The 144,179-nt window shown below is 41.0% G+C and overlaps 1 protein-coding gene across 1 annotated transcript; it reads right to left on the bottom strand.

Annotated features, from left to right (window-relative positions):
• Positions 1 to 65,122: 65,122 nt before the first annotated feature.
• On the bottom strand, positions 65,123 to 129,303 carry FAM83B (family with sequence similarity 83 member B). Its single transcript, XM_073335118.1, has 5 exons — positions 128,860 to 129,303; positions 86,547 to 86,711; positions 70,606 to 70,730; positions 65,643 to 67,499; positions 65,123 to 65,603 (listed from the first exon to the last, which is right to left on the bottom strand). The coding sequence occupies exons 1-5, from the start codon at positions 129,301 to 129,303 to the stop codon at positions 65,123 to 65,125; spliced, it is 3,072 nt and encodes a 1,023-aa protein (XP_073191219.1).
• Between the last annotated feature and the right edge of the window lie 14,876 nt (positions 129,304 to 144,179).

The raw sequence follows: 144,179 nt of genomic DNA, 5'->3' as shown, positions 1-144,179 counted from the left end.
GTACAGACGCCATTACTAGCCACCAAATTTAGTGCAGGCCTAGAGCTAGCCTAATTTACTGCAGCCCTAAGACTGCTCTAAATAGTCTGAGAGCCAAACACGCCCCTGGCATAGCCCAGAACTGGAGATAAATCCACCTTTGCCTCAGCCTTGCCAAGAGCAGTAACAGAGCACTGCAGAATACAGACCACAGTCAGACAAAAACAATCTGACATGGTAACTGCTTCAACCACCCCTGCAGAAAATTGATGGTCTGACAGACCAAAATTAAACAAATAATTTTGGGATTATTGGAATTCCAGAGGGAATGGAGAGTCTTGATAATGCGAGTGTAATTTATTCAATGCACTTCGCCTCTTTCTGTATTTGGATGTCTTCAAGCATTGTTATTTGTCACCATTTGTACTTAGCATAAAAAAAACCCTGAATAGTTTATTCTCCAAATCATCAATAAGTAGCAAGTATTTGAAGTTGCTATTTGAAATCTGAACTCTGTTCATGCACCACAAGTCACATGGTGTTGTTCCTGTTTGCTGACTGGATGACAGTAATTTATAATCAGTAACAGGATTAAAGATGTTGCTCTGTGAATTACAAAAAGAGTGTATGGCCTCAAGGAATTTCCTGTGGGACCTTAGGCACATCACTTAGGATGAGATTTTCATTACTCCCAAGTGATTTAGGAGCACAAGTCCCATTAATTTAGGCACTTTTGAAAAATCCTACTCAATCTCTCTGTCTCAGTATGCCTTTTTTACAGATGGAGGATGCTTCCTTTCTCCCACCCTTTGTCTGTTCTACCCATTTAGACAACAAGGCAGGGACTGTATTATTATATATGTTTGTACAGCACCTAGAACAACGGGGCCCTGATCTTGGCTGTGGTTTCTAGGTACTGCCATAACACAAATAATTAAGAATAAAAATACTATTTGAACCTTTTTTCCTTGCTGGACCATGGAAGCCTTGCCCAAAGCATTATCCTTGTAAAATCAGGCCACAGTGAGATTTACTGGCTGACTGTAGGGTTTAACTTACTTACTCTTCTAGCTTTTACCAATAAAAATGGCATGTGAAGTCATACCGTAGTTGCAGATATAGTAGTCAGAGCCTGATGAGGTTTGTTTAATTCCCTGAATTCCCAGGGCTCTGTTCATTGCTATGTCAAGTAGTATCCCAAACCCATGTAGAATTAATTTGATATAGACACACTAATGTGCAACTCAAAAAATCACTTGCAGTGACCAGTCATCTGGGCAAATAAGTCTTAACGGTATGAATGTTTGTGAACAAATGTGAACACAGAAAGTGTCAGAGCATGGCCAAGGTGAATTCATTTTAAGTTTGAGTGAATACTCAGGAAATTTGCGGCTCTATGTTCTAGTCCTGACCCTCTTTATTAATTTGCAAAACCAGGACAAATATAGGAGCATTTCCTTAATGAGCTAATTTGCCAATGAAACTTGCACTGTAACTCAGAAATAGCTTAAGTCATCAAGACTCCAGATAAGATTGTTTAAAGTGTAAATATCAATTGCTTCAAGGACAGAGGTTGTCTTTGCAATTGGCTGCCATGAGTCTGTAAAAGCATGAACATCAAAGATTTTCCGCTAAAAAGGAATTTCAAAATTGCAGACATTTTCGTAGAGACTGCTCTAGCATGAAGATTGATCAAATATGACTTTTTCACAGAATAGTTACCAACAGTTACTCTCCAAGCACTATTTCTGTGTGCCTTAGTCGTGGCAGGAATTCCAACAAATATCTGACTCAAAGATACACATTCAGTTTAGTCTAGATGCACTGAACTTGTATACAGTTCTTCATACACCAAATGGGAATTAACACAACTAAATTATTAACTCTATTACTCTGAAAAGAAGTGAAAAGAAGCCCCTTCTCTAAGATTTTAGTGCCAATTTTCTGATCCTATTTTCAGGGACTCAGAAGGTGGAATAATTGCGAAACTACAATCCTCCTGTTCTTTCTCTCAGTCTTCTCTTTTCCAGACTAAACAAACCCAGTTTTTTCAATCTTCCCTCATAGGTCATGTTTTCTAGACCTTTCATTTTTTTTCTTTTTTTTATAAACACAATGGTGCCTTGTAGCCTCGGAATCTATGAAAAGTTTATAAAAGTTCATTCATTTCAATGCAATGGGTGAAGTGGCTTCATTATGTCCCCCATTTTGTATCTGTAACTTTTGTGTGTTCTCTCTGTGTAAAGAATTACATTAATTGGTACCAAATCTCTCTTTTTTGCCCTCAGCACCTATTTGTCTTTGCAGTTCAGTCTTCTTTTCTTTTTGTTAATTATTTCAATTTTGGCATGACCCACAAACATAATCATGGTTCAACTGATATCAAATAAATACCCAAGACAGACAGACATGAAGTAGATTCATGGGGTACAGAGAAAGGGTACATTTTCAGGGTTTAATATGTCAAAAAAATCTACTGGAAACCCTAAAACAGTCCAGGGCTACACTTTAATTGTCAGAAAGCAACACTGACAGATTTTTCAGCACTGTGAGAGACAGCTCTGTGACTTACCAGTGATGCAAAGAGTACAGGCTGTGAACCACCGCCCTAGGGGATATTAATCAAAACCAACAAAAGCTTTGAAATATAGATTAGTAATGTCTGTTTAAAAGATTCTATTTAACTCTTCAAATTATCCTTTAAAATTCATTCTGTCTTTGTAGAGATCACACTATCTCCCTTCCTTACTGAGTAGTTTTTGGTATATGGGCATTTTCTGCTTATTGATCTTACTCCTCTTTACTTTTTAATTAGTCACATTGGCCTTTGCTACCCCTTTTTCTCTTAAATCCTCATTGAGATCAATTTCAATTAACGATAGGCTCAAGCCACAGAAGATCTCTTCTGGATCTGGATGTTGATCAGCCCACACTTGGACTGTTTGTATCCAGGGTTTTGGCTCAGGCACTTCTCTAACTTAAGACAGAGTTTCAATGAATGAGTTAAGTATGTCTCACCTTTCTGCAAATGTAGGCGAAAAAAAAATAATTTAAGGTCATGGTTTGTGTATCTGCACAGATGTAGATGCAAAATATATTTTTGCCATGAGGCAATCTCACCACATATTTACAATCACCATTAGCTGTTCAATCCCTCCAGCAATGTCCTGTGACAGGCTGCGGGAGCAATTTGATGTCCCCAGCAAATCAGGAGTTAAATCTGGCTTCTGTTACTCCACGCCCTTGCACAGATGTTCAGTGGAGAAGCAATAAGAATGGCTGCTGGGAAGCCAGAATAGGGAAAATGCTGTAGAAAGACAAGGATACATGGTCCAGGTTCGGAGGCCTAAAGAGTGCTAGGTTGGACTCTATGGTGAGGAGTGACTTCTGATAGCTTGCTCTGAGCACCTCTCATAAAAATTTACTCAAAATAAGAGACCTCTTACTGCTATCTTACTTATACTTATTCACCGGTTTACAAGAGTATTAAACTATTCTTAAACTGGATGGGTAAGCTATGTAACCTTTATGAAGTTTGACAGTGATATATAGTGTATGTGTATATCTCAGAAGAATTAAATCCCTATAAATGGACTTGTAGTGATTGTATCTTAATGGTAATACATGTAAAACAACATTTTACATGCTCTTAAATTCATGGAGAGGGACAATAATCAGAGTTTTTGTCTAATTTATGAGAAATGTTGGAAAAATATAGACTGTCCTTTTACATCAGATTTAGAAGTGGTCTTCTGAATATACTTGTTGCACTGACATATGATGAGATTCGCACAATAGTCTACAGTTTTCCTGGAAACCAAGAAGTATCAGGAATAGAAAACTAGTGCTCTTTTTATAAAAAGCTGTTTAAGGAACATGGCAGCCAATTTGGTAGATGCTAATTAGCAAAAGGTGGCCCGTTCATTTTAAGGAAAGAAAAGAAAGCTTTTGTTGAGGTGGTGAATGTCATTTTTATGGCCAAAGCTAGTAGCATCTTCTGCTACACCCTGACTGCTTCCTTTTCAACCTAGATGATCACAATGGTTCCTTCTGGCCTTGGAATGTAGGAATTTATGACTCTCAAGGACACAGGCATTTTCTTATTGTTTCTACAGGTCTCAGTTTCTGAAGGTTCTGTGGTGGAACTAGCATGGACAATCACACATTGCACACCTTTAGACAACACATATTTTTGTCAAAATTCTGCATGATAATCTGGAATCACCTTCTTTTCAAACTGTGGATTATTTAAAATTCTACTTTTAGCAGTTTAGCTCGTGTAGACACTAGTCCAGTTGATCCCAGTTTTAGCAGCCTCTGAAAGACAGCCAGGAATGGAGGGCACAATCACTAAATCAGGCCTTCCTGAGAGACAGTTATAGACTGTTTCAACTGGGCTCCCACAAATACCCGTTGATTTCCACCTTGGCATGACAGCAGGTCAGGAAGAAATCAAAACGAGGAAAAGAAGAATATACTTGCTATCCCAAGGCAGGACATTCAAAGAAAAAGATCAAAGGTAATTTTCCTATTGCTACTGGGCATTGTTCTGGACAGCATTAGCCATGCGTCCGCCCAATCCACCATCTTGCCTCTGCGCAATCCACCAGTTTACCTCCCTACATAGCCTTCAAACCATGACAGGATGGGATGTTACTTATCTTATATGCTGCCTTACAGCTGGATGCAAACCCCATCTTCAGAAGTTCTGTGATTGCCAATAAAAAGTCAGTTACCACAACAGCTAAGTGAATAACTCAAATTTCTATTTATCTATTAAAAAATAAAAATAAAAAGGAGAGAATAGGAATAAGCTGTTGTATCCTACATAGCTTTGTGGTAAAATGTTGATTTATTAATTGTGACTATCATAACAGAAGCTCCTTTATCTTTTTTGACAAATTTTTGGCTAATGTATGTATTGACTCCATTTAGAAAATGGCATGTAGCCAAGAAAACACTGAATGATTTTCTTTTGGCCTGTGGCTTGCCTGTTGCATTTTACGTAAATGACAGAGTTCAAGGCCAAGTGAGTGAATGGTAAGTGTTTTCTATTTAAGCACAATAATAGATTTGGAACATTTAGAAAATACCCTCTAGGTTGTGTGGTTCATTCTTTCATCCAGACCCTTTTTGATGGCATGTTCATTCATTGCCATTCTTTCAGTCATTCTTTGGAATATGTATCATTGCTTATCCTTGAATGTAAAATATTTATGGGCTGAACTTCAGTGCTTGGAACAGGAAGATCTTTAAAGCACGTACTGTGGAAAATTAGGTCTTTTGTTCACTCCATAGGAATGGCAATGGACATGTGGCAGGATAATTTTGTCATTTGTAAAGGCCTACAATTTAGCTGCCAGGAAACAAGATCTCTCAGATGTCATCGGATTTATTCTACCAACAAACACTGATCATAATGTTTCCTGATACTCCCACCTCAGGTGGTGCTACTCCAAATCTCTGTCAATTCTGGTCTGTGCCTTAAAAACACTGTTCCATGTTAGCACCTTTCTGGTAAATAATATTTACAGAGATAAAAAGATTTACAGCAAACATAAAAGTCACAAAAATAAGAAAGAATTAGTGGGATGTGATTTTTTATTTTAGGCTGGTTAACTGGAGGATCTGAGAAATGTAAATTTGCAAGGCACATTGTATATGCAAGCTGAGCCCAGTTTTTGGGCCACTGAACTGATTGGAAAACCACAGAAGAGAAGGTAAATGGGTTTTATCCATCCCACATCTTGTGACAATGTTGTCTTGTTCAAGCAGCTTTTACCTACATATAGTGTTTGAAATTCAACAGAAGCAAGGTCATTTTCACAAACACCAGGTGTTGCACTTATTCAGGGCCTGGCCTAGAATGACAATGATCCATCATGCTCTATGCTGCACTAAACTTCTTTTCACATGGCCTCCGAATTGGCAAGTATGCAACATATAGTGTTTGCTACCTACAGGGCAAAAGACACCACTAAGAACACTTACAGTGCGAATTCCTCACTGTAGTACAGATTCTGTATATTCTCCACAATATACCCCTTACTTCCTTTTGTTTTGTTTTGTTTTTTAAATGGTGCCCAATTTAGGTAAAAGCATGGGTCAATTTTTTTCTGATAGTTTTATTGATTTTAAATGTATTGATTTACACAAGTGTAATTGCAACAACAGTATATGGGCCATCACTACTAATGCAAAGATCAGAGGGGAATTAGTTAAGGTCAATAAATCATTTTAACTCTGTGCCTCAGCTTACCAGTCTGTGAAATGGGGATGATAATACATGCCTATCTCAGTATGCAAGGCTCAATTCATAAAGGGCCAGATTCAGCCACCCTTACTGCTGTAGAATAGGTTTCAGAGCAGCAGCCGTGTTAGTCTGTATTCGCAAAAAGAAAAGGAGTACTGGTGCCAGAATAGTACATTTCCCATTGATCCCAACTGAGGTGTAAGATAGTATGCTCATTGTGAGGAAGGGTGGCAGAATCTGGCTCTAGAATTTGTACAAAAATGTGAGAGCCTTGAAGGGAAGGCATTACAGAAATGTGACAAATATTAACAATTCAGTGAACTACGTTAAAATAATTCTGAGGTTGGAAAGTGAAACATGATAATTGCCGGCATGCTTAAGTTACAGTTGCACGCACAACATTAATTCCACCCTCTTCTGCATACACATTATGATCTGGATATGTTGTTCAATACTATATTCAAATAATGTAGTATATCACTGTCATGGTTCCCAGGCTACCTGCACTTCTGACCCTGCCTGGTCCCTGAGTGCATGCCCTCTCAGATCTCAGGCCTTAAGCTATACTGTCTCTGAATATAGAATCAGGCTATTCTTCCTGTGGAGAATTAGGGAGATAGTGGTGGTGTTTTTTTTTTCTAAAATAGCATGTGCACCTTAGTTTGTCTTATGATATTAACCTGCCTGGCTGCATAGAGTTAAATCAAAGGAGGCTGGAAGAGGGAAACCAAACAATAGAAAAGATAAGGTACTGTCAGAGAGAATACCAAGGGTCCTTGGACACCCCATCATCTCAGGCATTGGCTTACCCTAACAGCAGGATTGTCTGGCTATGTGGACTCTCTCCGCAGGCCCTACACTCCCAGCTATCTTCGAGACACCACTGACTTCCTGAGGAAACTACAATCCATCGGTGATCTTCCTGAAAACACCCTGCCACTATGGATGTAGAAGCCCTCTACACCAACATTCCACACAAAGATAGACTACAAGCTATCAGGAACAGTATCCCCAATAATGTTACAGCAAACCTGGTGGCTGAACTTTGTGACTTTGTCCTCACACATAACTATTTCACATTTGGGGACAATGTATACCTTCAAATCAGCGGCACTGCTATGGGTACCCGCATGGCCCCACGGTATGCCAACATTTTTATGGCTGACTTAGAAACCAGTAGGAGAACACTTCAACCTCTCTGGTCACTCAGTAACAGACTTAAAGATGGCAATTTTGCAACAGAAAAGCTTCAAAAACAGACTCCAATGAGAAACTGCTGAACTGGAATTAATTTGCAAACTAGATACCATTAACTTGAGCTTGAATAGAGACTGGGAGTGGCTGGGTTATTACACAAATTGAATCTATTTCCCCATGTTAAGTATCTTGTCAACTGTCTGAAATGGGCCATCTTGATTATCACTACAAAAGTTTTTTTTCCTCTTGCTGATAATAGTTCATCTTAATGAATTAGCCTCTTAGAGTTGGTAAGGCAACTTCCACCTTTTCATGTTCTTTGTATGTGTGTGTGTGTGTGTATATATATCTTCTTACTATATGTTCCATTCTATGCATCTGATGAAGTGGGCTGTAACCCATGAAAGCTTATGCTCAAATAAATTGGTTAGTCTCTAAGGTGCCACAAGTACTCCTGTTCTTTTTAAGGATCCTTGAGGAAACAATGGGGAAGCTATTGACTGAGGAATACCACCAGCCTGGTTCCAGCTAATCAGGCAAGGTTTTTCTCTTCCAGATCTAAACCTAGGATCAAAGAGGATGCTAAAACCTCAAATATGTTAGCCCTGAGAAGGATGGGGGGGTTAAGTAGGCTGACAGAAGCTGTTCAGGAAGTCTGTCAGAACTGACAGGATGCAATGAGATCCACAGAAAGCAGCAGGACAGTTCAAAAAGAAAGATACAGATGTTTCAGTTTCCTTTAATTTTATTAAAAAACAACCATTTTCAAATGGTAAGAATGGAAGCTTCAAAAACAAAATTTGTTTCAATTTTGTAAAAAAAAGAAAAAAGAATGTTTTGACTCCCCCACCCCCTTTTTTTTCCAACTTTTTGATTGGCCAAAAATTTCATTTTTGGTCTGACCTAAAAGAGGTTTTTTTCAGAACTGCCAGCAAACCAAAACAATTGTTATTTGTGCAGCTCTACTAACAAGCAATACTGTTGACTGCTTGAAATGGAGGAAGAAGAAAGGGATCGTAATCTCAGTCACAGTAGCACTGGTGCTTGCAGAAGTGCTTTTTCTCAAAGTCTGTCCTGTGTGCACAGAGCCATTGTGTTTGTATGGAGTCTGGAAAGACTGTCCTGTATTGCTGCTGTTCGATAGTCTGGCCTGGCTTCCTTCCCTGCTCCCTAGCCAACCTTCTTCTCCTGTTTCCCCCTTACGTTTGGTGCCATGAAAAATACCATTCTGCAGTGATTATGCTGCTTGCAATGAGCCAGTTCATCACTGTTTCTACACATTTTGAGTTACACGGGGGAAAATTAGAAAGAAGACAGTAGCAGAATCTAGTAACAACAGATAGCTTCTCACAGGAGAAAACCCTCAGGGTAGAGTTGCTCTCAATCCACAGGTATTCACAGAGTTTAAGGTCAGAAGAGACCACTAGATCTTTTTTTCTGACCTCCTATATATATCACAGGCTATTAAATTTCATCCAGTCACCCCATAGTGAACCCAATAACTTGTGTTTGACTAAAGCATATCTGTCCAAAAGGCATCCAAGTCTTGGTATGAAGACAAAAAGCAATGGGGAATCCACCACTTCCCTTGGTAGTTTGTTAATCACCCTCACCGTTGAAAAATTGTGCTTTATTTCTACTTTGAATTTGTCTGGCTACAGGTTCTTGTTATGCCTTTCTCTGCTAGATTAAAGAGCCCTTTAGTGTTCTCCCCACGGAGGCACTGTAATCAAGTCACCTCTCTGATTTTTTGTGGGGGCTAAACAGATAGAGCTCTAAGTCTCTCACTGTAAGCATTATCTAAAGGCCTTGAATCATTTATGTGGGTCTTGGCTGCACCCTCTCCAGTTTGTCAACATCCTTTTTAAAATGAGGATACTAGAACTGTACACAACATTCCAGTACTAGTCCCATCAATGCCGTACACAAAGATAAAATCACCACCCTGTTCCTACTCACTATGCCTTTGTTTATACATAGCCCCTTTTTGCCTCAGCATTGCTTCTGTTCAGTTGAAATCCTTTTCAAAAATCACTGCATTCCATGAGACAGTGCCCCATTCTGCAGGTATGGCCTGCATTCCTTGTTCGTAGGTGTATAACTTTGCATATGGCGGTCTTAAAAATCACATTTTGTTTGAATGGACAGTTTACCAAGTGATCCAGATCACTCTATAAGGCTGTTATCGTTATTTACCACTTGGCGAATCTTTGTGACAACTGCAAATTTTATCAATGGTGATATTATATGTACTCCCAGATCATTAATTAAAGTGTTGAACAACACTGAGTCTAGAACATATCCCTGCGGAACCCCAATAGAAACACCTTCATGCAATGATGATTCCCACTGACAACTTCTTCTAGAGCTCTGTCAGTTAGTCATTTCTTAGTCCATTTAACACATACTCTACTGACATTGTATAGTGCTTATTTTTAATCAGCTTGTCCTGCAATACTGAATCAAACACCTTACAAAAATCTAAGTGTATTACATCTACGCAGTTCTCCATTATCAACCAAACTTGTAATATCAAAGAATGAAATCAGTCTTGTTCAACAAGTTCTGTTTTAAAAAAAAAAACAATTTGACTGGCATTAATTATATTCCTATCCATTAATTCTTTATGAATTGAATCCTGTATCTCATTGTCTATTATTATACCCAGGACTGAGGTCAGGCCAACCATCCTATAGCTACGTACATCATCTCACTTGCCCTTTTTTAATATTGGCACAACACTACACTCTTCCAGTCTTCTGCAATTTCCCCAGTGTTCCATGATTTATTAAAAATTAACAACAGTGGTCTTAGAAATCTCCTCAGTCAACTCTTTTAGGACTCCTGAGTGTAAGTTATTGGGGCCTGCTGATTTAAAAATTTTTATCCCTGGCAGATATTGTTTCACATTCTCTTTAACATCCCTAGTATGGCCCCTAGGACCCTGGGTGGGGCCCCTGAACTCCTCCCCCTAGGTGCTCCTGGCACAACGCCTGAACCATTCCAGGAAACCCTGACATGATCTCTGTGGCCTGGAAAGGGGCCACTGACCCCCTTGCAGAGCTCTTTATTCATTTTGCCTTTCTATCTGCTATCACTGAACCCATTGGTCCAAGGGAGGTGCCAAATTAAGATCAAATCACACACAGCAACACTATAAAGAGATTGTGTCTAACCCTACAGCCCTACCGCAGAAGAGCAGAGCAGCACCAACACATGGCCACGTTGTGTGTATAGAGCACTTAACCATTGGGTGGTGAGCAGTTAGCCCTCCGCGGTAGAAGACACTGTCAATCATAGCATCTCCCTAAGCTCTTTGACAGAGACATGCTGCTACTACAACTTTTGCGGGTGCGCAGAATTTACACACCCCTGCAACCGCTCTGCTACCAAGTGCAGGGTAGGCCTTGGCCCTGAGTTCTCCTTGCCTTTCTGGGGTGCCTAATGCAACCCAAACAACTAAACCCCTTTTTATTGCTTTTTCCTCTGACTATCACCAGCCATTGTATTACTATTGCTCCAAACACAATTTGGGTACAGAGATGGGAAAGAAAAAAAACACACCTCTGCTTTCTGGAGCCCACCAGTGCTGTTCTCTCAGCCAGAGTTTATCAGAGAGACACTCCCACCTTCAAACACCTGATGCCACAATATTCACACTCGGATTCTTCAAATCAGGCACCTTAGTCATGATTCTGATTATCAGACATGTGGAGCATTCATAACTCTCATTGACATCAGGGGACCAGGATCTGGCCCTTAATTACCAGTTGGCAGCCAATAGCTGAGTCAAGCCAGTCTAAATCTATTAATACAAATCTAATACATGTAGAGTAGAAAGGTCAAGCAAAGCAGAGTAGATGTACATTCAGTTACAACAAGTGGGCCCTCTGGTTCCCTGCAAATCGTTATACAAGTGGTTTCTCATCACACACAGATATCATTTGGTCTCATGTCAACAGAAAATGCAATATTATTTGGAATGAATAATTATTTTTAATGACAAGAGAATCTCATTACTAGAGGCCCAAAAATTAACAGGACCCTTCTTTCAAAGCACAGGAGTATTTAACTAAATTTGGCTTATTTAGCAGTGGAAGCCCTTAAATTTCTACAATTAGTGCACAATGATTTAGCAAGCATGATACCAAATAGATGGAGGTTCTCCCATTACAGCTTGTTCTTCAGGTGAACCTATATCCCCTTCCAGTCTCCAGCACCATCTCCTTTTCCAGCTTCCTACTAAGTCATTCAGAGAAGACAACCATAGTATTTAGGTTACGCCTGAGGGGGTCACATGTGCCATTAGCAACACAGTGGTGAGATTACATTTAATCCTGTTCTTATTTCCCCACAGGCAATAGAGAAGTGAAGTAGGAAGCCTTTGGGATCATGGGGGAAAAGATTTTGGGTTTTCTGGAGGTCAAGCCAGGTTCTAGAAGCAAAACAACAGGACTGGGGAGGGACCAGATTGTGTGCTTATTTATGGTTATAGTCATGGACCAGGACCCCATGATACTAGGTGCTGTCCACAGAATAAAAATATGTTCCCCACCCCAAAGAGTTTACAATCTAAGCTGGTGGTCTCAGCACACCAGAGGGACATCAGTAGAGGAGAGGATATCAGGTGGGTCAGGCTGCCATATCTGATCTCTCCTCCACAGCCATCATATTAGAGCTTTGTATTCACTAAGGCATGAAATTCAAATTATGTTTCCCCAGTTGGATTCTATCCACATTAAACTTCACATTTAATGTCTCCTCTACCTTGCATTAAGGAGCATGGGGAAGTTTTCACATCTCCAAGTATGATTTTTCCTTTTTCATGGATGCACACTTAATATATATGAGATTATATTAAGAGCTGTGAGAAAAACTGATTCTTTTTTTGGTTCACTGGCAATTCCAAAAAAAAAAAAAAAATCAGAAAAAAAATCTAGTTTGGGTTGATCCAAAATAAAAACTTTTCAGAATTTTCAATTAATAGAAAAAAAGTCAGAATTTGTTTCAAGTCAAACAAAACATTTCAGTCAACTCAAAGTTTTGTTTTAATGAAAGCAAAGGAAATTAAAGTCTAGATTCTCAAAACACTGGGGAGAAGATGATGGGGTGCTACTGTTATGCCTAATACACTCACCTGAAAGGAGATGATGTCAGTTTAAGTCCCTGCTCTAGAGGGATAATTCATAGAATATCAAGGTTGGAAGGGACCTCAGGAAGTCATCTAGTCCAACCCCCTGCTCAAAGGACCAATCCCCAATTTTTGCCCCAGATCCCTAAATGGCCCACTCAAGGCTTGAGCTCACAACTCTGGGTTTAGCAGGTCAATGCTCAAACCACTGAGCTATCCCTCTCCCCAATTCAAACCTGGGTCTCCCCTATCTCAACTGAATGCCCTAACCATCAGCCTACGGGGGTCGATCACTCGCAGTTTCTCCTGTTGAAGCTGTTTCACTTTGTATAAAATATTTGAATAGTCATTGTGCCAAAGAAAGAGACTGAGAATGATTTCACAGCCTGGTAGGTAGGGCACCCACCTAGGAATGGGGGACACTGAGGTTCAGGGCCCTGCACAAGTAAAAATTTATTTGTTTCCCGGAATACAAGTCATCAATGGCCCAACTCTGTGTCAGAAGAGCTAAATCACTTACTCTTTATTCAGGCAAAAATCCCACTCGAGTCATGGCACCAATCTACCTATTGACTTCAGTGCTAGCTTTATGTCTGAGTCAGGACTGCAGATTTAACTCATCATAACTTGGAGAATATGAACCTTATCATTTGTACAATAATTTTCTTGTTACTGCATCTCTTACTGTTGGGCAACAAATAACAGAGCTTAGTTCATTTAATAACATACCATTATTACCATCCCATTAACCTTTCCATTACAAATCCTTTTGCAGACCGTCCTTTCCTGAAAGCAAATTGATCAGAGGTACTGATTCTTGGCACTGAGGGCACGAAATTTAATTGCATTATCTTTAGTAATTAACTTAGACCTGTTCCTTCAACAAAGTACAATGACCTCTAGACTCCTTGTCCACAAGGCTCCTACTTCCCAGTGAATTCATATAGTTTGGTGAGGCGGTTTGCTTGGAAAGTTGAAACAGTTCCCTAGGTCCTCAAGCTCATCTTTAACACATGCATTGTTAGATTCTATAGGTCAAATTTTTATCTCCTCTTATGGTTACCATATTTCCCAAAGTCAAAACCATACACCATGTGGGGCTGGCCTGAGACACCTGGCATTGCCACTCGCCTGAGCCCCACACTGCCTAGGACTGGGATGACCACCCATGCCCCATGCTGTCCAGGACTGAACGCATGAGCCCCATATTGCCCAGGATTGGGGCTGACTACTCAAGTCCCATGCCGCCAAGAGCGGACAGCCCGAGCCCCGCCACCCAGTGGCTTGCATTGTCACTCCCCCCACCCCTAACGTTCCTATGCAATGATCAGTTGGTATAAACAAATGGGTCAAATGCCCATTTTCCCAAAAAATATCATGATGTCCAAGATAGGACTTAAAAAGGAGACTGTCCTGGCCAAAACGGGATGTATGGTGACCCTCTCTCTTTTATATATGGCTTTTGTCAATAAACAGTATCAGATTAACTGGCTCCAGCAGTTTTATGCTATATGTTACTATCTAATCATTAATGATTACGGGCCAATCATTTTAGATCAATTTAGTTTAGCTGTAGTGATATTTGACCTATGTACTTTTTCCTTCTTTTAATATTGTAGCTTTTCAGAGAGCTTTTTAAATGGGACCTATATAATTTATATTGTTAGCAACATTCATAACTATAGTCTGTGAATAATGGTTTTGAAACCATGTCAATGGGTTAATAGTCTGGGTCTTTTGCTCTCACTACTGTACTATTTTTAATAACAACACTTGTGAGCTAATAATTCTGAGAGCACTCATTCCATACTAATTGAACAGGTCACCCTCAATTTTGCTACATTAAATAATTGTGGTTTTTGAGAAAAACTGTATTATGGTTCAGCTAATTTATAGAAATTTCATTTGGGGCATGAAGTGAGTTTATCATTTTATCCCTATATTAGATGCCTCTGTCTACTTGGATTTTAAGAGGAACTGGCAATAAAGGTACACATTTATGATTCAGAATTTTGGATCATTGCCTCAGATTAGCTGTTAGATTACTTAATTTATAGACACAAATTCTGACCTCAGTGAAAACCCCTGTGGATGAAACTGAGAGCACAATTTTGCTCCTGATAGGAAAGAACCCTCGTGTTATTATCTGTGAATAGGCCTAAAGATTTACCAAGAGCAAACATTTTTTGCATAACCCAGAATACTATTGTATTTTATACAAAACAACAAAAGAAGTGACATAGCTTTTCACAGAAAAAATATTTAACATCTCTGCAACCCTAAATCCAGTGTGAGGAAATAAACCTTAATAGAATGTTATGGTTTAAAAACAAACAACGAAAGTCAGAAAATTAAAATTAAAACTTCAACTGAAGAGGAAACAACAAGAAGAAAAAGTGGGAAACCTGAGTAATGCAGACTTGAGGTACCTTTAACCAACTTTAAGCAATCAAGTTTCTAAAGGACTGAGTCTAGGTATTGGGAGGGACGACAATTTGTGACTTTACAAATGAATTGCTGGAGCATAATTAAGGCTACAGGACTAAAAAGCACGCACAACTGAACTGCAAGCAAAACAATTTGTGGGGGCAAGTGTCTGTACAAAGCAAGGCTATCCTATTGAAACGTCTGGCTCCTGTGAAATGCTACCTTATTTAGCTATATACATGAACAGAAGAAAACTGTGATATAGCAGTTATCAAAGCATGGTAACGCTTGGTTAAGGCTGACTTTTTCTTGGGAACCACTCTATGTAGCATAACCCCAAGCAAAGCACTGTATGGGACTATTTTTAATCCTGCTCCGATCCCGCCCCATAATACCCACTCCCATTTGCACTATTATGGCAGCTGGTCCTGTGGGATCCATGGGATCCCAGTCCTACTGCTGGGCCCTACGCTAGTCCTGCACAGGGCTCTAACCCCAAGGATGTACAACGTTTCAGATCTCCACGGTCTTAAGGAAACAGATTACTGTTCACAATAGCAGCTAAAAATGGTTGTGAAAAATTTAATGCTCAGTGTAAGGAAAGCGTTTTAGGACAAAGAAGAATGAGAACTGGATAGATCTTTGCTACATAATGAATAAGAAGTGCAAGAGATATGGATGGCTTTTCTAGCAAAGTCAAGCTGGTGACACATACATAATAGATGTGACATCATATACATTCAGATGTTAAAACTAGCATGGCCTAGTGGGGGTGCGTTGCATACATTGACTATAGTTGGTGTGTGGGTTTGCCTCAATTTTGAGGTGGAATTTTCTCAGGGCTAGAAGGTTTTAGTTTAAGTAGTTTGAGTTGTAGTTTAAATAGTTAGTAGACTATGCATTTCCATATGTAGTTCTTGAAAGGGTTTCCTTCTTTGAAGATAATTCTTAAGCAGGCCATTTGAAGTTTATGGATAGTCACTCACTCAGGAAGATGGGGGGTGGGGCAAGAGAAGTTGACAGATGGAGCAGTCATTTTGTTTGAATGAGTCTGTGAGTTGAAAAAAAAACAACTTCCTACTCATTAAGTTTTGGGGAAACTAGAGCGTTGAATTGAAAGACATCTAAACGTGATTGTTTCTAATGAGTAAATATTATATTTGTACTGCTTCAGCTGGGGTGTTAAGAGGAAGGAAAACAGAAACTAAAATGACCAGAAAACCATGAGTATAAATACATGTTAATTTTATGTGGTTATGAATGTTGAAATTATAAAAATATGTTTAAGGGGAATGACTGATTATTTTGTTATTTTAAAGGATATAATACAAGTGGATCACTGTAGCAGAAAAAAATCAAATCACATTAAAGGAAAACATAAGATCTGAAGCTTGGTGCATTAGTCTAGGCCTGCAAGTTATTCAGAAATCAGCAATAAAGGGAGATTTTTGAAATAGATTAAACACTATAAAGAAAACATATTAGATTACATATTAGATTCCCTTCACCAAGGGAAGATCATGCCTGACTAATCTAATCGCCTTTTATGATGAGATTACTGGTTCTGTGGATGAAGGGAAAGCAGTGGATGTATTGTTTCTTGACTTTAGCAAAGCTTTTGACACGGTCTCCCACAGTATTCTTGTCAGCAAGTTAAGGAAGTATGGGCTGGATGAATGCACTATAAGGTGGGTAGAAAGCTGGCTAGATTGTCGGGCCCAACGGGTAGTGATCAATGGCTCCATGTCTAGTTGGCAGCTGGTATCAAGTGGAGTGCCCCAAGGGTCGGTCCTGGGGCCGGTTTTGTTCAATATCTTCATAAATGATCTGGAGGATGGTGTGGATTGCACTCTCAGCAAATTTGCGGATGATACTAAACTGGGAGGAGTGGTAGATACGCTGGAGGGGAGGGATAGGATACAGAAGGACCTAGACAAATTGGAGGATTGGGCCAAAAGAAATCTGATGAGGTTCAATAAGGATAAGTGCAGGGTCCTGCACTTAGGACGGAAGAACCCAATGCACAGCTACAGACTAGGGACCGAATGGCTAGGCAGCAGTTCTGCGGAAAAGGACCTAGGGGTGACAGTGGACGAGAAGCTGGATATGAGTCAGCAGTGTGCCCTTGTTGCCAAGAAGGCCAATGGCATTTTGGGATGTATAAGTAGGGGCATAGCGAGCAGATCGGGGGACGTGATCGTTCCCCTCTATTCGACATTGGTGAGGCCTCATCTGGAGTACTGTGTCCAGTTTTGGGCCCCACACTACAAGAAGGATGTGGATAAATTGGAGAGAGTCCAGCGAAGCACAACAAAAATGATTAGGGGTCTGGAACACATGACTTATGAGGAGAGGCTGAGGGAGCTGGGATTGTTTAGCCTGCAGAAGAGAAGAATGAGGGGGGATTTGATAGCTGCTTTCAACTACCTGAAAGGGGGTTCCAAAGAGGATGGCTCTAGACTGTTCTCAATGGTAGCAGATGACAGAACGAGGAGTAATGGTCTCAAGTTGCAGTGGGGGAGGTTTAGATTGGATATTAGGAAAAACTTTTTCACTAAGAGGGTGGTGAAACACTGGAATACGTTGCCTAGGGAGGTGGTGGAATCTCCTTCCTTAGAGGTTTTTAAGGTCAGGCTTGACAAAGCCCTGGCTGGGATGATTTAACTGGGAATTGGTCCTGCTTCGAGCAGGGGGTTGGACTAGATGACCTTCTGGGGTCCCTTCCAACCCTGATATTCTATGATTCTATGATTCTATGATTATAAATATTTAGGAAGTAGATTTTTAGTATCATTAAGTTTATTGCCACCTGTACTCTGTGGTGCAATTTTTTGTTGTTTGCCTCGATTTTTGTTGTTGTTGTTTTTATTAATAATCAAACAAAACAGAAGACAAAGGGGGAGCATAACCAAAGGGGGGGTTTTCTACCATTTACCACCCCCCACTGGAACTGGACTACATGGAGTTTAGCAACACAACCATCCCTGGCAGGCAGACTGAATTTTGCCAAGTCATCAGATAGTCCCACCACTGAGAGTATTCTTTTTGGGCATAGAGATTTGATTTTTGTCTTGATTCTATGGACTATTTTCAAGAAGAGTGGACACTGTGAATCAAAAATGCAGGGATGGGGTTGAATATCATGGGAGTTGTGATGGGTTCGGTCACAGAGATCCCCTTTGGACTGTCACCTGATGTGCTGAAATTACCTCTGAGCCCGTTTTCCTTGTCAGCTTGGGACTCCAGAACCCTGCCTTGTTGAGCCAGACATGCTAGTCTGGCGCAACGCATACCCAGGGTCTGGGCCATGCCCCCAAAACTGAAGACTTTAACAGCTCAGCAGGTTACCTCTCTCCAGCACCCAGACACCCAGTTCCCAATGGGATCCAAACCCCAAATAAATCCGTTTTACTCTTTATAAAGCTTCTACAGGGTAAATTCGTAAATTGTCCACCTTCTATAACACTGATAGAGAGATATGCACAGCTGTTTCCTCCCCCAGGTATTAATCACTTACTCTGGGTTTATTAATGAACAAAAGCGATTGTATTAAGTATAAAAAGTAGGATTTTAGTGGTTTCAAGTAACAGCCAAAACAAAGTAAGTCACAAAGCAAAATAAACAAAACACACAAGTCTAAGCCTGACACATTAAGAAACTGATTCAGGTAATATTTCACCCTCAAAGATGTTCCAGTAAGACTGACCTCACATTTGGTAAGGCAACTCCCATCTTTTCAAGTATTTATATCTGCTCCTGTATTATCCACTCCATGCATCTGATGAAGTGGGTTCTAGCCCATGAAAGCTTATGCCCAAATAAACTGGTTCATCTCTAAGGTGCCACAAGGACTCCTTCCTACTCTGGGCCCAATCCTTTCCCCTGGTACAGTCTTTGTTAGATCCAGTGCGGGGAGTTTGAGTGCAGTGGAAAATTACTGAAAGTCAGCACAAATGAAGCATGTGATTGCAGCAGTTGTCTATAACTGAACTCACACTGGGAAACCTCCAACTGGGGAAAGAGCCTTTTTGCACCAGATTAAGATGAGGGAGGCTCATTTTAGGCTCAGATGAAGATGTTGCAGAGACTGGTTGGCAAAGGGGCAGAGGACCTTGTCTGCCTGATAGAACACAGATGATCTCCAAGGACTCTCAGAGGAACATTGAACTAATGAGGGACATTGTGTTTAGGACGTTTCATCGTTTTGTATGACCTGTACTCACTTGTGATTTACAGGATTCAATATAAAGAGCATAAAGATGTTATACAGTTTGAAGTGTGTGTGTGTGTGTGTGTGTGTGTGTGTAAAACTGCTGAATAGACCTGAGAGAGAAATGGTAAAACAGAAGCTTCACAGCTTTTGGGTGGAGTTCTGGGAGGAGGTGTGTGATTAAGTAACTGGGGAGTCTGAAGGGTCATCGCTGCACCCAGCAGAGCTAGATGGCCGGACAGCAGGTTCTGATACTCAGTGGCGGGTGCTAGACAGAATGTCTGTGCTCTGAGAGTGTGCTTAGGGATCTTGAGATGGTCTCTGCTCAGGCTCCAAGAGCTTGAAACACCCTAGGGATCCAGAGCACAGAGGCATGGATTTCCCTCACAGCAGGTCTAGTGGGCAGCTGGGAAGGGGCACTTGTTAGGAGCTGTGGCAGAACTTACAAGGTTTGAAGGCACAGACACAGAATCCAGGAAGGACTGATGCCCCCAATGGACCATGTGTCATGCTTTTTTGGTTATTAAATCTGAACTGAATCTCTATGAAGAAATAACAATACAATAATCCCCAAAATAGTCAAAGGCATCAGTCCTTATTGTGGCCAACTACATAAATCAAAATTTGAATTTCTAGGTCCACCTAATCTTAAGGTCTGGCATTTGGAAATCAAGAATAATTTTAAATGAAAAAATACATTTTTTTAATAATCTGAAGCAGAACCAAATAAACCTAAACCATCCCTGACAGGAATTTGCCAACTTGTTCTCCAGTAAGTGTAGACAAGCTCTGAGTAGAGTGCCCTACACTTTGCACCCCCAAGGTATATACTCTACATGAGCCCTCTACATGGCCAAGCAGTACCTTCCATGTCTACACTGCTAATTTTAGCTTCCTGCTGCCTTCCCACTGCCAGAGCCTCTCCCTGCTGCAATGAAAGGCTCCAACAGTGGGGAAAGGCTCAGCACCTTTAAAATCAGGCTTGAGGCTTAAAATCACACATTCGAGCAACCACATTTAGATAGCTCTTTTGAAACATGTCTGAAGTCACAGGAAAAAATGTGTCAGAGCAGGAAAAAAATCTCTTGCCTCCTAGTCTTGTGTTATAATCACTTATGGGTTTGGGTCCATGTGGGGTTAGTCTGAAGCTTTGCCATAAACTCAAAATCTTCACTGAATCTTAGTCCCAACTCTTAGCCCCCTGCCCTAAAAACTGGACTATAGACGGGGAAAAAAATCATAAACCAGGGCTTTCATCCAAGGTTTGGAAATACCAACTGAGGAGTGCTGTGAGCAGCTAAATCATTTTTTCTTTGCTCTACAGTGTTAAGGAAAATGAAAATGCAAGTACTTGCGATATGTTGTCTTTATTATGAAGACTCCATTTGCATTGGCTGCCAGTTCATAGGAGCAGGCATTGCTATCATTCTTCCTTTGACCGTACCATCTTTGAACAGTACTAATACAAGAGCGTCACGCTTTACCTGACATTTTCTCACCAATGCAGAAAGGCCTTTTTTGTTTTTCTGTTAGTTTTAGAGAAACAAAAAGGGGGAAAAAAAGTAATAGAGGACCACCACTTCAATACAGCTGGTTTAAAAGAAAATGACAGCAGACGTAGTGGGTGGGGGGGTGAGGGAAGGAGGCTGTGAGCTCCAACATTAACTGTCATCCCTAAATCAGTAAAGAAAGTAGAAGAGAGTTAGCCAAAATAATGCAGCTGAGAAAAGCCTACTGGCACTAGAGGTGGGGGCTCAGGAGACAAGTCGCTAGCTGGCCAGTTTCAACAGGGAATAAGGCAATATACAAAAGATGCAGTAAGCACCAGCTGCAAAAGAAACATAAGAATATCAGGGTTACCCAAAGGTGCAAGTGGAAGAATCCTTAGGATTCTTTTAAACATGGCTCACAACTTCAAGTTAGGATAGACCTGGTGCCTCAGTCCCAGGGGTGCCTCAGTCCCAGGGGTCATCAACAGAAGAGGTGACTAAACCATGTCCAGTTATTGTTTGACAATATAACTTGATAAAGTCCTAGACATGACTCATAGAAAACATTAAAGGGAAAATGAAGCAACTAAGAAATCTACAGTTTGCAAGACTTTTTTTTTTAACCAAATACAAAAAAGCTTTCTTAAATGCCAGAATATGAGAGAGAGTGAGATTGCGGATATTGTGAGAAAGAATTTGCAGACTGGCTTGGTTAGCATTAGGTGGATTCCATCGGGTAATTTCAGGAAACTGCCAATGCCCAACAGTGTCAGACTGCTTTTGCCAAGAAATGGACGTGTTTCACATTGTGCTGTAGTTGGTCTGGCATTTAAAGTGAGATTTTGCTAAGCCGGTGGTCACATGGCTTTACCTACAATTGAATCTTTATGTTCTGGGCTATATCTAAAAAGTACTGTAGCAGTGAGCACCAGAGAAGAAAAAGGATTCAAAATGAACTCTGTGGACTAGTTGAAAGGCTCCTTGAAGATTTAAAGTCAGTCCTCTATTGTGTTTTATAAGGTACTTTAAAAACCTGTGCATCAATAAGGTGCTAATCCTGCAACTTGTTCTGCACAGGTGGACCCCAAGTCCAAGTCCAAGTTTCAGGGCTGGGGCTTTGAATTGTACTTTTGGGGGGCAGAGATTATGACGTGTGGCATATGTCTGTGCGTGCATGCGCACACAAACAGTGCCTGGAACACTGTCAGAACCCAAGCAATTCTACCACCAATAATAATGAGTGATCTCATTCCTGTTTTCAGAGACAGCCGAGCAAATGACCATTGCTTAATGTAGTAATACATAATTTACTATTGAATTTTCTTGCATTTCGTGTCTTCATCTGTGAAAATATGAATAATGTAAAAGCAGAGCTAAGTGTCTACATTATTCCTGTGGGAATAAATAATGTATTTAATAAGGCTATTGGCCCATGAGTTCATTTGATTTGTTTTATGCATTATGTCTGTAGTTATCTGGACAGCAATGGCATGATTAGACATGTGCGAAGGTCTCACATGAATGACCTTCAATAACAATTGCCATATATATTATTGTTCAGTTATTACTATTTCTGCTGTAACAGGTGGTTGGGTGAAGACTGAGAAAGAGATAATCTGTGTACAACATTCATATAAACCAGAAGAAATGTCTTAGGACCCAGAGAGTTTTGGGGGGAAGGAAGGAGAAAACTGCAAGATAAAAGGCCAGTTGATCTTGGTATTTCTTTAGGCTCTAGTCTGGCTAGAGGTGGAGTTTTGTCCTTAAGGAGATGTTTGAGGCCACCAAAACTCCATTCACACCACCAAATCACACAAAACCTGGCCAATCATTTCTCTACAGATCCAAGTCTTGTACTCCACAGATTTATTTAGAGAACAATCACAGTCAGAGCAGGTGAGAGGCAGAGAACTGTGTGCCTCAGAATTGACTACCCTGCAGACCAAGGGATAGTAAGTCTGAATGCCATCAGGTGAAGCATTTAGGAATTCATCAGATTCTCTTACATGGTCAAATTTTGAGAAATTAAGTTACTCTGGGATCAGAGAAAGTCTTTCTGTGCCAAAAAGTCTTTCTGTGATTGGATGAAGTGAGGGAGGAACCACTAGTTGCTGATAACAGAAACAAGAGGAATAGTGCGAAGTAGCGTTCAGACAAAAAGGTATATGGTCAACTGATTCAGACAGTTATTTACATGAATATATATTTATTGAGATTAGATTATTTCCCATACTTCCCTGAATGTTAACTTTATTGCATTAGATGTCAGAGGACTTCATAGTCCTACTAAATGAAAAAGAATCCTAAATTTTCTCTACACTGGTGATGTTTTCCCAAGAAATGCACGTGAAAGAGGAAGAACATCAAAAATTGATCAAACGCTCAGTAGGAGAAGACTTTTTTGCATCCTTCTAACAGCAGAAGTAGAGGCAAAGTAATCCTGATCAATCAATATACACCTTTTAAGATGTTAAAATGTGATTCTGACCCATGAGGTCACATTATAAATGTAAAGGGATAGCTATTTAGGAACACAAGAGTGTTGTTCTGTAGATATATCTCACATAGCACAGGAAGCATGGTCCAGTGGTTAGGGAATTAACTTAGGAGTCTCTGCTTTACTTCAGACTTCTTGAGTGACCTTGGGCAAATCACTAATCCTTTCTGTGCCTCAGTTCCTCAACTGTAAAATGGAGATAATAGCACTTCCCTACTCACAAGGGTATTGTGGGAATAAACACCTTAGGAAGATTGTGAGTTGCTCAGATACTCCACGTATGTGGGGCCTAGATAGATAATACCTTTCTAGTTGGCAGGTGGTCAAAAGATTTTACCTCAGGACTCCCAATCCTTACATTTGGAGACTGAATTACCAAACCCAAAGAAATCTGGGATAAATCTAGACTTCAGGAGTAGAATGGAATCCCTGAACAATGCCTCCAAAAATATTAAAATGATGTTATCCAAACTCCATTAGAAGGTGTTTGTTGAGAGATACTTCATCTTCTTTAGGAAATGTGATGATTGCAAAAGCTGTATTATATTACTTGTTTGAGTCCTCAATCCTGCTAGTAGATATATTAATTAATTGTTATGAGCATATTTGGTCAGTGTCCATTACATTTGCAGCTTTATCCCCCTGGTGGAGACAGATCATTCCAAACTTGACAAATCAATGGCAACCTGCTACTCTTGCCAAGATTTTCTGCTTAGTAAATTACCTAAAATATTAAGAGAGTCCTCTGATTCTATTAGTTATAATCAAGCCAGTGTTGAAGGGTAAAGTTATAGCCTTTGCATTGTGTCATGAAAGTTCGATGCTAGGAGAAATTTCCATTTAGAAATAAACACACACACACAAAAAGGAGGGGAACCAAAAACATATGAGATATTTGACAAGAGCAGGGCCAAAATTAATGCCTTACAAAATAAATTAACTGACTCCATAAATATGATAAAAGAAAATGCAGCAAGTAGATCAATGTAGGTAGTAATTGCTAATGCTATTACATTTTAAAAAATCATACTAGTAGGGTTAATGAAGGTTCCACTGTTAATGAGGATAAAAACAAATTTTTATGTCTAAGTGAATTCTGTTAGGAACTTTATTACCCATCTTCCAGCAGAAGCAATAAATGACTAGCTAAGGAATAAACCTATGCCATCATCTAGCAGGAAGAAGATAACAACCTGATAATTTCTGGAGAAATGTGCTTGTGAAGGATATTAACTTAGATGATCCTGGATAAGCCCCCCCAAATGTTACCTTTCTGCCCAGTATTGTCAGCCACATAAAGGGAGAGGTTCAAATATCTAGGGGTTCCTCTTAATTTACAACACACCACCAGCTTGAGCCCCCGTCTAGAAACTTGAGAAATACCCTCCCTGGGCACCCATAATAGGGAACACTTCCCTACTCATGAGTATTGAGTCTGTGTATATAGCAATCAAAACTACATTAAAGGGGAAAGGAATATTGCATTAATTTGAGAACACACAACAATAAATCAGCAATATATTTATACAAATAAGTAAAATGCCCACCCACCCCCACAATATCTTTGGCAACATCCTTACATCAGTTTCCCCATTTGATGGTCTGACAAACAAAAGTCCCTTTAATACCCAACCATCCCCTTCTGCTCCACTGCACCCCATTTTCCATTTGTTGCCAGGGATTAGCAAAGTCCAGAAGTCTACTCTGGCAGGTCCATCTCCAGCGGACAGAGCTAAAACTAGGCATTTTAGCCCCTGCAGTGAGCAAGCATATTTGTGCCCCCTACCAATTTTCTTTGTCATTGCCTCGCTCGGCCTGCCATGGTTATGGCCTTGCCGAGGAAACATGCTATCTGGCTTCCATGAAGATAAGCCTTACTACTACCTCTACACTGTTACCTCTAGCCTCACCATCTTTACACAGTCCTGTCTGCTTTCAAGGCTCCACCACTTAACTCAGCTATAGAAATTACATCTTTAATGGTATTGAGGTGAGGATCCTTACCAGAATTCACTCCACTCTCTCACTGCACTGTAGAAAGGGGTCAGCACTATATGAAAGAGCAAAGATCTCACCACTACAGATTCACTCTCTGCTAAAAAAATAAACAAACCAAAAACAAAATACAAACAAACTATTCTGTCTGGCTTCTGGCCAAGCACCAATACCCAGCCATGTAGAATGGAGTCTTTAGATATGGTGACTTCTCACTCAGGTAGTTCAGGTGCCCTTTGTCACACAATAAAGATAACAATATTTAATTACTACTGCACCGTAAACTTAAATTAATTTTAACATGACAAAAATGTGGACTTGGGAACAGTGGGTAACAAATATGCAAATAAAGTTTGGCTCATTCTGTCTTTTCTTCCAGTTCATCAAGAGATGGCAGCAGAGAGCTCCTTCTCTTAGACCTCAAGGGTGACTTTTAGGTGCCCTGCCACCTAGTGGAGTTCACAGTCCCAGGCTAGGCACCCAGGCTTCCTACACAATGCATGGGGAGAGTTACATGCCTAAAATAGGGATTCACAGAAGCCAGCAGGCTGAGTGGAAAGCCACCTAAGTTAGCCATTAGGCGATACCTAGGCAAGAGGTGGTAAGTAAGACCCAAATGGGATGCACAGCTTTGAACACTCTCATGAAGTGAGGCACCTAGGCCAGGTCAGCTCTTTCTTGTAAAAACCCAGAGTGGAGGAGGAGGAAGTACTGGTGGTGATGGCACCCACCTTTGTACCCAAGAGATCAGTAGACCCAGGTTCAAATCTCTGCTCTGCCTAATTCCCTAACCATAGGCTTCAGAAACACTGTGATTCTTTTGCTGGCACAATGTTTATGTAAGTATTTTTATAAGTGGAATGGCTTGAAGGGGAGAGACAGAGAGACCCACCCCACAAACCCCCATGGCCAAGTGGCTATTTGGTGTCAGAAATGAGGCAGCTGTGTGCATATCCACCAGCAAAATTTAAATGTCTCAGAGACTTCAACAGTGAAAATTTAGGCACCTGGGGACTTCAGACCCCTCAGGGTTAGGCAGAAGCTAAGAAGGGGTTTTGTCAATGCCGGTGGTGCCCATGTGTTGGATTCAAGTGCCTAACGGCTCAGTTAGTCCCTTTGTGAATCTAGCCCTCGGAGTGCATGCTCACATTACTCTACTGAACATTTCAACTCCCCTTTTACTACAGGAGGCTCAAACTGCAATATCCCGCTGATGGACGGAAAGTGTGCATGCATGGGAGGAAGGGAAGGATTGAATAAAACATATCCACGCCTGGTGGAAATGTCCAGTAATTCAAGAACATCAGTGATGCAGTTTGTTACTCAGAGGCTCAGACTGGTCCTATGGCATTTCTGCAAATAAGAACATTCCTTTCAAACAAAACAGGTTGTATATACCAAACAATGCATGCTGCAGAAATGCATTTTTGCCCTACCTCCAACAGGCACGGAGTCCAATTCATACAATCTAGGTAACCCAACTTAGAGACAAAGAGGAACTTTAATATGGGATTACAAGAATGGTAGAGAGGAAACTAGAGCAAATTGAAAATCACTACCCATTGCTTTAAAATTAACTCAGTCTTGAACTCTTGCATTCTTTCACTCTCTAATTATTTTCTCTCCTCTTCACAGTGCACCTTTCTAATAGAACTAAAGCAATCCAGTAAGTAAAAAGGGGAAAAAAATCTAATATTTTCTGGTGCTGTAAAGGAATTAGGGAACACATGCTGCAAGCTCATCTATCATAGAAATATTTATTCCAGACAGTAGTGCATAGGAAAATATCCCCCTCCTACCCCTTTCAGGCATAAAAATGTGAACTGCCAAAAAGAAAAATGGTTGTATGCAGTGTAGTTGTAGCTGTGTCAGTCCCAGGATATTAGAGAGATAAGGTGGGTGAGGTAATATCTTTTATAAAAACTGTCAGACTATGCAGAATTCCTGGTTTCTGCCTTCTGTGTGCCGAACACTATATTTGCAGGCAATACTTGGTGTCTGCTGGCGTACTACACGTTACAACTCCCTAGGTGACTGTCTCACTTTGTATGCCTCTTCGTTTAACTGGTTCACAATTACAGATTCGCTGCAGTACCTAAAAATAGACATTAATTTTTACAGAGTACATAAAACTAGACATCTAGAACCTGTAAGCAAGACATAATACAGTAGGCAGGATATTTTTCTGGGTAATTGTTGGATTCATCTGATGGTGTGAAGCTTTAACCACTGAAGATATCCTATCATTTCCAGAAGAGTAGTTATTTTGGCATCTTTCATTACTATTATGAAATGGAATTTCTATAGAAAAATACAGAAACTGGCAAATCTTAGCAGTCGCTGGCATTATTTCTTTTTAACATAGGTCTGACATCCACTCTTTCCTTTGAGAGAGCACATTACAGAAAGCTGTTTCTAGCATTCTGTTTTGTGGGCTATTGCAACTCTTTTCTTTAACTCCCAGCTCTCCAGACTCCATCTCATGTAGAAGGCCACTGTCCACTTTCATAGACACAAAGGAGCATGACCACATCAGTCTCATTCATATCAGTATTCAAAGGGAACACAGCAAAGGAGAATCTAGCCCAATATTACTTGTTTCCTTTTCTGCCATAAAACCTTATATGTAAGGTTGCCAATTTTGGTTGGGCGTATTTCTGGAGATTTCATCACATGACACAATCTTCAATTAAAGATTAATCTTTAATTGCTGGAGACTCCAGGATAATCCTAGGGGGTTGGCAACCCTACTTATATGTATAGGCTATTCTCTCTTTTAAATTATTGAGAAGCTTTAATATCCATAGATAAACTAAGTTAGTGGCAATATTGATAAGAAAGATACATTTCTTCTCTAGATTTCAATATCTTACATGCCTTTAAATTAATGCACATTTTGAAAACATTAATACCAACATTAGTACTCATTAAGGAGGTTAGTATCTTGTATCACTATGGAATAATTACTATTGTTTAGAGTGTTAAATAGCATTAAATGATTGAGAATTTCAAGTTGGAAGAATTTGTTGTTGTCATTGTAGTAGAGGCTTGGATCAGGGGGTTTTACTTTCATCTTTACAACAATCAGGAAGTGATACAATAACTTGATCATAACAAGCTGTAGGGAATAAATGCAGGGGACAGGAATTGCTTTGAAATATCGCAAGAAACACAACAAGTACAGAAGCAGAAACTATTATACCATGTAAAAGAGGGCACTTTGCCATCTTCCCACTATTAGCCCTGTACTGCCCGCCAGTGTAAGGAGGTTGTTGGAAAGAGGAGAAGGATGTTATCGTTCCACCTTCTATTCTATTCTATTCTATTCTATTCTGCATAGAGTCTTATATTGCCCTCATCGTCATCATGTTTTAGCACTTTCCAGCAGCGCATTATCTGAGGTTACTGTCTTGTGTACATGCTTTCTCTCATCTTCTCCCTATCCATACTCACACTATAGCTGGCAAACTGACAAATTTTAGTCTCTCTTCTGCAGATAGAAGTAAAGTTATATTTAAGATTATATATGAAATCTTCTCATGGGGTTTGGAAGACTGCTTACCTACTGGGAAAACTTCTGGTATGCTGTGCATTGTCATTCCAATAGCTGGTTGCTAACTTTTGCTGTTTTCCAAATATTTTTCTGGTAATTGCTATTTCATTATGTGTGGACACAGTTAATTATGGGACTAATCCAGCTAACCTTTACCTGCATGAGTATGCCTTGATTTAGCCTCAAGAAATTTTCCATAACTCTGAATTGCCATTCTCAGGAACATAGCTAATAGAAAGCCCTGTCCTGAATATGTAGTTATTCTGATCTCTTGAACAAAAACATAAGGATGCAGCTTTAAAAAAAAAGTTAATATTCGCCCACGAGATGAGACCATTTCAGTTTCTTGTGTATTCTAATTTGGGGAATGCCTGCTTTATCAGTATTAAAAATTCATAATGCAATTTGTTGTAAAAATGTCTTTGGATAAGCAGCAGTTGATTAAAAATACAAAACAAAAACCCTCTAGAATCTAGAGGGGAAGGGGTAAAAGAGGGAGGGTATCCAAAGTTTGGTGGTTATTTCTTGTTCATTATTTGTCCATTTTAATTTTTCAGTAAGATTTTTAGCTGCAGACTTTTTAGAAAAGGGGATTCACCTACTCATTTTCCTAAAGAAAACTGTTGTCATGTGAATCAAGACTAGGCCAGCAGATACATTTTACACGGTTTGCAAAAATAAAAATAATGGTACATTTTGTAATAAATAATACTTTGGAGCAGAATTTTCAACTCTAGTTATAAACCTAGAAGAGCAGAGGTTCATAATGCAATTATTATCATAGAATCATAGGACTGGGAGGGAGGTCATCTAGTCCAGCTCCCCTTCTCATGGCAGAACTAAGTATTGACATCACCACCCCTACTGGCTCCAGCTGGATCCCAACCCATCGGAATGTTGATGGGCAGAAGATCCGGATGTTCCTAGATGTGGGTTCCTAGAGACAGGCAAAGAACTATGGTTCTTATTATAAAATTATTTGAACAGCAGCAAATGCAGAGGCATCAATGCAGTAACCTGCAAAACTAAGTCAAACACCAAAGGACAAGGCTATGTTTTTGTATTTTGGGACCTTGAAGTACAGACACTGTTGAACAAACTTAATAAAAGCCTAATCTCTCTGTATAATGAAAGCTGATCAATATGACAGACCCCATTAGCTGGGAAGGAACACACTGTCTGCTAGTTATAGCACAGCAATCAGATTCAGGGGCTGTTTCCTCCACTGCTTTTCCACGTGACTTTGGACAAGGCACTTAAGGCTAGTTGTGATCACTTACACTTCCCATTACAATAAAATGGGACCAATGACACAAACAGGGTAATCACAATCCTAGCCCTTCATCTCTCTGGGCCCAATTCTGCCAACCTCATTGAAGTGGAGTAACAATTTAATTCTTACATTGTCTTGGTCACTTCCATTGGACTAATTGGGGATAAGGTACTACTCACTCAGGGCGGCAGAATATAACCCTCTATGTATGTCTCAGCTTCCGATCTGGAAAAATGGCGATAAAAATACTAATCTGACCCAGAGAGATACAGTGAGGATAAGTTCATTAGAGCCTATAAAATGCTTTTTAGAGGAGAGAAAAGGTTGTGGAGTGTGGTTCTCTCTACACGTGACGGTAGCCCTTGTGCCTCCCAGCTGGAGTTCACAGGCTTGCTGCACAGAATCTCGGTTTGTGGGATGGGAGGAGAGGCAGCATTATGACAAACACAACTCCCTCCCTTGGTGTGTTTTTCTCTATGTAAATCACTGTTGACCTCACACACTTCTACCTTTTCTTAAAGAAATATTCTCCAGTAGAATAAGGAACAGACAAAAGATGATGGGTCATATTCTGCACTGATTTACAACCCTAACTATGTCAATGAGATGAGGTGTAAGTGAGTGCAAAATATGGCAAAGTCTTTATATTTTTATTCTGTGAAAGTTTATAATGCTGTTCTCTAAATGCAGTCAACCCTCACTCAATGAGATGCTTGGTCCCTCCATTCAAATCTTCAGCCTGCTTAGAAATTAACTGTCTTTAATACAAAAAAAGAAAAGGAGTACTTCATCGGATGCATACCGTGGAAACTGCAGAAGACGGTATGCATCCGATGAAGTGAGCTATACCTCACGAAAGCTCATGCTCAAATAAATTGGTTAGTCTCTAAGGTGCCACAAGTACTCCTTTTCTTTTTGCGAATACAGACTAACACGGCTGTTACTCTGAAACCTGTCTTTAATACATCATCTTCTTCCTCTCCACTCCCATCCTCTTGAAGAATAGACAAATAATTTTAAGGCCTCAAGCTGGAAGCTCACCATGTTCTCTAGATGGGGACCTCTTAGAAAATTATGAGGGAAGGCATGCCACTGTCTTGAAAGCAGTGAGTTTGCAAAAACTGTCAGGGTGACAATTGAAAGAAAGCTGAGTATGGTCTTGTGATTTGACTTTCTTGCAAAAAAAGTACTGCGATATTAACAGAGGTACTCTGTTTCTAAGAGTGCCACATATAAAACTAGGGAAGGCATAATGCCAAACTATGGAGTTTTGGGGAAACCATAGCTGGGATGTACTAATATGTATAATGTTCTGTACTTCTAAGCGGCTGTTCACAAATTAACTAGTTTAATCCTCACTGATGAAAATCAGTATTTACTGCAATACTTGTCCTAGCAGTTTGGGAATACTAAAATAGTAAGTAAAATAGCAAAATACAGAAGGTCAATAAAAAGTACAGAAAACAAGATATATGAGGAGAGAGAGAACTACATTTATATTCTCTTGGAAAAGAGAAAGACTAATGAGGGAGTCTTGTGGATCAGAATCTAGAAATATGTAAAAGGTTACCCTGTAAATGGAGAGAATTTTTCAGTCTCAGAAAATGGCAGGAGTAATGTGAAACTACATAAGGGAAAGTGTACATTAGATACCAGGAAGAGTCTGTGGTTGAGAGAGAAAGCAGGTAGTGAGCTATGGTGATAAATGTAGTATAAGGAGTTCAGAACAGACTACCATGGGAGGTGCTCAAAGCACAGTCATTGCAGATATTCCAAAACAAGTTTAGATTAGAAATGAGGAGGAATGAAGTAATAAATAGTTTTTATGATGGAAAGGGAGATCAGGATGGAAAACCAGAAGCTACAGATACCAAGCTTTTACTTCTATGGGTAGCCCTGGTTTCATTTTGCTTGTTTGGTTTTGGCTTTATTTAGTTTTGGCCCCCCAACCCTTTTTTCTTTTTTTAAGTGTTTTAGTTTAGGGGTTTTTTATGGGTACATTTGTCCCAAGACACTGAAAGGGCTGATTTATCAATTAGCAAAGAAAATAAATATTACCCCCATACAGACTCACAGATAATTTCATTATTACTCAACTGTAACTTGTTTCATTGGTAGACAGTATTTTCTATTTCTGTTTTTCTGAATAAATATGTTAAACGATATATTGTTGACAAAATACATTGGATTCGCAATGCAGCTAATTTAGTGTTTAGTACCTTAATTGCTGCATTTCATGGCTTTTGTGATTTTAAATGGACAACCTAATTATTCTATTAATTAGGCTTTCATTAGTTTATTTTGTATTTGCGTATATTGAACGGTCTAAGGCCCTCAACCTGCAATCAATTCCATATTGGCTGTCCCTAGGGTTGCCAGGTGTCCAGTTTTGAACTGGAATGCCCAGTCAAAAAGGGACCCTGGCAGCTCCAGTCAGCACCGCTGATCGGGCCATTAAAAGTCTGGTCAGCAGTGCAGCAGGGCTAAGGCAGGAGTAATGTGGCTGCCTGCCTGCCGTGGCTCCCGGAAGCAGTGGGATGTCCTGCCTCCAGCTCCTATGCATAGGGACAGCCAGGGGGCTCCGCACACTGCACCCGCCCCAAGCGCCAGTTCTGCAGCTCCCATTGGCTGTGAACAGCAGCCAATGGGACCTGTGGGGGTGGTGCCTGCAGGTGGGGCAGCACGCAGAGCCACCTGGCCATGCCTCCGTGTAGGAACTGGAGAGAGGACGTGCTACTGCTTCTGGGAGCTGCTTGAGGTAAACCTGCAACCCTGATCGCCTCCTGTGCCCCAACCCCCTGCCCCAAGCCCCCTACCACCCTCCAAACCCCTCGGTCCCAGCCCAAAGCACCCTCCTGCACCCCAAACCCCTCATCCATGGCCCTACCCCAGAGATCACACCCCTAGCCGGAGTCCTCATCCCCCCGTCCCAGCCCTGATCCCCCTCCCATGCTCTGAACCCCTCAGCCAAACGTAGAGCCCCCTCCTTCACCCCAAACCCCTCATCCATGGCCCTATCCCAGAGCCAACATCTTCAGCTGGAGCCCTCAGCCCTCCCCCCACCCCAACCACCTGCCCCAGTCCAGAACACCCTCCCACACTCTGAACCCCCGAGCCCAGAGCCCCCTCCTGCACCTCAAATCCCTCATCCCTAGCCCTACCCCAGAGCCCACACCCCCAGGAAGAGCCCTCACCCCCTTCTGCATCCCAACCCACTGCCTCAGCCTGGAACCCCCTTCCGCACCTTGAACTCCTCCAGCCCAGAGCCCACACCCCGAGGTGAAGCCCACACCACCTCCTGCACCCCAACCCCCTGAGCCAGCCTTGTGAAAATGTGTGACTGAGTGAGGGTGGATGGAGGGGGCAGGGCCTCAGAGGAGGGGTGGGACAGGTGGCAGGGCAAGAGTGTTCAGTTTTGCGCGAGTAGAAAGTTGGCAACCCTAGTTGGTCCTAATGCCTAGATGGATTTGAATAGAGGATTAACAACTAAAATGTGACATTCTCTCTCAACACTGTTCTATTAGGTTATCAAATTAAAGCAGAGAAAATGTTAATGCCAGCCTGGGAAGATGACAACCTGCCAGCCATGTACAATTGCAAAACAATGTTTATTGAAATTCTATGGAAGCTTGATTTCAAAATTAATACAATAAAACAAAATTTAATACAACTTTATACTTTGCAAAACGTCTCAATTCAAGTCTATGGAGGCTATAGGACTCTATGATAGAAACAACATAGAAAAGAAAGATTTTTCAATGTAATCCCTGGACAGCAGATTAATACAGCAGATTACAATAGCAAAATCAATGTAAATCTATCAAGGTAACACAATAGTAATATACTAATGAGAATATGTTAAACTCTGACTATCTACAAAAGAATGCATCAGAATCAGCTCCACCTGCGGGTTCAGTAAAGGAAGCTCCTTCACCTTAAAGATCCAGGACTCTGCTTTGTTTCAGACGGATATTTTGTTTTATTTTTGCCCCCAAAAAGGGGGGGAGGGGTCTTGTTTCCCATAAAGTGTGTCTCAGATTTTTTAAAAACCCTAAGTTCTATACGACAACTCATATCTTGGAGTATTAAAATGGAAATTAAAATACCCAACAACAACTAGGTGCAGATGTTTAAAAGGCAACATACACCATCATACAGACAATTCACCTGGTTGTGCACACTGTGCTCACTTGCACAGGCAGTTACTGTAACTGTGCGTGTATAGTTCTGAAACTGTGGAGTCTAATTTACTTTCCACTGTTTATTTTGTGCATTACTCTGAACTTGGACAATGAAAGTTGTCTGCATTTATCGGCGACCAGTATCGGCCAAAGGCATTGAGCCTTTGGCCCATACTGAGGGCACTTTCCAGCAGGATTTTGGTCCAGGAGTCATAATCCCTCCTTGGACATCCTTGTGTGAATGCTGCACTTTCCCTTTGTAGGGTACAGTTTACTCTCCTATCCACAGGCTGGTGTAAGGATGCACAGTCCCATCTCATTCCTTCCCCTTTGGGGCAATGTACTCTCCACCGTAGTTTTTAAAAGATTATCAGATTTGAAATCCAGAAGGAACCACTATGGTCATCTAGTCTGATCTCCTGCATAACCCAGACCATAGAATTTTAACAGGTGGATCCTGCATCAAGCCCAAATCTTCTGCTTGAGCTACAGCTGAGAAAGGAATCCATCCGGTCATGATTTAAAGACTTCAAGTGATGGAGGATCCACCATATCGTTAACTGTTCAAACAGTTAAATCCACTGAAGGAGCATTTTCTTCACTTTCCTGAATGTGAGGACTGCAGCTGGCTGATACATGGAGGGCTCAAGGGGGTTGTGGGTTAGAACACACTTTGGGTCAGATTTTTAAAGGTCTTTAGGTGCAAAAAGCACCTAGTGGGATTTGCAAAAGTATCTAGGCACCTAAATCCCCTTGATTTCAATGAGTTAGGCACCTAGGTGCTTTTAAAAATCCCACTAGGTGCTTATCTGCATCTTTAGGCACGGGCTGAAATTGTGGAAAAGCAGCATCACTTGCCTCACAACTTCAGCCGTGCAGAACACAATGCCATCCACAGCCTCAGAAACAACTCTGACATCATAATCAAAAAGGCTGACAAAGGAGGTGCTGTTTTCATCATGAATAGGTCGGATTATGAACAAGAGGCTGCTCGGCAGCTCTCCAACACCACTTTCTACAAGCCATTACCCTCTGATCCCACTGAGAGTTACCAAAAGAAACTACAGCATTTGCTCAAGAAACTCCCTGAAAAAGCACAAGATCAAATCCGCACAGACACACCCCTGGAACCCCGACCTGTCATATTCTATCTACTACCCAAGATCCATAAACCTGGAAATCCTGGGCACCCCATCATCTCAGGCATTGGCACCCTGACAGCAGGATTGTCTGGCTATGTAGACTCCCTCCTCAGGCCCTATGCTACCAGCACTCCCAGCTACCTTCGAGACACCACTGACTTCCTGAAGAAACTACAGTCCATTGGTGATCTTCCTGATAACACCATCCTGGCCACTATGGATGTAGAAGCCCTCTACACCAACATTCCACACAAAGATAGACTACAAGCCGTCAAGAACACTATCCCTGATAATGTCACGGCTAACCTGGTGGCTGAATTTTGTGACTTTGTCCTCACCCATAACGATTTTACATTTGGGGACAATGTATACCTTCAGATCAGTGGCACTGCTATGGGTACTCTCAGGGCCCCACAGTATGCCAACATTTTTATGGCTGACTTAGAACAATGCTTCCTCAGCTCTCGTCTCCTAACGCCCCTACTCTACTTGCGCTATATTGATGACATCTTCATCATCTGGATCTCTGGAAAAGAAGCCCTTGAGGAATTCCACCATGATTTCAACAATTCCCATCCCACCATCAACCTCAGCCTGGTCCAGTCCACACAAGAGATCCACTTCCTGGACACTACAGTGCTAATAAACGATGGTCACATAAACACCACCCTATACCGGAAACCTACTGACCACTATTCCTACCTACATGCCTCCAGCTTTCACCCAGACCACACCACACGATCCATTGTCTACAGCCAAGCTCTGCGATACAACCGCATTTGCTCCAACCCCTCAGACAGAGACAAACACCTACAAGATCTCTATCAAGCATTCTTACAACTACAATACCTACCTGCGGAAGTGAAGAAACATATTGATAGAACCAGAAGAGTTCCCAGAAGTCACCTACTACAGGACAGGCCTAACAAAGAAAATAACAGAACACCACTAGCCATCACCTTCAGCCCCCAACTAAAACCCCTCCAACGCATTATTAAGGATCTACAACCTATCCTGAAGGATGACCCAACACTCTCACAAATCTTGGGAGACAGGCCAGTCCTTGCTTACAGACAGCCCCCCAACCTGAAGCAAATACTCACCAGCAACCACATACCACACAACAGAACCACTAACCCAGGAACCTATCCTTGCAACAAAGCCCGTTGCCAACTGTGCCCACATATCTATTCAGGGGACACCATCACAGGGCCTAATAACATCAGCTACACTATCAGAGGCTTGTTCACGTGCACATCCACCAATGTGATATATGCCATCATGTGCCAGCAATGCCCCTCTGCCACGTACATTAGCCAAACTGGATAGTCTCTACGTAAAAGAATAAATGGACACAAATCAGATGTCAAGAATTATAACATTCAAAAACCAGTCAGAGAACACTTCAATCTCTTTGGTGACTCGATTACAGACCTAAAAGTGGCAATTCTTCAACAAGAAAACTTCAGAAACAGACTCCAGCGAGAGACTGTTGAATTGGAATTCATTTGCAAATTTGATACAATTAACTTAGGCTTGAATAGAGACTGGGAGTGGCTAAGTCATTATGCAAGGTAACCTATTTCCCCTTGTTTTTTCCTAACCCTCCCCCCCCGACGTTCTTGTTAAACCCTGGATTTGTGCTGGAAATGGCCCACCTTGATTATCATACATATTGTAAGGAGAGTGGTCACTTTAGATAAGCTATTACCAGCAGGAGAGTGGGGTGGGGGGAGGTATTTTTTCATGCTTTGTGTGTATAAAAAGATCTTCTACACTTTCCACAGTATGCATCCGATGAAGTGAGCTGTAGCTCACGAAAGCTTATGCTCAAATAAATTGGTTGGTCTCTAAGGTGCCACAAGTACTCCTTTTCTTTTAGGCACTTAAAGACCTTTGTAAATCTGGCCCTTTGTGCCTTTCTCCCACCCACACGAAGGCTAGCAACCAGACAGTGCTCCTATTTTCATCCTTACCAGATGCCAACTTACATTCTTTTGTTCCAGTATGACAGGCTGCAACTGTATTTGGCAACACACTTTTCATATAAGCCCCATACAAAAATGCTATGGCTCCTTGAATCACACAGTGACACAGTTACAAGCATACATCATAAAAAGAGAAACCAGAGGTGTACTGGCAGGAAAGATGATGTGTTTTCAGCTAAGAAATGACATGCGATGAAGGGCTGAGGAGGCAGAGACACAAAGTCTGTTGTAGATAGTAGGAGCAGCTGAAGAGAAGGCTCTCACAGGGACAGTGGAAAGATTATGAAGAAGGGAAAGGAAGGAGATTGGTGCTAGACAACAGAGAAGAATAGAGAGAGTTATTACAGGTGCTCAAACAGGATGGTGATGAGAGAGCAGTAGCATAAATAGATGTAAGGTCTCTGAAGTAGGCTGGAAGAAGTCCACTTTAATGTAGTTACTCCAGACTTACTATACTGTCATAGAGCAGAATCTGACCCAACGGATATTACATAATATCATGTAAAAAGTAAAGGTTATTTGATTAATTTTTTTAATCATAAAGGCAAGAAAATTCCAAATTCAGTCTCAGCTACTTTAATTTAATTCTTCCTCCTGGAATACCTAAATATTGCAAAACATGGACTTATATGAGGGCCAAATTCAATAACAACTCCCTAGCTTCCACACTGTAGAGCCTCCAGAATTGTATTTAATGTTACCAAAAAGAGAAATATTCCATCCTCTCTAGGCAACATTTTACTGCTTAGGAATAAGTCACTAAACATCTTGTGGAATGGAACATTTCCCATGATTGTGCGGCCAGGATATGCTACAATGCCTAAACCTGTGAAGTTTATCTACAAGGGCTATATCCTGCTGTCTCACTCTGGCCCGTTGACATCTATACCAGTTGAGGATCTGGTTGATGGCAAAGTTGAAAGCACTTTGAAGTTACCCAGTCATATTTGTGCAAGCCATTATTCAAAAAATGTTCAGATTTACGTGTGTTCATACTTTATCCTTTATACTGATTTAATAAACATATAGGGCTAGATTTCTCCAGGGACATGAGCTGAAGGCTTTAGCACAATAAGAAGAGAGGTGGAAGGAAATGTTGTGCACAAGATGATCAGAGCAAAATTTCTGCTGGTGTAAATTGGTGGATTTACACCAGCAGAGGATTTCAAACTTTAGCAGAGCAGCAATGCAACCAGAAAGTGTGCACTGAGAAATATGGGCAGGCTAGAGGCATGGCCTAGAGTCAAATCTGTCACTGAGCATAGCTGAAAATAAGTTTAAACTGAAATGTAATTGCTTCATAATAGGAATTGCATGTTGATTAATGGCTACCAGAGACAAACATACAACTGATGACCTCTATTATTGTAACCACCAGTCCAAACAAACCCATAACATTTGCAGACAGATACAGAGCCAACTGTGTGTGTGGGAGCTGTAGCAGCCTGCATGGAATTTAGAGGAAGGAGGATGGGGGCAGGGGGTGCAGGAGGGAAGAATTTAGAGGATTCACCAGAAAGTTAGTGTGTGTGCACGTGGCTTGAATACTTGCTGCAGTTGCAACATCTCTGTAAATAGTTATCTTCATGAAGAGCCAGTTTGGTTTTACAAGCTTGGAGTCCTTTCATGTGATTACCTAGCATGCAGTACACGAAATAGGAATCACTCTGCCAGCATGAGATGCAGAGAACAGGATAGGTAGTCCAGCGAGCCCACAGATCACACCCAGACCAGGAAAACAGGTTATATATGGGCAAAGGGTCAACTTCTTCAGTATGACAAAGAACAATGGTGCTAGAGTTGTAGAAATGAGACAAATTATCACAGGGACTTAAACCAGGACCTGAAGGAGGAGACTCTTGTCATACAGTACTACAGTGGTCAGTGTAATCACTGCCTTAGGATTTCTAGTCACAATGTCTTTCCATAGAATTACTGGGGACACCCCCAGCTATTAGCCATTCTGCTGCATCCTGCTATATTAACCTTTCCCTTGACACTATTCTCAAAGGGGAAAATTTTCAAACGCACATAAGTAATATAGGAGTCTAAGCCCCATTTTCAAAAGTGATTTAGGCACTCAGCTCCTAAGTGCCGTATTCACCTTTGCAAATGAGACAGGCTCCAAAGTCACTTAGGTGTTTTGAATATTGTACACAAGAGATACACAATATATTTGTTTTCCACAAGAAAGACAAAATCAACAGCTGTGCACGTACTTCACTTCTTGACTCCATTTCCCATTTACGCAGAGTCAGAGATGCCCACGATTCTTCACCACTCTTTCCAGTCCATAGCATGGGTTCATAGCTGTTGTAGTTCCAGTCTTTTTTCTCTTCAGACTTCTTTTGGTAGTGTCTTTTCGTCACATGCTTGGTGACTGTCCTCTTCATCCCATGCTTTCTTTGCTGGTCATTCTTCTTCCATTCTTATCACATCTCAAGCCCACCTCAAACGTGAGCAGTCCAGCCTATCAGAGAGTCCCAAGTTCACCCTCTGCATACTTTCTTCCATGTGCACCCTTTGTCTGCCCTCTGCTTGCCTGGCATTTTCCTCAGTAGATTATTTTCCTCTTCCAGTAGAGTATCTTCCTCTTCCATCTCCGTAAGACCCACCATTTCCAAACATACAGGAACAAACACACATAGCATACACTTCTTCTTACAGTTTGTTGACTGCTGGTCCCACAGTACTGCCGCCACCTTTTTTATTGATTTCCATGCATGCTGATTTTCCCTTTCAATTATCCAGACCTCTCTCCAATGGTTCTAAGTGTACTTCCCAAGGGCACATCCTTTCTTCTGATTCAGCTTCTCTCCTGACTCCTCAATCAACAGCTCTTCTTCCACCTTCTCTACTTGTATAACTTCAGTTTTCTTTTTGTTACCTTCAGACCATGGTCTTCAAACACAGACACCCACTCTGATACTATATTTACATTGTGGTTTTTTTTATAATTGAGGTAGGCAAAATTCTTGACTGAAACTTTTTCAGTGAAAAAGGCAGATTCAATGACACCAATACGTTTTATGGACTTATGTCAACTTTATTAAAAAAAACCCCTCAAAGAATCAAAACTTTGTTTCAACATTTTCGAAACAAAACATTTGGATTTCAATTTGAAATGACTTTTCATTTGCAAATTTCCTACGATTTTAGTTTAAAAAAATTTTAAAAACATTAAAAATGCTCAAAGTTGAAACAAAACATTTAGTTCAACCTGAAACCATCTCATTTTATTTTTCAATTTGTCAAATATTTAAAAAAAAAATCTTTGAATTCAACATGGATTTTTTTTCTCCTGATTTTTTCAGAATTGCCAGCAAACCAAAAAATTCCATTATTCACCCATCTCTACTTTATTGACAAAGAAAAGAAAGATCCCTGACTGAGGAGTTTGAAATCTAAGCTAAACTATAAAAGAGTTCTATGGCATAGCAAAACCTCATCACTTGGATTGGTGCTATAGACTACACTTACATCTCTCTTGGTCCTATTCCCTTCCTCCAGGGAATGAGGCGACCTACAGAAGCTGGACTGTTTTCCATTCATTCACCATACAGAAGATGCACAGTACTCAGGATGGTGTCATACCTCGTACGTCCTCAGACATTCAGCCTTGGCTACAGCATTTGGAACCAATGATCTTGGTAGTGTTTGGCTGTTTGTACAAGACTGACCTCGCTGTGCATTTACATAGAGAAAGATTGATTGGACCAGTGGTCCTTCTAGCCCAGTATCCTGTTCTGTCCTAGTGGCCAGTTCCAGATGCTTCAGAGGAAGGTGCAAAGGCCCTGTGCAGTGGACAATTGTGGAATAACTTGGCCACAGAGAAAGTTTCTTCCCAGCACCCTCATAAATTGACTTATGCTCTGACACATGAGGATTTACAACGCCCCTGACAAACTCAGGGTTTAAAACAAATCCTGATATAATTATGGATGTTCTCATTCTCTATACAAATACTGATTGCCATAATAATGCAAAACCCACATAGCAGTTGTATTTTCCCTTTCTTACAGCTGACAATGACTCCCATTTTCTTGCCACTGAACTCCTAAGGAAGAGCTACAATGCTGCTGACATAGCCAGCAGATCCACCCCAGAAAGACCATGTAACAGTCTGAAAATGCAATTCCAATGTCTAGATTAGAAAGATGCAGTGGCCTCCTATTATATTGCCACAGCACAGTCTGGGAGATATTCCTGACTTTCAACATATTGTACAACCTTGCTATCAGATATGGAATATCTTTAATGGAGGAGGGAGATAGCAGCCGGAAATGTTCGCAATGATTACAGTCTGGAGGGGCACTTGCAGACTGACTCATATCCTAAGGCTCAGGAAACACAAAGTCAGCATGAGACTAACTGAACACAATGTTCAGAGTAAGTGAGAACTACACAGGTAAACATATTTCACTACTAGACATAGTTGGCAATTTGTAGGACAGCACTGCATGGCATCATGCAGATAACACACTGTCTTGCAAATTTCATGAAGCAAAATGAATGTGACACACACATATATATATATATATATATATATATATATATATATATATATATATATATATATATATATATATAGTGGCAGAACTCCGACCTTGTCCCCGTGGGTCCCGCGCTTCCAGGTGGTTTATGCTAGCTTCAGAGGCCCACTGCAACCCTCCACATAGCCCTTCTTTCTCTAGGGCCAGGGATACAGTCTACTGAGCCCTTTTCATCATAAGCCAGCAATGGAGGTTGGTGAGAGAATTCCCACAGTGCCTCTGTTGCTCCTACAGCCTCATGCAAAACAGTTTGCCTCCTGTCCTGACATGGGCCTGTTTTCTCCTCCCAGGAGATGCTTCCTTAGTAGTGGTGGTGGTGGTGGGGAACACGGGCCCACCCTCTACTCCGGGTTCCGGCCCAGGGACCCTAATGGTAGCAGCTGTTGGCAGCCAACCTTTTCCTGCCAGAATTGCTACATTTCCATGGGCCACTTCCACACAGCTCTCCTGCTTCTCCCTTCTTCACCCTTACCTTAGGGCTCCCTTACCAATCATAGAATCATAGAATATCAGGGTTGGAAGGGACCCCAGAAGGTCATCTAGTCCAACCCCCTGCTCGAAGCAGGACCAATTCCCAGTTAAATCATCCCAGCCAGGGCTTTGTCAAGCCTGACCTTAAAAACCTCTAAGGAAGGAGATTCTACCACCTCTCTAGGTAATGCATTCCAGTGTTTCACCACCCTCTTAGTGAAAAAGTTTTTCCTAATATCCAATCTAAACCTCCCCCACTATGGAATGGAAAATGTAGGTCCACTAGGTCGCAGAGAAGGAAAGCTAATAAAGGCGGACATCAAGAAGGCTGCAGTATTTATTGCCTATTCTGCTTCAGTCTTCACTAAAAAGTAGATTGTAACCAGATACTTAACCTGATAAATATTAACAACAAGTGGGAAGGGAAGCAAGCAAAGATAGGGAAAGAATACGTTAAAGAATATTTAAATAGGCTATATATGGGAGCTGCGGAGCCGGCACTCAGGGTGGGGTGGGGGCAGCACACAGAGCTGCCTAGCCACACCTCCGCCTGGGAGCAGCAGGGACATGTGGCTGCTTGCAGGGTACCGCCCAAGGTGAGCGCCGCCTGGATCCGGCACCCTGCAGCCCCTACCGCGTCCCAACACTCTGCCCCGAGCTCCCTCCCGCACCCAAACTCCCTCCCAGAGCCCGCACCGCCCCTGCACTCTGAACCCCTCATGGCCGTTCCTCCGCCTAGGAGCAACAGGGGCATGTCGCTGCTTCCAGGGAGCCATGTGGTGTCAGGTAAGGAGCCTGCCGGCCCCGCACCAACCAGACTATAAAATGAACTTTCAATCAAGATCAGAAATGCCGGTTTATAGAGCTTTCTGGCTGGTAAAGTGCCAGATAACACAGCTTTTACTGTATACGGCTTGTTAAGCACTGGAACTGGCTTCCAAGGGAGGCTGTGGAATCTCTGTCACTGGGTGGTTTTAAGAACAGACTAGACAAACACCTCTCAGGGATGGCCTAGGTATATTTGGTCCTATCTCAGTCCGGGGGGCTGGACTAAATGACCTCTTGAGGTCCTTTTCAACCCTACATTTCTAGGAGTCTATTATATGGGTATCATGCAAACGTATCTGCTGATTGCTGTGCTTGCATCTCTGCATACAGTTTTGGTGATACTTGGACATTGAGATGGAACTTGTGGGAGGTTCTCTACTGATATCTTATTCTTTTTTTATCTCAGCCATGAAATGGGCTTGTTCAAACATACTTCATGCTCGCTGGTGCGGCAATCTCTCATGTTGTAGAATTAGGTATGCCAAAATGTTGATGTCCTCTCAGCTGACATTTGGGGGCCTTTTCCTCCTTGCCAGTGCTACACCTGTTTGTGGTCCGTATTTCCTGTGTCTCATAATTTTTGATATTATTGGTTGTCATGTAGATCTTGTACTCTACACTGACCAAGGTCAACAAAGTCCAACTCATGCTGTTCCATAAAATTGTTTATGAAAAACAGGAGATTCAACAGACTGGATTGTTTAAGTAAAAAGAACTGTGACAAAGGGACTTTAAGGCTTCTGATAAAGTTATAGGTTTATAATGACAACAAGCTGAAAGAATCAAGAAATGGGAGGAAACATTTGTAGTTGAAATTTCCAAAACATGTTTCTATTGGGTAATGCTAATAGGATGAGATTGACCCTTGTTCTTGGGCATTGTTTATCTAGGGGTCACTGAAAGGAAGTGTGGGGGACGAATAAGTTTTTATCACCTCTATCATCTCCTGGGAACACTTGGATCCACCATCACACTGTTGGGCCTGAACAGTCCTGATACTAAAAGGCATCCTGACCAGAGCAGTCCAGAGAGAGGGAACGATGACATCACCACCTCTACCAACTTTGCCTAAATTCTGAACATCAGCTGGCATGAGAGACTTGGGTTCCTGCTGTCACGCCTTCCTTTATTCGTCCTTTTCCTGCCCCACCTTATCTCCCTTTTTACTCTCTTTCTTTTTTGCCCTCTGTTTAATAAGGGTCTGGCTTAGTAGGCCAAGACTGAATCTTCTGCAACATTTCTGTGAACCCATGATCAGTAAGGCAGCTAAAAACCATGACCTAAAGAGCTGAATATTGGTACAAGTTTTCCAGGTCTCAGAGCAGCTGATAGAACTCTGTGCTGTGCCTCTGTTTCTCCAGCAGTGAGGCTGCAAGTGAGAAATAGCACCAGACACAGAAGCTGCGTTTTCTATCCTTAAAGGACTGGACTTCAGTAACTTCAGATGTCGCTCCAGCTCATCTCAACTACCTACTTCTGTTTTCCCCAGAAAGGACAGTTTTTACCATCTTTAATACCCTCTAAAAGACTGTAAAACAGGGTTTTTTTATCCCCCTTACAAAAACAAACACTCTACCACTAAAGAGAAAGGGAATAAGGGATATTGTTACACTGAAAACCTTATTTTACTTTACATTTCAAAAGCTTTAATTACTTCTCCTTCTTTTTCTTTATCTCTAATATAAGGTTAAATATTTGTAATGTAGTATGAAAGAATGGGAGTTACCAACCATAACGTGGCATGAAACCCCAGACCACACTTTCACTATTACAACTTTAAATAATAAACAGAATTTTATTTACATCTTGTCCATGGTCGTGTTTCAACCCCCACACCCTTTTTAAAACACAAAATTTCTAACTCAGCCTGGCCTCTGATGCCACATTAAGCCTGAACATCTGTGCCTGCAATTTGCATGAGATCCCTTCATTGTGTTTAGGGTTTAACTTTTTCCCCTAACGTTTACCTTTCTTCAAAGGATTTGCTATGCAATGTGCAAAAACATGTCCCCAACCTGGTAATGCTCTTCTTTGTCTTAAAATATAGCTCCTACTATTATTGGGGCTTTTCTTCTACCTATAAGAGCCTAAACAATCTTATAACAGCAGCTTATTCAAAAACATTGCTTTCTTTTGCATATTATTTTCCCTCAAAGGTGGGTTGCATGCTGTTTCAACACTTCTATTATTATTCTATTATCACATGTTATTTTATTGCAGTGTGAGCTGCCTTAAAATGCTAATAAAATTAAATTCTAGTTTATAGTCTTTTTTAAAAAAAATGTTGATCAATTTTCCAAGTATTTTCCAAGAGCAGTGACAACAAAGGAGCTTTGTAACAAAAAAGAATGGGAAAAATCCATCTTTCATGTAAGTTCACTGCAGTTAGAAGAGATATCCCTGGGGTGACACTATACCTAATACTAAACTCTTTTACAGTAGTATGTATTTGTATTATGGAGGTGTCTAGAGATCCCAAAAGAGATAAGGGCCATGGTGCTAGGCACTGTACAAACACATAGAAAGAGGCAATATCTACCCCAAAGATGTTACACCCTAAACAGACCAGACAGATAAACGGCGGGAAGAGAAAGGACATACCCAAAGTCATAGAGCAGATCAGTGACAGAACCAAGACTAGAATCCTTGTCGTCAATGACACTCTGTGTTTGTTTATGACATAAGGTCTTTTCAGGGATTCCAGATTTTTCTCAGGTTTTCAGTCTATTTTTCATTTTGAACTCCACTCTCGTAAGTTTGTATTATGACTCTTCCCCACCTATTCTCTTGTTGGTGGCCCTCTGGGATTTCCACTTCTGGGTAATGCAAAGTTTGTCACAGGAAAATAATACATGAAGTAATTTTGTCATGTAATCAATTCACTAAATTATCTAAATCACCCTGCACGCGGCCTAACAAACAAGTTATGCAGCTAATTGCAAGGAATCTTTGTTTCGGACAGCATTTATTATTATTCGAGTGATCTCTCTTGAAGTCATTTGTTTTTCTGTTCCCCCTTATGTAAGAAATAGTTAATCTGTTATCACTGTCCAGTAGTAATGACACATCTTGGTTTCAATGCATGGGAATATAATCAAGATCTGACAATAAGTAAACATGAAGTACTGGACTTGGTATTCCTCATTTGTTCTGTTATTGCGAGAAATTTGCTCATTACCCTCCCTTTCTAAAGTCACATTCAGAGAGAAAAGGAGTACTTGTGGCACCTTAGAGACTAACCAATTTATTTGAGCATGGGGAAGAAGGTCCCTGCCCATGGGGACTGAATGCCTCCCAGGGAAAAGAGGCACTTCAGTCTGCTTGAGAGGTTTGAAATAAGGGCAGCATTATGGGAAGCTGCCAGTAATCTTTCAAGTTTGGTGCTGCTTCAGCAAGGGCTGCTGAAGGGTTGTAAATTAGTTAGGGATAGTGAAAGATGATTTGGCACAAAAGGGTTTAAGGTCAAAAGCAGAGTTAACAGACCACATGCTCAAATAAATTGGTTAGTCTCTAAGGTGCCACAAGTACTCCTTTTCTTTTTGCGAATACAGACTAACACGGCTGTTACTCTGAAACCTGACATTCAGAGAGGACTCCCAGATTCCCTCAGAGGGTGTAAGCTTGTGATGTGTTGTATTTACTCTCTTAGAGTACGTCTGAGTAATTGAGGTTTTAGATGTTTTGCGTGCTGAGCAGATATGTTTCTGATGTGCTTTATTTCCTTGGCTCAGTTCTTTCCTCAGATAAACCCATATTTCCCCACTCAAGGGAGGCAATGTTCTTTTGAAAATAACGTAAAGGGTCACTACCAGTCACTGACTGGATCTTAAAGCTTTTCTCCCCTAGTGGAGCCCTTTAGGGTATATAGCTGTATCCAGGGCCGGCTCTAGCTTTTTTTCTAGCGGCAAAGAAAAAAAAAAGAAGCAGGACCTGCCGCCGAATTGCCGCCGAAGAGAGGGGGGGAGGGGGGAGTGAAGGGTGAAGGACTCGCCGCCGAAGACGCGGACGTGCCGCCCCAATTATAGACAGAGTGACACCCCTTTCTATTGGCCGCCCCAGGCACCTGCTTCCTTCGCTGGTGCCTGGAGCCGGCCCTGGCTGTATCCCCTTCTTCAGCACAGTTATCCTGTTGGCATGGGTATGTACATACAAATTCCACTCTCTACACGTGCAAGGATGAATATGGCCTAAGAGTGTTGCAGAGGTATAACTGAGGTCATGTTCATGCCTAATATCTTAATGGAAGGTCTATTCTTTGTCCTATTCTGATCTTCTATCTCCATGGAGATATATGTTATGAATGCATGCATCTCTGAATGACTTTTCACTGCTTTGTCTTCATGGAGATATGAGACATGAAGGCCAGCTTGTCTAGAAAAGTTTTGCACTCTGACATTGTTCCAATGAATACAAGCATTTCTTGATATTCTGTAAGCTGTAGTTTCAGATGAGTCAGCAGGGAGTATCCTTAAACTGTATAGTCATACCTATAAACAAGAGGTTTGATTCACAGATGTCTTAGCCAGACTGGGTGTGGTAACACTGAAGCGATTCTAAAAAGACTTGGAACAGACTGGTTAGAATGTAATTCTATGAAAAGCCATTTTCACATATGTTTTTTCAGTTTGAAGGCAGAATGATGCATTAGTCATGGAACTCATTATTCTTGATTTTTTCCCTCGTAAAGCTAAGTAGTTTTATTCTGAAAAGGCCTCAGGGTCTACTTTCCACCTGACCTTATCATAAAGAAATCTGCTGGGTCATTTCTTTGGGGAAATAAAAGCTGGTTTAGCTTTGAAAGAGAGTTTTTCCATTATACTTCAGCACAGTTTACACTTATTTAATATTTTATCCTGAACATTTTTAATATTTCGATAGGCCTTTCCATTTTGTGGTCTTTGGAGATGAGATCTGCACATAGTTCCTCATAAGGGACAATAGGTTGATTTTATATGAACCTCTGTACCACTTATATAAAAGGATCTGTATCTAAAAACATGAATATGGTATTATATAATGCTGGTAAAACTTCCCAAGCCTTAATTGAACCAATGTAAAGTTAGTGATAAAATAATTTTAGTTCATAGTGGGCCATATTCTCTTTTTGTGACAAGATGGAGGAGTGAGGAGATGGCTACTTTAATTTAATTCACCTGGCTGATTCCCTGTAGGATCACAGGTCAGCTGAGAAGGGGCACAGTGGAGCTCCAGTCAATGCATTTCCAGACCAGAAGAGTGAGCCGGCTGGTAAAGGAGCAGGCTCTGCTGGCACATTCAGCATTCCCATCTGCTGAGGGAATTCTCACTTCGTCGCCTGCAGCCAAATTACCTGGATGGACCTGGAGCTGAAAATCTGGCCCATTGTCTCTCCTTAATCCTTGAAGTCACTAGTTAGTTTCACCAGAAGCTTCCAGGCTTCTTTTGGCTTAATTTCTACTCATGTAAAAACCTCACCCCTGCACATCTGACAGATAGTCATTGAAAATATTTGGCAGACAATATTTTAATTATGGATATTAAAATCCTACATACACACAAGATTGTCTGTCTGTTATAACCCAATATTTTTATGCCTACTATGATACAATGTTTTTTAGCATCCTAATGCCTAGCTCACTTTGACAATGACATGTAGCTGACACATTCCTTATCTGTAAAAAGTGATGCATGATATTGCTGTGAATTTATTCACATAAGCCATTTCCACAGGATAATCCAGCTGTGGCTAGTAAATCAACAAGGTACTAAAAAGCTTCTCAGACCATCGAAGCCAAGGCAGCTCAAATTCAGCAAAATAAGACCCCCACTGTGAACTATGTACCTGCAGACATGCCTTACATAACTAAAGAAATAAAACTAAGTAATAAATGGCATTTTACAGCTTGCACCTTAAACTCAAGGGTAACCATAAATAAATATTGTCCTTCCCTTAGGCTTGCTATACTGAACTTGAAGGTCAAGACAAATCAGCCTAAATGACAGAAACACCAAGGCAGACTCTCATAAGAGCCTAGCATACACTCCTGAAGAAAAGAATTCTCCATGTAAGAAGAATATTAAACAAGTTGAACTGGTCAGTAGAAGAGGTTCTAGAGCACACTTAACGTAGTGCATGGTTGCATGCACTACATTAAGTGTGCTCTAGAACCTCTTCTATCAACAACAGTGATACAATAGCTGGACTTCACTTTGCACCTTCATGCAGAATCAGAATAAAAAGTACTGCCAGTCAGCAGTGTGACTTCAAACTGGCCTTTGGATGCTTTTCTTTTTCTTTAAATTAGACTGAAAACTTATTTCTAGAAATTGTTACGGCCGTGCTATGTATATTAAAAGGTTTAGCTATTCCAGGATGCACCCGCAAATGTACAGCTATATCAATATAAAACTTCAGGAGAACGGGCTCTGCTGGACTAGGTTTTTGGCACAATGGTCGGGGAATGGAATCAAATAGCAAAGTGCAAGAGCAAGTCAAGGCTTACAAGAGCGACTAATGATTTGGGGTGCCTCTGTATTTAGGCACTCAACTTGAAATATTTTAAAGGGCTTTATTTGCCGCACTTATTGTTCAGCCCTTTCCGAAAACCATCTCCCCTTATGGTGACTTTTATTGAGTTCCCAAATATTGATGTGCCGGAAATCACCAGTCACTTTTGAAAGCCTTGGCTACAATAACCAAAACTACAACCAGAAGAAAATGTTTCCCTGAAGAAAGAAAAGGGAAAAAAAGTTTTATGTTGCTGAAACAAGTTCTTATTTCCTTTACTTGGAATCAACAGTGCAAACACTATTCATCTGTGCACACCTCTTTAGTTGGAATGTGCAATATATTATGCTGTTAAGCTTTGCCTCAGGCCTAGAACAAGTATTTCAATTGCCTGTTCAATTAACAGCAGCCACTTCCTCAGTGGGGCAAAACAGAAAGCAGCTTCAAATATGCAGAAAGGGTTGTGTTTGTTTGTTTGTTTTGTGGGGGAGGCTTGTTGGTAGATTTTTGTGCAAAGGTTAGTGTTTGCAAGCATGCCAGTTGCACAGCCCTGGAGACCAAATTCCTCCATCTACATTGCAGGTACAGCACAGGGAGCCCCAGGGCAATTCACAAGTCGGACTCAAATGGTCTCTCTTTGGGAGTGACGCCATTTCTAGGGGTAATTCAGTTTCTATAACCATTTACTCCTTGGCCTCTCTGCTAAGGTTGTCCATGAGGAAGTCTTGAAACAGGGCTCATTATAGTGGTACTTGTTATTTGGAAGCCTCTCTGCTGGGAAATGGACTAACAGCAAGTACATATTGTGTAATTTACCATCTGGCTGGATGGAGTGGATGAGGCACAATCTGGTCCCTAGCTCCCCAGCTGTGCAGAGAAATGCACCTGCTGCACCACCCCTTTAGAGGGTACAGCCTGCTGCTGCCCTTCCGCACTCCTAAAGCGGCTCCCTCGGCGGCGCCTCATGTGGAGGCTGGGGCGGTATCAGCTGTATGTCTCCTGCCTGTGCCCTTTGGGGTGCCATGCTTGGAGGGGGCATCCCTGTGCTCTCCAAACATTTTTTCTACTTCTTCATTTTAAAAGAAGATAAAGGAAATTGAAGAAAATGGTCAAATAACTCTCCAGATTGGAGCAAAGCCTTCAGAAGTCTAGCTTGTCGAGGTAACTTTTTTTAAAAATTCATTTCTGTGGCAGGTTTTTTTATAGCAATACAACAAAATTAACCCCACTAAATGAAGGGCAAACTCAAATGCTGCCACATAACTTGATATTCTACTGAATCATGCACTAACCTCCTTAGCCTAGAATCCTGACATCCAAAGTTATGCCCTGCTCTAGTGCTACAAGTATCATACCTTACCAATTCTGGAAGAGATCTGCAGAACACAAATGCTTACTTCTGTCTGATGAGCCCATGAAGTTATGCCCAATCTATTCAAGTAAATCTGGGTCCAAGTTTCATAAGTTGTTTAACCAAGTGGCTAAGCAGGAGGATTTGACTTATTTTTACTTGAACTGGAGGCCGTTCTTTTTCTGTCCTAAAGGTGTTAATGCATAGTAATGAGAACATGCCATCTCTGCAGATTAAGATACGGAAAATGAAGGAAAAATGCAAGAGTACTTACCAGTTAGCAGGGAAGAGAATGGAGCATGCAGAAACTACCTGCAAAATGGCGACCTTAGGCCTACTCCTGCTTGGCTCTGCAAAATTTAAAGGACCAGGCCACAGAAAGGCATGTGGAAAAAAAAGTTCCTATAAGAGGGCTACCATCTACTGGGGAGAATTAGATGGGGCCAGGTAGTCACAAAAGAAGGTGCAGTGTGTTGCATTCTTCCACTGTAGGGCAAGTAACGAAAAGACCCAATTTACTAGAGCTTAATGCCAAGAGATGCTGAGTACCCTCAACTCCCATTTGAACATGCACAGGACCTTATTAGTACCGGTACATAAAACTGAGTTGATCTGAGCAGTATTTGTGGATTAAGCCATGAGTTGGCCTCAGAAACTGGTGATTATTGGGTACCCTTAATACACTGGAAAAAGCACTTCTCTGAGTACATTTATAAAGCATATGTGGGGATTTCCTTCAGCAGAACTTGCTCAGTGGAAGTAGAAGTTTAATAAAGCTTGAAATACCCTGCTATAATCTTTTTTCTCTAGGGTAGGTAACCCAGCATGAAAGAAAAGATTTCTAAGAAGAGCATAAGTGACCAATATTGAGCTCACATTTCATATTGGTAGAGGTGTTTCTGAGCAGAATCACGGTCTTTGATATGAAGTTTAGCAATCTTTCTTGAACTACAGATAAAATCACTACAGAACAAGCAAGACCCAAGGCTATTTTTGTTGTGCACAGGTACATGAAAAAGCTAAGTAACTGAGACAGATTCTGTCATTAACACCAGCGCCTTTATAGGTGAGCTCACTGAGGTATCTAGTGAAGTTAATGAGAGTTTTTCCATTCATAGAATCATAGAATCATAGAATATCAGGGTTGGAAGAGATCTCAGGAGGTCATCTAGTCCAACCCCCTGCTCAAAAGCAGAACCCATACCCAATTAAATCATCCCAGCCAGGGCTTTGTCAAGCCTGACCTTAAAAACTTCTAAGGAAGGAGATTCCACCACCTCCCTAGGCAACGCATTCCAGTGTTTCACCACCCTCCTAGTGAAAAAGTTTTTCCTAATATCCAACCTAAACCTCCCCCACTGCAACTTGAGACCATTACTCCTTGTCCTGTCCTCTTCCACCACTGAGAATAGTCTAGAACCATCCTCTCTGGAACTACCTCTCAGGTAGTTGAAAGCAGCTATCAAATCCCCCCTCATTCTTCTCTTCTGCAGACTAAACAATCCCAATTCCCTCAGCCTCTCCTCATAAGTTATGTGTTCCAGACCCCTAATCATTTTTGTTGCCCTTCGCTGGACTCTCTCCAATTTATCCACATCCTTCTTGTAGTGTGGGGCCCAAAACTGGACACAGTACTCCAGATGAGACTTCACCAATGTCAAATAGAGGGGGACGATCACGTCCCTCGATCTGCTCGCTATGCCCCTACTTATACATCCCAAAATGCCATTGGCCTTCTTGGCAACAAGGGCACACTGCTGGCTCATATCCAGCTTCTCGTCCACTGTCACCCCTAGGTCCTTTTCCGCAGAACTGCTGCCTAGCCATTCGGTCCCTAGTCTGTAGCTGTGCATTGGGTTCTTCCGTCCTAAGTGCAGGACCCTGCACTTATCCTTATTGAACCATATCAGATTTCTTTTGACCCAATCCTCCAATTTGTCTAGGTCCCTCTGTATCCTATCCCTGCCCTCCAGCGTATCTACCACTCCTCCCAGTTTAGTATCATCCGCAAATTTGCTGAGAGTGCAATCCACACCATCCTCCAGATCATTTATGAAGATATTGAACAAAACCGGCCCCAGGACTGACCCTCAATGGGAGCATTTATTAATGATTGATTACCATTAGTCCGTATTTGTATTACAGTAGTACCAAGAAGACTCAACCAAGATTGGGACCCCATGACACTAGGCACTGGCAAACACAGAAAAGAGTCCCTGCCCCAAACTGTTTACAGTCTAAATATTCAAGCTGGGCAAATGAAGCATTATCAACCCCTTTTTACAGATGGGAAATTGAGGCAAAAAAAGAAAAAAAGGATTCATGAGCTAGATTTAAAAACAGTATTTTAGTGCCTAAAGAGGCAGATAGGCTTCAAGTGGGATTTTGAATAGCACCTAGGCACCTGACTCCTATTGAAATCAATGGGAGTTAGGCACTTAGAGGCATTTGAAAATCGCTCTAGGCACCTATTTGTGTCTTTAGGCACTAAAATACCTTCAACAATCTAGTCCTAAGTGACTTGCCTAAGGCCAGACAGGAAGCGTGTGGCAGAACTGAACCCAGATCTCCTGAGTGCCAATCCTTAATGAAAATATCATCCCTCCTGAGGAGAAGGGTTAGGCTTTTACTGTGCGTAACTCAGGATGGAATTTATCCCCAAACTCTTTCAGTTCACATCAGTGTAGCAGCTGGCAGCTCTAATATTAGCTGAAACAAGTGAATGTGTGTTAATTGCACTTCACAGGAAGTATAATCAAGGTCCTTCACAGAGTATTGCTTATAGATGAATACTGAAGTAAAATCGTATCTCCATCTTTAAAGGCAATATGCATCAGCTTCATGAAAAAACAGTGATTTGGAAGAGTACATAATCAGGTTCCTATTTTCTATAGCTTTGCCCATGATAATTGCCATTTGTATGCCTGCATCATAATCACATAGAAAACATATAATTAATTTGCTTTTAATGTTCCATTTTATATAATGGATTGCTTGCTGGATTAAATCTCAAATCAAACTTCACACACGTAATTTTGAAGGCTGGAAAAGGGACATCTGAAAGCCCTGAACTGTTTAATGATGGGTATTTAATCCCAGGACATTTTTCTACTTTGTTAGGTCTTTTAAAAACAGATGTTCTTGTATGTATTGTGAATTATGTTTGGATCTTATAATAGTTTAGGGATCAATAACAGCCTATACATCGCAAACATATACATCTCATTGCTAATCACTGCACAGAGTAGTTTGTTGTGGTTTCCTTAAAACTGCTGTCGTGTTAAAACACAAATACTCGCATGTAAAAAGTCATAGTGGCAGTAGAATTATCTTGTTTGAGTTACTACTGTACTAATGCCCCAGCATAGAAATGTGTTGCTGTAGAGCATTTCTTTAGGAACTGTAAAACTAAACTCTTAGTTATTCTTGGGATCATAAGCTATCCTGGTTGTGTGTGTAGAACTCGCATTGGATAGGGGAACAATATGGAACATGATCGTTAAAGCATCCACAGAGTTCTTTGCAGGAATAAGGCTATTAGTTACCCTAGGTGTCAAGTCCAAATTCCAGTTTCAGAAATTACATTCTAGCTACCTAAAACTCCACTCTAGTTTCAACTGGACACATTACTAATCACTCTCCCTCCTTAAAGTGTGCTGCTACTCTGAAAAGTGACTCTAAAAATATCATTAAGGTAGGAATTTGCATTTATTCTTTCTGTGACTTTCAATAACAAACTTTCTCGATTTACAAGAAGCTGTTTATCTATCTGCCAACAATAGATATCGACCCTTGAATCTGAAAGTCAAGCTGTGTTCTTTCAGGCTTATGCATCACCAGCAGTAGCAAAGATTTTGGAACTGGAATTTTCTAACTATTTTGCTTGATGGTTCATGAGACTGAAAAGAATCCAGCTCACACAAAGCTCTATGTGATCTTCCATGCTAAAAGACATACCTCCCCCGCCCCCCCCCCCCAAAAAAAAAACCTTTTAAAGCAGGTATGACTGTAAATGCAGGCAGGGAGCAGATTGATCTGTTGAGTGGTTAACATACTTACATAGCTTTCTGGTTGTAACTGCACTTCAGGTTGTTGTGTAATGTTAAAAGTGAGGCATGAGGTCCCCATTTTACAAAATACAATGCACAGGTGGATTGATGTGCCCCATTGACTTGAACAGGGGCTCTGCATGGGTTAACTTAGCTCAGAAACACCTTATATTTTACAGGATTGGGGTTTTCTATTTTCTCAAAATAGATCTTTTGTAAGAGTCTGAGCTTGGAGCTTGTTTCCTTTAAAAATAACAATAAATAAGTCAACGTTCCATGCAAAATACTAACCTATACTTTCCAGTGTTGTCATCTGTAACCTTATTTAGCTACATCAAAGTGCTACAAATTTGGTCTGTTGTTCAAAGAAAATTAAAAATGCCACTTTGGTTGCCTCAGGCAGCCAGAGAGACTAATATTTTCTCCTCTGTGATTTTTCCCCTTTAATTAAGAGATCTACAAAAGTGTGTTAAAGTAGAGAGTCTGATCTATATATTTTCCTCAAATTATATTCTCAGGATTTCAAGGGGATTTGTGGCATTCACCACTCTGTTGAGAGGGGAAAAAGCATTTAATTACTCACAAAAACATAGTGATGTATATTCTATGGGCCACTTCTTAACACTTTGAAGCACTAAAGCAGATGAGGTTTGTCAGACCTTTTGTGCATCGTATACGTCTTTAATCCAAGAGTGGCAGGGGAGGTGATGGACAGAGCGACCATTTAAAATTCAAAAGAAGAGATTTTATTAATTAATAGAAGGCAGTTCAATCGTGGGCAAAGAATCATGGCAAGATTGGAGATCTATTTTGATGAAGTGTAATCACTTCTGTCCTAATTTAAACTATTTGTTAAATATTTATTACTCAGACTCTCTCAGAAATGAAGAATCAAACACATCCATAATAGAACTCTGAATTTACACCAGAAAAGAATGTGGCCCAAGAGTTGTCTTTATGACCAAAATATTGCATGTAACCATCCTTTAGAGAGAAGCTCAATTTGGATAACTGGAATCTCTGGCATAGTTTACTGGAATCTTTGTATAAGGAATGCAAAAAAAATTTCAAAAGCAGTTAAGTAATTTAGGGCCAGTTTTTTTACAGGTAGTTAGATGCCTAAAGATGCAAATAGGAACCTAGTAGGAATTTTGAAAGTACTTAAGTGCCTAAATCCTAGTTAGGAGCATAGGTGTTCAAAAGAGTCCACAAGATGTCCACCTGCATACTTAGGCACCTAAATACCTTGAAAATTCTGGCCCTATGCATCTTAGTGACTTTGAAAATGGGATTTAGGCTAGTAAATCACGTAGGCACTTTTGAACTTATTTTTTACTTTTGAACTTTTTTTTACACCAGATATGGGAATGTGAGTTTTGAAATTCCTGCTGTTTGTTTGTTTATTTTTTGGTATCAATACCACACATTTTTAGGACTGTCCCATGCTTAATGAAAATATAAAGAAAGCTCCATACATTTGTATTTTGGCTCTTATCTTTCTTGATGTGATTGTGTGCCCCAGTAAATGTAAATCAGCTGACTAGATTGGATTTATACTGCCAAACACCGCCTTAATTTACTAGTAAACTCTCAAGACCATAAGATCTAAATTGTTATAAACAATTGATCTGAAAATAATTCAACCAAATTATTGGCTTTACCTTTTGTAGTGAATGAAATATTGGCTATTAATGCCATGATTAAAGGCAGTGAATTCATCTCTGAGAAAAAAGTCCTCCATTTGGAACTTTATAATACATCTGAGTGTGATTGATGTCTTTAGGACTGATGAGGCTGAATCTATATGTGATCTCCTAGCCAGGTCAAACCCAGGAAATGTGCTGGAGACTGGCTCTATGTAACATTAACCTTACTCAGAGAAAGGCTGTCCTGATGTAGAGCTTGTTTTAAAAAACGCTGAGGGCCAAATTCAGTAGTGAAGTAAATTGTGGTACAAACTATATGCTTGATATAAATGGGTTAGAAGATGGGTCTAAGCAGCCCATAAGTGGTACAGTAGTGTAACTTTACAGTAGTAGAAAAAAGTGCACAAAATAGGAGCGAGGGCTAGCAGGAAAAGCAATGACCAGGAGTATGTAAGATACAGCATTTCCTTCTACCTTATCTTTTACTCTACAGTCCATTGCTTTATCTGGTACATCCTCACCTTCTGCTCCCTTGTCTTGTCTGTGAAATTGCAGTGAAGAAGGGGCTAGGCAAAGCAGAAAGTCTGTCAGTAATCCCATATAGAGTTCATATTTCATTGCTCGAAGCGGTGTTATTGCTTTGAATCTGTACATTGTGAGTGATAAACTTTACCATCCTCAAGTTGAAAAAAGGAGTCAGACAGTAGAATCTGTAGCACTTTATTTGGGAATACACACCTCTCTCAGATAAAGTTTAATCTGTCCCAAGAAATTGAACAGAACATTCCTTTAGATCCGAGATTTGTTATGCTGGGCCAGGCTGGTGACCTCAAGTTTCAAAGTACAGTGACAGAGACAGCTCCATTCCAGGCCACTTGACTGAATTTTATTGAGGAATTTTTGTACCTAGAAGAACTATGCTTAATTTTCAACTGAGAACTGGAGACTTCAGTGCCAAGTGTCCAGTGTTTTGAACTCTCTGAAACAAAAGAGGAAAAAATTAGACGATTGTGTTCATTTCCTTTTAAAGTACTGCTCAGTGACTGCTTTTAATTTTTGCTGTCTGCATAATGCCAGTTTATCCGTGCTCATACATGTATTTATGTAGCCTGATAAATTCTGTGGAGTTGCACCTCAAACGGAATTTATCCTTACTCTGGGGGAGAGCAACTTTTCCTCTGTGATTATGAACAGAGAGACTGATAACAGTCAGTACTCTTATCCTCCTGATTTATTTATTTTTCTTTCTCTTCTTTGTGACCCAACCCACCTTTCTCACCCAAAACATTTGTAATGCTATAAAAAAAGGAGAAAAGAGGCATGAATCTTTGAGGCTTTTTTACTGCACTTGCCTGACAGACATGTTGCTGCAGTCAGCCCAGCCTGTACATCCTTGTAGCTACTCTTGGTCACTTTGAGGTTTATTCAGTTGAGGAACAACTCACCAGGCCGGCTCTAGGCACCAGCTAAGGAAGCTGGTGCCTGGGGCGGCAAATCAGAAGGGGTGGCACTTCGGCACTTTTATTTTTTCCTTCCTCACTGGCACGTCGGTGGCTAGCAGCTTTTTTATTTTTTCTTCTTTGGTGGCTGCTTTTTTTTTTTTTTTGCTTCATGGCTTGGGGCGGCAAAAAAGGTAGAGGGCCCTGGAACTGACAATCAGGAGTGAGTTCCTGTGTGTGTGCTCACTGATGGTTCTTTGACATCTGATAAACCAAAATTACCATCTCTGGGCTGGCTCCCCAGCTGGTGTAAATCACTAGTTCCATTGGCCCGAGTGGAAACACCCTGAATTACACCAGTTGAAAACTGGCCCCTGGTCAGATAGTGAGGTGTTCCGAGCTTGGGAAAGCAAAGTGAAGAATGATCAATGAAGACAGTAGCTGCTTCTGATGAGCTTGGAACAGACTGCTGTATTAAAATAATAAAGATTACACCTATATTGCCATTGAACATTCAACATGTACAGGCAGTTACCACAATGACAGCACTACACTGAGAATGGAAAATAAGTGGGTATCTCAAATACAGTGTGGTAACTGTCAGTGATTTTTTGAGACTTTTATGGAAACACTGTTATATACCTATACAGAGGCCTATTTTCCAAATGGACTAGTGATTTTGGGTGGATCCATTTTGAGTCTCCTTAAATGGGCCTCATTTTCAGAGGGAAAGTGTTCAGCAATTTCTGAAAATTTGGCTTCAGCTCAGGCAGTCAAAAACGTAGGCAACCGATATCACTGGTAATCTTTGACATTTTAAAATTTGAAGGTTTAGGCCACTGGCAGGAGACTGAGGACTGGGAGTCAGGAGACCTTAATTATATGATACCTCAGCTTTACTATCAGCGCACTATGAAATCTTGGATGAGTGACATAAGACCTCCGTACCTCAGTTTCCACCATTTGTCAAACGGAGGTAATAATGCAGAGTCTCTGAGATTTAAGCACTTTCATAGCAGATTTCATCCTGTGTATTATTATTTTTAACAGTACATACTGAATCAAAAATGACATGACACTTTTTGCTGATAAATAATATCTCATTGCTTAGTCTCAAACAAATCAGTCATTTGTATCATAAATTAAATCTGGATTTTGTTTAGCTACAGAGACAAGGCTTGTTCTTCAAGTCAGTTGAGACTTTAATAGGGTTAATTATTACTGATACTAATTTTTGAGCTCCCAAATACATGTTACGCACTTTAGAGAAAGAAGTTGAAAACAGTCCCCCGCCCTGAAGAACTTACAGTCTAAGTTTAGATTTGACACAAGTGAGGGAAATTAACATAATGAGGGGAAAGGGAAAAAGTGGGACCCAGGAGTGTAATCCTGACATCAGGTGATTACTCAGTTACAGCACGAACACATCTTACTGAGTAGGTTAAATCTTTATGCTCTTTTATTTATATTTCTGTATATGGGGGACATTGTCTGATTTTATGTATATGTATGTCAATCTGAACATGCGCACACACACAGAGACACACACACATCCCATAACCAGATAACTGCCCAATCTTATTTCTAAAAATCTTGTCCTCTCTTTTTCTTTCCTCTCCTTTTTGTCCATTTCCTTATTAAGTTTAAATGTAGACTGTGAGCTCTTTAGGACTTCTTTTTGCTACTTATTTCTCTAAAACACCTAGCACATATTCGGATATTCAAAATCAATTCCTCAAGAGACATGAAGTTGGAAGTCTACGCTTATGCACAGAGGTGTGTGTGAAGACACTTCTTGTAAGCAATCTGATAAACGTGAGTTTTTAGGAAGCATTTAAATGGGGAGAGGTTTGAAAGGGGCAGCATGGAATAGGCCCAGAGGTGGCTGTGTTAGAAGGAAGAAAGAAAGATATCAATTATCATTAACAAAGCAGAGGTAATATGAAAGGAAACAAAGCTGGAGATGTATGTAGAAGCAGAGTGATCTAAGACCTTGAAATTAAGCACAGGAAGTTGACATAATTGACTTCATCCTTGTAACCTTAGTATCTCCTTTATTGCTACCTCTAGTTTTCTATTGATATTCTACAGAAAATTATTTAAGTTTTCATCCTTCAATTCACAGTCCAAGGGTAGACTGCTGATCCTGTACCAGGCCCGATGGAAATCAGTGAGGCTCCATGAGAGCATAGCATACACTAAATTGCACGGTTGGAGCTTTCATTACCAACATTTGTTGCTTGACTTGTTTTATGTCAGTAAATTTTTTTAATTAAAAAATGTGATGAAGATATTTAAAACTAGAAATATTAATAGTAGCATGAAATCAATGTAAATAAAGATGTCAGAGAAACTAAGCTTTAAAAGAAGCATTTTATTTGGTAAAAAATAATAAAAGTAATAAATTATTTCTTGACAAATTTTGGTTTGCATTTGTACATATACAGTATATGCATGGCATAACTACCATGTAATGTAAGTATTTCCACTGAGAAACCAGAGTTTATGTAATGAGTAACAGTGTAAAACTAAATCCAGAATAGAAACAGGCATATTAATCTGGCGTGGCCAAAACCAAGCTTCATGGAATTCCCTGGTGCTTTCAAAATTTTTGTAAATTCTATTTTCTCCTTTGCAATCAAGAATACCTATTCTGGATGCTTGTATATGTGTATATTAGCCTGTCTATTTCCTTTGCATTATCTAGATTACAAACAGCAGAAGCAATAGCTACCATTTACATGGGGCTTGGAAGGGGCAATAAAATCCTGATCTGGCTACAGCTTGGCTGTGTGAAATCCAGACATTGCTCTAAGTAAATAAAAATACCATAGATTTAGATTAGCAATTGATTGGCATATGTGATTTGATGTCCAAGTAGTATGATGAGTCTTTAGACCATGATAAAGGAAAGCACTTAAGCACATGCTTAATTTTATACTTTAACTTTATGCTAGGACTACTTGAGTGCTTAAAGATAAGCACATGCTTAAATGCTTTGCTAGATTGGGTTCTAAGAGCTTGATATAAAGGCCATTAAAATCAGTGAGAAACAATCAGGTTTTTGAGCTCTGACTGCTAGATGAGGCAAGAACAGGCATTTTAGAACAGACACTTAAATGCACTATGTTCACATGCAAATATTTGGTGTTTTGCATCTAGTGTATTCTTAAATCAGTAAAGAAAATAAAATTTTGCTAATGGTATCCTGCCAGTATTTTAATAGGAGACTCCCACAGGAAGGTTCCTTCCTGCACTATGTTACACCCTGTGTACTCTACTTGTAGAGAAAATGTGTCAGGTGAGCAGTCTATTCTCCTGCCTTCCCCACCATTTTCTCAACCATACCCATCTAGAGACACAACACCAATTGGCAAACAAATTTATATTAGGTGCATTTTACTGGAAATGTTTATTATGTTCTTCCTCTTGACTTAGCAATCTACCTTTGATAGAAGAAACAGTAATTTTCCAAAAATTGTAACAGACTATATCTCATAAGATTTACTACAAGTATGTATGTATGTACACACACACACAGAACTGCCATTTTTAACACCTGCCATGGAAGCCCCAAAAGGAAAAATATGAACCTTCCATGGTGGTATGCTGGAGAGCTTCCCAGGGCAGGAGAATGCAAATAAATGAGCTTCCATTGCCTACAAATCATGACTTACAGGTCCATGAGCAGCTCTGCAGCTTGTGTGTATTCCCGTGGAGTTCTCTTCATTGGGACACCCTCCTAAAAACTTGCTGATCATAAAAAGATGTAATGTTAATAAGAAATGCTGCTGTCTAGAGAGCAACAGGAGTCCATACTGGGCAGCCCCCTATAGTTGTGAGGAGGCATTTTCTGTACTGAGATAGGATCTGAAATTGCTGTCTGCTACATGTCAGAACGCTCCAGGTTTGCCAGTTCAGCATGGAAAAGGCAAACTAACAACATGTATTAGTGAAGCAATTCATATACTTTCTGCAAATATCTCAGCTAAGAAGGAACTGAATACTTTCAGTAGAAGGAAAGAGAAAGACCCAAGATACAATTGAGACACAAGAGATCACCACTAACTGTAAATACCATCCCCATTATGTATTAGTTATTGTTATTAAATATCATTTTGCTTAAAACTGTTCTCTGGGAAATGTCCTGATCCTGCCTCATAGAAGTCACTGGCAATAACCATTGCGATTTTAATGGGAACAGGAGAGGGTTCTAGGTGAAATGCAGCACACTATAGTTCAAGGACTCCCATCACAGCAATAGGTGGGAAGGAACAAGCAGGTTTCTGACCTAGCTGATGAACAAATCAGGCATGTGTTGTTTTTTTTTAAAGAATTAAAATAGCATATCCCTCCCCTGGAATTTTTGAGGAGTGCTGTTGGGAGAGGGAAATTCTTTCACATCAACCACTGATTATACATTTTACTTTATCTTTCAAATTTCATGGCCCAATCTGCTGTCCTAACTGCATCTGGAAATTCAGAGTTCATCTACGTAAGGCCTATTATCTTTGGGTCACATCTCCTTTAGGTTTCAAACTGAATGATTTTATAGACCTCTAAAGGTGGATATGATAGAGGTCTATACAATCATGACTGGTGTGGAGAAAATAAATAAGGAAGTGTTATTTTCTCCTTCTCATAACACAAGAACTATGGGGTCACCAAATGAAATTGATAGGTAGCAGGTTTAAAACAAACAAAAAGAAGTATTTCTTCACACAACGCACAGTCAACCTGTGGAACTCTTTGCCAGAGTATGTTATGAAGGCCAAGACTGTAACGGTTCAAAAAAGAACTAGATAAATTCATGGAGGATACGTCCATCAGTGGCTACTAGCCAGGATGGGCAGAGATGGTGTCCCTAGCCTCTGTTTGCCAGAAGCTGGGAACAGCTGACAGGGGATGGATCACTATATGTTAGTGTAAATCAGAAATAACTCAGTGGGGTTACAGGAGTGTAGAGCACTTAGATACTATGGTGCTGTGGTCCGTATTTGTTCCAAGTTATACAGATAAAGCTAAATGAAGTGAGATCATAATCAGGGCCTTTCTGTCAATCCAGTGATGTGAGATTAATTCAAGACAACTTTTTCCATAATATTAACAATCACTGCATGAAAATATGGTTGCTTTTAAAAAAGTTATTTGGATGGTAGCTACTCTCCTCTACAGTACAATATTCTTATTCAAAATCTCTCCCCCATTAAAATAAAGGAAATAACATACAGAAATCACTGGTGTGCTCATCTCAACAATCAGTTCAGGTATAGACATTAAAAATAAATGTTTGTGAATGAATTAACATTAAATATTAATCATCAGCATCATACTCTTCTCATATGAAATGTTGTTGTAGCCATGTTGGTCCAGGATATCAGAGAGACAAGGTTTCTCAGATCTGAAAAAGAGCTCTGTATAAGCTCAAAATCTTGTCTCTATCACCAAAAGAAGTTGGTCCAATAAAAGATATTCTTCACCAACATTTTCTCTCTCATACTCTTCTTATATTTACTATGCACAGTAGTGGGGTCCTGATTATCTTACTGCTTGATACAAGTAACTGTTATTGACTTCAGTGGGAATTACTCATGTCTTAGTTAAATAAAATGGTTGGGTCTTGATCCAATGTCCATTGAAGTTACTGGCAGAGCCCAAATTTTGCAAACAGATTATCTCAATCTGAGAAATCCTTAAATTAGCACTGACCAATTCAAATGAAAAGAGTTTGTGAACATTTCCATACTTTAAAAAAATTATTTGAATTTATTTGAATTTAAGCTGGTTGAGTGAACAGTGAGCATTGCTGTGCACGGTCCTTTGGTCCATATAGTAATGAGGAAGAAATTAGGAACAGGAGTTTATAAACAAGATGGGTGAAATCTTGGCTCCACTAATGTCAATGGGTACTTTACCACTGACTCCAATGGAGCCAGAATATCACCCAATCTGTCTAAAAGGTAAGCTCTTTTCTTGCTTCCATTACTTTAGTCTTTGGAAATACTTCAAGTTTTGAGTGAAATACGTGCCTACAACTTTTCTTAACTGAACTACTTAGAATTGCAAATTCAATTGCGAACATTTAAAGCTAAGTACTGTATGGAGAATTTACCAGCTTACCTGAGAAATGGTAATCCACAGACTAATTTTCTTCCTTGATGCTCCAAATTTAAAAATATAGGAAAGCACACGTTTCTAAGGATGCATTATGGAATATTGGCATATACAACAAAAGGTTTAACTCCCATTGCAGCCTACTTTCAATAAATCTTGATGCATCAATAGATTTTAAAATGTCACCCTACAGTTACAACCACTTCACATTGTAAACAAGTACACCACACCCTGGTTGGAGGGTAACTTTGAGGTTTGTGGTGATATGTAATTACATACAATATTCAGTACAATAAGTGAGATTCTCCATTTGTTATCCTCACAGTTCAATATAGCAGTCTGTGGAGACAATCAGTAATATGGTAAAGTCTGTAAGAGGTTTTCAAAAATTAGTTTAAATGGCTAAGTAACATGCAATTAATTAACATCTGCTTTTATCACTTTCAAGAGTACATAAATGCTGAAAAGACACAGCAGGCCACTTATCCCAGTATTATTCTATTTTTAAACGACAGGTTTTTGAAAAAAAATATTAGAGTTTAAAAAACCTCCTCCCTCTTTTTCACACTTATAAGATATTATTACACACTTTCTGCATGAGGGAAAGTATCTATCTCAAATTAATCTTACAGTATAAACATTATAAACATCGCATTTAAAACATCTTTTAGACACAGAACTTGTGCAATGACTGAAGTATAATAACTCTAGGTTTATTACATAAAAACATATACATCAATTCCAAGGTTCTAACCCCTGCAGAAACCCTTGTAAACTTTACAGGCCTGCCCATCTGTCTAATACAGTTCAATACTTACAGCCCTGCTGCCTTTGCTATTTTTCACACAGTCCTCAGACTATATAGGTTTTATTTGTTTTTGTATAGTAAGTTTCCAAACTTTTGCATAAATCCTCGAAGCTTGTTTTCATTTGGCTGTAATGGATGGTATACGGTTGAGTTGTAATGAGCCACCTGATTGCCCCTTGCATAGTTATTCCCTAAGGTTTTGCTTTTTGTTTCTGGGGGCTGTGTACTGGTCTTGGGTGTATTTCTTGCTGGTTGACCAGAGCTTTCCATCTTCAAGAATGGCTCAAAGCGACTATAAACACGTCTTTCACTCAAACGAGATCTTAATAACTCCTCTTTGTGCTTTGAGTTTCCAGGCTGGGATGTCATTGTGCTTACTCTTTGTGGAGAACTAGAAACAGGTGCAGTTTCCTGTGTAGCATTAGTTATAGCTTCTTTCACCTCTTGGTACTGGATCTGTTCAGTATTAAATCTTGGAGTGGATGCATCTCCTACAGTTTCTAAGAACTTTTCAGGGGGGCATAAAGTAGGGCACTTTTTACTGCTTTCATCAAATGGAGGTTTTGGAGACTTGGGTGGCTTGGGAGACTTGGGTGGCTTGGGAGACTTGGGTGGGCTCACAGTGACATCCTCTTTACTTTTATGCAAGCTGCCTTGTGAATTGGATGATGTGATCCTCTTTTTTCTTGGAGAAGAATCAGCCTTAGTCTCAGATATTTTTGGCTTTTGATTCTCTTCGCCTTCAGAAACCAACGTGTCAGAACTGCTGCACATTCTATAAAACACAGGAGCTTTGTTTTTTGACAAGTTTTCCTTCTTGTCTGGTGTGAGATTCAGCAATGACCTCAGTTTCTGGGATCCCTTTTTCAGGAAACTTGGAGAATTCCTATTTTCTTTCTTTAAAGTACATTGTTTGCTAGGTTCCTCTTTGCTATCTTCAGCTAGAGCAGCCACAGAGATGGCCTTCGTGGTAGTGGGGCTCTTTGATTCTCCTTTGAGATTTTTATCTTCATGTTCTATGTGGTTGGTCACACTGTGAAAGCTTTTAGAGTTTTTTATTGTATCTTCTGGGGGCTTTAGATTTTCCGGCCGCTTAAGTCTCTGCCTAGTCAGTGTGCTGTACACATAGCTGGACGCCTGCTTGTTGACACCATGATCCAAAGCGGACTTGGAGTTATCAAACATAGGGAAACTTCGCCTTTTTAGTATATTTTCATTTTGATGGTTCTTTACATTTTCTGCCTGTCTGTTTACATTGAAGGCTGTGTACATGTAGGTAGATGGGTCCCTAGTGGCATTTGGATATAAAATAGGTTTTTTGTTTTCTGCAACCTGCATTCCAGGCTTTTTCGGTTCATCTGAGTCAGGTGGGACATTAGTGCTGACCTCTGCTGATTCTTTGTTGGTCACATTTTTCACAATTGGGATATGATTGGGTGTCCCTTTAGGTGTTTCACTTCCCTCTGAACCAACGATAGTTGAATTTGAAGAACTTGTACAGCTGCTTACTTCCTGCTGTTCTGGCAAAGTTGGCTTAAAAGCTAATGATGACCTCAGGCGAGAATGAGAATAAAGGGCATGAGCTTTAATATTTTCAGCTGTGTCATAGCCCTCATACCTGTCACTGACTGCTGATCCATTGCAATCTGCAGCGGAATCTGACTGATCATTTAAGTATGACTCAATTCGCCAGTTACGTAGAAATGATTTTGTAGTGTGTTCAAGGGTTGGCATCCTCTGTTGCAGATAGCGGATATGATTATCTGTTCCACTGAAAGACCTCCGTACAATTGAATTTCTTTCTGCAATATTTATCTTTGGCTGTGCAAACCGATTGGCAAAACTTTGTTGGGGTGCATTGCAGTTGTTTGTATAGCCTCCCTTTAATGAAGATTCAATACTAAGGCTATCAGATGGCATCTTCCAAGTATTTGATAGATTACTGGTCCGATTAATAGCTCTGTGTAGCAAAAAGTAAGGAGTCCTTTCTGGGTTTTCCCCAGCATAACTATGTCTCTTCCAATGCTCATTTTGTTCACTGGGTTGATACTGCTGAATTTTATTTTGCATGTTAAAACCTGGATGAAAGGGTAGTTTGTTGTGGGTTTGATTTCTCAAACCATATGTATCTATTTCATTCACTGCATATCTTCCTCGAGTTTTCAAGTAAATGGGATCTAGTTTGTGAATTTTGTCTTGCCTACCAAAAAGGTTTCGCTGGCTGGAGACTGAAGCTAAAGAAGACTGTGAATGCTGGTATGTGCCATTCTCCCAGAGTATCCTGTGACTATTTATCCTAACTAATTCTGGGGCAAATGAACTAGGAACAGAGGAACGGGCATACAGCGTCCTAAACTCTTCATCAAAGGATTCAACCAGTTGTCCTGTGATAACTTGAACCATGCTGAGGTTGGCTTTTTCAAATGACCACATAAAGCTGAAAGCAGAACAAATTACAATTAATAATACCCTAAAACTTTTGGACAAATGCATCATACCAGCCCTCATTATTATGAGGGCCTCCGCCCAGTCTGTGATTTAGCAGGCACAATTTTTCATGCACCAATACTTATTCATGCAGTTAACTGTAGACATGATTCATGGCACTTAGATATGGAGGGCCTGACCCAACTCCATTTGAATTCAGTAGAAGACTTACCATTGATTTCAGTGGGAGCTGCATTAGGCCCATAACTATCTAATTGTACTTACAAACACTATGCATTTCAATGTTTCCATCCACAAATTGGGTAGATAGGTGCACATGTGCAAATAATTTCACTAGCAATTAATAGTGTATGTAAGACTGTAGGTACAATTATTTGTAGGTTCAAAATTAGCCCTGCAAGTCAGAGGCCACATGTATGTACAAGCAATTTGTATTATTATATGAAAACAGTAAATTAGGAATATATGCAAAAGTCTTTCTGACAGTTCTGAATAAATAAGAGCTTGTCTACACAAACATTTACTTTGCTGCAAGCTAGGGCATGTGTGAGAGAGAAATACTCTGTCCCTCTTGCTTGCTATTGCAGCATGCTCAATGTGGAGGGGCAGGGCTTCAGGGTGTTTCTGAGGAGGTAGGCATGGTGCAGGCTTTGTCCCCTCAGGGAGAGCACAATGTAGCAGCCTGCCTGCTTAGTGAATTCCCCCAGGAGTATAAAACAGGTGTAAAAGTTTTAAGGCTCCTTTACACTGCCAGAGTGGTGTAAAGGACAGTATGGCCTTATGAATGCTTATGGTGCTTTAGTGATTAGAACTGGTCTAAATTTTTGGAATGAAAAAAATTCCTGTCAAAATGTGCTCCATGAACTGTTTGCTACTGATCTTTCTGGACATGGTCGGTAGCCAATATAAATTGTGAGTTTAATTCCCCAGTCCTCACCTGCTGTTCAGTTGCCTATGATGTAACACTGAGCATATGGCTGCATTTATTTGTTGACTAATAACTAGAAATAAAGGCTCAAACCTAGCTACATTACTAGTAGGCAAGGGGGTTGGGGGATTTCCTCCAATGCTCCCCACTCCCTTTCTCCATCCATTGTATTGTAGTTTAAATAAATTACTGAAATAATTGAAACCAGAGTGATTATATTGCGTTATTTTGACAAATAAAATATGCAGAATTTTAAAATATTGTGCGCAGAATTTTTAAATTTTTGGCACAGAATTCCCCCAAGAGTAAAGTGTCACACTGTGATGTCACTATTAAAACTACATATTTTGTAGATTACATTTGTATCAGATATACATTTATCTTATGATCCCATTCTTCCTTGCGTCAAAATAATGAAAGAAAACTGAAAGTGAAGGTATTAAGCAATATGTTACCATTTGTTGGTCCTAATGATAGTAATAAGGATTGTTGAGTTAATTTGAATGGTCTTACTTCTTTTATTTTATTTGTTAGTTAGTTTTGTATTTTTCAGGAAAGAAATAAGAAAATTAAAATATAACAGAATTACATCAAAAAAATAACTTAGTGACTCATGTAAAAACAGTTTTATTTCTCATTCATTTTCAATGAGGTTATTAAATGAGTATACTGTACTTTTGAACATTAAAAAAAGTCTGTAGTTTTAACTGATTTTTAGAAGACAAATTCAAATAAGATAGTCTTAGCTACCATAATGGCTAGAAACTTTTTTTTAATAGAAGCTTAATTTCAGCAAAAATGGATGATTTAGGCCCCATAGTGCTAGGTCATGAAAACTGCAATTTTCTAAAATGCTTTTCTTTGAGACATAGAATTTTTTAAAGTCTCATTCTCACAGACACTAACATTTCAAAGGCATTATCGGTGAAAAAGGTCAAGCCAGTCAGATTCCCTTTGCATCCTCTTATACTTACTCACTGATGTCACTTCCCTCATCACCTTGCACACCTCACATTTGAATTTAGTTAGCCGAGTCTTGCTAAGCATAGAAGGCCAGATTGTCAGCTGCTGTACACTGGCAGAACCTCTATCAGTCACCAGCTGAGGATCTAGCCCATAATCTCTATATTGCTGCAAATCAATTTGAGAGGCCAAAAGAGAGAAGTGTTGCAAGAAAAGCAAATAAAAATATAATAACGTGAAAGACAAAGTTGGCCATCCTCCTTTTAGCTTACCACATTTTTATAGTCTCTTCCAGCTCCTCAGTATGTAAGTTTTGCCAATTTTCACTCCCTTGCACATATTTGTATATTGTTAAGTAGGTATAAGTTGGTCTAAGGGAATCTAACCAAGTGTGAGAGAGTCTAACTTATCTTACCTTATACATTATCACCTCTGAATTTGGACCACAGTGTAGAACACAAAACAGGAAAGAACAAATTAATGATGCAAGTATCTGGAGGACTATTACAAATAGAAGTTTAACAGGAGAGCTTATGAAATATACCTTGGTGATGTTTTCTAATGCGACTATTAAATAAGAATAATTAAATGGTATGGGACAAATACGGGGGTCCTCACTCTGACCTTATCTACACTACCAGGGTAAGTAGACCTAAGTTATGCTACTCCAGCTGTGTGAATAACATAGCTGGAGTTGATGTAGCTTAGGTCAACTTACTGTGGTATCTACACTGCACTGTGTCGACGGGAGACGCCCTCCCATCAACTTACCTTACTCTTTTCATTCTGGTGGAGTACCGGAGTCGACGGAAGAGCAACCTGCAGTCAATTTAGTGGGTCTTCACTAGTCCCGCTAAATCGAACCCCATTGCATCAATTACAGCAGTGTCGATGCCCAGTAAGTGTAGACATGGCCTCTGTTTTTACTGACTTCATTGAACTGAAGCCAAATTGAGTGTGCTTGAGTCCTTATTCACTAAATACTGAATGAGGAGTTCAGAATTTGGCCCTACATTATGCTAGTTACCCAACAAAACTTCTATGTCAGACTTTTAAATAATATACAATATAAATTATATCAAAGTTAACCATAGAGTATACTGACCATTTTTAGAAATAGCAAAATTACTTATCATGAAAGAGCCATATTCTGATTACCTTTAAGGAAATATATTCTACTCACAGCCTTGTGTGTTGAACTTACCTGTAAGTACCATACATGACTTTCTTACAGTCAACCAGAAGAAATTTCTGTTCCATTTTTCCATGGAATTTTGCCCCTGATTTGGAATAATACTCTTGTCCTTTTACTGTCCGCACCCTCATGTTCTGAAAAAGATTATAGAATATCTTTAAAATGGGCAAAATGAATGTTGCAGTTTATATTTAAGATCTCAGGGCCTGATACTACACTTTTAAGTATCAGGGAAGTGGCGGGGTTGGAGGCGGAGAGAAATGGTTACCTACCTTTCGTAACTGTTACTCTTCAAGGTGTATTGCTCATGTCCATTCCATTCTAGGTGTGTGTGCGCCAAAGTGCACAGTCAGAGACTTTTGCCTGAGCGGTATCCGTAGGGTTGCCTGCGGCACCCCCTTGAGTGCTTCGCTCATGCGTCAGTATGCCACTGAACATGCGCCCTCTCAGTTCCTTCTTGCTGGCAACTCCGACAGAGGGGCAGGAGGGCAGGTAATGGAATGGACATGAGCAACACATCTCGAAGAACAACAGGTTACAAAAAGGTAGGTAACCGTTTTTTCTTCTTCGAGTGTTTGCTCATGTCGATTCCATTCTAGGTGACTCACAAGCAATATCCTTTGAGGTGGGCTCAGAGTTCATGGTCTTGTGGCTTGCCACACTACTCTACCGAAACCAGGATCATCCTGAGCCTGCTGGATAAGCATGTAATGGGATGTGAACATGTGGATGGGTGACCTGGTGGCTATCTTACAGATGTCCTGGATAGGCACCTGGGCTAGAAAGCTGCCAAAGAGGCTTGTGCTCTGGTTTAGTGGGTGTTCACGATCACCGGAGGTGGCACCCTTGCCTAATCATATCAGTAGTGAATGCTGGCAGTGATACAAGAAGAAATTTTTTGCGCAGACACTGGACGACCTTTCATCCTGTTGACCACCACGACGAACAATTGCATTGACTTGCGGAATGGCTTGGTCCTTTCAGTGTAGAAGGCTAGCATCCTCCTCATGTCTAGGGAATGCAACCTGTGCTCTTCCTCCTCGTTATGCAGTTTGGGGGAAAAAAACAGGTAAGTAAATGTCCTGGCGTGTATGAAACTGTGAGACCACCTTGGGCAGGAAAGCCAGGTGTGGACGCAGTTAGACTTTGTCTTTGTAGAAGACTGTATAGGGCAGTTCTGAGGTAAGTGCCCTGATCTCAGAGACCCAGCAGGCAGATGTCATTGCAACCAACAATGCGACCTTCCAGGAAAGGAGAAGGAGAGAGAAGGAAGCCAGAGGCTTGAAGTGGGGAGAGGGTCCTGTGAGCCACGACAGCACAAGATTCGGTCTCACAGAGAGATGGGGTCCCTGATGTGCGGGTAGAGGCACTCGAGGCCCTTGAGGAACCTGGCAGTCATGTCAAAACCAACCTACCCTCGAGTGGCGGATGGAAGGCTAAGATAGCAGCCAAGTGGTCCTTGATAGTGGAAAGGGACAGGCCTTGGAGCTTGAGATGCAAAAGGTAGTCCAGGATTAACTGCAGCGAGGCCTGCTTGGACTGAATGCATTTATTCGAGATCCAACAAGCAAACTACTTCCATTTGGCCAAATAGGTTGCGCTGGTGGAGGGCTTTCTGCTGCCCAACAGGACCTGTTGGAAACCAGCCAAGCACTCTTGTTCCTCTGCATTTAACCATGCAGCAGCCAAACTGTCAGGTGCAGCGCTGCCAGATCTGGATGCAGAACACTGCCGTGCTTTTGTGACAACAGATCCAACCGGAGCAGTAGACATAATGGAGCAGCCACTGAGAGGTCATGAACTGCTGTGTGTAGCTCAAAGATATTATGTTGAACACCCAAAGGTCCAAGGTCAGCCGCAACAAGGCCAACCGGAAGGGGTGCAAGTGCTTGAGGAAAAAGCAGGGGGAGTGGATCCTGGGAAGTGACGGGGTGCTATCCTTGGGCCCATCCTCAAAATGCCTGCTTCTGGCTTCCTTGGCCTCTGGAAGAACCAGGCTGGGCAGAGGAATGGGAAGACAAAGGGTGCTGCCGCTTAAACCCTTTGTCTCTTTCCTTCTTCCTGTAGGAGCTGAACCGGGGGACACCCCAGGATGTCGACGGAGAAGGTGGGGGATGGAAGAGCTTTCTAGCCTGCAGAGGCTCAAGGAACAGAGGGTGGCACAGGAGTCTTTAAGACCACGGAGCCCTGCATCAGTCAGCTCCGAGAAGAGCCCTGCTGCCTCAAATGGGAGGTCCTGAAGGGTAGTCTGCATCTCCTGAGACAGCCTGGAGGATTGCAACCAGGGGCTGTGCGTCATGACCTCCGCAGAGATGACTACCCTGGCTGCTGAGTCCATAGCATGCCAGGCCATCTGGAGGATGCCTCTACCACCACTTTGACTTCTTCCACCAAGGAGGCAAACTCCTGGGCTTGGTCCTGTGGAAGGCCGTCCTTGAACTTGCTGATGGAGTCCCACAGGTTGAAGTTGTACCTGCCCAGCAGGGCCTGATGGTTAGACATCTGAAATTGCAGGCTGGCTGTTGAATAAATTTTTCTGCCAAACAAGTTCAGCCCCTTGGTGTCTTCATTTTTCAGTTTGCCGCTCACCTGGCCCTGCCTGTCCCTCTCATTGATGGCAGACACTGCCAAGGACCCCACTGGAGGGTGGGTATATAGGTATTCAAAGCCCTTTGCCGGGACATAGTACTTCTTTTCTGCCTTGTTGGAGGTAGGTGGAATGGAAGAGGGGGTCTGCCGCAAAGACAGCAATTTTTTGGATCCCTGGGTGAATAGGCAATGCGATCCAGGCCGGAGTGAAGGAGCGTATGACATTAAAGAGGTCGGACTCCTCCGCTAGCTCCTCGACCTCCAATTTCAGGTTGGCAGCCACCCTTTTGAGCAGGGCCTGGTGCTCCTTGAAGTCGTTGGGGGTGGAGGGACGGGGAAGGGCTGATCATTTGCTCCTGGTTGCTTTGTCCAGAGACCATTAAAAGGACTGTGCTGCAGGAGGAGGGACGGCTTCCCCGTCGTTGTCTGGGGACTGCTCCTTGGGCATCAGGGCCTGCTGCGTCCACCCCGCATCAGATTCAGCACCGTGCTCCAACTCAGGTGCCAGCTGTGCCAGGGGCAGTTTGTCTGATGTGGCTTGGGAGGAACGGTGGGAGTACGGGACTGGCATAACACGAACACACCCTGGGTTCCATTACTGCTGTGGAGCGGACCACTGCCCCTGCCTCCGTGCTGCCACCACAGGAGCCACACCGGTCTCGCAGGCTAGTGGCAATTTGCCTTTTAACAGAGAGGGGCTGAACTCTCCTTCTAACTCAGACCATTGCCCTTCCAGTGTCCAGGGCGGAGCTGCAGATGTCTGAGTCTGCTGACTGACCCCTGTCGGCGACCGAGAAGGAGAGGATGAGGATCGGTGCCTGCCCAAAGAGCGATACTGAGGAGCTGGAGACCGGTGTTGTGACCTGGAATGATCCCACACCAGGGGGAATCAATGCCTGGAAGACCACCTAGGCAATAGTGATCTGTGCTGTGGTGATCTCTGGTGGGAGGCCCAACGGTACTGTGGGTACGGGAATTGGCATAGTTACTCAGGTGTCCCGTGCTTTGTAGGTGGAGATCTTGGTGTCAGGGACCTGGGTCTTCTAACCAGGGACTGAGGCTGGAGTGCTAGAATACCAGTGATGGGTATTGATGCCTGAAGTCTGGGGACACTTCGCTTCTTTAGAGAGTAGTCCTATAACCGGCTTGCCCCTAGATGCCAAGGCCTTAGCTGGGTCTGTTGCTTGGCTTGGCATCTGTGGTGCCATCCAGACTATTTGTTCTTTGGCCACTGGGCCTGCTTTGGGCACAGATGTCCGTACGCCAATGCCAAAGTGCCAGGCGTGGAGTCCGATCGAGAGGGATCCAAGGCAGGATGAAGCGCAGCCTCCATGAGGAGGGCCCTCAAGCAGATAGCCTGCTCCTTCTGAGTTCGAGGGGAAAAGTTTTTGCAGATCCTGCACTTTTCCTTTCTGTGGGACTCCCCCAAACACTTCAAACAGCTCTTGTGGGGGTTGCTAATGGGCATCGGCCAACTGCACGATGAGTATGGCTTAAAGCCTGGAAAACGGGGCATGCCCCGCTCCTAGGTGAAGTCCCAGCTGGGACTCTAACTCATAAGCTACTACTCGAACACTTAACTTAATGGTCTAACTAAGTACCTATCAACTAAATACAAAGGATACAGAACAATGGGCTGTAAGAACTGCTAACACTCTTGCAATGCAAGACAAGGCGCTCTGACCAACCATTGCGGATGGTAAGGAACTGAGAGGGCTTAGGGTTGGCAATGCCTAATATACTAACACATGAGCACGGTATTCAAGGGGGCACCGCAGCCGACACTCTGGATACTGTTAAGGGAAAAGTCTGCACGTGGGCGCGCATACACCTAGAATGGAATTGACATGAGCAAGCACTTGAAGAAGAAAGATTTATACTTAAAAGGCTCACTGTTCCTTTGTATCTGTCACTGTGAAAAGGGACAATGTAAACACCCCTTTTGTAGCTGGCTTTTACAGCGGAAGCTGCTTGTAAACAAGTTGCCTGCTAAGTATCTGTGTGATACAGGATGCTTTAGGTAGCCATGAAAAACACCAAGAAAGGGAATGAGCAGAGGGTTAAATATATATTCTTTTTGTGCAGAGTTTATTTCTTTTGTTCTATCAGATTTCCCAATAGTTTGTGGTGTTATTTATTACTATTTAAAATAAATGAAACACTAACGTGGTAATTTGAAAGGTGCTAGAATAGAAATGAAACCAATGAGTTATTGTATATACATATCTACACAGAATTTGCACATTTACAGCACTATCTTCATTATTATTATTTATGGTAAATATATGAAATAGTGGAATATAACATTTTTGAATAAGGATCAATAGCTTGCCCAATTTAACTGTTCATAAATAAATAATGGGCTACATTCTTCCCTGACTTATACCATATGATTAAATGCACAGTTTGGAAATCAGGGCAGAATTTAGCTCTGTAAAAAAGTAATTTGATGGAGGATGTAGGAGAACCATTAGGTCAAGGCATTATCTACACTCTACAGAGTCAGAGGAATCAAAATAAATATTTCACTTTAAAAACAAACTGTACAGCATTCGGTCTCCATAAGCTGCCACTAAATGTACAATATTCTAAACCTTAAACTTGCCAAAATCTTTTATCCTGTAAGTGCTCCCTTAGACAATATATATTTAGCTAAACCATGGAAATTATAGTATATTATAACTATAGAAGGTGTAATGGCGTATTGTAATTCACTGAAGAATATTTCTGGGGAAACAGAAATTCAGTAAAAGTTTTAGAAAAACTCCCTAAAGGATGAATAGCAAATAATGGGTAGTTTGAAGAGTCCTACACATTTTACTCTTGATTTTTTTAAAACCATCTCAAAAGATCAGACAGTTCAAAGAACCTACTGCCACCTGGAACCATATCCAGAGACAACTGCTAATGGCCAGGGGTCTGCTAAATTACCAACTGCTGCTGCTGGCAAGTTATACCATACCATGGCTCATACGCTTGTGTGATATTGTATGATTAAAATATGACTATGTATATCATTGTTGCTGCCACTGTTATACAAGTGCAACAAATCATATGGAAAGTATGTCATGTAAGGTATCAAAAGTTACAATCTATCAAATGATTATCCTGTTTATATGCATGTACCATTTTTGTGTCTGAAATTAGGAATATTTACTATATACCTGTATTTCAAATGTGTTTGCTGCTTGGGTAACACCCACAAGGTAGCTTGCATCCCATGTATCCAGCACATTGTGAATGGACTATTCAAGTTGATGACCCATTAGAGGTCAATTAGCTTGCACAATTGATGATGGAAGAAGCCTGTCCCTACCTGATGGGCCTTCTTGGAGATGTTTTAGCTAAAGTATGAGTAATGGCTGCTCCTATGAGTCATCAAATCATGCATGGGCATGTGACTAGCTCATGTGACTCTGGACTCCACAGTGTGCCTGTAATTTTCCACAAACTAAGACTGAGAGCAGTCCCTCCACATGAGAGAAGGTATAAAAAACCCTGGAAGCATCTCCATTTTGCCTCTTTCCTGCTCTGATCTCTGGACTATGGACTTACACTAACAGGAACATTACAACCAATGGACTGAGGACCTTCCAATCTTTTAGAAGTTACCAGAGACTTAAAAAGCCAGCAGTTTATTCCATCACAGCTACAAATCTGAAATAAGAACTTTACTATGAGTGCATGTATTTGTTTTCCTTGACCATTATAACTCTCACCTCTTTCTTTTCTCATATAAATAAACCTAAATACTAAAGGATTGGCAACAGCTTGATTATTGGATAAGATCTGAGTTATATATTGACCTGGCCATGTGGCTGATCTCTTGGTATTTTAGAAGAACCCTTTGTTTGATGACATTGGTTTTAAATAACCACTCATCATTAAGTCTAGTGCCTGGGTGGTGAAACAAGGGCTGGGATACCTAAAGATACTTCATTTATGACTTCTTGTTAACCAGTGTGATGAGACAGAAGTTTACTTTTGTTCCCGGCTCAGTATCTTATGGAAGAATAACCACCAGTTTGGGTTGGGGCTGCCCCATTTCTTAGCAGTTTGTCCTGAATCTGGTATTCTCAGCTGTGACCCACTGAGGCATGGTGACAGCTTGCTATGTATGTTCATTTGTCTGCCCATAGAAAGAAGGGCTGTAAATTCAGGAGGGTAAATGTCATCCAGTAATAAGCACTTGCATAACATTTTTCATTTTCAAAGATCTTTATAAACATTAATTAATCCTCATGATTCCTCAAGTGTTTACAATATAACCTAGTTAATCTGCACTTTGATAAACTTGTCATTGAAAGTTCCAGTCCAGCGAAGTAAACAAAAAGTGAAGTTCTGCTTTTGCTGTGATAGGACCAATGCATATGACATCACACTCCCAGTGGAACAAGATTCCTATACTGTCATATTGCCTTGGACCTGAACTTCTGAAGACTCTAAGAAAAAGGGCTACTATAATTACTGTTCTCCCAGATGCTCATTGTGGCGCTGCTACTGCCCGGGGGAGGGGCCAAGCTCCTTGGAACTCTGATCACTGCTTTCTGCACCCAGAGTTCTAACTTTTACACTAGAGAACTAGCTCATTGCTTGTAAAGTCTGGAGAGAAACTGGCAGCAGCTTTGCACGGAGTGAGGAAACCTTTAGAAAGATTTTCTCCAATGCTTTGTTGTCACCCACTTCAAGAACAGCTCTGAGAACAACTGTTTTCATCTCCTCTGCATTCCTCAAGGAACTGAGCCCAACAGCAGGGCTTTATTCTAAACTCATCTTTGATAAGTTTTCAAGGTTCTTTTTGGCCAAACTTTCAAACCTGGGTGCTCAGAATTAGACAAATAAGGCTAACATTTTCTATCTTGGTGACAGAAATCAATAAGAGCTGTGAGTGCTCGGGACATCTGAAAATCAGACCACTACTGACAAAGGCATGGATTTAGTGCCTAAGTATAGGCACCAAAGATTTTTTGTAAGTTATTTAGACACTGAGGGCTTGTCTTCTCTATCCCCCTAAATCAGCGTTGCTGCCATCAATGCAGTTGTGCCGATTTAGTGAGTCTGGTGAAGACACATGATGTTAACGGCAGAGCACTCTCCTGTCAACATAATTACTCCACCTCAATGAGATGTGGAAGCTATTTTGGCGGGAGAGCGTCTCCCACTGACAGCACGGCATAGACACCACTTTAAGTCGATGCAACTTACGTCACTCAGGGGGATGTTTTTTTCACACCCTTGAGTGACTTAACTTATATTAACTTAAGTGGTAGCATAGACCAGGCCTGATAAATGTTTGTCTTCATTACAGTTGATATAGGTGAGCTTTCACCTCTGAAGGATAGTACAGATTTTGAAGAGAAAAAAAGCCTCCAAGATCCGAACTTTGGACTAATATTTAGACTTTTCCATACCACAGGAGCATTTGGTGCTAGCTGTACAAACAGGTGGACTTTATTTTTTAAACCAAACATTTTCTTCCCTTTTAAACTATTTTCACAAATCTCTCCCAGGTGAAAAGTACCGCCAAATTCATACTTTTCAGTACAGGAATTCTATGACTTTCTAGAAGAGGCATCAATTTCTCTCTTAAACAGGCACTATCAATTTCCAAATAAAATTTCACCATACATAATTGTTGGTGTCATTTCACCATAAGGGATGTCAAATTATACCCTAGATTCATACTGTAAGATTCATCTCTTTTGGTTATTTTCTTATGGTCTAATCCTCTTATTTAGGGTCACATTTTCTTGAAATAAGGCCATTGCACAAAATGTACATTGGTGTTTTGGGATAATCTTGTATTTAGTACTCACTGTTCACTGTGACCTAGAGCATAAATGTCCACTTTAACCAGTAGATCATTAACTGGAACCTGTTCCCCGCCACTAATGAAAACAGATGTAGTTAGGGCATTCTTACATCATTAATTTATAAGTGAAATGTGGTGTCGTAGATGAAGTAGGAAGAATGAATACACTAACTCTTCCCATAACAAGCAGAATTGAACTAAGGTATGGTCCATTGCCAGAGGTGCCTTTGCCATCTCACGTTTTTTTGTTTTTCTTCTTCTTCTGTTTTAATTTTTTATTGTCTGCAGTGTTGCTGTAGCCATGTTGGTCCCCTGACATTAGACAGACAAGGTGGGTAAGGTAATATCTTTAATTGGATCAACTTCTGTTAGTGAAAGAGACAAGCTTTCAAACTACAAAGAGCTTGAAATAATAAATTCTATGGCTACGAAAAAAATGATAAGGAATTGGTAGCACCCTTGAAGGGGTTGGTCGGTCTGTAGAGAAGTCACCTCCATATCTCTGCTTCTCTTCTGTCCAAGGTTCTTAAGGCTGGGCCACTATCAACTCTTTGTGTTTAGGTATACAGGATGTCCCGCAGCTCCACCTCCTCCTGGTCATTGGATGAGAAAGAGGAGAGGATAGAGTCGTATGGATATTCTCTCTTCCTTCAACCTACAGACCCAGCAGCAGCCATTGTTATTCTCACATGGCTTGGCTCAACTCTCCAGGAGCATGGTAGAGTCTGTGTCCATCTTCCTAAAAACAGGCATTGTATAAAAAAGGGAGTGGGGCAGTAGAGGTAGCCTTTGTCCCACTCTAAGCCTCTTCTAACTCTTCTTTACTCCACTGAAATAAACAAAATTAAACTGGTATAAAACTGGAGTAATGGAGTGGTAAAACAGGCCCTATATTTTGAGTTATGACATTTACCATTCACTTGCCTATTTATGGAGAACAAATAGTTATTCTTAACTGCATTTAATAGCCATGCAGAAATCCGCATTCAGCTATATTCTGACTTCATGTCAGTACTTGTTCATCTGCTTTTTTTTTACACACATAACCAGGAATAGTGATAGACTGTGTTGTAGAAAGGATTATTGTGGTATATATGGAAGAATGTACAAGTCAGAAATTTAAATTAACATTTTTTCTGCATTTTTTTTTCAAATGGGGAATGATTTAAAAATTTTAGGAGGGTGAGTTTATTTGAAGCTATTTGAAAATGTGATAGAAAAATATAATGGAAATATTTTTTTCCAAAGCATTTCAGCAGATTATGTTTGTGGGGGCTGTTTTCATCAGTGTCCAATTACTCATCCTGTATTTGCTGCCAAGAGTGTCCAGAAAGAATAAAATGGATGTCTAATATTTTACCTAAATATATTTTTAGAAAGAAAAAAATCCAGGTTTCAAACGTTTTACATAAGTAAAATGTTTAATTTTTCATTATGTATTATGATGAATCGTCCGTGTTATCAAGATATGTGATCGTGCAATGGTTTTTGAATTAGTTTCTGTTCTGCTGTTAGGGCCTGATCCAACTAATAACTTCATGTTTCAGAGTAGCAGCCGTGTTAGTCTGTATTCGCAAACAGAAAAGGAGGACTTTTGGCACCTTAGAGACTGACAAATTTATTTGAGCATTAGCTTTCGTGAGCTGCAGTTCACTTCATCAGATGCATGCATTGTCACTGGATAATAGATCAGATTCTTAATTCTCAGTTCTTTGAACAGATGTAATCCCCAGTGAGGTTAATGAGAGCTAAGAGACTAACCAATTTATTTGAGCATAAGCTTACTTCATCGGATGCTCAAATAAACTGGTTAGTCTCTAAGGTGCCACAAGTACTCCTTTTCTTTTTGCGAATACAGACTAACACGGCTGTTACTCTGAAACCTGTCATGAATGAGAGCTGTACATGCCTATCTGATGGCAACGGTAGTCCTATATTATGGAAGCACCTGAAAGCTTCTGTTGAAATACAGCATTGGCAAGATATAATGGATCTAATTCAGCTCTCAAGTTCACACATGCAACTCTCATTGTGAGCTTAGGTGCATCTTAGATATGTGAATCTGAGGGCAGAATTTGCCCAAAGGAAATAAAGATAATTCTTTATCATACTGTATTACAAAAATATCATTATTTCCTCATTCTTCCATTTCAGTGAATATGTAAAGGGCGTATCAAGAGATAAATGCTTCCTGCCAAATTTGTTTTCTCATCATGCAGCAGCAAGTCTGTTTCTCGTGTCTCACATGAGAAGTAAATATAAGTGTTTGCAAACTACAAAGTCTGTCACATACCCCACCTATTATCTCACAAAACATGATGATCTGACATCAGCTGAACAAGTTGGATCACATCTCAGGTATTATAAAACATGTTCAAGCTCTTATGTTTGTTCATTTTTTAAAAATCAGAATTAAGTACTCAAATTAAAAAAGGGGGCAAATTCCGGAGACACAGCATAGTGGTACTTAAGTGCTGTTTTCTTAGGTACCCTGGTTCAAATCTGCTAATTCATCTTGAGCACCAGTCAATCATCCAGAAACAAAAAGGGCTAACACTTGCTTCTAATAAGTTTTGAAAATATTTTGCCTCTACAGTTTTCATTAGATAGACGGCCCTCATCATCTGAAAAAAAAAAACTCAGAGGATTTTTGATGACTCTTTCCTCCTCTCTCCCTCCCTACACAGATGGGTGGGGAAATTATTGAAATAAGTTGCGTGGGGAGGAAGAGAAAAAACAATGCAGGAGATAGAGGGAAAGATAGAGAAGAGAGGGTTAAGATAAACTTACGAAGTCTAAAGTGGAGAGAGAAAGAGAGAGAGAGAGAGAGATTTTGAGGAATAGAAGGGTACAATGTTTAAATTGTATTTGCAAAAAGAAAAGGAGTACTTGTGGCACCTTAGAGACTAACCAATTTATTTGAGCATAAGCTTTAGCTCACGAAAGCTTATGCTCAAATAAATTGGTTAGTCTCTAAGGTGCCACAAGTACTCCTTTTCTTTTTGTGAATACAGACTAACACGGCTGTTACTCTGTAAATTGTGTTTGACTTTCTTTCGGCTGCCAATCAACTAATGATGATATTTTCAAATAGCTTCAAATAAACTCACCCTCCTAAAATTTTTAAATCATTCCCCATTTGAAAAAAAAATGCAGAAAAAATGTTAATTTAAATTTCTGACTTGTACATTCTTCCATATATACCACAATAATCCTTTCTACAACACAGTCTATCACTATTCCTGGTTATGTGTGTAAAAAAAAAGCAGATGAACAAGTACTGACATGAAGTCAGAATATAGCTGAATGCGGATTTCTGCATGGCTATTAAATGCAGTTAAGAATAACTATTTGTTCTCCATAAATAGGCAAGTGAATGGTAAATGTCATAACTCAAAATATAGGGCCTGTTTTACCACTCCATTACTCCAGTTTTATACCAGTTTAATTTTGTTTATTTCAGTGGAGTAAAGAAGAGTTAGAAGAGGCTTAGAGTGGGACAAAGGCTACCTCTACTGCCCCACTCCCTTTTTTATACAATGCCTGTTTTTAGGAAGATGGACACAGACTCTACCATGCTCCTGGAGAGTTGAGCCAAGCCATGTGAGAATAACAATGGCTGCTGCTGGGTCTGTAGGTTGAAGGAAGAGAGAATATCCATACGACTCTATCCTCTCCTCTTTCTCATCCAATGACCAGGAGGAGGTGGAGCTGCGGGACATCCTGTATACCTAAACACAAAGAGTTGATAGTGGCCCAGCCTTAAGAACCTTGGACAGAAGAGAAGCAGAGATATGGAGGTGACTTCTCTACAGACCGACCAACCCCTTCAAGGGTGCTACCAATTCCTTATCATTTTTTTCGTAGCCATAGAATTTATTATTTCAAGCTCTTTGTAGTTTGAAAGCTTGTCTCTTTCACTAACAGAAGTTGATCCAATTAAAGATATTACCTTACCCACCTTGTCTGTCTAATGTCAGGGGACCAACATGGCTACAGCAACACTGCAGACAATAAAAAATTAAAACAGAAGAAGAAGAAAAACAAAAAAACGTGAGATGGCAAAGGCACCTCTGGCAATGGACCATACCTTAGTTCAATTCTGCTTGTTATGGGAAGAGTTAGTGTATTCATTCTTCCTACTTCATCTACGACACCACATTTCACTTATAAATTAATGATGTAAGAATGCCCTAACTACATCTGTTTTCATTAGTGGCGGGGAACAGGTTCCAGTTAATGATCTACTGGTTAAAGTGGACATTTATGCTCTAGGTCACAGTGAACAGTGAGTACTAAATACAAGATTATCCCAAAACACCAATGTACATTTTGTGCAATGGCCTTATTTCAAGAAAATGTGACCCTAAATAAGAGGATTAGACCATAAGAAAATAACCAAAAGAGATGAATCTTACAGTATGAATCTAGGGTATAATTTGACATCCCTTATGGTGAAATGACACCAACAATTATGTATGGTGAAATTTTATTTGGAAATTGATAGTGCCTGTTTAAGAGAGAAATTGATGCCTCTTCTAGAAAGTCATAGAATTCCTGTACTGAAAAGTATGAATTTGGCGGTACTTTTCACCTGGGAGAGATTTGTGAAAATAGTTTAAAAGGGAAGAAAATGTTTGGTTTAAAAAATAAAGTCCACCTGTTTGTACAGCTAGCACCAAATGCTCCTGTGGTATGGAAAAGTCTAAATATTAGTCCAAAGTTCGGATCTTGGAGGCTTTTTTTCTCTTCAAAATCTGTACTATCCTTCAGAGGTGAAAGCTCACCTATATCAACTGTAATGAAGACAAACATTTATCAGGCCTGGTCTATGCTACCACTTAAGTTAATATAAGTTAAGTCACTCAAGGGTGTGAAAAAAACATCCCCCTGAGTGACGTAAGTTGCATCGACTTAAAGTGGTGTCTATGCCGTGCTGTCAGTGGGAGACGCTCTCCCGCCAAAATAGCTTCCACATCTCATTGAGGTGGAGTAATTATGTTGACAGGAGAGTGCTCTGCCGTTAACATCATGTGTCTTCACCAGACTCACTAAATCGGCACAACTGCATTGATGGCAGCAACGCTGATTTAGGGGGATAGAGAAGACAAGCCCTCAGTGTCTAAATAACTTACAAAAAATCTTTGGTGCCTATACTTAGGCACTAAATCCATGCCTTTGTCAGTAGTGGTCTGATTTTCAGATGTCCCGAGCACTCACAGCTCTTATTGATTTCTGTCACCAAGATAGAAAATGTTAGCCTTATTTGTCTAATTCTGAGCACCCAGGTTTGAAAGTTTGGCCAAAAAGAACCTTGAAAACTTATCAAAGATGAGTTTAGAATAAAGCCCTGCTGTTGGGCTCAGTTCCTTGAGGAATGCAGAGGAGATGAAAACAGTTGTTCTCAGAGCTGTTCTTGAAGTGGGTGACAACAAAGCATTGGAGAAAATCTTTCTAAAGGTTTCCTCACTCCGTGCAAAGCTGCTGCCAGTTTCTCTCCAGACTTTACAAGCAATGAGCTAGTTCTCTAGTGTAAAAGTTAGAACTCTGGGTGCAGAAAGCAGTGATCAGAGTTCCAAGGAGCTTGGCCCCTCCCCCGGGCAGTAGCAGCGCCACAATGAGCATCTGGGAGAACAGTAATTATAGTAGCCCTTTTTCTTAGAGTCTTCAGAAGTTCAGGTCCAAGGCAATATGACAGTATAGGAATCTTGTTCCACTGGGAGTGTGATGTCATATGCATTGGTCCTATCACAGCAAAAGCAGAACTTCACTTTTTGTTTACTTCGCTGGACTGGAACTTTCAATGACAAGTTTATCAAAGTGCAGATTAACTAGGTTATATTGTAAACACTTGAGGAATCATGAGGATTAATTAATGTTTATAAAGATCTTTGAAAATGAAAAATGTTATGCAAGTGCTTATTACTGGATGACATTTACCCTCCTGAATTTACAGCCCTTCTTTCTATGGGCAGACAAATGAACATACATAGCAAGCTGTCACCATGCCTCAGTGGGTCACAGCTGAGAATACCAGATTCAGGACAAACTGCTAAGAAATGGGGCAGCCCCAACCCAAACTGGTGGTTATTCTTCCATAAGATACCGAGCCGGGAACAAAAGTAAACTTCTGTCTCATCACACTGGTACCTGTAGCCACTTTTAAAGCTTCATTTTCTATTACAAATGTCTCTTTATACATAGCTTTGAGAGAGCTTGCAGCCATTTTTTCCATCAGAGGAAGTGGCTTAAAGACAGTGGTCACAAGCTCCTTTCATATGAATGCCATTATGGAAGGTTTTGGGGTTTTTATATTTATATATATATATATATATATATGTTAACTAGCACACTACAGATGTTGCAGAAGACTTTTTTCAAAAACTAAGCATTACATTGCTAAATATCTTTAATTAAGTTAGTTTTATGAATTAATTTTCAAACACAGTCTTAAATTCAGTTATGTAACTTTGGGTATCTATTGCAAAAGCAATTTTGAATACTTCCTATAGAAAACAAAGTTTTAGAAGTAACTACAACTGCTGACTCTTCAGAAGAAATGAATCCAACATGACTGCTGTGATATCACAGTTCCTCCAGGACTCTTAAAATGTCTGCATTAACTCCTTGATGATATGATAACACTGTAAATAGTCTCGTAACAGTCGAGAACATAAAAACTACACACTTAGTATATTTACAAAGAACTGCAAATGAATAAGTGCTAAAGTTCAATGAAGGAAGCTGCTTATAGTATCTCACAGGAAATTTAGAGAGCTATCATTGAGCAGCTTCAATATTTTTTAGTGTTTTCCTTGGCACAACAGACCTAGAAGAACATCCCACATATTTGTGTAAGATCAATAGAAGTACACTGTATTGGACTGTGCTCCCAATGGCACACTAAGAACATACAGTATGATTTCTGGAGTATTTAGATTCTATCCCTTTACATATGATTTTTCTTGGCAGAGAAAGGCACATATTTTATAAATAGAAGTTTATCTAATGATACAAGGACATATATATGGTAAAGCTGTTCATAGGAAAATGATGAAAAAACGGAATCCTGTGCCTTTTGATATAATTTTAACATAGAAACTCTTGAAAGGAAATCATGGGTTTTTTTTTAAAAAAAGAAAGCCCATATTTTGTTTTCCTAAACAATTTATATTTTCTTTATGCTTACATTTTGCAGGCTGATTTACAAACATAAAAACAAATTGATTAAGTCCTTCCAGAATATAATATTCTTAAAATAATAGTAGTACTCAGAAAAAATATGTAGTTTTATAGAATGTACTGCATGTATTTATTTTGCAAAGTCCTGAAAAGAACAAAAAAAAATTTGAAGGTAACAAAAATAGTGTAAAGTTGTGCTTTGAGCCTATTGATAGCAATTATTTTTTCATAAATTACATATTATATTACATAAAATAAATCAATATTAGATATTTACTTCCTACAAAAATAATATCCTTGAAGAGCACTACATAAGAGCTAGGTATTGTAGTAAATATGTATTTTATTGTAAAACATGAAGCCTTACCCTGAATCTCTGAACTTGAAAGCCCTGTTTTTCTGTCATTTTAAGAAAGTGACTGAAGTTGAACTCATCAAGCAGAATATACACAGCAATCCCTCTGGTAGATGCCTCTACAATTTCTCTGAAGATATCCACATCTGTAAACATATCCATAATTATGGCAATGACCTGTTTTAAAAAAAGAAGAGAAACTACTATAATAAATTAATCAGTGTATAAATAGTATTCCTTCATGACCTCAAAATATATAACATTTTGAATAATGCATCTAATGAATTCGTACTCTCTACATGCCAAAAAGCCCTTTTTTTTCCATCCAGGATAGTTAACATGGTACAATTTTGGGGGGAAGAGGTGGAGCGGGGGGCAGATCTGGGGTCGGGCAGCGGGGAAGGGGGAAGAATGTGGTGGGGCAATGGGCGGGGCCATGGGCAAAACAGGGGAGGGGCCCCATGTTTGGAGCTCTGGCCAGGGCCGAGATCTCCTCTGCGGTCCTGACCAGAGCTGAGAGCTAGACTGCAGCCAGGGCCAAGCTCTGAGCATCCCCGCCCCTCGATGGCCCTGACCGAGCTCTCAGCCCTCTCCCTCAGAGTAGTGAGTGGGGGTATGGCCTTGGCCAGAAAAGGCGGGGCCTTCACCAGAAGAGGCAGGGCAGGGGGCTAGCCTCCCTGGGGGAAAGATTTACCCCCCCACAGCCATGTTCTCCATATAGGTACTTATAGACTGTGATCAAGTCTCTTTGTTAAGATAAACAGATTGTGTTCCTTGAATCTAACACTATAATTCATGTTTCTAATTCTTTAATCATTCTCATGGCTCTTCTCTGAACCCTCTCCTGTTTATCAACATCCTTCTTGAATTGTGAACACCAGAACTGGACACAGTACTCCAGCAATGGTAGCACAAGTTCCAAATACAGAGGTCACATGACCTCTCTACTCCTATGAGATTACCCTGTTTATCCATCCAAGGATCATATTAGCCTTTTTGGCCACAGCTTCCCACTGGGAGCTGATGTTCAGCTGATTATCCACCACAATCCTGAAATCTTTTTCAGAATCACTGCTTCCCTGGACGGAGTCCCCCATCCATCCTGTAAGTATGGCCTACTTTCTTTGTTCCTAGATGTATACATTTACATACATTAAAAGACATATTGTTTTCTTGCACCCATCTTACCAAGTGATCCAGATTTCTCTGTGTCAGTGAGCTGGACTCTTCATGATTTACCACTCCCCCAGTTTTTGTGTAATCTGAAAACTTTATCAGTGATGATTTTGTGTTTTCTTCCAGGTCATTAATAAAAATGCTACATAGAATAGGGTCAGGAACCAATCCCTGAGGCACCCCACTAGAAACACACCTGCTCAATGATGATTCCCTGTTTACAATTACATTTTGAGATCATTACATAATGGTCTTGTCTGGCTTCAAATTTATTAATATTCCTTGAATTTCTGGTTCTTTGCACTCATGTACCCCCCTCCGCACTGGAGGTGCAGTTTTGTAATTAATTAGAGATCAAGACTTGGCAAAAACACTGAGGATTACACAGTTAATTAGTATGTTAATTTGTTTAAAGCGCTACTGATAGCATTAGCAGCTTTATTTATATTCTGCATCAGTTTCAAAGTACTGAATTTAGAGTTGTGTTTTAAATTGTTTTTAAAAGCTCATCTGCAGAAATAATGTCTATGCTAATAGTAGCAGCAGGAAGTCACAAAACAATGAGATCTACTAAGGGAGAGCGCAGAGGAAGAAGTGATACAAATTCAAAACATATACAAAAAGAAAAGGAGTACTTGTGGCACCTTAGAGACTAACCAATTTATTTGAGCATAAGCTTTCGTGAGCTACAGCTCACTTCATCGGATGCATACCATGGAAAGTGTAGAAGATCTTTTTATACACACAAAGCATGAAAATATACCTCCTCAAAAAGATCTTCTACACTTTCCACAGTATGCATCCGAAGAAGTGAGCTGTAGCTCACAAAAGCTTATGCTCAAATAAATTGGTTAGTCTCTAAGGTGCCACAAGTACTCCTTTTCTTTTTGCGAATACAGACTAATACGGCTGTTACTCTGAAACCTGTCAAAACATATACAGCAAGTCACAAAATTGTCCATTGCACAAATGCTGTACGGAACAATGTTATTTTGGGTTAATTGATACCTATCCTGTTGTAAAGGAATTCCCCATAATCTGAGTAGTACTTAAAAGTATGCTGAAGTGTTTACCTATAAACTGTCTTTGTTCTTTTTGAAACACTTTATAATCCTTGAAAAACAGAAGTGTCTTCTGAAACAAATGGCTATGTTCATTTTGTAAAATGTACAGTGTTCAAATTTTACAATCAATACTGACTGATTTAAATGGTACTTTCCAGCCAAACATTGCCAGAATCTTAACTCCAGCAGAAATCTTTACACACCTTTTCAAAATTATCACTCAGCAATAAAAAGTGACCTTGAACTGAAAACAACTAAGCATTCTTCACTGTCAGAGGAGGAAGGTAGTAGGCTGCGTAAGCAAAAGTGCTCACAGAGAAAACAGAAAATTGAATTGCTCCCACTGATTTAGGATTAGATAGTAATAGCTGAAAATGACTACTCCTATAATTTAGGTTTATTTTCTCTCCTAGTATTCAAATTTTAGTCTGTATTTGTCATAGATTAGATATACAAATGTACCCACTCCCGCACATTTGCTACTGTCTTCTATATTTTCTAAGTGGTGCATGGGTTTTCAATAGGTAAGGCCAAATTGGCTCTCAGTTACATCGATTACAAATATGTAACTCCACTGAAGTCAATAGGCTCAAAATTTTTCCCATTTAAATAAATAGTTTTCATTGACTTTACCGAAGGTACTGTCAGGTTTTATAATCTACACTTACATCAGTGAAAGAAGCAGAGCAGAATTAGACTCACAGTACGAGTAAAATGTCACGTTACTTTAAAAATGTAGATAAATTTAAAAAGAAAAGGAGTACTTGTGGCACCTTAGAGACTAACCAATTTATTTGAGCATGAGCTTTCGTGAGCTACAGCTCACTTCATCAGATGTTTACCGTGGAAACTGCAGCAGACTTTATATACACACAGAAATCATGAAACAATACCTCCTCCCACCCCACTGTCCTGCTGGTAATAGCTTATCTAAAGTGATCAACAGGTGGGCCATTTCCAGCACAAATCCAGGTTTTCTCACCCTCCACCCCCCCACACAAATTCACTCTCCTGCTGGTGCTAGCCCATCCAAAGTGACAACTCTTTACATAATCAAGTCGGGCTATTTCCTGCATAGATCAAGGTTTTCTCACATCCCCCCCACCCCCATACACACACAAACTCACTCTCCTGCTGGTAATAGCTCATCTAAACTGACCATTCTCCAGGTTTAAATCCAAGTTAAACCAGAACATCTGGGGGGGGGGGGGGGTAGGAAAAAACAAGAGGAAACAGGCTACCTTGCATAATGACTTAGCCACTCCCAGTCTCTATTTAAGCCTAAATTAATAGTATCCAATTTGCAAATGAATTCCAATTCAGCAGTTTCTCGCTGGAGTCTGGATTTGAAGTTTTTTTGTTTTAAGATAGCGACCTTCATGTCTGTGATTGCGTGACCAGAGAGATTGAAGTGTTCTCCGACTGGTTTATGAATGTTATAATTCTTGACATCTGATTTGTGTCCATTTAAGAACGCAATGCCATCCACAGCCTCAGAAACAACTCTGACATCATAATCAAAAAGGCTGACAAAGGAGGTGCTGTTGTCATCATGAATAGGTCGGAATATGAACAAGAGGCTGCTCGGCAGCTCTCCAACACGAGTTTCTACAAGCCATTACCCTATGATCCCACTGAGAGTTACCAAAAGCAACTACAGCATTTGCTCAAGAAACTTCCTGAAAAAGCACAAGATCAAATCCGCACAGACACACCCCTGGAACCCCGACCTGGGATATTCTATCTACTACCCAAGATCCATAAACCTGGAAATCCTGGGCGCCCCATCATCTCAGGCATTGGCACCCTGACAGCAGGATTGTCTGGCTATGTAGACTCCCTCCTCAGGCCCTACGCTACCAGCACTCCCAGCTACCTTCGAGACACCACTGACTTCCTGAGGAAACTTCAATCCATCGGTGATCTTCCTGATAACACCATCCTGGCTACTATGGATGTAGAAGCCCTCTACACCAACATTCCACACAAAGATGGACTACAAGCCGTCAAGAACACTATCCCCGATAATGTCACGGCTAACCTGGTGGCTGAACTTTGTGACTTTGTCCTTACCCATAACTATTTCACATTTGGGGACAATGTATACCTTCAGATCAGCGGCACTGCTATGGGTACCCGCATGGCCCCACAGTATGCCAACATTTTTATGGCTGATTTAGAACAACGCTTCCTCAGCTCTCGTCCCCTAAAGCCCCTACTCTACTTGCGCTATATTGATGACATCTTCATCATCTGGACCCATGGAAAAGAAGCCCTTGAGGAATTCCACCATGATTTCAACAATTTCCATCCCACCACCAACCTCAGCCTGGTCCAGTCCACACAAGAGATCCACTTCCTGGACACTACAGTGCTAATAAACAATGGCCACATAAACACCACCCTATACCGTAAACCTACTGACCGCTATTCCTACCTGCATGCCTCCAGCTTTCACCCTGACCACACCACACGATCCATCGTCTACAGCCAAGCTCTGCGATACAACCTCATTTGCTCCAACCCCTCGGACAGAGACAAACACCTACAAGATCTCTGTCAAGCTTTCTTACAACTACAATACCCACCTGCAGAAGTAAAGAAACAGATTGATAGAGCCAGAAGAGTTCCCAGAAGTTACCTACTACAGGACAGGCCTAACAAAGAAAATAACAGAACGCCACTAGCCGTCACCTTCAGCCCCCAACTAAAACCCCTCCAACGCATTATTAAGGATCTACAACCTATCCTAAAGGATGACCCAACACTCTCACAAGTCTTGGGAGACAGGCCAGTCCTTGCCTACAGACAGCCCCGCAACCTGAAGCAAATACTCACCAACAACCACATACCACACAACAGAACCACTAACCCAGGAACTTATCCTTGCAACAAAGCCCGTTGCCAATTGTGCCCACATATCTATTCAGGGGACACCATCACAGGGCCTAATAACATCAGCCACACTATCAGAGGCTCGTTCACCTGCACATCCACCAATGTGATCTATGCCATCATGTGCCAGCAATGCCCCTCTGCCATGTACATTGGTCAAACTGGACAGTCTCTACGTAAAAGAATAAATGGACACAAATCAGATGTCAAGAATTATAACATTCATAAACCAGTCGGAGAACACTTCAATCTCTCTGGTCACGCAATCACAGACATGAAGGTCGCTATCTTAAAACAAAAAAACTTCAAATCCAGACTCCAGCGAGAAACTGCTGAATTGGAATTCATTTGCAAATTGGATACTATTAATTTAGGCTTAAATAGAGACTGGGAGTGGCTAAGTCATTATGCAAGGTAGCCTGTTTCCTCTTGTTTTTTCCTACCCCCCCCCCCCCCAGATGTTCTGGTTTAACTTGGATTTAAACCTGGAGAATGGTCAGTTTAGATGAGCTATTACCAGCAGGAGAGTGAGTTTGTGTGTGTATGGGGGTGGGGGGGATGTGAGAAAACCTTGATCTATGCAGGAAATAGCCCGACTTGATTATGTAAAGAGTTGTCACTTTGGATGGGCTAGCACCAGCAGGAGAGTGAATTTGTGTGGGGGGGTGGAGGGTGAGAAAACCTGGATTTGTGCTGGAAATGGCCCACCTGTTGATCACTTTAGATAAGCTATTACCAGCAGGACAGTGGGGTGGGAGGAGGTATTGTTTCATGATTTCTGTGTGTATATAAAGTCTGCTGCAGTTTCCACGGTAAACATCTGATGAAGTGAGCTGTAGCTCACGAAAGCTCATGCTCAAATAAATTGGTTAGTCTCTAAGGTGCCACAAGTACTCCTTTTCTTTTTGCGAATACAGACTAACACGGCTGTTCCTCTGAAACCAGATAAATTTAAATAAGTTTTCAATGATAAGAAAAAAACAAACATTTTCGCTGAATAGCGCTTTGGTTTTAAGAAATGAAATGAAATTTATATCAGCGGAAAGCAAAATAAGTGTCTTTAAAGCGACACAGTATCTGTTCACAGTATTTCAAACTAAGGTCTCGTCTACACTACACGTCAACCTAACTTTGTAAGTGTCTACACTACAACGTTGCTCCTGCCAATGTACGTGACCCACTACACCAACCTACTAACTTCCCCTCTGCAAGAGGAGTAGTGCTTAGATCGATGTAGTTAGGGCAATGCAGTGTCCCTGTAGACACTGTGTTACTTACATTGCCCACTGGCTTTCAGCCCTGTGCCTGGTTCACAGCTGGAGCCCTCCGCCCCAGGGCTGACAGCCCCAGTTGTCATTCCCATGTGGGGCTGCCCGCCGTGCCTCTGCGGTGCTGTAAGTGTAGAGAAGCTCTCAGTTCCTAAAAAGAACAGGAGTACTTGTGGCACCTTAGTCTCTAAGGTGCCACAAGTACTCCTGTTCATTTTGCAGATACAGACTAACACAGCTGCTACTCTGAAATCACCTCCATAAAAGTACCAGAACATGTTAATAAATGATTCACAGCTCTCTCCAATAAAAAACAAAACACATTTATCTGATAATGGTTTGAATATAGGAAATGATGTCTTTGTAAATCAGGGATCGGCAACGTTTGGCCTGCGGCCCGCCACGGTAAGCCTCCTGGCAGGCCGGGCTGGTTTCTTTACCTGCCACATCTGTGGTTCGCTGCTCCAGGCCCATGGGGGCTGCAGGAAGAGGCACAGACCGAGGGATGTACTGGTCACCGCTTCAAACAGCCCCCATTGGCCCGGAGCAGCGAAGTGCAATGCGATCGGCCGAACCTGCGGATGCGGCAGGTAAACAAACCAGCCCGGCCCGCCAGGGGGCTTACCCTGGCGGGCCGCGGGCCACAGGTTGCCGGTCCCTGAACTAGTCATTCAAGGTGAGGGGTTGAGACACATTGGTAGGGTATGGGGTTGGAGCTTTTACTGCCCTGCTGGATCCATTCTGAAAATCGCCGACGACTTCACTCTCCCGGACTGTTCAGCCAATTCCTCTCACAACCAGTGAATTCACTTTGAGAAAAATGGATACCAAGTGGAGGCTACTTTTTTTCTTTTTTTTTTTTTTTTAAAGACTTTGAGCATGTGAACAGCAGAGAAGAGATGTTCTCTGATTCATCTGCTTCTTTCGTTCATGCTTTACTGGAAAGGGCAACCCCCAAGGTACTGATAAACCAGCAGGAACACTCAAGACCTACCTTCACTGCACTAGCATGCACTAATTCCTTGTAGTACACACGAGCCCTAAAACACAAACGCTGCGACAGAAATACATGAGTGTACAGCCCTTCAGGAAACTCGGAGAAAGCGATAAATCTGCTTGTCCCGCAAAGAAATCAGGAAGGGCCCAGTTTGAAGTAAAATCTGATGGGGAAAGCACTTTGCTGACCTTTTAAAGGCTCTAGCCTTAGGGGTTTCTGAGAGCCAGTTAAAAGCCAACACAACCCAGCAGATTACAAATTCAGATTTAGAAAACAAGAGGGAGTGTGGGTGGAGGTACTTAAAAGGCAGAGAACCTCTGACCTATGAATGTAAAGGTAACTGAGTGAACCCCCAAATCAAGGAGGAGATGGAAAGAGACTTTCCAAGATCTAATGCCCTTAATGGCAAACTGGAGGAGTCCCTGTATAATCTAGCCCTGGCCCAGCTACTACCATACCTATCTAGCTTGTTGATGATGGGCCAAATTCAGGAACCATAATCTCTGATTTAGGGTTAACTGATACCTTCCCCAGCAGCATGTCATAAGACTAGCTGGCTCCATTCCAGGAGTTCTTTATGGTCATGGTCAAGAACTCTGATCAGTATGCTGTGTTTGTCACAGTCCTTTGGAGGGATTCACGGCCACTAGAAAGAGACCTTCCCTTCACCCTCTTCTCTGATGACCATTAGACTCAACCAACAAACTATTACTGCTGGGCTACTGCCCAGGGAGGAACAGATGACACTGATCAGTTTCCTGACCACACTAGTGCAAGTAGTAACTTTGCTATATTTTAATAAGAAAATTAAAATGTTTCTTACAGCAGACATGTATTAAAGTATAGTCTGTTTAAAACCATAAAGAATATGTTTTGAATGATTAAAGTTAGATGCTTTATTCTGTACTGCTAATTTTTAGTACATAATACACATTATACAACCTTGTTACTCTGTAAAAGGCCTGTGAGCTGAAGTCATGGGAAATTTTAGCTGAGTAAGGAGTGCTGAATAGATCCCTAAATCTTTTGTAATGTTGTTATTCTTTATAAAGCCAATATGGGTGGACATATCCATATTTTCATATGTTTCTTCACTGCTAATTCACTGAGTTTGCATTTTCAAGGTCTCAGTTTTAAAATGTGTTATAAATCTGAATAGAATTAATAGTTATCCACTGAAATATACTTTCAAGTGTTTTAGTTGCTTGCTTTTAGCATGCTTTTACCCATTTTCCTCAATAAGAAATAAAATCCTGTTATTACATTAGGAAAAATACATGATTTTCTCTTTTACCAATAATTCTAAAATATTCAAATACTGAGATCATAACAACATCATTAAAAACTTATTTCACAGAAGAGGAAGGTATTGCAGCACATACAGTGAAAGGTTCAGGCACTGTCTTCTCCTGGCAGAACCTACAGCAGGTCTCCACCTATGGAATTAGCTGGAGTAGAAATGCATGGCACAACCTGCCTATGACTTCCTCTGCCAATAGTCTACAGCCAGCAGGTGTAGCGCAAAAAAGAAAAAAAAAAAAAAAGGGTGGGACAAGCCAGGAGGGTGTTAGGCTGGCAAAGAGAGATGTTGATTCACTGCATCTTGCAGGCTTCCTCCACTGCTGTGGCTTGTATGGATCCCCAACTGGATTTTGAAAGCTACCCTACCTCTGGAGTGAATCTTCCCTCTGGCTGCGTTTGAATCTGGGCTATGGGAGCTAATATCAGGCAACAATCTAAGACTCTTACAATACAGTATAACAATAACCCACAACACAGTGTGTCTTAGCAGGCTATTAGTGCACTGCTTGGGTGCATTGTGAGGCATTACTTTGAAGTGTACAAACTGTCTACTAATGCCCAACCTGGAGTGCCTTACTGCTCGTAATTTTATGTTATTTTTTTAAATTAAACATAGGTTGAGGTGGTTTATGCAACATATCCTTCCATTACAAAAAAGTAGTTTTGAAACCAATAGATACTGCACCTGTTTATCTCAGGGCTGATTGATCTCCCAGTGCTTGGTTGAAATGCCAAGATCACACGAGCTAACTCCAAGGAACATGATTTATTAGAATATAAGCTTCATGTTTAGTGAAATTCTAACAACTAAATGGATGAATATTATCCACCCTCCTAACACAACTATCGAAAAACAAGACAATGCTCATAGGCCAAATCTCTGCTGACTTACAACTTATGCAATACCCATTAAGTTAATGTCTTTGCATGAAGTAAATCAGGACCAAATTTGGCTCCATTTATTCAAATTTAATGCATTCTAATTGATTCTGCATTAAAGCTGAAAACAACAAATCACAGTCAAGAAATATACTTCTACCTATATACTGTTACATTCTTTAGAAGGAATTTCCATCATCCATTAAAATCCACTGGAGTGAAGGCGGAGGCCCAACTTTAAACATCCAATTAACTACACTAACAGAAACAACACAACACCCGCCCAACCTCCTCTCCCTCTGCCCCGCCAACCTCCCATCTCAAAAAACACCACCCTTATACTTTCTGTTCTGTAAATATTAAATGTACACAAATTCTAGCAACAATACCTGCAGGGCAGAATTAGGTCAATTCCTTCTCCTAATCACCATACAAAAAGAACATTAAACTTCTGATACTGCCTCAAAGCACCAAATAATGCCTCGACCACAAAGAATTACAGAATCAAATACTAAATCTAAATGAAAGTGTAATGAACTCATAATATTATGTCTTAATAACACTTATCATCTCAAACAGTGATTCAAACAAACTCATCCAAGAATGAATAGTATTCATGAGGCTAATGACACCAATAAATGTGTCACTGGAAGAAAAAAAAAACAGCAAGTTAGATTGCTACAGATCTCCGCATATCCTATCTCATCACTGCAGAATGTGCAAAGCTAAGGCGAACTCTTACAAAATACTGAATCCGTGACCATAAACTACAGATTAAAACTGGGAGACCCAAAGTGCAGATGAAAGATTGTGCAACCAATGTGACTAGGATTTATATGTAGAGAAATTCTCTACTCCACTATCCAAGACACATTTGAGAAAGATATTTCATTGAATTATTAGAAATGCTAAAATACTTGCTATAAAAAATGAGGAAAAATATTGCATTACCCCTAGCAGAAAGGAAAGATATAGCAGAAATAGCATCAGCTAAATTTCAAAAGGATATGGGATAAAATTTCAAACGCATTAAGAAGATCTGACCTCCAAATTGCACCTGCCTTTCAAATAATTGAGGGGCTCTGCCATTTTCTCACTTTGGCAGCACTTCTGCAGCTCGTCAACATGCCAATAAAGCACTACTGAAATGCACTGTGCGCTTCTATGGCCTGCATTACAATATTACAATAAATGAGGAGAGGACCAAGATTAACCCAGTCACAAATGTAATTACAGTATTACAGCTCTCTTCTGACCAGTGACTGTAAAAATGGCCTCATGTAGTTCCATGTTTATTATCTCTCAGTGATTCTGGACCAAATCTGTTTGGTTTATAAATAAAAAAAAGCGTTTCTATTTTAGATGCCAGCCTTGCTAACTCAGTTCCGAAAATTAAGCAAGATTCTTTCCAACTTGCGCATTATTCATGGTAATAAAGGTTCAACAGGCTAAATTAGTCTCTCAATTAGACCACACCATGTCTTAAAGTTATGCCTTCAACAATACCTGTTCAAATCCATTGCCTTTCTAGGGGAAAATATGCTGTTTTGCAAATATTTTAAAAAAGACCTGTATAGCTGTTTCACTGAAAAGCCTACCACTTCTATGTTCTGGAGTAGGGATTAGAAATTTTCGCAGGGGGGACCGCACTGGTATCAGAGATATGTCTTTTTCTTTCTGCAAACCCCTTCCTCATTCACTCATACACTCTCCAACTTCTGCAACAATAAGGGAGCAGTCCTACAGAGATCAGTCTCCTTCACTATACAACCCTGATTCATTCCCAGGGCACTGTCCCTCCTGTGCACTGAATGAGGCAGAGGTCTTACAAAAAGAATAGTATATGACCATGCAATTAAAGAATATCATAGTGCACAGGTGGCGAGAGAGCCAAATTTAGGTTGCACAGGCAACCGTAAATATGACATTTCCTAACTTTTGAGTGCTTGACTGTGCAAGCTAAATAAAATTATCTTAATGTAGTAGGATCTTTATGTAAATTATTTTAGGAAACACTAAACAAATTTATTATGCCCAATTATAAAAGTCCCCCCAGTGTGAATCATCAGCAGAATCTGAACCTTGAGCCTTCAGCACCACAGCAGTCTGCTGCTACTGGAGGTACAGGACTAGCTACGCAAACTAGCAGCACAAGACGGCTGCTATTCCAGAGGGTACCTGGGCCACTGGGACCATGTGCTCAGTCTGGAGGAAGGTCAAGAGGGTCCTGGCCTGGGTATCTTTGCCTCCAGGAATCAGGGAAACTCCTGTCCCATATAGTGCTTCCAGAAGGGTAGATGGGATGCGGAGGTCCTATGCTAGGTTCAGGTGATGAGATGAGGGGAAAGCTCAGCCCCTTACCCCGACTGCTACAGTTGATCCAGTAGCTCTTAGCTATTCCTAATCCAGCGGGTGCTACTGGCTGCTGCTTTGATGACACTGGAAGACAGCAATATTTATTCAGCTCTTCAGAATGTTCTGATTCAGTTGCTATTTTGGCAGGCTGCCAAAGTTTTCCTACAAGCAACAGAAATTATTTAGCAATTTTTAATAGTTTATAATTCACCTAAACCAAAATGGAATTACAAATTAGGAACAATAAATAAATGGATTGTTACCAGTTCCCCCTAAAATATGTTAATGTTTGTGTTGTTATGAGTATACCAACATGTATAGGATGTGTAATCTGCCTGAGTCTGTGTTATGAGAACCTTACATTTTATTTTAAATTTGTATTTTTATGTGTAAGATTTTGTATTTTAATTTAGAGAGACTGTTCAAAATGCACAATTATACACATCCACACACTATAAATTTTAATCATTTCTTCAAACTATCAATAGTAGTTACAGCATGCTATGCACTAATGTCTTACCACATTTAAACTTCGTAGTTGCTATAGTATTAGAGCTGTACTACTAACAAACAAGCAACCACAACAGCTGATACGAAAGCACAGGCGGATTGGATTTTTAGTTCATTATATGCTTTTCGGCTAAAAAGATTGAAAGATTTGGCATTTGTTTACTTCCTCTCCTTCAGTTCACACCGCTGGTTGCTCTGTTGGTCACCTACATAAAATTAGCAGGTGTTTCTTTTTTGTTGTTCGCTTTTGAACAACTTGTTATTAACCTTTCAGATTTGAGTTTGATGTATTAGTGCAAATGACCTATTCCCAGTTAATGTTATTTTTTTTTGAAGCTGACTTTAGTGAAAGAGATTATACTATTAAAATAAAAAACAATTAGAATAATACTGTAATACTATAATATAGGCCCCGATCTTAGAAATACTTATGCATGTGCTCAACTTTATTTCTGTGAGTTGTTCCTATTGATTTCGATGGGACTTCTCAGGACATGGAAGTTAAGCACACGTGTTGCCAGGGTGAGGGCTGTAGGCCTTGTTTCAACTTTAAATGGTATGTCTAACTTTAAACATGTGAATAGGCCCACTAAAGTCAACAGGGCTTTTAGCTCTTGTGCTTAAAGGTAGGCATGTGCTTATGTACCTTGCTGAACTGGGATCATAATTCTCAGTTTTCCCAGCACTTTGGAGGACAGGATTAGAATTCAAAATGACCTTGACAAATTGGAGAATTGGTCTGAAATCAACATGATGAAATTCAATAAAGACAAATGCAAAGTACTTCACTCAGGAAGGAAAAATCAAATGCACAACTACAAAATGAGCTATGCAGCAGTATTGCTGAAAAGGATCTGGGGGTTATAGGGGATCATAAACTGAATATGAGTCAATAATGTGATGCATTTGCAAAAAAAGATTAACACCATTCTGACATGTATTAACAGCAGTGTCATATATAAGACATGGGAGGTAATTATCCTGTTCTACTCAGCAGTGGGGAGGTCTCAGCTGGACTAATTCTGGTCACCACACTTTATCAAAGATGTGGACAAACTGGAGAGAGCCCAGAGGAGAGCAATAAAAATGATAAAAGGTTAGAAAACTTGACCCATGGACGGCAGGTGAATGTGCCCTTGGGGGAGGCTAGCCCCCGGCCCCTCCCTCTCTGCCCGAGGCCCCGCCCCTTCTGCTCCCCCACTGGAGCCCAGAGCATACCGCCCCCCTCACCCCCCCGCAGCTGCTGCCCCCCCCCCCGACCCCCGCATGTTCCCAGTGCTGGGTGGGCAGATGGGTGGTGCAGCTGGAGCACCCCCGGGCCCAAGGTGGTCCCAGCACCAGAAGGACAGGTGGCCTGGTGTGGTCTTGTGCACCAGCCTGCCCCAGCCTCTCGGCCACAGAAGGGAACAGCAGGCAGGAGGAGCCCTGGCGGAGCATGGGTGGGGCCACACTAAGCTGTTTGGGGAGCCATGGTCTCCCCCTCCCTACGATACTTGCCGCCCATGACCTGACCAATAAGCAAATGTTACAAAAAATTGGGTATGTTTAGTCTTGAGAAAAGAAAACTGAGGGGGCACTTGATAACAGTCTTCAAATATGTTAAAGGCTCTTATAAAGAAGATAGTGATCAATTATTTTCCATATCCACTGAAAGTAGGAAAAGCAGTAATGGACTTAAATCTGCAGCAAGGGAGATTTAGGTTAGATATTAGGAAAAACTTTCCAACAATAAGGGTAGTTAAGCCTTGGTAATAGGCTTCCAAAGAGATTGTGGAATCCCCATCATTTGGAGTTTTTTTAAGAATAAGTTGGACAAACTCCTGTTAGGGATGATCTCAGTATACTTGGTCCAGCCTCAGCTCAGAGGGCTGGACTTCACAACCTCTCAAGGTCCTTTCTAGCCCTACATTTCTATGAGTCTATGATTTTATGCTAAGAGCAGTAAAGGAATTTATATTTGAGCTTTCATTTAATATAATTTCTTTTGTAAGAATGCTCCTTATTTTAATTTGTATAGTTGTTTACAATGGTTTATTTTCCTGATCTATCTTGAATATTGCTTTCTATTAATCATATATTTTACATCAGATTCTCTCAACTCACAGAAGAAGCTGTACAACCTAATAGAGATTCTATAGTAGTTTGCATAACTTATCCTTATGAAATTTGGACCCTTGTTGAGACATATCCAAAGGCAGAAGTGATTTTAGAAGCTAATATCAGTACAGCTCCTGTTGAAGTTGGGCTGTTCAAGACCAGGCTGGGGGTGGGCATGGTGACGATTGGCAGTGCAGATGTCTAGAGCCTTTATTTACCATTTCTCACTAGGAGATCATTCTGAGAACGTGTGTGTATATGTGTGCATGCATAGGGCAGTGACAAGTGGAGCAAACAGAAGAATTCAAAGGATAATCAGTGAACTGAAACACCTAGAATTTCTGCTCCTCTAGTTGGTTATTCCCAGTAGGGGAAAATGGGACTCTAAATGCGAAGTAATCCTTTCAGATCCACACAGATCTGAGAGAGGGATTTCACTCCAATTTTTTTCCCCCATTAAACCTATCATATAATTTAAAAAATAATCTGTATTTTGTTAATGTGCTTTAAAACCCTTTCCAATATCTTTACACTGATGAATCATGGATGCACTTTGTCATGTATAAGAAAAGTCAGCATGTGAAACAGCAGCCTTCAAACTCTGAAAAACATCACTGCAACATTACATCAGCTCAAGATAATATAAACAATGAAAGAAATGTGCTAAGATGATGAACTCCAAAGTGTTTCTGCTAATGAATACTATGTGTGTGAGTAAAGCCAAAGTTCTTCAAAGATTTTTTTTTTTAAGGGGGAAAAAAAAACCCTGCTGCTCACCAGAGAGTCAGGGTAGAGGATTGGAATTAATGGTCTTTACAAGCTTCCTTCTAAGAAAATTGATTTTGGTGGGGTTTCCACAATGTGGAAGGTGGATGGAGCTTTTAAGTGAATCCACCCCATTGCTCCTTTCTTTTTCTTTAGAAATGTAGTATGAACACATGGTCAGCGTTCATCATCTAGCACACTGGATTTCCATATTGAAAAATAAGATGCGTAGACAAATCACAGTGTTAAAGAACATTAATGGATATGAGCTACAGTATTCAAGCAAAGTTCCATTAAACCAGCCACTTTACAAGTATTGGCTAATTAGATTCATGACAAATTGCAAACTTCCCTGTGGTTTAGTACAAAAGCAGATTTTGCTGGAAGAAATGATTCCACAGAACCTGTTTTCCAAATTCAGGAGACTGGTTTCTCCCATCATTTCTCATGTAAAAACTGTATAAGAATTTTTCATCTTTGAGGATATAACAATAGGTTTTATAGGAAACAAAAGTTTCTTAAAATCATACAGGGCTAGTATCTGACTTCCATTATTATATAAGTGAACAGTATATTTTAAAAATACCATATTAAATATTCAGTGCTGATGCTATCTTAGAGTCCGTGATAAAAGCTTTTTACGGAAAACACAAAAAATTCATTTAATTGTAAAATGATGCATTAGATCTCCCACTGTTACACGACTGGAGGTTTTACATATACATACAAGCACCCATATCCCCACTCCATTTTATAGAAGTGGAGAAAGACTTTAAGAAAAGGCCAAGAGAGGGAAGATCAGAATTTTTGTTTTCTCTGCAGAGCAAGGATGTTCCTACTTCAAAATCTTTGAGTGGCTGAGAGCCCCAGGAGAAACATGGGGATAGGAATGGATGACAGAACAGCATATTCCTCATTCTAAAAACACATTTTAGTTAACAATGCTAAGAGCAACCTGATTTTATGGAGCCAAATTCTCTGCATCTTTTAAAATTCCTATCTTCCCTTTCCTATTAGGAAAGGAGCATCTGATTTTGATTACAAGTATTTTCACTGTAAAAAAAACAAAAAAACAAAAGACAAAATATTGAATTATTTAATGTCACTTTTTTCACTGAGCAAACAGATTTTCTCTGTTGGGATGGTTCATCTTCATATGATTAAATAAGCAGATTGCTGGTCTTCAACAGTAACACAAAAAGCAATCTCGGTTCCATCTATAAGTAAACAATTTGCACACAAAATTAGAACAATCTAAACAACTTTAGTTATGCTGCAATATCTATCAACTACAAGCTTTTTCCTGTAAACCAGCGAGCATGTAGATCAGACATTCCAGTGAGAAAACAAAACTAAATATGTATTACAATGTGCTGAATACTAAAATCTGACTATACTACAGAATTTAGAGTCAATGGGAGTTTTCCCTGCCTACAGGACTGCAGCACCAGGCATCCCTCCCAATGCAAACACAGTTCAGAACTAAGTCTGGGCAGTTTCCAGACTTCCTTAGAGAAATGCATATGGCACAATGGTTCTAAGCACTTCGCAATACAATTTAGCAGAAAGGTAGTGCAAATATTTTGTAAAAAAAAAAAAAAAAAAAAAAGCAGCAATCCCAAATCAGACAATTTTGGCCTAGTTTCACAAAAAGAAAAGGAGTACTTGTGGCACCTTAGAGACTAACAAATTTATTTGAGCATAAGCTTTCGTGAGCTACAGCTCACTTCATCGGATGCATGCAGTAGAAAATACAGTGGGGAGATTTTATATACACAGAGAAAATGAAACAATGAGTGTTACCATACAGACTGTAACAAGAGTGATCAGGTAAGGTGAGCTATTACCAACAGGAGAGAAAAAAACAAAAAAAAAGCCTTTTATAGTGATAATCAAGGTGGGCCATTTCCAGCTGTTGACAAGAACATGTGAGGAACAGTAGGGGAGGGGGGAGAGGAGAAAATAAACATGGGGAAATAGTTTTACTTTTTGTAATGAAACATCCACTCCCAGTCTTTATTCAAGCCTAAATTAATTGTGTCCAGTTTGCAAATTAATTCCAATTCAGCAGTCTCTTGTTGGAGTCTGTTTCTGAAGTTTTCTTGTTGAAGAATTGCCACTTTTAGGTCTGTAATCGAGTCACCAAAGAGATTGAAGTGTTCTCTGACTGGTTTTGGAATGTTATAATTCTTGACATCTGATTTGTGTCCATTTATTCTTTTACGTAGAGACTATCCAGTTTGGCTAATGTACGTGGCAGAGGGGCATTGCTGGCACATGATGGCATATATCACATTGGTAGGTGTGCAGGTGAACGAGCCTCTGATAGTGTGGCTGATGTGATTAGGCCCTATGACGGGGTCCTCTGAATAGATATGTGGACACAGTTGGCAACGGGCTTTGTTGCCAGGATAGGTTCCTGGGTTAGTGTTTTTGTTGTGTGGTGTGTGGTTGCTGGTGAGTATTTGCTTCAGGTTGGGGGGCTGTCTGTAAGCAAGGACTGGCCTATCTCCCAAGATCTGTGAGAGTGATGGGTCATCCTTCAGGATAGGTTGTAGATCCTTGATGATGTGTTGGAGAGGTTTTAGTTGGGGGCTGAAGGTGATGACTAGTAGTGTTCTGTTATTTTCTTTGTTGGGCCTGTCTGTAGTAGGTAACTTCTGGGTACTCTTCTGGCTCTGTCAATCTGTTTCTTCACTTCAGCAGGTGGGTATTGTAGTTGTAAGAAAAATAGACTCCAACGAGAGACTGCTGAATTGGAATTAATTTGCAAACTAGATACAGTTAACGTAGGCTTGAATAAAGACTGGGAGTGGATGTGTCATTATACAAAGTAAAACTATTTCCCCTTGTTTATTTCCCCCCCCCATACTGTTCCTCAGATGTTCTTGTCAACTGCTGGAAATGGCCCACCTTGATTATCACTACAAAAGGTTCCCCACTCCCCCACCCCCCGCTCTCCTGCTGGTCATAGCTCACCTTTTCTCATCACTCTTGTTACAGTGTGTGTGGTAACACCCATTGTTTAATGTTCTCTGTGTATATAAATCTCCCCACTGTATTTTCCACTGTATGCATCCGATGAAGTGAGCTGTAGCTCACGAAAGCTTATGCTCAAATAAATTGGTTAGTCTCTAAGGTGCCACAAGTACTCCTTTTGTTTTTACTTAGATATTAAGGTCAGAATGGACCATTATGATCTCTAGTCTGACCTCCTGCACAATGCAGGCCACCCACTCCTGCGAAAAACCTCTCACCTATGTCTGAGCTATTGTAGTCCTCAAATCGTGGTTTAAAGACTTCAATGAGCAGACAATCCTCTAGCAAGTGACCCGTGCCCTGTGCTACAGAGGAAGGTGAAAAACCTCCAGGGCCTCTTCCAATCTGCCCTGGAGGAAAATTCCTTTCCGATCCCAAATATGGCGATCAGCTAAACCCTGAGCATATGGGCAAGATTCACCAGCCAGATACCCAGGAAAGAATTCTCTGTGGTAACTCAGATCCCACCCCATCTAACTGACAATGGACTTTGGGATACGCCAGTCCACATCTGAGCTTTCCTGGGAACATTCAAACTAACATGTAAACAGTGACGTCAGCCTGCAAAAAGCTGAATCATTCATGGACATGTTACTTGCCCAGGTGGCTACCAATTCCATCTTTTTGCTGGGGTTTCTGCCCATAAGAGAAAGAATATAAAAGGCCCTGGAAACTCCTCCATTTTGTCTTCATCTGGCGCAAGAGATGGCCTCTCCACCCCCAAGAGATGCCTAAAAAAACACTGGAACAAAGGACAGTAACTACAGGGGTGTGAGTGATTGCTGAACCCAGAATAGGAAGGAGTCCAGTCTGTGAAAGAAGCTTATTGGAACACCTCTGGGGTGAGCTTTCATCTGTAATCAGTTGTAATCAGGCTTAGACTTGCGTGTTTTATTTTATTTGAATTGGTAACTTACTTTGTTCTGCCTGTTATTACTTGAAACCACTTAAATCCTACTTTTTATACTTAATAAAATCACTTTTTGCTTATTAAGCAAGAGTAAGTAATTAATAGCTGGGGGGACAAACAACTGTGCATCTCTCTCTATAAGTGTTATAAAGGGCAGACAATTTATGAGTTTACCCTGCATAAGCTTCATACAGAGTAAAACGGATCTATTTGGGGTTTAGGCTCCTAGAAAGACTGAATACTGGGTGCTGGGAAAGTCTCTGTTAACTAAGAAGCCCCTGAGCTGAGTGGATCTCAGTTTCAGTGAACTGAAGGGGGCATGGCCCAACCTCTTGGTCTGTGCTGTAGTTGACTAGAGTGTCTTACTCAGCAAGACAGGAGTGGAGGGAAGCCTTCTCTGGCAGGGAGGTTTCTTCTCAGTGTTATCCGAGAACATCTAGTGACAGTCTTGAGGGAGTTTCTGTGACCGAACATGTCACAGTATAATTCCAGCTTGAGGAGACATACCCACACTATCTCTGATCGAGGTAGTACACTTAAAATAGAATGTAGCCACAGCAGTGCAAGGAGCAGGAGGGGCTAGCCACTCCAGATACTTGCCTAGGGTCTCAGATTGGTAGGTACTCAGTATGGCTAGCCCCTTCTGCTGCTCACACCACTGCAGCTATGCTATTTTTAGCACACCAGCTCGATCAGTGAAAGCATGGTATTCCTCAAGCTGGGAAACACACACCCCAGGTCAAAAAGTAGACATACCCTTATTGGCAGCTAGAGGAATTCAGTCACTCTCTCTGTGGCTCAGATTTTCCAGCTGTAAAATAGGGATAATAATTCTTACCCACTTTGGTAATGCACTTTGAGATCAAAGATGAAAAGCATTGTGTAAGTACTAAGGCCCAGAGTTTTGAAAGTGTTTAGATATTGATTAACTCAGCTTTGCAATGCCTAACTGATTTAGACATGTAAATCACATTTTCCTAAAAGGATTTAGGCACTTGAGTGTCAATAGAAGTTAGGTTTGGAGGTGACTAAATCCCTGTTGAAAATGATGTTTAGGTGCCTAAAGCAGTTCAGCATTGCGATAAGTGCCTATATACCTTTAAAAAAAAATCTAGCCCTAAGTATTATCTATATATATTTACCAAAGGCTCTTAAGCAAAGTAAGCTGTCTTGGGATAAGTGGGAAGATCCCCTCATGAATCAGTAACTGATTAAAAGATAGGAAACAAAGTGTAGGCATAAATGGTCAGTTTTCAGAACGGAGAGAGAAATAGTGGTGTCCCGCATCGGTCTGTACTGGGATCAGTACTGTTCAACATATTCATAAATAATCTGGAAAAAGGGCTAAACAGTGAGGTGGCAAAATTTGCAGATGACAGTTAATTCCAAAGCAGACTGCGAAGAGTTAAGGGATCTCACAAAACTGGGTGACTGGGCAACAAAATGGCAGATGAAATTTAATGTTGATAAATGCAGAGTAATGCACATTGGAAAACATAATCCCAACTATACATATAAAATGATGGGGTCTAAATTAGCTGTTGCCACTCAAGAAAGAGATCTTGGAGTCATTGGGGATAGTTCTCTGAAAAGAGTTTGAGAACCACTGCTCTAAGGTAAGTAATTTAGGGTAAGATGTTAAGAGTGATAGGAGCTGAGTATTTTTGAATATATGGCCCTTAATTTTGACTTAAGAGTAACATCTCTATTTATTATTAATATGCATCATTATTATTGTATTTTATTTTCAGCAACATACTGAGAGTGAAATCCTGGCCCTTTTGAAGTCAACGGCAAAGTCTATTTTTCTTTTACTGAGCAGAGTCCTGAATTGCAATTTGACTTCAACCTATGTACCACCTGCACTGGAGTACTTACAGTGTTCTCTGTATAGAAGAATGTAGCTTTGAGAAAATTGTTTTTAGGTAATTAGGAGTAAAGAACATCTGTATAGCAGGATCATATGTATAATTGTAATAAATCAGTTCTGCTCCTTCAAACATCTGTGCACATGCTTAACTTTAAGCATGAGTAGTCCCACTGCAGTTAATGACACTATGCATGTGAACAAAGTTACGTATCTGCTTAGCTGTCTGCATGATCAGAGCCTTAAATTTCTATATAGAATAGTTTTGTAAAATTGAAATAACATACCCTACTAATAGTGGCAGTTAAAACAGCATCATTTATAATTTAGTTCATTAACATTTTAAAGTAGCAATAGCATAAATTTCAAATTAGTTTTACAAAGTCTCAACCGGACTGAAAGCAGTGACTTAAACAAAAATCAAGTGACTTAAATAGTTATGTCAATTAATTATTTAAATCACTTCACTCCAGCAGTCCCTTTCATCTTGCCACCTCTTGACTCCACATATCTGGTGACCCCAGAGATCTGCCTGGGACTGGAAAGCCATAGAATCCCTCTCCAGTTTGCAACCCCAAATCTCTCCCACCTAATGATGGAATTACCAGGATATTAATGTGGTTCAACCCTGTTCTGGAGGAAATATCCCTAGGGTTACAATTACATATTTTTTAAAAAACAAATACATAAATAAACAAATCATACAAAATGGGTTCATTCATTATTTCCCCCCAAAATTGGCTGAATCCATATGGTCATATAATATACCTAATTCAGCTGATATTTGAGAAAAATCTTATATTTGTGACCAAGTCAGCATGACCCACACATTTCATATTGGAAAAAAAGCCATTTAGATGGCCAGCTATAAATAATAGAGTTATTTTACTAAATTTCTCCATTAGTATTTGCTTTGTATATGCTGCATTTTTATCTTGTTATTGCTGTGTAAATTTTTTGTCAGGTAGGTAGATAATGCAATATAAATTTCCAAAACAAATCAACACAGACTGAATGCCTGAAAATACTTTCTTTCCACAACAGAATGAAACTAAATTTATACCTGAGGGACAGTAGCAGTGAAAACCTTTCCCAAAAAGATTAAACATACTGTACTACAGATACAAAACTAAGACTAATGTCCCACAGAGGAATTCTCAAAAACTCAATAGGGCCTGAGGAATCTGGCACTGGGATTCATATAGGTGTTCCAAGTAGAGACTTGGCCCCTTTCTGACCAGTACTGCAGCCAATGGCCTGTTATTAAAATAGCCCCATTGTACTAGGCACAGTGCAAAAATAGAACAATGTGTAGTCCCTGCTGTGACACAGAGGCCCAATGGTGCTTCACAACTCTAGGCTAGCAGCTTCTAGCAGGCTTGACATGCTCACTACACCTAACACACTGTTGTCATGATATATACCCAAAAGGTGGCATGTAATAGGTCATTGGACAACAAATAACTTACTTATTTATATTCTTCTGAGATGTATGTGTGAGTTGTGTACAAGAAGTTATGGATTTGTGCTAGATGGATGTTCTTAAATGTGTTTGGTAAGCAATGCATAAGCGCAGTCTGCTCTAGACAATGGAATGTGTATTTGCTTCGCTGGTTGTCAGGCAGAGACAATGAAAGTGCATTTACATTAAAAGGTAAACAAAGTCATCAAGCTAACAAGGGGAAGAGGTAATGACTCAATTATTACCAGTGGAGAAGGAACCAGCATGAAGTCTTCACAGACCACATGGCTTTTCTCCCTCTGGGAATACATTTCAAATGGTTTATTGGACTATGTCGACCAGGGGTTGGCAATCTTTCAGAAGTGGTGTGCCAAGTCTTCATTTATTCACTTTAATTTAAGGTTTTGCGTGCCAGTAACGCATTTTAACGTATTTAGAAGGTCTCTCTCTATAAGTCTATATATTATATAACTAAACTATTGTCGTATGTAAACAAGGTTTTCAAAATGTTTAAGAAGCTTCATTTAAAATTAAATTAAAATGCTGATCTTACGCCGCCAGCCCGCTCAGCCCTCTGCCAGCTCCTGGGGTTCCGTTCACCTAGGCCGACAGCAGGCTGAGTGGGGCCTGCGGCCGGGACCCCGACTGGCAAGGGGCCGGCAGCCAGAACCCCAGACTGGCAGCGGGTTGAGCGGGGCTGGTGGCCGGGACCCCAGACCAGCAGTGGGCTGAGCAGCTCAGCCCGCTGCCATTCAGCCCACTTCCGGTTTGGGGTTCCGTCTCCTGGCTCTGCCAGCCAGGGTCCCGGCTGCCGGCCCCACTCAGCCTGCTGCTGGTCTGGAATCCTGGCCCTGCCCACATAGAGTGGGTACCTACCTTCTCCCTGGTTCTAGCCCATTCTCTTCCTCTCTCTCTGCACTGAGCGGAGGGTGGGAGTGCACTGAGCACAGGGCTGGGGGTGAAGGAGCAGGCTGGGTGTTGGGGTGTAGGGTCTGGCCAGGAGCTAGAATGTGGGAGGTGGCTCAGGGTTGGGGCAGGAGGTTTGGGTGTAGAGTGCTTACGTGGGCAACTCCCATTTGGTGCGAGGGGTGCAGGTGGGAATGTGTGGGGGGGAGGGTGCAGAAACTCCCGTTTGGTGCTCAGGGTGGGGGTGGGAATGTGTGTGGGGGGTGCAAGAGTTAGGGCATGGGGGGCTGGGGGCATGTGAGGAGGGTGTAGGAGTCAGGGCAGAGGGCTGGGGTGTGGGGTTGTGGGGTCAGGGCAGAGGGCTGGGGGTGTGTGGAGAAGAGTGGGCTGGGGCGGGTAGGATTTTTAATGGCACGCTGCTGCCTGCCGGGGTCCCGGCCGCTGGCCCTACTCAGCCCACTGCCAGCCTGGGTTCTGCAGCGGGCTGAGTGGGGCTGGCGGCTGGGATCCTGGCAGGCAGCAGCGTGCCATTAAAAATCGGCTCACATGCCATCTTTGGCACACATGACGTAGGTTGCCAAACCCTGATATAGACCATGGATCTGAACCTGAAATTATAAGTAACTGAATAATTGACTGTATGCATTATTACTGTATTATAAAAGTGCATCAGGTAAGGTCTTTTGTGAAAGCTAATGACACACTGGTGATTAAGATCACTGTAGAATGTATGTCTTATCATAATATACAGAACTATAAATACTCACTGATATTATGCTTTAAAGTCTGTGACCAAAGAAGGGAGAGACAGGTTCTCTCCCAGACCAGAAGGAAGACAGCTGTCTACCTGTCTCCAATGAAATTAAACAACATGTGAAAAAAAAAAAATTGAAGCCCTATTAACATACGAATCAGCAGGGGGATGGAAAGTTCACAGGAAGGGAAGAACAGCATGGGGTCATGGTCTGGGGACAAAACAGTGAGTGTGCAAAACAGCGATAGAAGAAGCCATTTTGGCATCCACTACTGGACAGACAACGGGCAGAAGCTCTTGCAAGGTGATAAAGCTGAGTCCTTCAACAGAGAAAGTTGAAGTCTCTGGGAACTGAACAGAAGTGAAAAACCTTGCGTAGGCAAAAGCCTTTCACTTAAGAAGAGAATGGAGACCAGCACCTTGCACTTCAGTGGAAGGTCCTGACCAAGAGAAAGTCAGCCATGGCTGGAAACAAAAAAATATATTGACAAGAAATCTACCTTTAACCAAGGCTGCAACTTGTTGAGTGAAGTTGTTATACCAATAAAATACAAACCAGCAGGATCTTATTAAAGGGGAAAAGGCAAAATACCACATTTATTGTGAATACAGAAAGAATCATAGTAAGCAGTTAGTTATAGCTATAACATTCCTTAGTTACCAGCCTTAGAGTTGCTCATGTCAAGCCACTGGCCAGGTGGCCTGGATATGAGGAGGGGGCAGGGCCTCATCAGATGCACATCTGATGCTCCTGGAAGTTGGTTTGCAGAATCAGACCCCAAAGTTCTCACTTTCTAGAGTCCATTTTTATAGGAATTTCTTCCTATGCCAGTCTATGGGAATTGTTTCATCATGCTGTTGCTGAATCAATCAGCAGATGTCACATTCCTGACGGCTTTCCGTGCTGCCAGATGTTATCCTGATCTTTGGTTCTCCCATTCTTGAGGCTGTTGGGTGGATTCCAGTCTGCACTCTGGGGTTCCTCTAGTTATTTCCACTTGACGCCTTCTTCAGCCGATGGACACTGGATTCTTAGGCTGGCACCTCCCTGATCATTCAGTTATTATCCACACCAAGCATCCATCCACATACATCCTCTATCTCTATTTTAATCACAATTGTTAACAAAGCGAGATGAATACAACAAAAGGGCGAGGAGTCTCTGGGTGCTGTTTCTGTTGTTACAAATTATTGCTTTGAGTCTCTCTCTGTGTGAGTAGTAGTTGTTACAAAGAATTGCTTTGAGAACAGACTCTGTCTCAGAATGTACTAACACAATTAGCAGCTTGCAAGTTTCACACATAGAGGGAGAGAAACAGTACCAAAAACCAAGAGACCTCTTAATTAGTAATACCCTGGAATTTAAACTATGGGGAATCAAACTCATTTGTGATTTTAATACAGAATTTCTTTAATATTATCCAACAAAGTATTAGCCACTAGAAAGCATATTTTAGTTTTATTTGCTTGTAACCACTTTGTCTTCATCTCTTGTATATGAACTCGTTTAAAACCTCTCTCTTTAGGAGTCTCCTTTTTGATTAAATAAACTTGTTTTATTTTTAATCTAAACCAACTCAGTGCTGGGTTAGGACAGAAGTGATTGTTAACTCCATTTACAGTAATAAACTGTGCTTTTGTCTCTCTAAAGAAGACAACACCCTTATTAATTCTCTGAGTGTTCCAGGAAACAGTTGGTTACTCCAGGGCAGATGTTTTTGGGGAAACCTGGGACTAGGGTCACTCTGCAAGTAGTAACCAAAGCTAGTGGAGATCACAGTGGAGCCGCTGTGTTGCAGGAAGGCTGCACAGCACACAGACACTCAGGGAACTGCCTTCTTGTCTGCTGGCTGTTGGTGTCCAGGCTGTGAGCCACAGCAGCAGAGCATTTAAGGCTCATAGAGCAGGTGGTAACGCAATCTCTTATCAAAAGGTGGCAATACAAAATTTTGCCTGAAAGCTACAGGCATGACTGCTGTGCCAGTTTTTAAATAATCATAAATCATTTTACAGGAGAAGAGGTGAAAGGAATGATATTAGTGTGCTTGTTTAATATGCTTGTTTCAAAGCAGCTGACTCCACAGCGCACTTGCTGGAACTCAATACTTGCTGAAACATTTTATCAGGGCCTGAATTCTGCCTTCACTTACACCCCTTCAATTGCATTGGACATCAGTAGCAGCTGGAAGGGGAGGCAGCATTTGTCTCCGTTATTATCAATATGGTAAAAGTTTACCTCACCTAAAATAAACTGGTTCGAACCATTTGGGGATCTTTTCAGTCAGTCAGTTGATTAACATGTTTATGTATTGTTCTTTGTGAAACCAAGCAAGTTTCTCTAAATTCTATGAATCATTAAAATGGCATCACTTTCATCTAATTAGACTTCTGTAATTAATAAGCTAAGACAAGCATTGCCTCAAGCACAGTTTATCATTGTTCCAGTCTCTGTTCAAATTATATTCAAAACAGTTGGCACAGAGTATTGCTGAGAGGGTGAAAAAGGTTGCTCAACCCAGCCTCCCACACCCATAGTCTGTGATAAGTTTCTTTCTCAGTATGAACATTTATTTTTATATAAATACATACAGAAGTTGATCTTATTTAATTCAAAGTAGTATTTTATTAGCCTCCAATAGAGGACTATTTGAATACGCTAATAGATTATGTCTATGTCTACTCTGATTGATGCCCATAAAAGGGAGTCATTCCAAGACATTTCAATGGGCAGTGCTTTTATCCGAGCAGTGCCCATCTATTCTGTGATTCATATCTATTACTGAACCGAAAAGGCAACAATGACTAAGAAGTGGTTAATCACCTACTTGTAACTGTTGCTCTTTGAAAAAAGTTGCATATGTCCATTATTCAAAAGGTAATAACAAAATATTTTTAAGTACATCAGAAGCAGGAAGCCTGCTAAACAATCAGTGGGACCTCTGGACGATCGAGATACAAAAAGAGCACTTAAAGATGACAAAATCATCATGGAGAAACAAAAGGAATTCTTTGCTTCAGTCTTCACGGCTGAGGATGTTGGGGAGATTCCCAAACCTGAGCCATCTTTTGTAGCTGACAAATCTGAGGAATTGCCACAGATTGAAGTGTCACTAGAGGAGGTTTTGGAATTAATTGAGAAACTTAACAGTAACAAGACACTGGGACCAGATGGTATTCACCCAAGAGTTCTGACAGAACTCAAATGTGAAATTGCAGAACTATTAACTATGGTTTGTAACCTGTCCTTTAAATCAGCTACTGTACCCAATGACTGGAAGATAGCTAATGTAATGCCAATATTTAAGAAGGGCTCTAGAGGTGATCCTGGCAATTACAGATTGGTAAGTCTAACGTCAGTACCGGGCAAATTAGTTGAAACAATAGTAAAGAATAAAATTGTCAGACATAGAAGAACACAAATTGTTGCGCGAAAGTCAACACGGTTTCTGTAAAGGGAGATAATGTCTTACTAATCTATTAGAGTTCTTTGAGGGGGGTCAACAAACATGTTGACAAAGGGGATCCAGGGGAAATAGTGTACTTAGATTTCCGGAAAGCCTTTGACAAGGTCCCTCACCAAAGGCTCTTACGTAAATTAAGTTGCCATGGGATAAGAGGGAAGATCCTTTCATGGATTGAGAGGTGGCTAAAAGACAGGGAACAAAGGGTAGGAATAAATGGTAAATTTTCAGAATGGAGAGGGGTAACTAGTGGTGTTCCTCAAGGGTCAGTCCTAGGACCAATCCTATTCAACCTGTTCTTAAATGATCTGGAGAAAGGGGTAAACAGTGAGGTGGCAAAATTTGCAGATGATACTAAACTGCTCAAGATAGTTAAGACCAAAGCAGACTGTGAAGAACTTCACAAAGATCTCACAAAACTAAGTGATTGGGCAACAAAATGGCAAATGAAATTTAATGTGGATAAATGTAAAGTAATGTACATTGAAAAAAATAACCCCAATTACACATACATTATGATGGGGGCTAATTCAGCTACAACTAATCAGGAGAAAGATCTTGGAGTCATCGTGGATAGTTCTCTGAAGACATCCACACAATGTGCAGTGGCAGTCAAAAAAGCAAACAGGATGTTAGGAATAATTTCTAAAGGTATAGAGAATAAGACGGAGAATATCTTATTGCCCTTATATAAATCCATGGTACGCCCACATCTTGAATACTGAGTACAGATGTGGTCCCTCATCTCAAAAAAGATATGCTGGCATTATAAAAGGTTCAGAAAAGGTCAACTAAAATGATTAGGGGTTTGGAACAGGTCCCATATGAGGAGAGATTAAAAAAAGAGGCTAGGACTTTTCAGCTTGGAAAAGAGGAGACTAAGGGGGGATAGGACAGAGGTATATAAAATCATGAATGGTGTGGAGAAAGTGAATAAGGAAAAGTTATTTACTTGTTCCCATAATATAAGAACTAGGGGCCACCAAATGAAATTAATGGGTAGCAGGTTTAAAACAAATAAAAGGAAGTTCTTCTTCACTCAGCACACAGTCAACCTGTGGAACTCCTTGCCTGAGGAGGTTGCGAAGGCTAGGACTATAACAGGGTTTAAAAGAGAACTGGATAAATTCATGGAGGTTAAGTCCATTAATGGCTATTAGCCAGGATGGGTAAGGAATGGTGTCCCTAGGCTCTGTTTGTCAGAGGGTGGAGATGGATGGCAGGAGAGAGATCACTAGATCATTACCTGTTAGGTTCACTCCCTCTGGGGCACCTGGCATTGGCCACTGTCGGTAGTCAGGATACTGGACTGGATGGACCTTTGTTCTGACCCAGTATGGCCATTCTTATGTTCTTACATTTGTGAGTGAGAGAGACAGACAGATAGGCACACCGAGACCAGAGCTGAAAAGTTTCCCAGGTAGTAACCAAAGAAGCAGCCACGTGTGTTCCACGGTGTTCCTTGTGCTCTGAGATGAGGGTATAAAGGGCATAGCCAGCCCACCCTTCCTTCTGTTCCTTCATACCAGACTCAGATGATAGATTCTGATGTGTTGGGAAAGAATGGTAGGTTGTGTAATGCACATATGCAACACATCTCAAAACAGCCAAAACTACAATGTAACTGTTTTTATTGCTCAGAGTGATAGTATATGTCCTGTCCTTTACAGTAGATCAATGGTTTTCAAACTTTTTTCATTTGCAGACCCTGTAGTGGTCCCTTGCTTGGGGAGGCCACTCCACCTCACTCCCAGCAGACTGCAAGTGACAGTTTGTATGGGAAATTCCGGCCCTCTGGGCAAGGCAGAGCCACAGTCTATAAGCCAGCCCCTTCTGGATGGGGCTGACAGTAATTAACAGACTATAAGGGAGCTGTAGCTCCCCGGGCAGGGCAGAGCACAAATAGTCCATCAACTCTGGGCCGTTTAGGCAGGCACAGAGCAAACACAGCAGACAAAGCAGTCTGGCATTCTGGCTCAGGTAGACGTCTCGGGTAGATGAATGCAGGCCTCTTGGGCCTCAGGTGGGGAGCCTGCTACCGCAGGGGTAGGGTGGCAGGGGTATGCAGGCCCACCGACTCCACCACATTCCAGCCCAGGCCCCTATCAGTGGTGGAGTGTTCCACCACAGGGTCAGCGGGGATCTGCCACAACACGCGGACTCACACTCCAGCAGCAGAACCAGACCAGAGTCTGCTTCCCCTAGGCTACTTCCTACTACAATCTGGGTGTAGGGTCCTGGCAGTCCAAAGGTCCTCCATCTCCTTGGGTACATAGCCACTGGCAATCCCCACAGCTCCTCAGGGCATCCATCTGACGGCGATCCTGGCAGTGCCTCTGGGCACTGGTCTGTCTCACTCGGGGCCTTGTTTGGGATCCCGTTGAGATCCCAGCTCCCTTGAAAAGCCGTCTGCTCCCTTCAGTGCTCCAGCCCCAACTGAGCGCTGGGGCTCTCCTTTTATACTTCCTGTCCCACCCTGGGACTTCCAGTGAGGGGGGGCAGGGTGGAGGGCAGCCAGGGGGATGAATAGTGGTCCTTCGCCCTGCTGCTCAGAGGGAGGCTACTCTGCCTCAATACACACTCCTAAAAAGTTTCAAATGGAGGTGTGGACCCCTTTGGAAATTCAACCTGTGGTCTGCAGACCCCTACCATAGAAGTCTTCGACTGAAAACTGACTGAACAGAAATCAACCATAACTGTTGCACGTGCTCAGCGTGGCATTTGATGCAGCATGAGAAAGGGCGCTAAACAGTGGGCTTTTATAGTACCACCACCACTTTGGGTTTTGACCAGTAAATGAGGGTATTCACATACTTCTGATTGATCAGAAAAACAGAATGCCTTTTCTGGTATCTGAAACTTTATTTTTATAGTCATCTTTCAAAAACCCCTTGCACATAGTCTGTGAACCCTCAGGTGTCCACAGACCACAGGTTAAAACCCACTGCATTAGGTGACTCCCAAGCAGTTTCCAATGGAGGTGGAGCTTCAAGTCTCATTGGAGGAGGGAATGCAGAACTGCTTTCTCCATGTTTTTATCTTCCCTTGATGCAGCAGCAACTACATAATGTGTAACAAAGGAGTGGACTGAAGACCACGTTGCTTCTCTGCAGCTGTCCATGAAAAGAACATTTCCCACAAAGGCATAGAGGCTGAGTGTGTTCTAGCACAGAGAGCTTTTCCAATTGGATATATGGATAGTTGTTGCACTGTTATATGGATAGTTGTTGCACTGTTAGAGGAAGTCCTCTCATTCGCTGCAGATAGGAAATGAGCTGGGAAGAGACCCAAAAAGGCTTTGTTCTATTCTAGATAAAATGCCAGTGCTTGGTAAACATCCAAAGCATGGAGTTGTTGTTCATCTTTATGAGCATGTGGCTTTGTAAAGAAGATCCGCAAATATCCGGATGGTTGAGGTGGAAATCAGATACTACTTTTGAGAGAAACTTAGGGTGGCCGAAGCTGTACCTTGACCTTGATAAAACAAAGTGTATGCAGGATCTTTTACCAGGGCACATAGCTCCCCTACTGTCCTCAGTGGGGTGATGGCCATTAGAAAGGCCAATTTTGCTGAAAGGTGTAACAACGAACAGGTGACTAAAGATTCACAAGGGCAAACAGTACTAAGTTCAAATCCTACCATGCAATAAGGTCTCTGATAGGTAGAAAATCTTTCTAGAACTTTACGGAACTTGGAGGTCATGTGGTTAGAGAATACAGCCCTAGCAGGAACACAAAATTGCAGCCAGCTAGGAATAGAGTGGCCCCTTGTCCCTGGGAAGGATCCCAGGGCTGTGGTCCACCTTCGAACAAAATAGGGAACATTTACTGTTCTGAGAGGTTAGAAATCAATCCATTGATGGAACTTCTCCTATTTGAAATATTGCTCTTAGAAAGGTCATATTGAGAGATCATTCATGATCCAAGAGGAACAATCTGTTCACTCAGAGCACTCAGCCATTCTGGTCACTGTGATGCTATGAGAATCACGGAATTCCATATGGAGAAATTCCAGAGCTTGACTGCTTTCTCATGAATAGTTCTGCTCTGTATATGAGGCAGAAATTAGTGGCAGGCTCTGGCAGTTGCCCATAAATTTAAAATGTGTTGCCTGGTGGGTGGACCACAAGCCTAGAGCTTGCAGATCTCCCAGATGTGCTCCCCACCCCATGGCTAGAATATCCATTACCAAAGTCACTGAGGGAAGAGATGGGTAAAAACGGGACCTCTCCTGTAAATAATGCCTTGGTTCATCCACCAATCCAGGGAAGACAGGCAATTCTCTGGGATACAGACTAGTGTATTCAGGTGATGTATCTAAGGGCAGTAAACTAACTTGAGCCATGTCTGTAACCCTCTGAGATGTGGCATACAACTCACATAAGTACATACAACCATATGCCCCTGGAGCCTGAGGCAATTCCTCACCAAGTTTTCAGGGATGGGTCTTGAAGAACATACATAGGTTTTGTAAAGCTAGAAAACTCTGTGGCAGAAAAGCTCTTGCTCGGGTTGAGTCCAGCACTGTCCCCACTATTGATGCTGGAGGCCTGCCTGAAGCACAGGCAATGCCAATCCTTGGCACCAACGTCGAGTAGTCTGTCAGTTCCATGTGGAGAAACTTCCTCCATCAAGAGGAAGCAGTAATGTAGCAGTTGCCCGGTACTGACTTTGGATGGTCTTTTGTGACCAGGTGGGGAGACTTCCCTTCTCAGTGACTGATTTCTATAGTGCCATAGATGAGGATTTCGATGCCAGAGGCATCCTGCATGTTACCCAGTAGGGCCTATAATAGGGTTGGCATGGTACCAGAGGCCAATTGTGGCACTGCATTCTCTCAATCTGCTCTTGTCAGAACTAGTCCTACAAGAGCAGGGATGACCCCTGGAGGAAGCTCTGGATTCCATGAAGTGGGAGACTTCAGACTCTGAGGAAGAGTATGAGTACTCCAAAGGCCAGGGTGGAACAGTACCAGCTGGTATCACAAGAGATCAGTACCATAATGTATGATGGGTCTACAGTTTCAGTGATAACATCAGGGGCTTCCTAGTTATCAGCACTGTGCACTGCAGTGGAGGGGTTGCCACTGGTTTTGGAGCAGGCATCGAGATTACTGGAAGCAGTACCAGACCTGATGTTATTGCCAGTGTAGCAGATCCTGATGTGGAAACCAATATGCAACGGGCCTGATGTATTAATTTAGATGGACTATATGGGGTAAAGGTGTTAACATAACCCAGTCACTGTCCAACACTAAACAGTGTTAAACAAGCTTTGAGATTTGGTATACAGAGACCTTAGCCTGCTTAGCACCATGATAAATACACCATTAAAAGTCCTTTTAACCTTTTTATTAAAGATAAAGAACAGAAGGAAAAACAGTCAATACATTTCAAATCTTTTAAGTATGGCTTTCATTTTAACAACTTTTTTTGTTCCCTTTCCCTTTAGATGGCGAACCCCCTTTGTTTGACAGTCTCTTCAACAGTATTAAAGATGAGTAATAACTGTCATCCCAGGTGTGGATTGGGATTCAGCTAGAACTGTCAGAGGTGGAAGGTCATCTGGGTCCCTCTATTTCTGGCCCATTCTGGTCAGGACACCTCTCAGGATCAGGATGAGGAAGGTCTGGGATCCCTGAAAACGATAGGGGTGGCAGCCATGATGGTGAAATTCATTACAGTAGCCTTTTGTTTTCTTGCTGTTCTTTTCAACTTTTCCCACAGAATCTCTCCCTTTTAAGGACTCAAAAAATGAGTGATGGATGGAATAGCCCATCCCCTCATTATTTTGTCCACCAGCTAGGCCTAATAACCAACACACCAATTTTGGCTCATTAACTTCCAGCTCCACATTTCCTGTTTTTAACATAAAAACATAAGAACAGCCATACTCGGTCACACCAAAGGTCGATCTAGCTCAGTATCCTGTTTTCCGACAGTGGCCAGTGCCAGGTGCCCCAGAGGGAATGAACAGAACAGGTAATCATCAAGTGATCCATCCCCTGTCGCTCATTCCCAGCTTCTGGCAAACAGAAGCTAGGGATGCCATTGATGGACCTATCCTCCATTAATTTAAGTTCTTTTTTGAACCCTGTTATGGTCTTGGCCTTCACAACATCCTCTGGCAACAAGTTCCAGAGGTTGACTGTGCATTGTATGAAGAAATACTTCCTTTTGTTTGTTTTAAACCTGCTGCCTATTAATTTCATTTGGTGGCCCCTAGTTCTTGTGTTATGAGAAGGAGTAAATAACACTTCCTTATTTACTTTCTCCATACCAGTCATGATTGTATAGACCTCTATCATATCCCCCCTTAGTCGTCTCTTTTCCAAGCTGAAAAGTCCCAGTCTTATTAATCTCTCCTGATACAGTAGCCGTTCCATACCCCTAATCATTTTTGTTGCCCCTTTTCTGAACCTTTTCCAATTCCGATATATCTTTGAGATGGGGCGACCACATCTGCATGCAGTATTCGAGATGTGGGTGTACCATGGATTATATAGAGGCAATATGATATTTTCTGTTTCATTACCTATCCCTTTCTTAATGATTCCCAATATTCTGTTAGCTTTTTTGAGTGCCACTGCACATTGAGTGAATGTTTCAGAGAACTATCCACAATGATTCCAAGATCTCTCTCAAGTGGTAACAGCCAATTTAGACCCCCATCATTTTAGATGTATAGTTGGGATGTTTTCCAATGTACATTACTTTTGCATTTATCAACATTGAAATTCATCTGCCATTTTGTTGCCCAGTCACCCAGATTTTGAGATTCTTTTGTAGCTCTTTGCAGTCTGCCTGGGACTTTACTATCTTGAGTAGTTTTGTATCATCTGCAAGTTTTGCCACCCGTGTACCCCTTTTTCCAGATCATTTATGAATATGTTAAATAGGACTGGGCCCTCTACAGACCCCGGGGGGACACCACTATTTACCCCTCTCCATTTTGAAAACTGACCATTTATTCCTACCCTTTGTTTCCTATCTTTTAACTAGTTACCAATCCATGAGAGAACCTTCTTATCTCTTATCTCATGACTGCTTAACTTTCCTTAAGAGCATTTGGTGAGGGATCTTGTCAAAGGCTTTCTGAAAATCTAAATACACTATATGCACTGAATCCCCCTTGTCCGCATGCTTGTTGACCCCTTCAAAGAATTCTAGTAGATTGGTGAGGCATGATTTCCCTTTACAAAAAACCATGCTGACTATTCCCCAACAAATTATGTTCATCTATGTGTCTGACAATTTTGTTCTTTACGATAGTTTCAAACAGTTTGCCTGGCATTGAAGTCAGGCTTACCAGCTTGTAATTGCCAGGGTCACCTCTGGAGCCCTTTTAAAAAATTGGTGTCACATTAGCTATCCTCCAGTCATCTGGTACAGAAGCTGATTTAAATGATAGGTTAGACTACAGTTAGTAGTTCTACAATTTCATATTTGAGTTCCTTCAGAACTCTCGGATGGATACCATCTGGCCCTGGTGACTTATTACTATTTAGTTTATCAATTTGTTCCAAAACCTCTTCTAATGATACCTCAGTGGGTATCATTGGGGACAGTCCCTCAGATCTGTCACCTAAAAAGAATGGCTCAGGTTTGGGAATCTCCCTCTCATCCTCAGCCATGAAGACCGATGCAAAGAATTCATTTAGTTTCTCCACAATGGCCTTATCGTCCTTGAGTGCTCCTTTAGCATCTTGATCATCCAGTGGCCCCACAGGTTGTTTAGCAGGCTTCCTTCTTCTAATGTACTTGAACTTTCTTTTCTTACTTTGAGCCTTTGGCTAGCTGTTCTTCAAATTCTTTTTTGGCCTTCCTAAGTATATGTTTATACATCATTTGCCAGTGTTTATGCGCCTTTCTATTTTCCTCACTAGGATTTAACTTCCACTTTTTAAAGGATGCCTTTTTGCCTGTCACTGCTTCTTTTACTTTGTTGTTTAGACATGGTGGCTCTTTTTTGGTTCTCTTACTGTGTTTATTAAATTTGGGGTATACATTTAAGTTGAGCCTTTATTACGGTGTTTTTAAGACGTTTCCATGCAGCTTGCAGGGATTTTACTTTTGGTGCTGTACTTTTAATTTAATTAACTAACCTCCTAGTTTTTGTATAGTTCCCCTTTCTGAAATTAAATGCTACCGTGTTGGACCTCTGTGGTGTTTTTTCTGCCACAGGGATGTTTAAATTTAATTATATCGGTCACTATTACCAAGCGGTCCAGCTATATTCACCTCTTGGACCTGACCCTGTGCTCCACTTAGGACTAAATCAAGAATTGCCTCTCCTCTGGTGGGTTCCAGGACTAGTTGCTCCAAGAAGCAGTCATTTAAGGTGTCAAGGTGTTATCTCTGCAGCCCACCCTGAGGTGATATGTACCCAGTCAAAAGAGGGATAGTTGAAATTCCCATTATTATTAATTATTATTATGGAGTTTATTTATTTTAATATCCTTTCTAATCTCCCTGAGCATTTCAGTCACAATCACCATCCTGGTCAGGTGGTCTGTATTACGTCCGTACTGCTATATTCTTATTATTCAAGCATGGAATTACTATCAACAGAGATTCTATGGTACAGTTTGGTTCATTTAAGATTTTTACTTCATTTGATTCTAGGCTCTCTTTCACATATAATGCCACTCCCCCAACAGCACAACCTATTCAGGTCATTCCTATATATTTTATACCCTGATATTACTGTGTCCTATTGATTATCATAATTCTACCAAGATTCTGTGATACCTGTTATATCAATATCCTCATTTAATACGAGGCACTCTAGTTAACCCATCTTATTATTTAGACTACTAGCATAACTCAAGGATTGTGTTGAAATTATATCAGCTTGGCCTTTTGGTTTAGATTAATTCAGTTATTCTGTCTTTCTTTCAGACCTTTTCCCATTAACATTTGTTATTATAATCTTTTAAGAATTTTTACATACTTTTTACAGTTGAACTCACAATTCAGGTAAATTTGTAGACCCAACTGTCACAACAGGCCTGGCAAGGAAGTCAGAGTGAATAATCAGTCAGAGTGGTACTGAGAAGCTCAGCAGATCCTTTACGTCTGCATAAGGCTCTGGAGTAGGCAGTACCAAAATGCCCCTCTTTGAGCAAAGGCAGCAGCTCCAGCACCTGCACCGAAGAAGTAGCCTGCCATACCAGCACCGGTATGGCAATCAGAGACATCAGCTCTAGGTTGGTTGATCCACTAGGATGCAACAACAGGGAGCAGTGGCCTGAAAGGCACACTTTATCTTCAATACCAGATTTGCTAGCAGCTTCTGCAGTTGCAGAGTTCTGCACCACGGACTTTAACAATGTGGAGGCCATTCTCTTCTTTGGCTTTGGAGGGTGAGGGTGCTCCAAGCACTTGTGCCTCTTTGAGGAGTGCTCTGGTGAGGAGGATATCCTCCTCTCTCTGTCTGCAAGAGCATGGGAGCACTCCCACATGGCTAGGAACTCCCTTTAGTCAACGGAAGTGATATTGATGCCAGGCCAACAGTGGCCTCCACAAGGATGTACTGGAGACGTTCTTCTCTCTACTTCTTGGTTCTTGTCTTGAAGCCCCTGAAAAATCAGATGCTTGTCCCTGAGTTCACCCTCACTGAGGCATTTCAGGCAGTGAGAGTCGCTCACAAGCACTGGTTTGTGACATCCAGAGCCAGGTTAGAAGTCAAGGGACCTTTGGCATAGGTTCCTCCAGTACAAGGTAGAGCCTGGAGTCCACTGACTACTAATTGTGAACAATTGATTAAAAAAGAAAAAAGGAGATCTAAGGACCCCAAAATTAGTACCACTAACTAAAACCAGCAAGTTCTCTAATGGAATGATCAGAGAGCATGTTCTGACCACTGATAAGAAGGAAATGTAGGATAGGCATGGTGGCTCTACCCTTTATACCCTTAGGTCAGAACACAAAGAACACCAGGTTACAGTGTGGCCACCCCTCTGGGTTCTGCTAGGAAAACTCTCCAGCATTGGTGCACAAAGTGTGCGGCACATCCTCTCCCCTCCCCGACCATAATAGACATGTGCAATCACTCAAAGAAGAATTAGTTTTTCTTATTGTACACAAAATCTCCTTCTAGGTTCATAAACAGATTCAGTTGTTTGGATCTAGTTAAGTCTTGTGAGCTGGAAGACAGCATAAGCAGTTACTTTCTGTGTGTGGGCCTGTATCTTTCTTGAGTTAAATTCAAACAGAGTTGGTACTTCTTTCTCAGTCAGTAAGTTTCTGCCATGAGTCCTACTACATTTAATAAAAGTCTTTTTTACAGTGTAGTTTTAATGTTTTCTAAGGTCCCAGTTTTGCAATCTTTTCTCACATTGACAGTCCAACTGAAGGTAATGCCCAAAATTTTCAAACTTCGGTGTATAAGTTTGGCTATGTAAATTCATTTAGTAGCCTTATTTATGAAAGGGCTGGGCCCCACAACTTCCATTGATTTCAGAAACCCATGTTTGAAAATTGTGGCTCATAGGACTATTCAAGTAAGTAAATGTAATTTGGTGTAAAGAACGCAGGTTCAGGGTTTTGGTTGCTTGGTTTTTTTTAAAACATCTTTTGAAATACAGAAAAAAATATGCTTTGGCATTTTCAAGAATTGTTTCCAAGATCTGGTGTGTATGTTAACTTATTATATGCTGTCAAAAATTCTAAAAGTACTGCAGTAAGCACTGAGAGTTGTTTTCCAAACATCCTCCCTTTGTGGTGCAAACCAAACCTCATGGTGTTGTCTGAACTAGGCGATTCTGCAGAAAGTAATTTGAATGATTTCCAAGAGGAGCTGATCAATATTTGGATGTCCACTATGAGACTTGGTAGGAACACGTGAGTGATTTAGGGAGGAGACAGAAACCAAGCTCATAAAATGAGAGGAAGAGACATTGTCACAAAGTACATCTCCCAGCTTCACAGCCACTTCTCTGTCCTCTTTCCTGCTGTGACATCTCTGAACCATCACACCTGAGATATTAATATAATATTTTTCTCATTTCTTTGCCACACCACAGTATGCAAGCCTCAGACCTGATAATATTGGAGGCAATTGTGAAGAGAAATCAATAGGGAACTCATGGAAGGAATATTTTATTAATAGAGTTACCCGTGGTACTGGACAGTAAGATAAGGAAGTTTCATGTTGACCCAAAACAGAGGAGTAGTGTTCTTGATACCAGTGCTCAGAAGAGTAATTATCTGGGGAAAAAATATTATCCATCAGGTGCAATGAGTCAGTCCTTTTATAGCATCTTGAGCTCCAGAGGAGTTTGGAAAACAGGCCAGTGTTATTGACAAATCTCTGAAGGATGAGGATAACAAGCCAGCTGCCTTATTTCTGGAGGCCCTGTCTACCCTGCTTTATCCTCAATTTCTCTTCAGAGGGGGCTCAAAATCATGTAGCTGCTTCAAGGTGGCTTTGTACTTTTTCTCACTATGGCTATTTCACCGTCCTTTGTTTTCATATTAGTATGGTAGCAATTAAACTTAATTTTTAAATTCAATGTATTTTGCTGTGTTAATCTTTATATCATTCACAACAAGCTAAGTGGATAAGGAAAACATTATTGGCAAGATTCTTTGGACATCTTTTATGGATTCCCCCCTCCCCTGGCACAGCTTGGCCTTACATCTGATATTCTTCCTCTGGCAGGGTAGATCCATCATTAGTCAGTGATGATATTTACAAAGCGTGCTTCAGTAAAGAAAGCAGTGGACAAAATTAACATATGTACTTATTTTAATAAATCACATATTGGTGCATCCAACCTTGAGGAAAGAGGTCAAGAAAAATTAGTTCACCCTTAAAGTAATCTTTGTAATCCTTCCCCTGTAAATCTCCCAAAATTTAAAGAGAATCTAGATTATCTGATGGATCAACCACCACCACCATGTCTCAGGCTAGTTTACCTTGCACACTTAAGGTCTGTCTCTACTCCCATTAAAGCTGACATTCTTATTGACTTCAGTGGGGGTGAGATAAGGTATTAAACATTTGGGGCCTCATCACCAAGTTATAAATGAAGTTCTCGTTCTTGAGGACTGTTTCATTTGACCACTCCCCATTATGTGACAAGTAACACATTTTAATGAAAATGTCTCAACATAACCTACCTCTGCCAAGCAAGTTACCTGGTTCTTTCTGGAATCCTAATGTTTACTAACTGACTTAAAACATTTGTACTGCAGCTAATTATAAGTACCTCCCCTACAGTCCACCTTTAAGCATAATTATGCATGAATCACATACCTGCAGATACAAGAAAAACGTTTAAAGACCCAGACAAATACCATTTCCCCCTTCAAGACTGAATGTTAACTTCTGGAAGAACCTAATCAAAATCACCACAAGGCTCAATTTTAAGACTGCTATTAAACTTCATTTTTTCCTGTTTGGTATTACACTGATCAACCAATCAAGCCTTTGTTCTGTCTTAACATCAACTACAAAACATTCTCTTAATTAACATGGAAGTCATTTAGATCTCTAATACTTTATTTAAAGTACTATACACAGATCCTTCCTTTAAAACAGGTAAAGGTCACATCCAACCTTTCCCATACAACACACAGAGGAGTATTTGCCCAAAATTTTGAGCATTCATGTGGCAGCATCCCCTGCATAGGGTAGAACCAGTGGAAGAAGCATGGACTGTAGGCCCGAAAGAAACACGTACACAGAAAAGACATGCTATACCTCACAATCTCAGGTCTTCAGAGAGAAGCCAGTATGTCTTTTTGGTACTCCAAGCCCCCTCCACAAGGGGAAGCCAGTCCTGGCAGCATGGCTAACTGTGCTGTTGATTGCTTTCCCTAGGGGAAGGGGGTTTTCATGGATCAGGCCCTCCAATGGGGAAAGGAGATTAGAGTAAATTGGCAGAATTATTGCTGCTAACAGGAGCGTTAACATAAATACAGTATTCTGACTCATTCAGAAAGGAATATGCCATGAAAACCCACTCTTCCCAACTCCTCCCTCCTTTGCAACTGGACTGTTTTCTTCCCAACATGCAGCAGCACCAGTAAGCAAATGGTAGAGATGGACTGGTGGCAGCACTGCAGTGGTAGAAAAATACCACCACATAACTGCCTTTTCTCACCATTCTCTTACCAGTCCACTTCCTCTTTATGGCCACAAATCAGCACATGATTAAATCCATGTTTGTTCAGCAAAGCACTTCAGCGGGAGCTTAAAGTTGAGCACACACTTATGTGCCCTTGGTAGGCTTAACCATGACCTGCAGCCATCTGCAGGGAACTTGGAGGGAGGAGCACAGGTTGCAGGAGAGAAGGGTTTGGAGGAGGTACCACAAAGCCAATTTGTATTCTCCTGGCTTGACTACTAGCTACAGTTGCAGCATGCCTGTAAATAGTTCTCTTAATAAAGAGCCAATTTAATGTTAGAAACATAAAGTCATTTCATGGTTTTACTTAGCGCATGGTACATGAAACAGGGCCTAAAGTGAAACTCTTTGATAAATGGTTTGCTGAACAGGGATGAACTGCTGAATCTGAGCCTACACTCTTCCAGTGCCCCTCCATGCCACATTACTGAGGTTAAGTGTGGGGCTTTAAGTCATGTCTTTTCTTTGGACAGATGTGTATTTGCTTACACAGCTTTCTGTTACAAAAAGCTTTGATAGGTGCCTCATACATCATAGCTTAAAATTAGTAAACGTATGTTTTGCTTCTATTTTAAAGAAATATTGATCCAAGATTGAGACTCTTCTGAAACGGTAAGGAATTTCAATTGTGCTAATACTTCTCTATAGCTTTCCAGCAGCACACACAGTGATCAATGGTTAAGCTAAATATGATAATGTACAGTTAAAACGTCACAAGTCAAGGCTAGTCGGCTTAAAATAATACCTCTATTTGTTTTGCAAGATGTGAGTGCATGCAACTTTTTGATATGCATTCCTGATCCCTGCATAAAGATTTTTCCCCTCTGGGTCCAATATTCCACAGTAAATTAAGTACAGTTTGTGGGAGAACATTCACCTTTTCCTCATGTGTCAGGTACTGGCAATTTCTGAAGGCAGAATACCAGACTTTATAAATTTTAGGAAACAGGAAGATAGCATTTGGTTCATCTTTAGTTCATATCACACTTCTTCTTACCCCTCTTTTGTACTTTTCTGTTCTATTACTGTAAGCAGCAGTTGTATTCAAAGTCATTAAAAAAAAAATCTTGCTTCCTGAGCGCTTCAAGAAACATGACTCTGGTACATGTAAGTCAGCAAAATTTTCACAAGAATAGGACTGACAGACAACTTCACATGCACATACGAACACCTAATCACAGCAAAATAACAAACTGGATAGATCCTGAAGCTAGACTGAATGACACCAGCTAAGGATCTAGTCCAATGTTCCAAATTTATTATAACATTCACATGAAGATTCAGTTTATATTCAACATAAGGAAAGCTGAGGTCAAAACAACAAGTCTGTCAATTGTCTATGCATTTCTTATGTGCCTATCAAAGGCCTCAATCCAATAATTCTTTACTGTGTTCTTTGCATCCACTTTTCTTTCAGCCAGATTTTTGTTCATACTATCAGTGGAAAAAATAAGACAATATAAATATTGTTTAAACTGTTTACCTTTCTTGCTTCTCTTATCATCTTCCTAATAGTTTCCTTTATTGTGAAAGGCTGTACTCGTGGTGGATGAAAAAGTAGATCAATATTTGTACCTCCAGACATTCCAGGCATCAGATAGGGCCAGCCCAAGTCAAGGTTCGGAGCTTCCACATCAGATTCAATAGGCCAATAAGTTCCCGAGGAAGAGGTATCATCAACAGCATTGTCAGGGGAATAAACTGTGTTTTGAGGAAGTTTCTGAACAGTGTTCAAAATATAATTAATTTCTTCTTCTGCTAGGAACTCTGAACATCTCTCTTTGGAAAGAAATTCTTGGTAGGCTTCTAAACCTCCTTCAATTAAAGCATCAATAGCTACACGATACCATTCCTTGTAATGGGGTTCAATGTAATTGTCTGATCTGCATTCATCGTGTAAAGATGAAAGCATAGATGAGGTTTCCATTTTCACCAATATTTAGTGACAAACCTTTTAAATTTCCATTCATGCACCAATGAAATGTACCTAAGAGGAAATTGAAAGAAAACAGTTAACGTTTTTGGCAATTTTAATAATACTTTAACCTTCTCTTCCACCATCTAAGGATTTCAAAATGCTTTGAAAAATTCATTAAGCTTCACAAACCTAAGCCAAGTGGGTATTATTCTCCCCTTTTTCAGATGGGGAAACTGAGGCACTTGTGAGTTAAGTGATTTGCTGAGGTTCATATGTAGAGTCTGTGGCAGGGCTGGCAATACATCACAGATTTCTGGATTCCTAGTCTAATAGTATAAACAGCACACGTTCTGTGTGTGGAGAATGAATATGTAAATTTCCTCCAGTCAGTTGTTTCAGTACTCTATGCTTGTTGGACCATTCTTAAAAGTGCTAAAACCCCAGCCCTGATTCCTGCTTCTTTATGCTCTAGTCTCTCATATTCCTCCCTTGTACACAGACCTTTTCTCAGGCTTCTCTGAAACCACAGCCTTTGATGTCCTTATCTTTATCTATCTTTTTATTCCCCATGCTGATCTAATCCTCTTGCTGCTTGAAGCCGAAGCCAAAGCCAGCCTACTTCACTTTCATGAGTTACTTGAAACAGTTTTCTCCTCCCACATCTTGAATCAGACTATGACTCGGCAATCTGATTTCTAGTTCCACCCTGCTCACCTTATGGAGCGGCTGCTTTTATCTTACTGTTAATTTAAAACAATAATAATAAAAAAAAAACCAGGAGTTTTTCATTGCTCACATGCTCTTTTTTCAATTAAACTGGAAGGGAGGTTGTGGCTGCTGCCACAGAGAAACTGTGTAAGTACAAGAGGAGTAAGTACATAAAGAAGAATAGACGGCCAAGTTCTCCTCTCATTTACAGGCATACAACTTCACTGAACTTCTACAATTTACTTACGATCATTGGCCTAGGGAGGTAAGCTATAACTTGGAAACCCATGAGAGCAGCATGCAAGTGGTCAGGTAGAACAGAAAGCAGGTACATGGCAGAACCTGCCCAACCCCAATGGTAACAACATAATGTGACTCAGAGAAAGATATCCAAAGGAGGCTAGGGGGGAGTTGGGAAAACAGCTATACAGTGCAGAGTAACTTAGGACACAGATATCTAACGTGTTGCTAGAAAATTAACATGAAAATCCTTGTTGGAAGCCTATTTAATGATATTTTGTAGTAATACGTTATGTAAATAATAAATGTACATGTTATGCTGAACTTATTTATTGACCACATAAAATATTCTATTTATATGTAGATCTTCCTAACTTTTTTGCAAGAAGTGCAGTGTGCATTTACTTTAGCAATCTGTGTTGGAAATAGCCTAAACATGAAAATGGAACTGAAAATGGCTTCCAAATACCACTTAAATACCACTAATGAAATAAAAATTCTGTGCTAACTTAACTGTAAAATCCAATTCAATGTTCAAATATTTATTTTCAGTTCTGGATAGTAATCCAAATAATATTTGTCTGCAGATTTGTTTGTCTTACAACTAAATTCCTTCTAAAAGAGGAAAGATCAGCTGGATAAATGAGGATGAAATAGGGGTGAAAATTAAACCAAGACTGCTGTTGAGGAGATTGCTAAATCTGAAGTTTAAAAGAAATGGAAAAAGGCCAATCTGAGGCTAGCATCAGCCAGACACATGAAGGATTCAATTTGAATTCTGTCTCTGGGGCAGCAGGAGGAGATATCATCACCCAAAATATTGTGCTCTTGAGCCAGGGAAAAGGAGTATTTTTTGCTGCTACTGTAATGGAGGATTTCAGTGGTTAGCAGTAAGCTAAAGGAGGCTTGGTTCATGCCCACTGACTGAGAATTATGATGTGTTACAGTAGTGGGAGATATGCAGGGGCTGACTTGCATCTGTGCAAAGTGTGTGTAAAGATGTTACTATTTGGAATAGTAACATCTTTACACACACTTTGCACAGATGCAAATGACTACACCTGGTGCAAGGCTGTGGAGAATCAGTCCATGATGCATAAAGGAGCAAAAAAAATTAGAGATAAAATTAGGCCTCTCAAGAAATTGTAATAATATCACTTTGAAATCAATGCTTTATGAACTGAAACAGGGCGACACTTTTTCAAAGCTATTTAAGATCAAAAGTGAAAAATTACTAAGTACAAAATTCATACATATTCAACTGAATATTCATACGGAGACAATTCACTAATGCAGGCTATCAAATTGACCAGTTAGTGCACTTTTGTAGGACTTTCTCTAGGGCTAATATCACCCTAACCATTGCATTGTTCGTTTGATGTTAAGGGCCTGATCCTGATTCCATTGAAGTTACTCTCTGTAAGGTATTTCTAAAGCTGGTTACTACTGTGGTATGTAAGTGCAGTTGAGAATGGGAATTCCCATTGATTTCAATAGTTGGAACAGGATCATGCAAATATAAAACATTGACATTTTGAGAACAAGTGAAAAAACACTACATTTTAAATTAAATAGATCTTATGGAAGTGTATAATCTTCAATTGCAGTGTTATAGAATATGGTTAGAAAGGGATTTCTACTTTCTGTATATATTTCTCCTCTACCCTTTGTCATGATTTCAGAGTAGCAGCTGTGTTAATCTGTATCCGTAATAAGAAAAGGAGTACTTGTGGCACCTTAGAGACTAACAAATTTATTAGAGCATAAGCTTTTGTGAGCTACAGCTCACTTCATCGGATGCATCCGATGAAAAATACTCTTTTTCCTTTGTCATGATACATTCTTGCTTTATTCTCTTCAGTATGCATTGCTATTCAATTTATTCTGTGTGCACCTCCACCCGTAATAAATATATTTTAAATATTGGGCGTGGGGACTGATGCATGATGAATGAGGCAAAGCTTCATTTGTTCCACTCCATTCCTTCTAACTAGTCTATGCAAGTCTCTGCAGTGGGGATTAAGGGAAAGAAGGTTTAGTTTTCTTATTTTTAATGGGCTAGAAACTCAGATGTTGTAGACTGTAAAGCTCCATAAACTTAAATTGAACCCCAAATTTATTCCAGCCAAGCATCTGGCCCAGCACTGATATTTTTTCCTATTCCCTTGTTTTTAAATAAGGCTAGGAGGTTTTGGTTTTTGCTTGTTGTTTTATTGAAGAAAATGTATTAAATAGGGTATACAGGTCAAATGCAATTACCTGGGCTAAGACAAACGACAGCAGAATATAAATATAATATGGCTCTCCATCTCAAAAAAAGCTGCAGACTTCTGCATTAATGAATTTTGTCCCACACAAAACTAATTATGTTTCTCAGAAAATGTTGCTTATAAAAAAGTGTCAAAAGGAGCATCCTTTTAAGAAATTAAATAGAATTCCTGTTTATCACCAGGAAAAACAAGGAAGGCAAAGCAGGTGAGAAACATGGAACGTATTATCCGGAATTAAGGACATCAGTGTCTGGTACGTGGATAAGTACAGACAAAAGAATCTCAAACTGAAGTGATTGTATCATGCAGATAGAGTACCATCTCTTACTCTCTTGAAATTGTCTTTTCCTCCCCAGAAAATAAGAGTTATTGCACAGGAAGGGCACCTTGATGGAAGGTTAAGAACTTGTAGAAGGTAAGCTATAGAACAGAGATTTAGGCAATTGGTCTGGCAGGCAAACTAAACTTTTCATATAATTGTTTATGGTATGTCCGTTGGTTAAAATTTCACCACATTTAAAAGAGGTAAATGGTTTTGATTTTTTGAGAGCTTTTTAATATAAAAATCAGCACAGAGATTACATTGTGACATACCAAAAAATCTTTCAGAAGTCAGCACACTTAAGTCCCTTCTGCCATGTATATTGTTTCGGTATAGTGGGCTTGAGTCTTCAAAAACTTATTCTCAAGATTAATCCTTACATCAGCAGCCCTATTACTGACACAGCTAAGGATTTGCAGGATTGAGCCCATAGTTTGAGGTTTGAGTAATTAGCCTAAATTCATCTTCCTATCTTTGTATGCGTCAAATGCACTTTGACTAATCAGACTGTGTGTGTACATACTTCTAAAACAGACTGGCTTTGAGAAAGTTGTCAGGTACCTTCCGAGACATACTGTCAACTCCAGTGCTTTCCCTATGTTTAGGTGAGTGCACCTAACATTCACTGTATTAGCCATCTTCCACTTGTGGACATAGGGACTGGATATTTAACGTTGATCAGAAAAGAATTTTCCTGCAAAGAGCTGAAATGTGCTTCACTGAATGAATTGGGGATTTGCATTTCAGAGCATGTGCTCCAGCTGAATCAGTTGGTGGTGGAGGGTGAGAAAACCTGGATTTGTGCTGGAAATGGCCCACCTGGTGATCGCTTTAGATAAGCTATTACCAGCTGGACAGCGGGATGGGAGGAGGTATTTTTTCATATTCTCTGTGTATATATAAAGTCTGCTACAGTTTCCACGGCATGCATCCGATGAAGTGAGCTGTAGCTCACGAAAGCTCATGCTCAAATAAATTGGTTAGTCTCTAAGGTGCCACAAGTACTCCTTTTCTTTTTGGTACAGTATGTAAACTCTGCATGCATCTTGCACAGGCTTGCTCATTTTTGCTCATGCTAACAATATACCCCCGCCTTCTCCAATGTTGCTACAAGGAGCCTAGCAAGACAAAGCTTGTATTTTGGGAAGGAAGTAGAAATGTGTTTCTTCATGGAAATGGACTTACAACATCTTAGCCTCCACAAAGATGACAGACACAGAAAATGCAAAATAAATAATGAGTCCTGCTCCATATTCAGGCCCCTATACATTGCACTTTACTCTAGGAATGACCCACCTGTGGGTATATATCAATGAGACAACACACAAACATCTCCCTGCATCCCTCACCTCCATCACATATGATGCTTGTGTATTTTATGGCCCTTATTGGAACAATACACCTTTAAACCAATTATTAAAGCTATTGACAATACACAAGAGCCTTGCTCAGCCAGTTGCTAACAGAATAGATGTTTTATGACACTGCATTACCGATGTATGTAGTGCCTTTCCTACCAAAGGATCCAAAATGCTCTATTACAGTTAGAGGAAAAGTAGAATTTAATAGGGAAAAGTTGAACACCATTTTTCCTGTAGAACAGAAAATTAAACTTTGTTGACGCACATATGAGAACTACCAAATGCCGATTGACCTTTAGGAGACTAAACTTGTCGTAGCTATGGCCAGAGCTGGAAAAGTTTATATAAAACAAATAGGAGAAAGACTCAACCAACAGTGATTGTGTAGTTGCTCAAGAGGTTCAAAGATGTGCAGAACAAACCATTATTTACTTCAGGTGGGAAGCAAAGATGGGATAAGAGCTGGAGTGAGTTCTACTTGCATCCTGGTCTCCAAGAAGTTTGAGGCCCCACAAGTAAGCCTGGGGGAAAGGATCCAATGGTCAGCAGAGCAGTTGTGACCATGGAGCCCTTCAGAACATTGCTTTCAGTGGGCTGAGCCAGCTGTAGGGATGTTACCTGCTGAGTGAACTCCCAGGCAGTGGAGGTGCACGAGACATGACCAAAACCAGTATGGTGTTAGCGGTAGTGTGCCAGGCCGGCAGGCTCCACCTAACGTGACCCAGCCTGTTAGTAGCTATTCAGCCAGTTCACTACTTGGGTGGGTGTGGTGAGGGGACAGGCTCAGAGCAAGCCAGAGTGGGCTGTTGCCCCTGTGGCGCGCAAGCCCTGGCTCGGAGGAGCGCAGATGGCAGCCACAGTGGGGTGTGCCTGCAGGGCAGCTCCTGCCCTCCACAGCCAAGCTTGGATCTCACAAGATCTGGCCGTTTCTGCTGGGCACATTTATTCAGCTCCTGGGCACATTTATCCCAACAAGTCTCCAGCCCAGAGTGAAGGGGGAAAAAAGCCTGCAGCACCCAGCCTCTGCCATAGCTCTGCCCACACACAACCCCCTGGCCCCTTCCCCCAGCCCTCACTGCCCTGCCCCAAAGTTGCCCCCTTCACACCCCCTAATGGCCCACCTCCCACTGCCCCGTCCCCGCTGATCACCCAGCCACTCGCCTCTCTAGCCCTTGCTCCCCCTTGCCCGCCATCGCCCCTCTCCATGGGTGCTGCACGCCCGGGGCTCGCGCCAAAGCCCCGCGGCATCTTTGCTCCGCTTTCAAACCGGAGCGGCGCTGCTGGGGTCCGCCGCGGGCCAGCCGGACTGAAACTAGCCTGGCCCTGGGGAAGGGTCCCCGCCGCCCCTCAGCCCTGCAAGGAACTGGCGGCGAGCGGAGCAACCCGGCGGGCAGGGACCCGAGCCGAGCCCCGCTGCCCCCCAGCCCCTGCAGAGAGCGAGGAAAGACGCCACTTACGGTGCCGATCCCCCCCGCGAGTGGAAATCGCCTCCCGCCGCGTCCAGGCAGCTTTTCCCAGCCCGAGCCCGAGCGCCTCAATTACCCTGCGAGAGTCACGTCGGAGCGCGGCGAAGCGCAGCCGGCAGTTCCTGGCGCTCTCAGGAGCGCGCTGGGTGGGGAACCAAGTTAGGACATGCCAGGAGAGTGTCACACCAAACCCTTCTCAGCAGCCACAGGAGCGGGGCGAGGAGCTGTGGGAACGGCCAAACCCAGCCCTGGGCCGAGTACTAGGCTGGGCCCCTGGCACCGGCTACCGTGGGGACAGGCGGCTCCCGACGGGGGCAGCCCCCCGGCGTGGTCTGTTGCGCAGGGCAGGCTGGGGGCCACGAGGAAGCGGAAAGTCTGCCGCGCGCCACAGTGCTTGCAGGCTGGACTTAGGAGACTGGGGCACACATGGAAACGGCCTTGGGGGGCACCTGCACTCAGGAAACTCAAAAGGTGCATGAAAAAAAAAAAATCTAAGCTAAAAGGAGTTGAGTAAACTTCAGTCCACCGTTTGCTTTAGACTTTCAAAAAACCAGAGTCCGTTTCTGGGATGAAGAGGTTTTCAGGCTCAGGTTTCCAAGAAGATGAAAGGAAATGCAGCCTTCCATGGTGAGACTGATTCCTAGATGGAGATTTGCATTTAAATTAAACTATTTACTTACTTAATTAAACTTAATTAAACTTGTGGTGCTCACTACAATGCTCTTTTGTTGTGTTTTAGGAGGCAGTGTCGACTAATGGTTTAGAGAAAAGGAATAGGAATTAGGACACCTGGGATACATCTAGCCTGCAAATAACACAGCACCTCATCTCGGAGGCCAGGTCAACAGGTTTGGGGCGGTGGAGTTAAAAATAGCAGTGGAGAGGTTTGGACTGGGGCTGGATCCTGGGCTTTGACCCCCTCCTGTTGCAGCCTTAGCCCAGCTGCCTATGCTGGCATTTTTAGCCCCACAATCAGAGCCCCAGTTAGCTGACTCCAGCCACAGTCATACCACTAGTCTTTTATTGCAGTGTAGGTTGACATAGCCCTTGGCTCTATTCCTAGCTATGCCATTGACTTCTCGTAAGTCACCTGGACCCAAATCTTCAAAAAGGTATTTAGGGACCTAATTCTCATTTCATAGTCATTCTCACTTTCTCTGGCCCAATGGCTAGTTAAGTATTTATTCTTAGTGGAACAATTATTGGGCCAGAGAGAGTGGGAATGGCTCTGGTCCAGCAGTTAGGGGACCCACCTGGGCGGTGGAGACCCTAAGCCCTTGCTCCAATCACTTCTTTCATTATTTCTCCACAGTGGAACAGCTTAATCAGGAAAGACTGAGGGAGCCCCACATGAGAATATCCTATAGTTCCAAAGCTGGAGCACTCTCCTGAACAGTTTAATGAAAGGGAGCTAATAGTGTAGAGAACATGGTTTAGAGCACTCACCTGGGATGTGGGAGGCACCTGTTCAAATCCTTTCTGCCCCTCTTGCAAAAGGGGGGAATTGAACTTGGATCTCCCACCCCCCAGGTAAGTGCCCTCTATATAAGGAGGGTTGTGTGGTCACCATCATCAGCTATTTTGTGGGGAGCCAGGCAGGTACCTAACTAATTCTTGCAAGAAGCATCTAAGCCAGCTGACTCCAAGAGTACGTCTACACTGCAAAGAAAAACCTGGTTCATGCCTGCCAACTCAGGCTTGGGCTGTATCATTGCTGGGTAGACTTCTGGGCTCACGCCTGAGCCCAGAAGTCTACCCAGCAATGATACAGTCCCCAAGCTAGAGTCTGCTGGCATACCTATAGGTGTCTAGTTGCTGTGTGGACCGTACCCCAAGCAGCTGCTTCCCATTTGGGGATTGCTAAGCACTTATTTAAGAGAAGCGCATGGCTTAGCTCAGTCCCCTTTTATTGGCATTTCCCATTAGCTAGCTTAGGCTGCTGCCTTTGGCAGCTGCCTGTCTAGCATGCTTGCTTTTGCAATCTAGTGAAGCCCTGCTAAATTGACTGCAGATCACTCTCCTGTTGACTCCTGTATTCCACCAGATTGAGAAGTGTAAGGGGAGTCAATGGGAGATCATGTCCTTTTGACATCGCATAGTGTGGACCCCAGGGTAAGTAGATCTAAGCTATGTCAACTTGAGTTCCGCTAGTCTCATAATTCAAATTGTGTACCTTAGATAGGCCTTGTCTACAGGGAAAAATCTATGATGTGTATCTCTTGACATTCATTTTACAGAGGGGATAGGCGCCTGACTCAGCCTATGGATCACAGCGGTGTTCTTATGATTTTCTAGGTACCTAAAAGTTAAGTGCTGCGATGCTCAGCATTGCAACATATAAGTCCCTCAGTGAAGCACAAAGGGTGGGATTCACAATCTAAAAGATATGTAACACCTACACAGCAGGGTTACAAGTCTAATTATTGTATTTTGAGACTTTCAAAAAATAAATATGACTTTATTCTCAGCATGTGTGAAAGAGAAACATCCATGAGTATTATTAGTGAGTTACATGCATGCATGTTTATGAAAACCAACTTTTTTTTTAATTTAATGTAATTACATGAAAAAAAGTAATCTTGTTAAGCCTTTTCCTTCATTATATTTTGTAGTACAGCTTACAAGCAGGCCTTTCCTTGGTTGTAAAGCTGACATGTCACTTTGCAAGAATATTTCATCTTGCCTACCTTCAAGTGCAAGGTACCTCCAAGCTTATGATGCCCAGTATTAAATACAATGCATATCATCTAAACTAAGCAAGGTTCAGCTGACAATTTCTAAAGAAAAAAGATAATGAGGTAAAAGAGGTAAAGATATTAACTAAATATTTATCCAAATAAACATCAAAGATCCCAAAGAAGTGGATAACAGCCAGTAAATTTTGCTGAGTATGCAGTGTTGGTCCCAAGATATTGACAAGACAAGGTGGGTGAAGTAATATATTTTATGGGACCAAATTCTGTTGGTGAGAGACAAGATTTTGATCTTACACAAAGCTCTTTTTCAGATCTTGGACTATTACTAATAGCCACAGGACCACTTGAACCCAACTTGTGCTCCTAGTTACACCTAAGTGAATGTTTTGTCCATTCTTGATAAAAATTTAAGTTAATTATTTAGCCCTTATACAGCAGTTTTTAATCCTGTGATAATTTGTGATCAGGAAGGTAGAATGCTTTTCTATGGACTATCTTTCAATAGCAATATAGCACCAAGCAAATTTTTTAAACACCAGCTATATTTTCCAAGTTTATATAGGAAGGGAAAATGTACTAACACTCTTTTCTATACCAGCTAAATTGCTTGGACTTCCCTTTCATTATACTTGGAAATATTACTAAGGCTTCACTTAAGAGATGTTAATCATTAATTACAGGCACAGCGTAACAAGCAGCAGTTCTGGATGGCCATTCACTTTTCTTGATAAAGTGATCTGGATAAGAAAAATAAAAGGTCAGGTTCCTTATGCCACAGGCCTATTACTAAAGCATCAGTTAAGAGTAAGTTTGGAAGGATATGATTTTTATCAGTAAATATCACTAATGTTGATTTTACTCTACACATACAAACAATTACTTCCACTGATGATAATCCAAATTTGACAGATAGGCAAAGGACGAAAAGTGCTGCTTGGGAACTTAGAGTTTTATTTAAAATATTTTCTATACTTTGACAGGTGATATTGACAATTTGTGTTTTAATGGTTATAAAATTAACTTTTGAATCTCAATGTCTACTGTAAGTAATTTTTTATTGTCTGCCTCTCCCATAATTTCCTACAACTGTGAAACTTTAAATCAGTTAAAATAAAAACGTTTAAAAATACAATCTATAATGTCTGTCAATTATAAGAAAAAACAAAAATTCTTCCACATTTAGATAAGAGTATCTTTTTCTTATATATTTGTACAATTCCTAGCACAATGGGACCGTTATCCAATACTGGGGTTCTTAGGTGCTACCACAACACATAATAATAATGAAACTAAATCAGCTTCCATCTCCGCTGCCACATGTATGATAATGAAGAGTTCAATCAGATTAGTAAAAGGGAACTTTGAAATCTAAAACTTCAGATCATCAGTGCTGTGAGCTGTATAAATACCTCATCTTTCTTGATCTTCAAACAGATGAAGAAAGACAAACATACAATTCCAAAGATCATCACATTTACAATATTCACAAGTCAAAGAATTTGTCAAGAGTAAAGAGGCTTTAGCCAGCTATCTTTAACGAGAAAAATAGGTTGTTACAGATATTAATATAAAAGGGGCCATCTCCCATTTATGTAAAGCTTTGAATAGTATTGATACAAGATACGCACCATTTATGAAGAGGCAGGGAGAAAGATTGATACAGAAGAATAAAAATCAGAATGGAGAGCAAGTGTCCTGTTTTCAATACATGTTATTATAAAACAAATTTGCTACAGAATACCTTTTCGGGGTACATCACTGAACACCAGTCAAATTAAAAATGTGTCTTTGGCCAGGGATAACATTGGAGAAGGATTCCATACAGAACTTGGCAGTAGACACCTGAAATGGAAATGCTTTGGAGCAAACGTACGAACAATGGCATCAGTTGCCATTTACCAGTGGTCTTGTTGATCCTTTTGTTAGGACCACTAAGTCACCACTTCCTAAAAACAAAGAATTAAGGTCAAGACGGGTGACTAGAGCTAGGCTCCTAACCAGTGTTTAGGCACCTATGTGGCCTTATTTTCAACAGTTCCCCTAAAAATATACATACATTTAAAAAAAATTAAATCAATGATTGTGCTTAAGTGGCACAACTGTAATAGAGCTGCTTGTACATACTGGCCCAGATAACTGATCCCTGGATTATTAACTTCTATTTACCAATAATATCTAAAAATGGATGCCAGTCATCACCAATTAATTCACGGTCATATAACAAAGTCACTATTGTACCACTGTCCATCAGATAAAATGATCACAACTACAATATCTCTGTTTGGTAGAATAAAAATTATAATTGAATGCTCTATTATTATGAGCCCCACTTAGGAAATATACATGCCTCAGTGATCCTCCAGCTGGATACTATTAGTTTGTTACAATATTTCTCTTCATTGGCATTATCTCTTATGTTTTGTAGTTATCCTCTCTCCTGTAACAAAGCTATACTATCTGTATCTTTTCTGGGTGAACTTCACCTCTCCCTCACCTCGCATTCCCATAAACTCTAGTAAAGTGGCTATGTGTATGGAAAGATTAAATATGCTTCATCATTGTGATTAGGATTCTGGGCTGAAGGACCTTTGTGGCAGAGACCAGTCTGCTTGGTGGTATACAGATAAAGACAGATTAATTAGTAGGACAGAATTATTATTATAGTATTCTGCATCATGTGTTTGTGAAAGAAACAATTTACTCCAAGCTATTGACAGGTTCAAATGCAAAATTTGAATACCCCACGGATCAAGTGTGTTTGGGGATTTGGTTCAACCCATTATAACTGAGAACATCTCCCTGCTCCTGTATACCACACGGTTTCCATCTCCTCAAAATCCAATTATTGTCCAGCTCATGCAAAATGTTTTCTTTTCATATATTAGCAAACACCTTAAAAGGCTGAAGTTCTTCATTGCTGGTGCAAAATCCTGTGTTTTGCCTGCTTCTATGTATTGACTTGAGTGGGACACTTCACAAGCAATGTGATCCTGGCTATTAACCAGGATAGAGAGGGAAGGTATGTCTAGCCTCTGTTTGCCAGAAGCTGGGAATGGGCGACAGGGGATGGATCACTTGGTGATTACCTGTTCTGTTCATTCCCTCTGGGGCACCTGGCATTGGCCAGTGTCAGAAGCAGGGCCGGCTCCAGGAACTAGCTTTCCAATGGGGTGGCAGTCCGTGTCCCGTGGCGGTAATTCGGCAGTAGCTCCGCTGCTGTTCTGGGGGCGGCGGCAATTCGGTGGCAGCTCCACCGCTCTTGCGGTGGCAATTTGGCAGCGACTGGTTGGGGAGGCAAAATTGGTAGAGCCGCCCCTGGTCAGAAGACAGGATACCGGGCTAGATGGACCTTTGGTCTGACTCAGGATGGCCGTTCTTATGTTCTAAAGAACTTTATAGATGGGCAAAAGTAGCATTCCAGATGAAATTGGGGGAGGAAGGGAAGTAAACTACTTCCAGATGTGCACATGGTTCATTTTCAAAGTTACAGCAGTGTCTCTACTAGGGCAGTTTTGGTAAATATAGGAACCAGCTCTTGGCATGGAATTCATCCTTATGCTGATGCACAGCCCACCGAAAGGGATGGAGAGGTGCTGGATTGTGCCCTTCCAGTCCTGGGACTTCCTGGGTCCAGTTTGGCTTCCAGCTCCAGCTAGAGGGGCCTGGAGACTGCCCGAACTTAAGCCCCACTGCCTGGGACCTCTCATGAGCCTTGTGGGGCACAGATCAGTCTTCCCCACAACCCCTTCCAAAGGACACAAACTCAATTTTGTGGTCAGTGTATATATACATTTTTCATTTTTGTAATTTAAATTTGGGACTGGACTAAGGGCTTTGAGGTGCTCTGGCTGTCAATACTAACTGGCAGCAATACAAGAGTAAAGAACCCTTTTAGAAATCTAGGAGATAAAATAGAAACCTGTTCCAAATGATCAAATCGTATACACAGACCTGCAGCGTGAAAAAATATTTTAATCTCTAATGATATCACTGTTCTTGACCTGAATGCAGTTGCTAGAAACAGCAGGATGACTCACGTACAGATTTTTCCATGCACAGCCAAGGCAGTTATACCCCAAACTTATATTATAAGCTGGAAAATGTGCTATTGACTATTTCATGGTTGTTAACTCTCTAGACTACAATAGCTGGCTACGCCACACAAATGGTGTGTGCAGGAATGGTCTCTAGGCCTGGTGGCCCCATAGTGTGTTAACATACAGGCACCGGAGTTCAACTTTGAGCTCTGTCTACTCCCTCCTGTAGGACTGGAGTTTTATAAGCAATCTGAAGTGGTGATCCTGTATGTGCTGTTTACAGAGTAACCAGTGAGTCACTTAATTTGTGTTTGCTGGCACAGTCATGCCCCTAAGTTGACCTACCTTTGAGCAGTGCACAGCTCAGCATGTGGAGTCCTCTGAAATACTTTGAAAATCCCCATTGAGCCGCCAGCCATTCAGTAAGAGGTGACTCGGGAATGACTGACAAGCTATTCTGAAAACCCCATCAGCATCCAAACATATGCCAAGCCCGCACTGGAACAAGCAAGAGGCCACCTGCACGAGTGCAAGCTTTTGAAAATTCCGAAGTGAGGTTTCTGTGTTAACTACAAAATAGAGGTAGGCACAAATAAGACAGCATGGGGTAGAACATGTGGACAATACTTTTGCATCTCAATCTTATGCCATGTAAATCCATAGTTCTGGCTGTACAATAGACTAATAAAGTGGATTGAGAACACCAGGTATAGGCAACTCTGTACTTGGTGGCAGCAAGATCCCTGGGTTCTGTTGCACTCAAGTGTGGAAATTCTGTGGCAGCTTCATTTAAATTAATAGAGACTTAATTATTTTAGTATATGTGAATAATTTGTGTAGTAGTGTGCCAGAACTGGTAGGGGAGCAGAGGAGGGTAAATCTGTACCACCATTTTCTGCACTGAGGGCAGGCAGCCACCAGAGAGCCCTTCCCTGTGCAGGTGACTGGAAGGGAGCTGGGGAAGCTCCAACTCCGTTCACTGAATGCCTCCAATAGCATAGTTTATGCCCACAAGTGTTCATGGTGACAGCTATAATTCAGTCATGGTTTACGCCCTCCCAAGAGCAGGCAGGAGATTGCAAGTCACCCATTGCAGTTGCTGTCCAAGGCTGCTCTAGGGTAATATACTCCTCCTTGCTACAGGCTAGATCATCACCTGATAAAATATCTAAGAATGTTTTTCAAAAAAAAATTCAAATTAAGATTAGGACTTGAGAACTATTTTCCCAACAAAGGCTGTAATGAAATATTCCAATACCCTTATTCACCTTGGGTAGCATTTTTCTCCATAGATGGTACTCTTTAACATCAATTTGAAATCAATGGAAGGTCAACGTTTACAGGGGTTTAAGAATCTGCACCTATATTTGTTACAAGTCTAGTAATTTACTGTACCATATATGAATTGTAAATGAAATAACATTCTGTTCTATTCTATAAAGGTTTTATATCTCTCCCATCACGGTAGGATCTGCGTGCCTTCCATGAATGTATTAAGGTAGTTCATTCTGTCTCCAGAGAGAGAATTGTGTGGTTAGTAGTTTGCTTTGGTAGGAAGTTTTTTTGTTTTTTTGGGGGGGTGGGGGCGGGGTTGCAGAGGGGCTAGGATTTTTTTTTTTTAAGTGTACACACTGCTACGTATTTTAATAGGCAAGCTTGCTCTTGGAAGAGATGGTGGTGAGATTTGTGAGGATCCATACTCTGAGGGAGTTCATTTCACAGCTTTGGCCTACTACATGTGGAAAAGACTATATCCCACTGTAATGGTCCTCTTGGGGAGTGTGT

This window comes from Lepidochelys kempii, chromosome 3 (genome assembly GCF_965140265.1).
Source record: "Lepidochelys kempii isolate rLepKem1 chromosome 3, rLepKem1.hap2, whole genome shotgun sequence".
Lineage (NCBI taxonomy): Eukaryota > Metazoa > Chordata > Testudines > Cheloniidae > Lepidochelys > Lepidochelys kempii.
The sequence above is the reverse complement of the archived record's forward strand: the minus strand, read 5'-3'. Positions and strand labels throughout refer to the sequence as shown.

Excerpts from the sequence above, each read along its gene's own strand:
- FAM83B (XM_073335118.1), bottom strand. The coding sequence starts at position 129,303 with ATGGAAACCTCATCTATGCTTTCATCTTTACACGATGAATGCAGATCA. Across the intron at positions 86,712-128,859 it reads TGATAAGAGAAGCAAGAAAG|GTCATTGCCATAATTATGGA; the intron begins GTAAACAGTTTA and ends TTTTTAAAACAG. Across the intron at positions 65,604-65,642 it reads AAGCCACCCAAGTCTCCCAA|TAAAAAGTGCCCTACTTTAT; the intron begins GCCACCCAAGTC and ends TGATGAAAGCAG.